Source organism: Tetrao urogallus (assembly GCF_951394365.1).
Source record: "Tetrao urogallus genome assembly, chromosome: 2".
NCBI lineage: Eukaryota > Metazoa > Chordata > Aves > Galliformes > Phasianidae > Tetrao > Tetrao urogallus.
Genome location: NC_136814.1, coordinates 62,505,160 through 62,649,338, shown reverse-complemented (window position 1 = coordinate 62,649,338; position 144,179 = coordinate 62,505,160). Strand labels below are relative to the sequence as shown.

Sequence of the window (144,179 nt, the reverse complement as noted above, 5' to 3'; positions counted from 1 at the left end):
TCAGACTTTCATTCATTGCTTTGTTCCCCATTCTGATCTGTGCTGAAGGAGATGACAGATCAACAGAGTAAGGACGCAAATCATCATCTAAAAAAAAAAGGAAACCTCACTTCCTTCACAACAGCAGACCTCAGGTACTTCATTCCAAGTCGGACATGCATTAAGTTAAAAAATAATTCTGAGGAAAGTTTTGGGAGTGCCTATGCTCAGAAAATGGGAAGTTCCTTCAGAAATTCAGTTTTGTGAAGCCAAGCCGCATTCAGACACAGGTGGCAGGGCTGAGCTAGTTGTAAACTGTCACCGCATTATCTGGATGACGAAAAGGAGAACTTGTCCTCACATTTCCACTAGTGCACAGACTGGAGCCACAGAAAACTGAATTTGAAGATCTGAAAATGGTTTGAAAAGTGTTTCTTCTTGATGTCACCCAGGTCTGGAGCAGCTTTCAGCACATTTGTGGTGCCTGCCTTTGGTTAGGCTGAGCTCAGGGCTGGAGGGCTCATCATGCTGTCCTCTGGGAGAACTCCCAGCTACTGCTCCTCACCTTGACTTCGACGTGGTTGTCACTTCAGACCAAATTCAAGACCTTCTACAGAAAAAGAACACTGTCAGAAGATTTTATGTCTACAACTGCATTCTGACAGTCCACGTACTAGTCCAAGTAGGAGGTGTGTTCCTATGACTGCATTAGAAATGAAGTTTCCATCTCTTATTCAGAAAGTTCTTCATCCTGATGAAAATGTTTTAGCTCCAACTAAATAAATCCTGTTTAAAAAGAAAACTTCAAACATGCTTCACCTTGACTATTGGCAGTCTTTAAATCACATGAGCAGAGCTGATAATTTTATCCAGCATCCTTGCCAAACTAGAGTCTTGGTAAATCTGCATTGACCAAGTTTTCCTTTACACTTGCAGCTGAACATGGCATGCTTCTCTTGAGTAAACAGGAATGCTAATGTTGGGCTAGAGAACCCGAAAATGAAGCCTGGATCTCTTTCCAACCTTTGCCCCAAGTTTCCTGTGAGCCTGGTTGCACTCCCCTTGGTGCATCTGCGATCAGCCTTTCAAAGGTATGCTCTGTTCTTCTTACTGACCATCCAGCCCCAGAAACTCCTCTTGACAGACTGAAATCAACTCTGAATGGGCTCCTCCTGAAAATAATCTTTCTTATTACTTTAGCTTGAGAAAAATTGGAATCATAATATTAGCAGCCCTGAGAAACAACATCTGTTGGTCAATGTCATGCATAGAGACAAAAAGACACATTATCTCAGAGCAGGGCTCTGAAGTACTAAGTTCTCCTTGCACAATTGTCCTTGGACTAGACAAAGGGATTCACTGGGGGAGAGAAGTGCCATGCAAATAAGAGAGGTTCTGTGTGCTCCCAAGGACACTGTACTGTGGGAGATACCATTCTTCCCGTGTAGCTTACTGCAAGGTTAAGATCCAGAACAAGCTGCTGCATGGTTCTGAATGAGAGACAGGGTTGACTCCTAAAGGGCAGTTTTGCCACAGGTCATCAATAGAAGCAGGAGTGCAGACATCAAGCAGTGTAACTCTTTACTCCTACCTTTATAAACCAAAGGATTTTGGATTGAAAAATTGTAGTCTTAGAAAACATGCTGGAAGAAGATTTCTTTACAAAAAGTAGATGGCATGTCTCTGTGCTCATGTGCACTGTGCTCCTGGAAGGCGAGAAAATCCTTATAATTTTTGAAGGAATTATGCAACTAAGAGCAAAATTCTCTATGACTACACATGCAGACAATCTCTCAAAAGACTGTTAACTATAGATTTGCCAGTTACAATTGTATTCACATTTACATTTGTAATTATTTGTTTCAGAAGGATATGCAGATGAAGAAGTCAGAGTTGTGTATAGTTTTAATCTTAGGATTTTTTGTGTTTCAGCTTTTCAGGCAAGCAAAAGAAACTTAACTTGTGACAAACCAACCAAGTCGTTTACTTTTATTACAGGGAAATGAAACTCCTCAACACATTCTTTGTCTCTGAGATCAACCTGCAAGTCATATGCCTACTTCAAATAGGTTCAGTGTTCAAAATCAACAGCCTATGGCCAAATTTAAATTCTCTGTGAAGGAAGTTTACACCTCAATGGTGTTGGTAATGGAGATAAGGTCAAAGAAAAGTGCAGCAGAACAGTATGGACGAAGCCTGTACAAAAGCCTGGGTGAAAGGAGGAAAAGTATTTCTTAAGTCATAGGTAAGAAAGTAGTTGTTCAGTTTTTCTATCTGGTTATTTGGAAGTAGCAGGGTCAAGAAAACTTATCAAAGCTATGTTCAAACTTACTTAGGGAGAGAGAGAAAGCAGTTTCTGGGAAAAAAGAAAATCCTATTTTTTGCCCAGAAAACAGATACCAGATTTTGATTCACTAACGTGGCTCCTTGGCAGGCCCTACCAGCCCCAGCCCCAATCCTGTAATCTGCAACATGAACAGGGGCTACACACCGAAGAGTCATTTGACTTCACTTGGATTGTGAGTGCCAAAAGCCACTTGCCATAAATTGAAATATCATATCTGCATATAATCTTCACTACTAAGATTAGGTGTAAAATGAAATCAATCCAATGATGCTTTCTTATTATAGGAGAAAAAAACAACAAACATAATTTTGTGTTTTCATTATTCCTTTGTTTATCTTAGATACTCTAGTTTATTATCAAATCATGATGTCCTTCAAGTCTTCAGTTCAAATACTCACTATTAGTACACTAAATCCACCCTATATGTCCATTAAAAATAGGTTACTGCACATACACCAAGTGCAGCCCTCACTATCCACCCTTGTATGATCACTTTAAATAGCACACATATTCTCACGCTATATTTAGTGTTACATCCACAGTAACATATCAACACATCATTACATACAAAATGGCTTCATAAAAACAAACATTGGAGCAGAGAAATGAGTTTCTTTATCCCACAATGAAGCCTGCCATATAAAAAAAAAATCCTCCTGGCCAGAAAGTTTTATTTTATTTAGATTAATTCCATTAACATTCATTTTAAAGTCCTAATTTTTGAAATTCCCAAGTAAATTCAAATTCTGGTATTTTTTTAACTTAGCAGACATGTCCTACACGGTATTTTTAAGCACTTGGTTTACTGATTTGTACGCAGATTTTTAAAACATTCCATATTTCTTTGGAAACATATGCATAAATGGACAAATATTCAAAAGCATTTGGAAAATCAGACTGTAAGCCACAGCGAACACCATGGAAATATTTTCAAAGACCTGGCTCCAGCTACAGATATGGGTCATCTGCAGATCTGCTACTGCATTCCTATTGGAAATCTGTCTCTCATATTCACCCATGGAACAATGAATCTCCTGGCCCCTTCGTACATTTCCTCTTTTTTTGTTGTTGTTTAATTGTGAACAGGAAAAGCCATATTTTGAAGAAATTATAGAGAAAATTCTTCTTTTTTGTTCCTGTTTAACCCATTTCATAGTCTATGCTTTTTCTCATCAAATTCGTGAAACAGCACTACAACTTGTGAAACCTCATGGTGATGTCCTTCAGGAAACTAATCCAACCAAAACCAGAATCTTCCAAAAACATCAGTTTTGCCCTGAGCCAGCACAGCTCCCTGAACTGCCTCACGTGCTCACATCAAAGCACAAAACTGTTCTTTACTATGAGAATGGAAAGGTTCTGGAACAGGCTGCCCAGAGAAGTTGTGGATGCCCCATCCCTGGAGGTGTTCAAAGCCAGATTGGATGGGGCCACGGGCAACCTGATCTAGTACTAAATGGGAAGGTTGGTGGCCCTGCCTGTGGTGGGGGGTTGGAGATTCATGATCCTTGATGTCCCTTCCAACCCTGGCCATTCTGTGATTCTGTGATTGTTCGATTCTGTGAAGAAAGAAGGGAATATGATGGAACCATGGTCAGGGTGTGCATGACAGCAAGAGGAGGCTTGGGGTAAGAACACCCACATTCACTTCTCTGCCAAAAGCTGGGAAGGATGTAAGGCCAACAGAAGTCTCAACCACAGGATTATATTCTGGTGTGGGGAAAACAAGGCATAGAAAGTGAAAACAAAGAGTCAAGTTTTAGCTAGATAAACCACCTGAAGTGATGACTAAACATCCATTAAGTGTTATAGGAGAGAGAAGAAAAGACCTGAAATTGAGCAGGAGGAGGTAGGTTAGGAATTAAAAGATATATTGAATTATAGATGTTTTAAATTCTGTTTAAAATAAATCATCTCCAAATGCTACTGTTTTTTTTAACTGTTGCTGTCAATACAACAGTTAGAAAGATGGGTCTCTTCGCTCCTACATGCAGTCCCTTGTCAATAGCCATGAAATTATCTTACTTCTTGTACCATTACTAATGTTTTCTTAAAAACCTATTGCAGAGGTCTGGTTGAAAGCCCCAAATTTCCTGTTATTATTGCTGCAATTTTTCACCCTTGCTTATTGCAAGAAGATTGTTTTTAAAATGTTTTCATCTGCTCCAAAACCAACTTATACTGGGCTTCAGCTCATTCCTTCTAGTGGTTAATTCCACTTACAAGCTTCATCCAATCATGCTTTTTCCTTAGCTACAAGAAATTTTATTAGGCACCATTAGCTTTGTTGGCTCTATAGAAGCCCTGGTCCAGCTGAGGCAGTTTCCAAAATACTCAAGATTTCTCATGGAGGCTGAGATGAGAGCTTTAAATTGGCTTCAGAAACAAGGAATCAAGTAGCTTTGTGAAACAAGCACTTATTGTAGTCCCACTGAGATGCCAAGCTGCTGACTGTGGTGCAGATCATTACTTTGAAAAAAAATCTCAAGTAACTCTCGAAGTAAACTCCCCAAAAATAAAACTAGGCAAAGAAGTGAAGGCATGAAGAAGTGTAGCTATCAAATATAAGGAATACTGTATCATATTGTGTATGATTTAATCACAATAAATAATTTCCGTAAACTATATTAAATTAAAATAAATGCATAGGCCTCAAGAGGACCTTTCCTCATTGGGACCAGAAACGTTTTCATGTTAAAGGAAAGAAAAAAAAAGCGTTATAATAATGGAGTTCTTTTCAACCTTTTGTCTTGGAAGAAACATCCATCAAACAGCCAATAGATCTGGGCATTGCCCTACTAAGCCAGTTCTCAAGAGATTAACAACATAGCCTATATACTCAGAGCTGGGCACTATCCTTCTGCAGAGTACAGCATAACAGTTCAGAAAATACCAGCATCAGCCTATTATTCTGAGGTAGAAATCTCTCATTTCCACCTTCTAACCCAGAGCTGGCAGCTGTATCATTATTCACCTCATCAGCAGGTGAGTACATCTGAATACAACTGAGCCACAAAACTGGTCTAGTTCATCAGGAGAACACAGAAAGAAGTTACTCCTACTGTCCATATCAGTCTATAGGTGGAATAAATTATACTGATCTTATTTCAAAATTTACTGCAGATACAGCTGCATCAGTTTAAGATGAGATTGCAGTTTTGCTAATTTGCTGCCACATCCATTGCTGAGCTGGTCTTGTGAAAATCCCTCCTTTGTCCCAAGCTGAAGTTTGCATATTCAACTCTCTTTTATGTCCTTCTTCACAGGTAGAATATTAGGATGCATGCAGTTTGCATATCAGTGTAACAACTTGGAGAGGATTGGGATTTTTTTTAAGATAATAACTAATAGGAGAAATGAATGGTTGGACACCATGGGTAAGCAAAAAGTATCAAGGTACTTTTCAAATATTCTGACTGACTCAATACCAAATCCTACTCCCCCTCTTTATGCAGTCCTTTAACCACACAGTCCCACTGATTTCCCAATTGGGATTTTCATTTCTGCTTCTGCCTCTTTATTGTTATCAGGATGCTCTTCATTTGTTGGGAAAGATTTCAGTCTCATCAGTTCTAATTAATCATGTTGAATAGCCTTGTGTTTGTGAAAAACTAAGTGTCTCAGGTAGAACATGAACTTTGGCACCGTCAGAAGCTTGACACGGAAGAAACCCTTCCAGCTTATCTGTGCACAAAGAATCACAGAGATATTGCCCAGTAAGACAAAGATGTTCCTTAGAGAAGAAAATCTTTCACATTACTCAGACTGTACTTTATATAGTACAGGTTAATGCAGCAAATGGATTCAGAAGTAGCTAACCTGGGGAAGGCTTTCCAGACCAGGATGGAAGATGGAATTTTATAGCTTCACAGGGTGCTTAACTTCATAATTGAGGTTTTTGATGGGATTTTTTCCCCCTGATTTACAAAATACTGTTCTATACATCTGTAGTTAGAAATGATGTTCAGAACAAAGTAATTGAGTTTTCAGCTGTAGCTCAAGGAAGCATTAAATTTGTGACTTAATTAATGTAAACTTGCAGAAAGAAATGTAGCACATGATGTTGTTGCTTGCTAGTAGTTCTGAAGACTTGTCTTTTCATCAAGTCTTGCTCTCTTCAAAAACGCAATGATAATCTTTTTGATAATTATTTTAGGGGCACACTTCACGAAGTTTAACCAAGCAGCTTGATCCATTCTACCACATGAGCTTGAATCAAGAACTCATTGAACTCTCAAGAATATTCAGTTCTCCTTTCCTCTCTCCTGTGTATAGAAAGCAAGTTACCAAGTTAGAATACATACAGTATTCTACTATCTTTCAGGCAAGTAAGAAAAATAAGAGGACATTAAAGAAGGTAATTCAAGACTTTCTTCTCAAATGGAGATTTTTCAATGCTCAACTGATGCATAACCTCACTCTGAACAACAGGTTGCCCAGGAAAGTGATGTGTCATCATCCCTCGAGGTGTTTAAGGAGAGAGTAGATGTAGTACTTAGGGAATCACAGAATCACAGAATCACAGAATCGCAAGGTTGGAAACGACCTGCAAGATCATCTAGTCCAACCACCCTCCCATTCCTATTAGTACCACAAGCTACTAAACCATATCTCATAAGGACATGATTTAGAGGGCAACCTTGACAGTAGCTGAACAATTGGATGAGATGGTCTTAGAGATCTTTTCTGACCTTAACATTTCCATGAATCAAAGCCACAAATATTGCATAATGGGCTTTTCATGCTAATGTTTCACAGTATATAATAGCAATAATCCACTGGTGATCTGTGTTGAACATTCATTTTCCAAAGGTGTTTTTTCTTTTGAAGTGCTGTTTGATACCACTTTGCCTTTTAAGAGCTAAAAACTCTGTATTTGTTTTAAATCTGACACTGTAGCTATAACTACTATCAGGAGACTTGTGTTGGAGTAATCCCAGATACATATACAGATTAAGAGAAGAAAAACCTTGAGCAGTAGCCCTGCAGAGGAGGACCTGGAGATCCTGGTGGATGAAGACCAGGCAGTGTGCTCTTGCAGCTTTTTATAAAGGTAGTCAGTGAGGGACAAGGAGGGATGGTTTTAAGCTCACAGGGGAAAGGTTTAGATAGGATGTCAGGGGGAAGTTCTTTACAGAGAGAGTAGTGAGGTGCTGGAACGGACTGTCCAGAGAGGCTGTGGATGCTCCATCCCTGGAGGTGTTCAAGACCAGGTTGGATGTGACCCTGGGCAACCTGGTCTAGTACCAGATCTGGAGGTTGGTGGCCCTGCCAATGGCAGGGGGGTTGGAACCTGATGATGACAGGGGTCCCTTCCAACTCAAGTCATCCTATGATTCTATGATTCTATGAGACAGAACATTTAAATTGTTAACTTCACATGTCAACAGCTTTTGTAAAAAATGACTGCTTTTCTATTGTAAGGTTTGTTTTCAAAAATTTCATAAATTTAATGGAATATTGGCAGGAAGGTTCAACCTCCACTGCCATGCCACCAACATCCACCTCTGATGTTATATTCCAGTATAATAACATAGAAAGCATTACTTTTGGAGCAACCCTGGTATTTCCACTGGAATCTGGCAAAGGGAGTATACAGAGCGGGGTAGTCTATCTGCGCACGACTGATTCTTCTTGATTGGAAGCATACTTTTAACCTCTGCAATTTCTGCACTAGGATGTCTGAGGATAGCTGCAGCAATTTTGGTGAAGACACTCTACCTCTGTGCCTCAGTTATCCCATCCATATAACTCATACCCTATCTACATGGAGCTACAAATATAAGACATCATTAATTAAAGACAGATGATACTACAGATCTTCAGATGGAAGGAGCTGAAGGATTCAAATCAGACTGTTATTATTACCACAGAGTCAACATCTCATATTCAGTGATGAAAGCCTCTCAGAGGAGTAATGCAAACCTATTGCTGGAATTAACAGTCCCGCTCAAATTTGATAGTGCCCTTTATACAGGATTTCCATTTGTATTCACAGAAAAACGTAAATAAGTGCTCAGGCTGGCCATTCTATTTCCTCTGTAACTGGCAGCATTCACAGTCACTTTATTGTATGAAATAATGTCTTGTTTTTTCTTCCCTTTATCTTGCTTGTGCCTGACCTTCCATTAAAAGTTGCTTGGAAACTGCTTAGAGAACAGTCAGCAGTTCTTATTGATATCTTCCCTTTGTGGTTTCTTTGCTATTCTACCTTTTTTTATTCCTTTCCAGAAGCTTTTTAAGCTAGAAGAAGATGAAAAGAAACCAGAGAATCAAAGCCTAATATTTTTCTGTTTAAAAAGAACAGGAAAAACATCCTCCACATATACACTGACATGTTAAAGAAGAAAGAAATAATCTTCTAATAAATGCTCCAGCAGGTCTTTAATGTGTGTGTCATTATCAACTATTTCAGATACTCTCTTTAGCACCTTGGTAATTAAAAGCAAGAGATACAAAGCGAATTGTGTCCCTAAACAAACCTCACTTTTGCTGTTGTATAGAAATGGTGGAAAATGGGCGCTGCTTGACACCCATGTTAACAGAGAGGCTTTGTCAGACCAGTTTGTCCTGTATCCTCACAGAAGGATGGAGAAGTGGCTTAGAGTACAAAAGTCATCATGGTGTAGAGCAAGAATTTATTTATGCACAATACTGAGTGATGAGATTATTCCCATCTACTTTTGCTCTTGTGAGACCATACACAAAGCTCTGTTAGGGTGCAGGGCACAGTGAGGTCTTCTCTGAGTGGACCTTGCAGCCATGGCTGTCCTAATACCCAGGTCGGGAGCAGGGAAGATGGGAGCAGCCACGGAGTAGTCCCAGCTTTAGGCAGTGAGCAACCTTCCTGGGTACAGGGACAGAACATCATGTCTGTGGTGCCCCCATTATGCTGTCTGGCAGTCTTTGCCCACAGTATCCAACAGGAAACTCCCTGAACCCCAGTCCAGACCTCCAGGAAGGAGGATGCAGTCAAGTGCCTGACATCAGTGTCCAGTTTTGCACCTATTTGTCATTGTAAAAGGATGTGGAAAAAAAAATTGTTGGTGGAATCAAGCACCCAATACAAAAGGAAAGACTAAGTAACAACAACAATTTGTCTGGCATACAGAAGAGAAAGCATGAAAGTAAATCTAGTAGTAGCCTCCAGATATGTACAGGGGAATAGAAAGATGATTGAGCCAGAGATATAAACGAATAGACAAGAAGCCACGGTCCCAACAATATGAATGTTGACAGGATATGGTGGAGCACTGAAACGTATGTCAGAAGAGCTGGAAAATCTCCATCCTTAAAGGTTTGTATTGACAAAGCTCTTAGCAACTTTAAAATAGCCATTCCTTGAGCAGGACAACCTTTAGCCAACCTAAGTTCATTTCATAAAGCTATAGTTCTGTAGTTTGAGAGAAATATATTTACTGTGATAAGTTAAATTCAGCTGCAGCTCTGAGTGGATGCTTTATGGTGGGAAGGCTAGCACATGTATCTTCAGACTGACAAGTCAGGAAATTCATTTCATTTGAAGAGATTTTATCCATACCAGTAGATCATACTGAGTTTCAGCCTTCAGCTTTAGGTCATGTCCTTGCCCTACACTTCTGTTCTTGTACACTAAAACTTCTCCACACAGACATAAAGGCCTATATAGCATTTCTCCTACAAATATTTTGTCTTCATTTACACTGAACTACGTCACTGCTCTAATTCAATTTGCTGGTGGGGCTTGTGATTGTCAAGAACAGTAGAATTGTAATGGAGACATAACTAAGGCTGTATCTGGCTTCATTAACATCTATGGCAAAACTTCATTTTTTGGCTTAACAAGAATGTACAACTTCCTTGTATAAATAATACAGGCTCAGCATAAAGGAAAAGCCCAACAAAATTATCTGAGCTTTTAAGTAAAGAGAAAGCACTCATTCAAACTCTGTTATAATACTCTTTGAAAATTATAAAATGATGGTAATATGGGATATGGTACATATAATTTCAAGGTATATTTTTCAAAACCACAGTGTCTTAAAATATTATTGATCCTGTCAGTATTATATATCAATATTATCACTTTTCTGGCTTTAATGCACTAATTAAGTCATTTGCAAGAACAACATGCAAACTATGGCATATTTGTAGAGAGCACTAACTTTTTCACATATTCACAATTCTTGAAACTGTTTCAAGGTGTTTCTTTCATGAAGGCTCATGACAAGTATGTATATTTTAATACGAACAAATATGTAGAAATAAGACAGTAAACCTGACCAGGAAGTAGCTCTTCTGTGAGAAAGTTTTGACCTATGAAGAACTGAAGTCCTTTTATTCATTTATTTATTGTTGCTTTTTTTTTTCCCCAAAATTTAATTCTTTGAGATGTATTTGAGTCCTTTTTTAAGTGCTTCTGAACATGATTCTTCACTGATCAGAGTCTGATCATCTTGCAAGCAAAAGGTCACATCAATTCACAGATGTCAACATGTAGCTCTTATCTGTTTCAATCCAGAAATTCCAGAAAATTATCACATGGAGTTTTTGGCATGCCCTCTCAGAGCACTGTCTTTCAAGATAATCTTTAATACACATATTTGTTTATTTCCGAAAAGAGAAATACTTCAGCCCCTTGGCCCTTAGAAAACGACATTTTATTTTATGAATTATTCTAGTTCTGCTCTCTTCTGTTTTCCTCAGCTTTCCTATGTTTCTATAGCTGGCTGGGTTAGTTCAGAATTATTTTAATATACGGACACACTGCTTCCAACATTTCTTATTATCAAAAATGTGATTGAACTCCAACTTAAGCCTGAAAGTTGAAAAAAAATCATGATACTGCTCTGAAAACACAAGTGGCAGTGCTTAAGTGTTCGTATGTTTGTAGAATATCAGTTCACTTTTTTAATAACTTTAGGCATTATGCCTTCTCAAGGAGATCCTAGATCTACTCTTCTGCACCCAATTGGCAGTGTTTTCTTTTAATGAGGAAAAGTAAAGAGTTATTGTAAGTTAAGGGCACTGAATATTATGAGGGCTGCAGACTTTGATATTTCTCTTAGGAAAGATAATCTTTATTATCTTTTGTAGCTTGGAAATAAATTGTTTAAGGTTGTTTTTTGTTTGTTTGTTTGGTTGGTTTGGTTTGGTTTTTGTTTTTTTTTCCCTGTCTTATATTTTACGTCATTTCTAGGTGCATCTCACCTTGTTCACTACATTGGCTAAGTATAGATCATCATAGCCAGAGCAGGACTGACAGATGGTTGGTTGTGGGTGCCCCATCCCTGGAGGTGCTCAAGGCCAGGTTGGATGGGATCCTGAGCAACCTAGTCTAGTATTAAATGTGGAGGTTGGCAGCCCTGCCTGCAGCAGGGGAGTTGAAGCTTGATGATCCTTGTGATCCTTTCCAAACCAAGCCATTCTATGATTCTATGGCACAGAGGAAAAGGAGCTGTGTCAGCACAAGTGATTAACCTCCTCCCTTCTGGGGCAAAAGTGTGGTAGGAAGTTCAGATACAGGCTGATTTGTGCTGCCTAAGCCAACTGCCTCAACAACCCAGGGGAACGATGTCTGCTCCCCATGCTTCTTTTTCTGGGCTTGCACAAGATGTTTTGAACTTCAAATTTAGGTATCTCTCCTAATTAATGATCGTTCCACACTGTCTTCAAAAGCCATTGGGTTTTGATTAGCCAACAAACAAAGATGGCTTCATTTTCTTCTCTGGCCACATATTTCCCCCGTCTCCTTAGCACTTAATTGAATCGGTGAATAATAGTGTGTTCATTTTAACAGGCTGTATAGGAAGGGCAATACCTGCCTGATCACCAAGAGAACTTCACCATCATTAAGCACTGAGCTAATCTGATCACCAAAAGGGAGAATGAAGCTGCATCAGTACATCCTAGTGCAGCTGGTGCCCTGACAGCACGGCACTCAGCCATTCTTTGCCGTAGATATGTCAGCTTGCTCTTTCCCCCAGATCTCTAACAGGGAAACAGGCAATGTCTTATTCTCTCACCTAGCTGAAGGTACAAGTATTCACCTTCAGAGATACACTGCTGGCTGCAGAGTAGCTTAAGGAACAGAAATCTGTTAGCTGATTACATGCTATTTCTTTTATCACCTCTAAGAAGTTGTATATTTCAACAGCACTCCAGAAAAAAACTGCTGAAATTCTCAGCACAGTGGTTAGACGTTGTGTGTGTAGAAACAGTGAATAAATATGTGAATTTCCTCACTGCACAGACCAGATAAAGTGTAGCATGTGAAATCAACTAGGCGTTAAATACGTAATGAAGACATCAAGGAGAGGAAATGCTAAATAACCTTGAGAGCATCTTGATAGATGTTAGTGGCCCTTATTAAAGTATTCCTAGCGTAGAAAACATACTGTTATGCTTTCTAATGAGGTGCTAAATTCAGAGGAATAAGCTGAGGGAAGAAAAGCTTTCGACAAGTACTGCGTTTTAATTCTTTTGGCCTTGGAATGTACTAAAGCATTGTATGTCTTAAGCGTAAACAGATCCTCCTACATATAACAAAATTGACATCAAGAGGTGCTGAACTTTCTTCCACAGCACTTTAAGCAGCCTTTCAACCTTTATAAGGATAAAAGGTGTTTTTATCACTAGCTTCAGGCAAGGTCTGAATACCAGACTCTTTGAACATGGTGGCTTAATGTCAGTTTGAAGATCATAGCAAAACGTGAGCAGTGATTCAACGAAAAAAAAATATATTTTTTCAAACACATTCTGGAATTATTTTAATGTTCAGTTCAGATTGTTGAATTGTAACAGAAAATGCATAAAGTTTAATGGGAGCTCAGTGACTGAAAGATTGCTTTGTTGGTGACAGTTGCACATCTCTTCAAATATATTAAAATACCAGTAACAAAATACTGTGACACATCTCTTCGGGAAGCTTAATGGTCTTGTATTATTTCTGTGAACATGTCCCACATTACTCAGCCTGCTTTCTTGTTCACGAACATGAGTGAATGCCTGACATTGCTTTTCTATTGCCAGCAGAAAGACTGTTGGCAGGCTTCAGGAGAAGCCATGCATCTACTCACTGTAAAATGGTGTGCAGCATTAGCTAACGCTGACTCTAAGAATGTAATCACAGAGGGCATTATAAAAAATGACAGAATGAAAAAACATTTACAAAATAAAGCTTACATATGGATATCCTGAAAGAGGAGGGTGATTGATCTAATTTGTGACTGCAAAGGGAGTCAGAATAGTGCTGGAAGAGCTGTTGAAAGGCGGTGTAGCCCCGGGGTAAAAAACAAGGTCAGTGACATTCACTGACATTCACCTGCAGAGGAAAAAGATAGTTGATCTTTTATGTGTAGATCACACCCTTGTATTTTTTCCACATGCAAAAATATAAACTTTCAGACTATAACTACAGACATTTGGAGTCCATTCCATCACTTTGTTTCATACACACTCTCATTTTTCCTGTGACAAGGCAGGAAACCAACATGGCTGAATGAGGACCTGCTATTAAGTCTCAGGGAAAAGAAGGAAAAGCAGTGGGAACAGGGATAGGTAGCCTGGGAAGAATGCAGGAATGCCATATAGACATGCAGAGATGGAATCAGAAAGCCAAAGTGCAGGAGGAATTAAACTTGGTGAAGGATGTGAAAAAGAACAAGATTAGATTCTGTAGGTACAGTGGTCAGAAGAGACAGGTAAAGGAGAGTGTATCTCATCGGATAAATGAGAAAGGAAAGATGGCTTCAACAGACGTGGAAAAGGCTGAGGTACTCAGCAAGTTCTTCAAGGCAAAAGTTCTTTGCCTTCATCTTCGCTGTCAGTAAGACTTCCCATATCTTTTGTGTCCCTGAACCTCTAAGCAGAACTCTCCATCTGGTGTACTGGAGCCCCCGAACAGAAAGGATGTGGAGCTGTTGGAATTGGTCCAAAAGGAGGGCCACAAAGATGATCAGATGGTTGGACCACCTCTCCTACGAAAAGGTGTTGAGAGAGTTGCTCAGTTTGGAGAAGAGAAGGCTCTGGGAGACCTCACTATGACCTTCTGGTACTGGAAGGGAGCTTACAGAATTTTTACACAGTATGATAGTGATAAGGGGAAATGCCTTTAAACTAAAAGGTGGATAATCTAGGATAAACACTAGGAGGAAATTTTTTACTCAGAACATTGTGAGGTACTGGAACAGGCTGCCCAGAGAATCTGTGAATACCCCATCCCTGAAGGCATTGAAGGCCTGGTTAGATGGGGTCCTGGGCAGCCTGATTTAATGAATGGCAGCCTTGCCCATGGCAGAAGGATTGAAACTAGATGTTCTTTAAGGTCCCTTCCAACCCAAGTAATTATTCTGTAATGCAGTATGCTTGGGAAGATAAATTACAGGCAGGAACTGGAGAAGCCAAGTTAACAGATTTAGAGCCAATTATCTCTGAGCCTCACTCATTCACTTCCAATTTAAGAACTAATATGGGACCCCAAAAAAGAGATATGCAGTCTTATTATTTCACAAAACAAAGAAAATCTGTTTTGCAATCTACTTCCCATTCCCAGATCAGCATTTTCATGGGGAATCAATAGTCATAATATTCAGAAGCATAGCTGAAAGGAAGTACGGTTTGTTTTCCCATGAATCTAAAATGAAAAGTAAGAAAGTGAAGTGGTGCACACTTACAGACAGCTCTCTTTGGCACCACCTCTACATCCTCCCTGGTCATCAAAAGGAAGATAAAAGATGCACATCAGCTAGAAGTGAGAATATAGTCTCTGTTAAAAGTAAAACTCATGCATCGTTTAAAAACACATTTTAAAAATAAATAAGTCAAAATTTCAGTTTGTTGTAGTTTATTCATCCAGCTAAGCATCTCACACCAACAGGACAACATTTTATTTGCATCTCTGGAGGCAGCCTACAGGTGGGTTGAAAAGGATGCATACTCAGCCTTTACACAGTACAGTGCTTGCGTTGCTTTTCCATGCCAGAAGCCTCTGTGCCAGCATGCACAACATGCTAGACCATCAGAGATCACATTAGCAGTTGTGTCTGGTGCAAGCATTTAGGGAGCTGGGAGAGAACTAGTGCTGCAACGTAACAGGTGCTGCTCCCAGCTCCTGGTGCTGCTGGCCATGGGTCTTAGGACAGAGGGGAAAGCACACATCTCGGGAATGAGCAGAAAGATCAGAGCAGCAGTGTTGATATTGAAGTTTGTTTGATTTAGTCATTGCGCTGAGGTGCGGAGGTAACCTGTATACTGAGGACAGTGAGAGCATGTTGGATTGAGGAGCTGAGTGGGGATATGGACCACCCAGGTGAGTTGCTGAATTCAAACTTTAGGGCTGCAATGGGCTGTGGAGTATGCGTATGATATCTGTGTGTCCACAGTACACATTGAAAGAAGGAAAATGCATCACTGAATCAAGTGCTGTGGACAGTTAAATGCCAGAGCTGTAATTGAGGAGCAGGAGCTGACAAAGGATAGTATGCGCAGCATGGCCCATTCGCACCTCCCCTCTGTGCCAGCACAGTTCACTGAGCACACACAAAAACCAAAGCAGCCCCTTGCTAGCTGCTTGGTCTCTCCCCCCTCTTCCATGGCCGAAGATTGCTACCCGGGGAGGGCACAGGCACAGCCTGCTGGCACCACGTGCGCTGCCCGTGATGGGGGCCAGGCTGCGGCATGGCAGGCTCCACTGCTGCATCCTGCTGCCTTCTGCTCAGCTGTCCCATCCAGCAGCCCCAGGGCTAGAATTACAGGACAGTTTCTAACTTTGTGCCTGTCCCAAGGCAGCAGGACAGAGGCACATGATTTGTAATTTATGAGGACACCCATAGAGCTGTCACTTGCAGGGCAGGTGTTGAGAAACTGGCAAGCAGCCCGAGCAAAGAAAAAGACTGACCTCACCCCGAAATAATGGTGGCCAACATGGTCACAGGACAGAGAGCATTGACATAAGTGGGCTTTAAAAATAACTAGGTCATCCTGCTAGACTAGCTCACTGTCTTATACAAAGAAGCCATGAAATACCAATTTATAGTAGAAGTAGGAGTGTAAACAGCTATTCAAGGGATTGGCTAATGTGTAGCATTTTGAGTCATCATTTTATTTAGCTTTTTAGATTCTCTCACCCAAATCAAATTTTATGCCATATCACCAAGCATACCATGAGAATAAGAGGCAACCTTTCAGTGTCTGTGCTAAAAATATAGCAAAGGCCGCAAACATGCACAGAGGAAAGCTGTTGAATGTGAGTTAACAGAGCCCAGACTTAGAAGAAAAAAGGAGAGGAAATCCAGAAAGGAAATGACTATTTTTCTACCTAATCCAAACTTTGGAAAAAAACCTTAAAACAGACTGTTCTCCATTCAGATCTAAGACAAGGCCAAACTCTTTCAAACAAATGCTGTTTTACGAAAGATGCTTCATACTTCCTAAGATCTAACTGTTTTGCTGCAATTCATAAGAGGAGAGAAACAGGATTTGCCTTAGCCAGGAAAATCAAATAGCTTCAATAATCATGATAGTTACAGGAGGCCAATAACAACTTAAGTTGTGACATCCACATCCATCACACACCTATTCCTGGTTTTATGGCACCGAGTCAATTCCACACACAGTTCAAGAGTATACGCTGTTGATCCTATCTTCTTCAGCTTGGTCTCTTTAGAGAGAGAAAAGGTGATTTTGCTACATGAATCTCTTCAAAAATAAGTCTTTCAAACCATTTAAATGGTGCAAAGGGGGGAGGATAAGAATCATAGAATCTTAGAATCCTTACAGTTGGAAGGGACATTTTTAAGTTGTTTAGTCCTTGCAACAGCCTTGCAATGAACAGGAACATGAACAGACAGATCAGGTTGCCCAGGGCCTTATCTGGCCTCACCTTGAAAGTCTCCAGGGATGGAACATCAACCACATCTCTGGGCAACCTGTTCCAGTGCCTCACCACCCTCACTGTAAAAGGCTTTTTCTTTATATCCAATCTAAATCTACCCTCTTTAAGCTGGAAACCATTTCCCCTTGTTCTGTGACCACAGACACTGCTGAAGAGTTTGTCCCCTTCTTTTCTGTATCTCCTCTTTAGATACTGAAAGGCTGCTATCAGATCACCTCATAGCCTTCTCTTTAGTCTGAACAGTCCCAGCTCTCTCAGCCTGTCCTCATAGGAGAGGTGTTTGATCCCTTGTATCATTTTTGTGGCCCTCCTCTGGATGCACTCCAACAGGTCTACATCTCTCCTGTACTGAGGACTCCACATCTGGGCACACTACTCCAGGTGGGGCCTCACCAGCACAGAGACGCAGGATTGCCTCTCTTGACCTCTTGGCTGGGCTTCTTTTGATGCAGCCTGCGATATGGTTGGGTTTCTGGGTTGCGAGGGCACATTGCTGGCTCATGTCCAGCTTCTCATCCACCAATAGAGCCCCCAGATCTTTTTTCAGCAGGGCTGCACTCAATTCTTTCATCCCTCAGCTTGTATCGGTAATGGGACTACTTACTGGCTACTGCACTCTGTGCGTACCCAGGAACATGAGAATTAAATTCATGTACTGGTTAACACTATTGTTTTTGTCAATTGTGTATGTTCACAGCAAATTCTTTAGTTTTTGCTTCCAAAGGAAAAATTGCCCCCCAGCAAAAGAATACAGCACCCTTATTAAGCAATTTAGTAGAAAGTCTTTCCACAGACCAGAAAAAAGATACAAATAATCACAGAAAAACTTCCTTTTGCTTTCACCAAGAGTGTCTTTGAGACAGCTGTTAATGTTGTCACATGGTGACTGCTCCTCATCTGAGTAACTAACGAACTACCACAAAAAAATCCAGTACTACTTGCATTAAGTTGATTGTCAAGCTCATAAAGCAGTTACCTAAACCAAGACATCAAGTTACCATAGGTCAATAGATTGTTACTTCATGCTTGCTTATTGCCACGCTCCTTGTGAAACGTACTTACTAACTGTTCAGATCTTCAGCTAATCCTCAATGATACAAAAAAATGTTCCAGTAAGGGACCTATTCTGTCACTTCGCATTTTCAGTTTCAGAGAGCAGCACCACATCCCATGTACTATGTTCAATTCACATCCAATTTTTCCATTGCAACTTTCATAATGAGCTTAACACCTATTTTTTTCAGTTCTGGACAACTTCAGTAATTCAGTCCCTAAAGGCATTAAACTGAATAGCAAGAACAGTTAAAACAAACTAGGAGAATAGCAAGCAATACATACTGTAATGCTTTCATAGTCAAAAATAAGAGAGAAAAAAAATTTTTTTACTCATTTCATTTTGTAAGCCATTGAAAACAGGCTGTAAGCAGTTTGCAGCATTTCATGACAAATTGTAATTGACAGGCCAATTAAAGAAGAAAAACCCTCAGCAAAGAAGATTCTGTGAGTCCAAACATCTTATTAAAGTAACAGGCTGCCTAATTAGCTTCAAATGGAACTGGGAGCTTGCTGCCTCTTTCTTTTCCAGTAATACGGTCGTTCTATTTATCCATATCCTATTTCATTCAGTTTGACTGTAAACACCTTTTCAAGACAAGAAATAGATCCCTTCTTAATCAGCATACTATGAACCACATTTGTGGAAGCCATTTGTGGAGGTGTCTGCAGTTGTCCTAACTTGGTTCAATGACTGTAGCTGTTTTCCTTGTGACCATCTTAACTCAGAATTATAGTGACCAGCCTAATTAATCTAATTTTTAGATAAGTATCTAGAAAAAAAAAATGACTCTGATAAAATGTAATTCCCAGATTTGTCGAAGATTTACCGTAGGCTGCCATAGAACAATATCAAAGTCTTCAAGATGGTAACAATATCAGCTGTAAAATACCAGCAATTTGTCAGTCTAGCCCAGTCATTAGTTATTTTGCACAATACATTTCCAAAGATATTGTTTTATCAAAAGACTTTTTATTTTAAATGATCTTTGTCCATTGTTTTGGTTTCCTGTTCTGCATACGTTACATTAAGAAAATTGAAACTAAGTTGGATTTTGATTTGAAATAAGTCCTGGTGGTCTTGACCATGGGGCAAGAAACAAAATTAAACAAGACATACAAAGAATAGTACAAATACAGTCTCAGCTCTGTCTCCAAATTATTGATTTGGTGATGGTGAGAGTTTGGGCACTGGAGAATCAAATCCTGTATATACTTCCTACCAGTCTGATGCTACATGGCAATCTTTTACCAGTTATAAATGACTTCCCCAAGATAATATTCAGCTCTCTGTTGAATATCTATCTACCTTGCCAAGTGTTACACTTAAAACATTATATAAAAGCAAAGTTACTGGTCATTTTAAAATCTGATTGTTGGGCTGACAACTGGTAAGATGGAAGCACAAGTCTCCTTGACCTTCTATAGACTTCTGCTGCTAAGTTATTTAGCAAAAGGTGAAACTCACTATTCAGAATCTTTTAAATATGGAATATTTGACAAGACCATGTTGTTGGAAAATTACAAGGGAAGTATCATTTAATTAGTTCTCACTAAACTGATCCATATCCTGGAAAACTATGCACAGATACCTCTTGGGACCATGAGCACACAGAGGAGTCACTCCAAGCACACCTCTTCAGTTTAGCAGTTGAGTCATTAAATAGAGTAGGACTGAACTCAGTGCTTCCAGTGCTCTGTACTACATCTGAGCATTTGATAATTGTGTGTCCAGAGAGTGAGATAGCAGAGGAGTGAGACTTGACTTGAACTACTTTCTTAAGTAGATAAAATAAGTTCTGATTGAATTCACTGAAAAAAAAAAAAAAAAAAAAAAAAAAAAAAAAAAAAAACATATAAATGGTAGCTCATTTTTGTTTAAGCTTATCATGGTTGTGTATCAACAATAAACCATCTAGCACTTAAAACGTCACATTTTGGAGTTTTCCATCAGAGTAGCTAAACACAGATAATATCCAATCAACAGCCAGAGTTGCTGGGAAGCTACATGAAGCTTTACAGATATCCTCATTATGTTACAGGTTAAGTAGGTTACATGTTTGAAGGTAACCTGACAGCAGATATCTTGATTAGATATTTTCAGGCTGACATCACCCATACATTTCACTTCTTGGTTACTAATTCTATGCAGCATGTGTATTACTAGCAACCCATAAAAGCTTTTCTTATGATCCTGACGCCCTTGTTAAGATTGCACTAAATTTTGCATGAAAGAAGGGATTCCACCTCTTTGTATTTTTAGAAATAACATGCATTCTCCACTTAAAGAGCAAGAGCTTTAATTTTGCAAGGGCACCATGTTTTCTAGCAAACATGCTTGAGGAAATAAGATATCGTTTGTTGGAAACACTAGCATAATTTAATGACTACGTCAGGCAGAAGAATATCTGAATTATTTTATGGCTGTATGCCATTTTCTAACTATATACTGGTATAATATTTGTATGCTGTGGGAATATTGATTAATGCTTGTTGTACAGGAGCAAAAATATGCAGTCTTCGATATTCACTCTTCTGCTCCATTTCTAATTTGCTGAGTGCGTTCATGGAGAACCAAGAACAGTTCTACTTCTGATCTCAAGAAAATTTTCTTCTTGCTTTTTTCAAGACCTTTTCTTGCTATAAATTTAGCCAGTGAATTGCTAATGCTATTTTTTATCCAAACATATTTTGCAAGTGTTCTTGGCATGACAGCTACAAATGTCCATCTTTCCCAGCAAAGTCCATAGTGCCCTCAGTTTGCATTTACAAATTCTGAGTGCAGCTAGTCCTCTGCTTGCTCTTGTAATCACTGACACAGCTTAGTTACTAGGAAACAATCTTGTGGAAGTGTTTTTCATCAAGAAAATGCCTCTGCCAGGCAATACTAGTTCTTTCCTACCTTTTTTTTCCCCTAATCCTTGCAATTGAAGTGATTTTCAGCTCAGATATAATTAGAAAGGGAATACAACATAAATATTGAAGGTGCTGTACATCAAACTAGACCTAGGATGTTTTTTCACTACCATGTGAGCTGTCTTCCAGCCAGCTCGGTGGCCAAGAATATAATAAATTTGATCCACATACAGCAGTTGGCTTGGCATGCCTCATTACCCAGAGGCGAACATGGGATCCAATTGACTAAATACTCCTGGCATTCCAGAAGACCACACTTTCCCTTCATCTCCATTCAGCAACGTCTGCACATCATGGCTGCATCAATGGACTGACTTTTCTCCCTACTCCTTCTTCTTTCTTTCCACCATTCCAACATGAAAAGATCTTCTCTGTGCCAGCCAGGAGAATTCTTTCATCCAGTCTACTTTCTGGAATACTCTGTAGAAGTTTCCCCTTTCAGCGTACTCAAAGTCCTTTTTGTCCAGGTCTGCAGAGTACTCAGCAACCTAGATTAGTCTGCCACTGTTGCAGTGGGTGCTCATACTGTGCTCAAGGGAAAGTTGCTCTGGTACTAGCAAGGTAATGAAGCATGTTTCTAATTATCAAAGACGGAAAAGATGGATGACTACATCTGGCTTAAAATTTTAGTTTTGACTAGGAAGAATACGCTGAAGGGCTCTTCTTTATTTCTGCAATGCATAAAGTGTTCAGGTGTTGGATTACCAGATTCTTTTCTTCCTTAAAATACTCTCATTAGCTATAATCCATGCTGTTCTTCTATAGAGACCTACAATACCATTATTCTGATAACACTTGCTATATCCCTAAGAGTTGTGCAAGAGTAAACTGCTACAACTTACAACAAGACAAATTTATATTCTTAAAGCTCATTTCATTAAGGAAATATTAAAAATGTGGTTTTGTTTTCTGTGAGAATCAAATCACATTCAGAGGCCTGTTGTTGTATGTTGAATAAAACAAGCATGCAGGAAGCAGCTACATCAGAAAGCAAGCAGCCTAAAGTGCTGATAGAAACACTCTGGAAGGAAGATTTCTTGAGTTTCAGGAAATATCTTTAGAAAGAAATCACTGCGGCACTGTTCATATTCGTAAATATTCAAACTGATTTAAAGAAAGAGCCCAAATTCTCTGGGAAGTAAGTCCTGGGTGGACAAAGTGGAATGGATATCTCTCAGTGGAGATCTTGTATGCTCACATTTCACAATCCTGTCTGTCCCCATTAGTTCCAGTTACTAGAGGGTTTGAGTGCACTTCCCATTAAACGTTACATTTAGCTCCCTCCCCCATAGCTTTCACCCAAACCTGCTCCATTAAGGATAAGTTGAAATGAAGCAAATATGAATTGCGTAGATGAACGTGATTAGGTATGTCCACATGAAAGATTTTTTTGAGTGCTAAGGTAAGAACAAGTAAAGATTCCACAAAATAAGACTATCCATAAGATAAATAAACAAATATGTCAATAGAACTTCATTTGGATAATTAATATGATTTTTTTTGAAATAAGAATCATAGAATCATAGAATCATAGAATCACTAAGGTTGGAAAAGACCTAAAAGATCACCCAGTCCAACCGTTCACCTATTCCCAATAGCTCCTACTAAACCATGTCCCTCAACGCAACATCCAGTCTTTCCTTGAACACCCCCAGGGTCGGTGATTCCACCACCTCCCTGGGCAGTCCATTCCAGTGCCAGAACATTATATATGAAGAACATATATATAAGAACATTATATATGGAAGTGAAATAACATTTATTGGAATTACTTATTTCTATTAATGAAAGAATATGATGATAATGAAGGCCTTTTTATTTGACAAAATGCATTTTAAACATTAAGAGCACAAAGTTGCAAGTTTCTTGGCTGTGTGTATTACAATCTCCATTACTAGAAGCATTCAATTATTTAAATCCCTATTTATTCAAGAAAGTCCTTCCTTAGGAGCAGATGAATAAAGGGACACTTCAGGATGTAATAAGGTCCTACTCTCAATTCCAATTTAATGTTTTTAACCTAAAAATCTGCACTTTTTGTGCAGAAATAATTAGCAGACATCACTTCCTTTGACCTAAAATGTAGAGAATGTGGAGTTTAGTTTGGTTAACCAAAAAAAAATAAGACGGGGGGCGGGGAGGGGGAAATCTATTGCCAATGGCCATGTTGCCAAGATCAGGTAGGTAATTCAATGTTCTGTCTCAACAATTCACAGCAAACCTTTTATCTTTTATCTAACAAGTCCTTGTTGTGAGCAAGGCCAGCCTCCACAGCAGTCAGCAGTTGCTGCTTCTCATGGCTGCAGCACAACAGAGAAAATGAGTTGGTGTTCTCTAACCAGATATCATAGAATCACAGAACGGCCCAGGTTGGAAGGGATCTCAAGGATCACGAATCTCCAACCCCCCTGCCACATGCAGGGCTACCAACCTCCCCATTTAATACTAGACCAGGCTGCCCAGGGCCCCATCCAACCTGGCCTTGAACACCTCCAGGGATGGGGCATCCACAGCCTCTCTGGGCACCCTGTCCAGCACCTCACCACTCTGTAAAGAACTTCCCCCTGACATCCAACCTAAATCTCCCCTCCCTCAACTTAAAACCATTTCCCCTCATCCTACACATATCAACCCTTTCAAAGAGTTGACTTCCCTCCCCTCTGTAGGCTGCCTTTAGGTATTGAAAGGCTGTAATGAGGTCACCCCACAGCCTTCTTTTCTCCAGGCTGAACAAGCCCAGCTCCCCCAGCCTGTCATCTATGGGAGGTGCTCCAGTCCCCTGATCATCTTCGTGCCTCTCCTCTGGACCCTCTCCAACAGCTCCCTGTCTTTTTTGTACTGGGAGCTCCACACTTGGACACAGTATTCCAGATGAGGCCTCACAAGAGCAGAGTAGAGGGGGACAATCACCTCCCTGTCCCTGCTGGCCACTCCTCTTCTGATGGAGCCCAGGATACCATTTGCCTTCCAAGCCACAAGAGCACACTGCTGGCTCATGTTAAGTTTTTCATCTATCAAGACCCCCAGGTTCTTCTCTGCAGGGCTGCTCTCAAGGACCGCTCCTGTATGGATGCCTGGGATTCCTCTGGCCCAAGTGCAAAACTCTGCACTTTGCCGTGTTGAACCTCATCACGTTCACCCAGCCCACTTTTCCAGCCTGTCGAGGTCCCTCTGAATGGCATCCCTTCTTTCAACCGTGTCAACCACACCACTCAGCTTGGTGTCGTCAGCAAACTTGCTGATGGTCACTTGATTCTGTCATTGATGTCACTGATAAAGATGTTAAAGAGCACCGGTCCCAAGACAGACCCCTGGGGGACGCCACTCATTACTGGCCTCCCCCTGGACATAGAGCCATTGATGACCACCCTCTGTCTGCAGCCTTTCAACCAGTTTCTCATCCATTGAGTGGTCCACCCATCAAATCTACATCCCTCCAATTTGGAGATAAGGATGTGGTGGGGGAGATAAGGATGTAGTGGGGAGATAAGGATGTGGTGGGGGATGTGTGCAAGGCAAAAATTCTTGGCAATAAGTTACACCCTTGAGGATAGAAGTCATGACAAAAAGAACCAGGACTAAAATAAGCAGAAAAATACATCAGTGAGCACAGGACCCCATCTCCTCTGAATGAGAGGCATGAAGGGAAAGATTTTTGGAGCAAATTATCCAGTTGAGTCAACATGGTAGGAATTGGTGATTGTGTCCAGACTGTAACTTGAGGAGTTAACTTCATATAAAACCTTTTCAGATGAAGTAAGATCTTGTACAAAGAAGAAAGAAGCAGAATAACATGTACTATGCAGACAGACTAGAGGTATCAAAAAATGCCTAACTAATTCTGAGATACTAGCTCCAAAAAAAAAAAAGATCCTATATTCCCATGGGACAAATCCTCATTTGCTAGCAATTTGTCTTGCCCCTAAGTCAGCTAGAAAGTTTTCATTACAATTCAAAGCAAAATCCAGGAATTGTTATTCTCTACACCCCATCCCACTTTTCAGTATTGTCACTGAAACGAAAAGTACAGTAAAAGTGATTTTTAAAAAATCACTGGAAGGCAAAGATAAGGAAGGAAAATGAAGCATCAATTTTCCCTTCCCCACCATTTAAGGAAAAGCTTAAGGTCACAAAATATTTATGGCTGATAATGCAGGGACATTCAAAAATGCAAAACATCAGCTATTAGATAACACTTCAGCTCTTGTGAGCTGGCTGAAGTATGTAGCCTCACACCGTCTTCTGCACGTTCTCAGACACCACTACTTCATTACTTGCAGACCTGCTCCTTTTCCATAAAACTGACAGATGCTGGTGCTAAAACAGGGATCTGTCCATATGAATCCCACCACTGACCCAGTCTCTGCCTGGCCAGCCCTGTGAGAAGCTGGGCAGCATGATGAGTTAAGCCTAAGATTCTCAGGATTCCCCACAACATAACAGCAATGCTTCAGAGAGTTTCTGCAGCTTGTTATGGGAGATGCCATGCATGGTTACTAGAGTGTATATTTTCATTTAGTCTGAATACTTGGCACACTTGGACAGTAAACAGAAGCCTAGGTAGAAATAGATGGAATTATTTACTTACATTCACAGTGCTGAAAATGATTAGTCAATTAACTTCACTAATATACAGTATCTTGTGAGAAGATAAGATCTCAATAAGAAAAGCTCCAGCTTGTGTCAGAAAGAAGAAGCCTACTGGCATTTAGGCTGATTTACAGTGAACTATGACAAGCATGCAGATTATGAGAGCTCCCTTTTATGTTTACATTTGTGCATTTTTCTTTGGCTATTTCTGATGATAGGCAGATTAGTGTGTCTACTTATAATTCAATCTCATTGACAGAAATGCATTCATCTTGGAAAGACTTTCTGCAGCCCCAACTTCCTATTACTACAGCAGACTGAGAGCACTGTGTTGGTAAATAGTTTCAAGGGGAAAATGGCAGCTAAAATTAGCTGTGATGATATTACAGGCATCACTGAAAAAAAAGCCCAGATGAAAAAAGTTTATAACATGAGACAGGTTCAATTAGCTATTCAGTTCATTTAAGTAGTTCAGTTGGACAATTATAGACAGCTACCAATTCCATTACATAACCATGAAGCAATGTCCTCATGAACTTCTATTTGTGCATCACTGTATCTGTCCAGGATCTCTAAATCTCTTTGCAGTCCACTTGTCAAGTCAATCCTTACTCTTGCATAGGATTCTCTCATTCCCTGGCTGTAACCTAGCATATGTTACCATGCTACATAGTACAATTTGTCCATGCCTCAAACCATATAGGTGCTTCAGGCTTTCTTCCGATCATGTACCAAATGTGATACAATCGCAGATTGCCTGGACCAGAGGTTTCCACTCATTTTATGTAAATGTGACTTCATCCTTTATGTATACTTACATTCTCATAGGAGATTTGACTCTCCTTCTGCTCATCTGCTTCTCTCTACTGAAGAGTGTGGAGAGCTATAGCTTATGGTCAAGCAAAGGTGTTCCCTCAAACTCAAATGTGTGCTGTTCTTTTTTTTTCCTGTGTGCTGCAGTTTAACCCAGCACGTATCTATACAGCATATATTTTTTGCTCACATCCCCCACTTCCCAGTAAGATGGGGGAGAGAATCAGGGGGGAATAAAGGCAGAATGCATAGGTTGAGATAAAAAATATTTACTAAGACAGTGAAGGAAGAGAAAAAGAACAGTAATTATAATGATATATAGATATGTATTTATATACAAAAAAAGGGATGTACAAAGCAATTACTCACCACCCACAAACCAACCAGTCCTCAACAACAGCTGCCTGCCCCAGCCAACTCCCCTCAGTTTTATATTTCTTTCACATGACGTCATATGGTATGGAATATCCCTTTGGCCAGCTTAGGTCAGCAATCCCCGTTCTATCCCCTCCCAGCTCCTTGTGCTCCCCATTCCCCTTCCAGGCAGGACAATACAAGAAGATGAAAAGCTGAAATGTCCATGACTCTGTATAGCACTGCTCAGCAACAACTAAAACATCAGTGTGCTATCAACACTTTTTTCCTCCTAAAGCCAAAACAGCATCACACCAGGCACTATGAAGAAAATCAACTGTGTCACAGCTGAAACTGGGAGGTATGGCAAAAGCTGGTAATCCTCTCCTTACCAAGATTTAAAATAAATAAATAAATAAATAAATAAATAAATAAGTTGGAGTTTACCTGTATACTAGTTTGGTTGGGTATGAATAAAATAGCTGTTGACTTGAAAAGTCATTGCATCAGGAAGAAATATCAAATTTTCCCTTGCAAGTCTGTGAAAAATATTCAGAAGGCCTTGAAATGAAATAATGCTCAGCCTCACAGCACTAACCACTGCTCCAACATTCTTAAAGAAGCTGAAAGACAGTTCAAAGTGCAGCCTACCCTTGCACCGACAGAAACATCAAATTCAGTGTAACTTTCTCCAGCAAATATGAGTTCCAAGATGACCGACCAAACTGCATGGTCACCAGTCTTCCTGGACACCAGCAAGGGCTCACAGGATGAGTAGATGCAAGACAGTCACAAGGAAGCACCCCAGCAGAACTTCTCCATTTCCAGCCCTCTCTCATTCCTAGTGAGGTGACATGGGCTCCTCCTTTGGCTCTGGCCAACAGTTGGATATGAAACCTCCCCCAGAGTGAGCTACCCTCTGACACAGTTTCCACCCAGGGATGTTTCCAGCCCCTGTAGATCCACATCACGAAGCAGGAACTGGACTCTGGAAGTTTTCCAGGCAGTAAGCCAGGGAAAGGAGAGATGGGAAGTCCTCACCTACATTTGTGTTGCTGGAGGTGAATTTCAGCCCAAGGAAGAGGATGGGAATCCCCAAGGACACATGGCCATTACTCATTCACTTATCTGCCAGGCAGACTGCTTCAAAATACAAGGAACAGTCTGAGCCTTTGTGGCCACATAAGATCAGTGGTCATGGGTCATCCAATGACAGCAAAGCCTATGCTGGTGGCCCCACACCTTTTATCTCAGTCATTCATTCATGGGCAATACGTCTGCAAATGTTCTGTTTAAACATGGGTTCTTCCCGTTTAACAGAAAGATGCTGCTATTAACTACAACTTTTAATAAAATAAATAGAGGAAAATTAAAACATCTCAACTTTCAGTAGTCAAGCAGTGTTTCATCACTTCAGTTGTGCACACGCTCAAGCCATCCAGTTGGCACATGCCCAAGCCATCAACGCCCTCTGTGCTGATCACTGCATGGGAGTTATAGCTCTTCTGCTTCTGTGTGAGGATCTTGGAGAAAACCTAGAAAGTTCAGAATATTAAGTTGTTGTTTTCTTCATCACTTCTTTTTCTGTGAATGTCTGGGCACAAAAAAAAAAAAAAAAAAAAAAAAAAAAAAAAAAAAAAACCTGGAAAATTTTAAAGGGAACATTTCCAGAGTGTTGAACTTCAAAACTTCAAGCACTTACTTTTACCTCCATAAACATTAAGACTTTCACAGAACGTTACTTCATTAAAAAGAATGAAAGAATGCAGAAGAATGCAGCTTTGTGTTATAAAAATTCCTCTATTCTGTAGGTCAAATGACTAAATATTTTGCAGTGTTAGCAATACAATATTATCTCCAAATACATCTTCATGGAGTAAAAAAGTATTTGCTACTAGCTCTATTTTCACTATTCAAACCCAATGAATATATATAAAGTTCTTAGGAATGTGTATTGTATTTTAATAGGCAATCAGATAAAAGAGAGAACTTTTCTCACAAGATTTGTGTCTCTTCTGTTTGTAAATCATCCAGGTCTGAGCACTAGTAGTAGTACTATTCCCACTACATATATGCATATGTTTTTTCTAACGAAACAATAAAACTCATATTATTAAAGTTAACAACATTTAGTTTTGATAACAAGTGCATTGCTCACACTGAATTTTCAAAGCTCAGTTACTAGAAAATAGAAGAAAACCTGAGAAACCCTGGGAAGCAATGTGTCTTCCTAGGGCTTCAAAACTTCCAGAAATTCTGCATTTCTAGCTTTGACTACAAGCCAACAGAATTTATTTTTGGAACAAAAAAATACATGAAATGAAGTTCTTACAAATAAATTTTTTTGAGCATTTGGTTGAGTCATGTCATGGTTTACTCTTATAACTTCAGAACATATTTGATTCACACAGGAGAGAAATACACTTGACGTTATTAAGCAGAAAATATTTCAAAAGTTGAAAGAAAAGGGGAATCAAATATTGATCCTACCATGGAAGAAAATAAGGCACTATCAGGATGATGTAAGTTACATATCTCACTCTTTTTCTTAATAGAAAGGAAGAACACATGAGCAAAATCACTGACGCTGAGAAATATTAGCCCCTAGCTGCTCTCATGATTCTCTACACCAGTCACTTGAAGGCATATGTCTGCAGGTCTGTGTTCCTGACAAACTCCTAGTATACATCTTTTAAAATGGAAACTGTGTTAAATGAAAATGTGAGCTTGTCATCACATGCTCATTTATCCTACCAGGCCCTAAGAAAGTAGCATGGAATGTGAGCAAAGACTGGGAAATATCCACAATTGATTACTGTTTAAAATGAATAGTCATGAGCTGGTCGCCTTCATTTTATTTTTAACTTGCAGATGGTAGAATTGCGTGAAGACTGAACATCAGTCTTCCCTCAGTAGCCATCAACCAATACCAAGTGAAATAGTTATTGTTACTCATACACAGCTCATTTCATACATACTTGGCCATTCAGCAGCATGTCCCTCTGTGCATGCACACATATTTCTGAGTTATAAAAACAGAAGACATCAAAAGATATCTTCTGCACATTTGCTTCTGGGGGAAGATATCAGAAAACTACTGTGTGTTAAGTATTAATGACATCACACAATGCAATACTGCAAGATATTTGGGTAGTCTAATGATGAGCATGGTAACTAGATAAATGGGGAGCAGAAACAAATTTTGCATAGTATCTGTGAACTGGAATTTGTGTAATCAAATGCTGTAAACCATGTCTAGACTTGCTTGCTGCTAAGAATAGCACCAATCTGAACGTAAACTATCTTGATTTCTGTGTGCATAGTAGCTGAGATTGTTGGCTTTCTTAGAGGAAGATTTCTTCATTGTAAATGCAGCTTAGCAAGACATCTTTAAACACCTCTGAGTTTGCTGAATCAATGCCTGGCATGGTTGGTGCATGAAATGAGAGAGTTTCAGAAGCACAAGACAGACGTTTCTGTAAAACTGCAGTCTTGCAGGACAGCAACAGACAGCTCTCCACTTACACTCACAGCTGCTGCAGAAATACTCCCTTGTTTACTCTCAGCAGCGCGTGCACAAAAAGCACGCCTCCATTCCCGCGCCACAATTCAAAGGCACACGTAACAAGGGAGTGTGTGCCTGCTGAATCCTCCTGTCAGCAGATCTCCTCAGTTTTCACCTCTTCTTCACCACTTTACAAACTCTCAGCTATTTTTTCCCAAGCTGTAACAAGGGAGCTCACAGGGATTGTCGCCATTCTCTCCCTGCCTGTCATACACCTTGTTTCCAAGTATGGTCACTATGAGGAGACTGTCGCCTGGAGCCTTCGTGGAAAATTAATGGCAGACAGGAAAGGGCAAAAAAGACAGGACAGATGGCTCTGTCACCACCGCCATCCTGATGCCATGAGAGAGCTTCAGTGCCTTTGCAAATGCCACTCTGTTCCACAGACTTATTCTGAAGTTGATCCAATTGCACCCTTTGCAGCTGTCTTTCTTATTTTTCATAAGATTTTTATTTGTCCTTCTGCTTATCCAAGTGGCAAGTGCAAAAAGTCAGTTTTTAAGTCACTGACCTGGTGCTAGTTGTCTGAAACACTGCTTAACTGCAGGCATATTGGAATCTTGCTAGAAGTGGTGTTGAATAGTGTCGTTAATGGGACTTGTTTACTTGCTGGTTAAAATCCAGATCAGGTCAGCTGAGACATGAAAGGGAATGAGTAAATTTCTAATTTAGTAGGTGAACAGAATGATGTCACCTCTCTTTATTCTTTGAACAGCATTCTGTCCAGTTTCACTTTCACAGGGAAATACGCACCCTTAATACATTTGGTGCACATTGAAAGCCTGAAAAGATGTGTCTACTTGGGTGAGCAGTGCCATACAAACTGTATGTAAACTCACTTTATGTTCATACTCATGTAAAGATATTATTAGGATTTTAGGCATTTATAGCATGATGAACTTTAGTAGGGCTATTAAGTTGTGATGTGACACTCAGCTGTGCAACCAGAGTCTACAGAGAGAAAGCTAATGCCCTGTCCTCAGAAGAAGTAGCACTATAATCTCTAGTTCTGTTCTAGTTTCAGCCCATACAATTGTAATTATAGGAAAAGTTCTACATTGCATACATCTCAGACTGCACAAGAAAGTTTGCAGTTAGGAAAGAATAAATCATGCTTGCAAAGGCTGTGATATCTATAGCAGTTCATTAACTTAATGCTGAGTGGTGCAGTCAATACACTGGAGGGAAGGGAAACCATCCAGAGGGACTTGGACAGGCTGGAGAACTGGGCCCATGAAAACCTAAAGAGGTTCAACAAGGCCAAGTGCAAGATGCTTCACTTGGATGAGGAAAATCCCAGATATTTATACAAACTGGGAGAAGAACCCCTTGAGAACAGCCCTGCAGAGAAGGACTTGGGGGTCCTGGTGAATGAGAAGCTGGATATGAGCCAGCAGTGTGTGCTTGCAGCCTGGAAGGCCAACTGGGTTCTGAGCTGCATTAAAAGAGGAGTGGCCAGCAGGGAGAGGGAGGTGATTGTCCCCCTCTACTTGGCTCTTGTGAGGCCCCAGCTGGAGTACAGTATCCAGACAAATCTGGGGCCCCAGCAAAAGAAAGACGTGGAATTCTTGAAATGGGTCTAAAGGAGGGCCACTAAGATGATCAGAAGCCTGGAGCACCTTTCCTATGAGGAAAGGTTGAGGGAACTGGGCTTGTTTAACTTGGAAAAGAGAAGGCTCCGGGGAGACCTCATTGTGGTCTTCCAGTACTTGAAGGGAGTGTATAAACAGGAGAGGGAATGACTGTTTACATGAGTTGATAGTGACAGAACAAGGGGAAATTGTTTTAAACTGAGACAGGGAAGGTTTAGTTTAGATATTAGGAGGAAGTTTTTCACTCGGAGGGTGGTGACACACCGCAAAAGGTTGCCCAAGGAGGTTGTGGATGCCCCACCGCTGGAGGCATCCAAGGCCAGGCTGGATGTGATTCTGGGCAGCTTGGTCTGGTGGCTGGCAACTCTGCACATTGCAGGGGTTTGAAACTAGATGATCATTGTGGTTCTTTTCAACCCAGGCCATTCTATGATTATACGATTATCAAAACGCCCTTTGAACAGTGACAGGCACGGAGCATCAACCACCTCTCTAAAAAATTTGCAGGTATAATTTCTGGATTTGTGAGAATAGAAGCAGAGCAAACTATGTAGCAATAATTTTGGGGAATATCCAAGGTGATTCCTATTACAAAGCAGAAATTTGTCTTTGGGATTTATAGAACAAGACGATATGCAGTGGCAATGTCACATACTAGTTTAAACAGAGAGAGAGACCCCAAATGCTGATAAATCTGCTTAACAAAATGGTGGCCTACCTTTATTTGGCCTCCACTGCTATATCAGTACTCCGAGCCATGAATAGTAAACACACTGCTCTGTTGCAAAGTAGACTTCACTGTTCAGTCTGCTGCAATCAAAACAAGCACCCAGCGCTATTCACTTCTAGGCCTGGAAACATCTGTTCGCATATTCTTCACCCTGTTGTAACTTTCCCTGGGGCTGAAAGCAAAGAGAGAGATGAGAAGGTTGTAAAAATGTAAATACAGTCTAATATTCATTCTTGATACTGAGCAAGCTGTGTATGTGAGGTGCTGCACTGTACTCCCTGGTAGGAACTTTAAATTAACTTGTAGGTGCAACTTCAAGTCTCAATTCCACAGACCACTTCCACACTCACTAAATTCAATCAAGGTCATTTTCTTTCCATTTTCTAAGATGAACCATGAATATCAACCTTCCTTTCCTGATATCTTTGCCTCACGACCTCCACTCCTCTCCCTTTTCTTATGCCTTGAAACTCTCCCTAACACATTACACTTACTCCCCATTAAACTAGTCAAATACTCTGTTCTTTGCCCAGCAGGAAGAGCTGGCTTTCTCAGCACTGACCTAGATGTGACATTTCTATTTGTTGTCCTTGCTGAATATAAATAATAAAGGGTTGTCAATAGAAGACAAGTACACAACTTCTGTTTTTGTAGATGGAAGATTTTGTTCATGTTTCCACCTGCTCAATATCACTTAGACATATCAAAATGCATCAGATAATTTCCTACTATTATGTTTCATTGTCAACAAATGCTATAACCCCCACAGGAAAATTATGTCATGATAAATGGGGAGGAGGTATTCCCCACAATCTCCACATAAGGACAGGTATAGTGCCACTCCTTCACTTTTCTGTCATATCACACAGGCACAGCCCCCTTAGCAATGTCCAGCTCTTGTTCTGTGTCCCCTCTTTATATGGCTCTCGGCATATGTCACTGCCATGAGATCTCCCTAGGACGGTTGCAGAGGGAGTTTAGGAATATCAGGTTCTTAGGCAGTCCACAAAGCCTAACATGAGGTTACTTTTTCCAGGCTGCAAGCCTGAGTCAGGTGCTTAATGGAGAGTAACTAAATAACATTTGCCAGCTTAGAGCATATGTTTGAAAAACAAAGGTGTTGTTAGAGTAAGCTTGGAGTTATGTGCGCTACTTGGACTGCAATTCCTCTCCTTGGCAGTAAGCCTTGGTGCTTTCAAGAGTCTCCATGAGGCCTGATGAAGAAGCAGGGTTGAAGTCACAGTACTTGAGAGTTTAGTTACTGCATTTACCAAATAGATGAGGAAATGACATTTTTTTCCAGAAAGAGTCTCAAATTTGAAGATGAGGCTGTATCGCAAGATGGAATCATCATGGGAATTCCTCAATAGCCACATGCAGAAAACTAGCAAGACTATTAGGAATGGGCAAACTCTCTGCAAACGAGGAGATGGAGGCCCCCAATTTTTCAGGTTCAGGTGGGAAGACAGGATGGGCACCCTGGACAGCAGAAAGAAAGGAGAGTGTTGCCTGGAGGTGTAGACACAGTGGACAAAGAAAGGCTCCAAAAGTTGCTGAGGAAAGACACTTCACCTCTTCCCATCAGCCACCACTCCTGTTTTCTCTGTTTTCTCCTTTTTCCTGCCCCATTCAGCCTTCTGAAATAACAACTCAAGTGCTGCTGGTTTTGTTGTGAAAGAAAAAGAGATGGAGTTTAACAAGCAGACAAAGTATCTTCATATCTACTGCTCCCGAATTTACAGGTATTATTGATAAGCAGGTACTGCTAGCTTCAGGAGAGAGAGATCATTCCTTCCTCCCATTTTTTGTCTAATAAAAAGATTGCATCAATAAGCGATGACCAACTATGTTCTTCCACTGAGTGCAGAAGTTTTGTGGACTAGAAGTGTTGTAGAGGTATGGACAGTCACATCACAGTGACAATAGACCTATTTCAGTTTCGAAACTGATATAAATCTGCATTGTATTCTTTGTTATCTGGGGAATGCAGAAATACAAGGGTTGTACAAGCCTCCCAAGCTTCTCATCAGACACAAAATGTTGTGGGCCGGGGGGTACACATGCCATGATTCAGTAGTCATTGTCAGTGTAAGCAATTAGTATAGAGGAAAGGTCAAGAATGGGATTGCTGCATTGGTCTGGTGGAAAAAAAAACATTAGAAGTCAGGACTATATGAATGTGACATGCACATGGTCTTAATTATACAGAACACACAGAATGGACAGGATGCCTAGGAGGACACAAGTAAGTCATTAAATGTCAAATGAAAGTGTGATGTAAACTCTGTCAGGTGAGTGCTAATTAATTATGTCTGTGTCAGCAAAATGAGTAAGCACATTTTCTCTAAAAAAGTATATCTCCAGCATCTGAACGTTGAAGATAAGAGATGTGGTTTGCCTGAAGCAGTGGTTGCCATGCCATTGTGAGGCACATTTATTCCTTATAAATGACAAACAAGGAAAAACATGGAGACTATCATTGGAATTGTAGAACAGGTCAGAATATTGACTTGTATGACTTCTGTAGCAGAGGAAAATGAATCAAAAAGTAAAGCTTATGTGAAATACAGTGTATGTGGGTTCGTGGGCAGTAAGTAACCTAAGGGACAAGGGGTGAAGAAACACTGTAAACCTTAATAGAAAATGTAACCAAAGACATTATTTCCTCCAACACTAACCTACCTACTCACCAGAATTTGAAACTTACTCTTTCTTTATTCATCCTTATTTTATCTCTAGCATGCATTGCTCTACTTTTCCTTGAGGAAGACTGTGAACCCTGCCAAGTTTCTGGACATTTCACTCCTCTTACTCTATAAGTTAATTATTCTTTCCCAAAATAAATGTTTTGAAGGGGAAGCCTGCTGGTCCTATTATTTTCTTCAGTTCAAAAATACTTCCTAGCTACCAATCTCTGGAGTCGGTTTTGGAAGAGCTGAAGAATCAAAAAAGTGATGCTGGAAAGAGACTAGAAAAGGAACCAGAAAAAGGGTCCACGAACGGATCTGATCCTCTGATGAAACTGAACTGGAAACAGTTTCTGGTTGAGTAGGCAAGGTCAAAGATAGATTAAGCAGATCCAGCCTCCAAAAAATTTAGACAGGATGTGAACTGTGATAATAGCTCACAACAGTCTGAAAGATGCAAAATCAGGCCTCTTGCTTTTATTTTCTTTCTTCCGCCATCTCCTTCTGTTAGAAAGAGTATAGGGAAGTGTTTTCAGGGATGGCTACTATCAGTGTGTACAGAAGTGAATGTAGCAAATGAGCACATTTTGAGAACATTGTATCCCTGATAAGTGAAAGGCTAGCTCTTTCAAACCATCAGAAATAGTTCTTTCATATTTTCAAGAGCTCTGAGAGTTCAAAGTGTCTTAACTTTCCTTAACTTAACCATCATTATTTGACCTGCCTCCTAAAGCTCTGGCAGTAGCAATTAGTTGATATACGTGTTCAGAAAAACAAGCATCAATAATGTCAGCCAAAAGAGATACGTGAGTAGCTTCTGTATATAGATGACATTTGTTACTACTGTGGAGACCGAGATGAATAGCCGTGTGTTACCAGGCACTGATCACAGACTCTTCGTGTCTGAAAAAAGATCTTCTTAATGACAATTCAACCATCTATACTAATGTATGTATTTAAGCATTTTCAGAAAGTCGTAATCAGTGTGCTGTTCCATTCACTGACATCAAAGGTGAGTTTAATACTCTTTATAGAAAAGGAAGCACAAGCAACTCAGAAATGGCAGTTGGACCAACACTGCTTGGTTGGCAATAGCAAGTGGGGAAGTTCAGCGTTCAGAGAAAATAGATGATAGTGCGTGTTTCAAGGTACTCAAAGAACAGTTTAGAGCCTGTATCTTTTAAATAAAGGTATTACTATTAAAGGTGGATTTTTACACACTTTTTGAAACTCTAGATTCTGCTATTAAAACATTTCAGTACAGTAAAATTATACTGAAAGATATCAAGCAGATATTTTAAATCAGAATCGTTAACATCTCACTAATGAGGATGTACATATAATCGTTAACCAGATCTAAAATGAGCAGCTTCTCTCACCCTGATACCCTTGGTCACAGCCCTCTTGCCAGTTGGACAGGTTGGCTCTGCCTTGCCTGGAATTTTCTTGATCTTCTCTCTTGAGTGGCAGCTGCTGGCACTCTGCGCCTATGGGGAATGTGCTGGCATATTGCAGGGCAGACATAGCATATGACTGAATGCAGCAGAAAAACCAGCTGAGATCCTGCTAGCAGAGGGCAAAAAGCATTAAAGGAAGAAAGGGAGGAGTCTGTTGCACCAGATCTGAACCACTAGTGATTTTTCTTGTTTGTTTCTATCCATACAGCTAACAACACCATGTACCATTTTTTGCCTGCATCATATTGATTGACCTGATTGCTGTGGCAGAGTGTTAAAACACTCACATGTGCAAAAGTACACACATGCCCCATGACTGCTAGGTAGGGCTCAGAATGTGGTGCCGAAGCATTTGATATGGATCTGCCTGAGCCTCTTCTGATCCAAGGGGCAGATACCACACTTTGTTGCACCTGAGTTTGCACTTGGTGCTTCTCTGCTTCTGCAGCATCACTCACACCCACAAAGATTTATCAGCCCACAAGTATCAAATGTATTTCCTTTGGCTTCAAAGCTTTCATTAGACTGGAAGCATTTAAAATACCAGAGTGTTAGTGCTGGCAGTCATTTACTAAAGCATATCAGGCACATTTCTTATTACTCTTCTGTTTACTAAGTGTATTTCTTATTAACTTCAAGAATGTTGCTTTGTGCTGTAACTGCAGATCTCCTGGAAATTTCTGTTAGAACAACGTATCTCAGGCTGTCTTCTTAGCAGACTTTTCTGTAATGAATGTGCTGTTCCAGCCTGTCACTTAACACATTTTTGTCTATATAAAACTTAAATCTTGTTTTTACCGTGCATGTTTAGGCACCTTGTGGACTAGTAAATTGTTTCTTTATATGATCAGCAGACATCAGGTGGGGTATTCCCTGTCCCTATCTCCCCTGATGCTGAAGGTCAGGAAAGCAGTTCCAGCCAGTTGAGCTTGAAGCGGTTCTTGTGCTCCTCCTCACCAGCACAGCTGGCAGAAACCACACGCTGCAATTCTCAGGGTGTCAAGATCTTATAAGACCTAAAAAGCTTACACAGAGAGGAGACAAGAGGATATGCTAAATTCATACTCATTTTTAAAAAGCTTTAAACTGTCATAAGGTTTAAAAGACTGACTGGAACAGGTGGTTGTGCGATGCAGTGGCTCATGATAAGAGATCAGTTTGATCTTCACATCACTTGTCAGTTTAGAGTCAAAGTTATAACACACAGATTAGTAGTGATGAGAAAGGGTGCAGAACCTACATGGAAATGCATGTTCACTTCTTAAAGTTGCTATAATTAAATAAAACATCTACAACTACAAGAGCCAGCTTACCCAACCTGATATTCCCTAGCTGATTTCTTTAGTATATCTCAATATATGGAAAAGGTTTAGGACAGAAGGACAGAAAATGGTCATTCATGACTGGATTCAAGGAGGGAATTTTAAGCTATGGATGTATGATAAAGCCCAGAGAATTGTGTGGGACCTTGCCCAGCAGACTGCCATGGCCAATGTCACTGGCCAAGCAAATAGAGGTAGATGTGATACGAGAGAAATGATACAAGTGCAGTAGTCAAAATGCTGCATCCAATAAAATAGTCTGTATGTTCACAGTTTTAATTATTTGGTTTTGGCAAATGGAATTTTCTGATCACTAAGCAAACCAAAATGTCTACTTTCCAACCAGTTAGTCAGCTGCTGTTTAATTTGAAATAAATTTCCTCAGTTATAGTACAGCCATGTAGAAACCATATATCCTGATTCTTCATACTCAGATCAGGAGAATTTGTCCAACATATGACTAAATTGTGACACGGTAAGAATCCAACATGATGAATTTCCACCATGAAAAGCGTAATGACCTGTTCTTGCCTTTAGCGATCATTATAGGAAATCTTTGGTCAGAAGATAGTCAGTAAAGCCTTCAAAGTCCTTTCCATAAAGTGGATCAGCTGCTATTTGCATGATAGCAGTCCAAATTTGAATTATACATGGTGCTGACATTAAATCTTGGTGCGTCTTGCTCTTTTTTGGTTTTAAATATGTCTACCCTCTGCTGGAGAGTCAGCATGTGTAGTCAGAGCTCGGCTGCCTAATTTTAACCACTAATGGGGCTCACTTATCCCCAGGATCCAGATTTGGGCCAGAAATAGGAAGCCGAGTGATGGTCATGTGTTTGACAAGGAGCCAGGCATCGGGCCAAAACACATTTGAGCTGGATGGAATTTCTTGCCCCTGTGAAAATGCAGTGCTAAATCTTCCTCCCCCACTTGCCTCTTTACACACAAGTGGATGTCTCTAGTACAGTGAACTGTCACCCGAAACTAACAAGGAGGATGTGTCTCCCAGCAATCTGAGCTTCGGTCAAAAGTTCACCACTTGCCAGCCCTATGCCAACTTGGACCCAGATTTCTGGAATGGTTAGAAAAATATTTTAATGTAATTCACCTTGCTATGCTATTTCATTAATAACCTCTAAAAATGCAAAGAGTGCGGCCTTAAAATTCCTTGACATCCTCAGCATATGACTAATAATAATGAAACTTTTTCACTGTCAGTGGAGCCACTCTATGAATACCCTGTTTTCCCTGGAGTTTCATGGAGTCTTAAGCAAATGTAGTACATTTGCCATGTCCATTTCTTACAGCCTAGTAACTGCTGTTCAGCCAAGCTCATCTGAGCTGTCTCTTTGTCCACTCAATTGTGCTTTCCCTTTTCCTTGCACTGTGCTATTTTTCTCACAAAATAATTTATCCAGGCATAATTTGAACATGCATGAAATGCTCCTTTACACATTACGTCTTTCGTATTTTCTCTATATTTGTTTTGAATCCAATCCCTCAATGTCTTCCAAAATATGTTGTCCATGAGAAGAATGGAGTTGTTACCAGTTGAGGATTGTGTGTGCTCTGTACTGTGTTGAGTGAAAAGGGCTCAGCCCTCGGATGGAGCCAGAGCATGTCTGACATGCCATTATATAACATGAAACCAATGTATACAAGATCACTTTTAAAAGAAGATTTTACAGAATCCCTATTTGTAGCTTTAAGCATTTCTTTTCAAAGTCTCTTTTAAGTCTTTTGGGGGTCAATGGATGAGATTCTGGTCGCTCAGGGTAAATTCAGCACCACAGATTTTTTTCTTCAGTGTCTGGATTCAGACTGCTAAAATCAGGTGTTTATGAACCATTGGATAGTATCTGGAATTAAATTAACAGTCTCAGTAGAAAAAACAGAGTGTAGAGTCAAAGTATTTGTTTCTCCACACCTCCAAAACTTGACTATCACACAAGCTTTTTAGATAACAAAGCTAGTAATAAACAAGAAATCCTCTTGTCCACAGGTTTTTTAAAGCATATTACAATGCCATATTATGGCTCACATAATGTACTTCCTGTCTTTGACTTATCAAAGATATGTCTCTCTTCACTGCACATCCAAATCTAATGCGATTGTATTCTGCAGCTGACATGCAAGTACTTGCCATGATGGTTTGTTGGATCACATCATTTTTCAACCAAAGATTCCTTTGTGCCTGGAAGATCTGCCAAAATGGAAGGTGATTTTCCCTCCATAAGAAGTGCTTGAGATCAAACAAAAAATGCTACTACAAATCATGAGATTATAATACAAAAATGTTCTCTCTATCAAGCTTAACCACTGGAATCTTTCTCTAAGTGTCATCCTATAGAAAGCACCACTCCCCATTTACCCTATTTTGCAGTGGAAATCTGTTGATACAGGGAGATATAAACTGGCAGATCCAGAAGAGTATGGAAAGAGGAAATGGTTTTTTAAAAACTGAGGAGCATCCACTGCATTCATTCTAAATTATCTCTTTCCTAATTAAGCCCATTTTTTCTAACTATTCCCCGTCCCTGCCTCAATTCATTTTTAGAATAAATTCTGATGTCCGTAAGTTGTCCTATATGCAAATTTTTCTGAGAACTTCACTCAGTAGCACAGGCAATTTAATACAGTGAGTCTTACCAGTGAATGAGTTTTCCAGAGGTCAAATGAAGATGGAATATTTTTTCCAAAATATTTTCCTGTTTGCTCAATATTTTCCTATATGTTCACAAATTGGGAAATATTGGAACATTCTAACCAGCTAAAGTAAGCAAATACTGGGGGAAAAGAAACAAAAAAAGTATATAGTTTAATAACATCTTAAAGTCCAGAATATCCATAGAACTGGAAATATTCTGAGCCCCAGACCCTGTGGATTTTCACTGTGGATTTGAGAATGCATTTTTGGTGATATGGGCATTTGATCTACAGAAAACAGAAACCAACATTCCTCCAGAGTATGGGCAGTTGTTATACCAAAAGTAGGTATCTGAGTGCTGGTTTTTTGTTTTTGTTTGTTTGTTTTTCCCATATGTTTGGCCATTGTCTCCAGTAACCATTTATTAACCTGGGGTACATGATAAAGGAGCTCCTACAGTGAGGGAGGAAGCAGCTTTTTACAGAGGATCTCTGGGAAAATGTTCTTTTTATGACCTCTAGGAAGGATCTTTTTCTGGTCTGATTTCAGAGAAGCATCAATTACTTGCCTGGCTACACGCTTTCTGCTGAGCCAGTTCTTCAATTAGATTTTGCATTTTTTTTCCAAGAAAAGGGTCCTTCTTCCAATTTTCAGTCATTTCTAATGAACAAGTTATTGTTGATAATTTTAATCTCCAAACTTTCATTATGATTGCCAGAGAGTGAAAAATAATGTGTATATATATGCATTAAAGGTATGTATATATGTGTATGTGTCCATGTATATTTGTATATGTATATATGCATAGATTTTTAACCACTTTTACTATCTTCATCACAATAAACAATTCTACTCACTGTATATTTGTCACGTTATACTGGAATGTATTCATTTGGGAGCACATCTGAAGTGACCAGTGCTCCATTCTGAGAAGAAATCCACTTAATTAGTAAAGCCAAATGTACATGTATTTATGTAAACCAATCAGTAGAAAGCAGTCAATGCATGTAAATTAACTAAGAAAATAAAATTTGGAAAGAGCTGTGGTTATAACAAATATTTCTTCAAGCTCAGTCTCACTGCATTTGCTGTTGCCCATAGTGGCAATAATCATTTAGCATGTTTCAGAAAATTTCTGTTCTTCCTCCACATCTTCTTTTCCCCTTCCTAAAAGCCTCACTTATAGCAATCCATTTTCTTGTTTGTCCAGCTGTTGTTCTCTCTAGGTTAGCAAGCAGGTGAAGAGGAAAACCCCAGTGCAGGGGGAAGGTGCATTTTTTTTGCACATGGACAGTACCTGCCCTGGGAAGGCTTACAGATCAAGGTGTCAAGGAAAGCTGCAACAGCCACCTGGCCATTCCCACTGGAAATGCTGCTTACACTGGCAGAGCTGATATGAGGATGCAAGTTTGAAAGAAAATGTCCCAACCCAAAACAGATCAATGGGGGTGGCTGTTGAAGGTATACACACAATAAGATCTCACCATAAAAACTGATGGAACTGTACTGAAGCCTCCTGGAGCTGAGACTTCAGCTGACTTTAGCAAAATGAGTTGACAGGAGGACTCTGGCAGAGTGGGGTGCAAGGTGAACATTCCCCCCATGACAATGAATAAGCACCAGACAACAACAACATCAGAGAATGCAGTCTCAAAATAATCAAACACTGGAAAATTAAATTGTCATCGTCCATAGTGTATATTACATAGCTGAACAATAACTGATCTGTACTAGGATTTTTAAAGATGTTAATGTTCTCAAAGGATATAATTTTGCAGTTACTGAAAATTAAAAAAAAAAAAAAAAGAAATGGAGAGAGGAGGGAAACAGAAAAATGTAAAGCCAGCAGGCCTTTGGGAAATCAATGGTTATGCGTTGGGCCAACTGTTTTTACAGAATACAACAGCAAACTGGAAATGTCTCTAAAAGAAAATAAACTGCAGGTGAATCTGAATCTTACTGATGAATCTACAAAACTCTGGGAAGCCAAAGTGCTCTTTACAACCACTGGTTTAGGAGTTCTCCTGTCAGATATTTTTTATCTGAAGGCTGGACTTCTAGGTATTAAGAGGCACTGAATTTCCATGAAATTCCTTTCAAATTGTTTTTACTTAAGTATTTGATCATTTTAAGAATATTAGTATAATAGGCTATTAGATGGATAAGAAGTTAGGCGGATAGATAGGGAGGTAAATAGGCAGATCTTTAGATAGGTAGACGAATAAGTAGGTAAATAATCTTGGTGGAAACAATCTAGCAGACGTGATCTACAACTTCCAGTACATTTGGTGCTCTTCAGTGTGAAAGACAATGCTTTTTTTGTGTGTGTGTATATTTTCACACACATTATAAATAATTTTCATTCTCTCTGGAAAGCAAAAGGATTCACTCTGTATTGGCAGAGAAATTTAAAACTGATTTATATCTTGAGAACAGAAAAATGTTTGGTGAATACAAAGAAGCATTGCTGAAGAAAAAAGTGGATTGGCTTAGAAATAGTTGCCTTTCTATTAAATTAATGATAATATTTTTTTCTCCTCACTGTTTTTTGAATCCAGAGTCAATTCAGTACCATGCAATTGCCTAAATGCAGAAGAAAGCACAGTTCTGACCAAAGCACATGTGACTACTTGGATGAAAACATGCAGTCTTGGGATGCTCTGAATGCTCTTTGGAAAGTTTATTTTACCCTTGTGCCAGGCTTCCCTCATCTATGTAAAAGCCGTGAGGCAGCATCACTGATTTAGGAGATTAACACTGATACAATTCATGGAGTGGGAGTCATCTTACTTTTCTCAAATAACAGAAGCGTAGAATGGTGTCATGTGGCAGTCTCTTAGGATGCTGCTGGGAATGAAGGAAAAGTGTGCATTTTTTAGAGAGCTTCAGGAGAAATCCCAGTATAGGGCAAACTGAATAGTGCTGAACACATGAACGCTGCCCTATTTTACAGGGTGACGCTGTCAGGGTAATGCACAAATGTATCATGAAAAAAAGATTTGTGGCCAACTTCTGAATCTCTGGTGAAGAACGTGAGGGGATGTTCATTTATAAAGGTGCACAGTACCCCTTAATCTGCTCTAGGTTTTCCCCGGAGCATGTCAGCAAGCTGTGCTCCCAATTGCAAGAGGTAGGAGTGGGGTGTGCAGTGCTGCGGGAATGTGAGGACTGTGGAGTTTGCATGGTGCTGGAAGGCGAGAGACTGAAGTATGGCTTGGCACACACATGCTGGAAAGACATGGCATACTGAAAGACATGCTTCTGTCCTCGGGTGTGCAGGAGGCTGGAACGCAGCGCAGGGTATGCGGGAAAGGAAGGAGATTCCTGGGGCTCCTGCTCTTCCTCTCAAGTGTGGAGCTGATGGCAGACATTTCCCAACAGCTTTTTCTTGCCCATTTCTGATTTCTCTGCTACCAGCTGCCCTGTAGGGCATCCCTGCATCGTGGAACAGCCCCTCCCACAGTAATGACATCTTTGGGGATAGAGGGACACACTGGGACAAGAGTCATGTCAATTGTAAAATTACTCCCCATGACCAAGAGTGCAACCAAAAGTAATGCCATAAAGGAGGGCAAGCCAGTTTATCTAATGCAGCAGTTGTACTACCTCAACAACCATGGACATATAAATAGTTCAGAATTCATGCTTTCCTCTACAGTATGCCATCTTTCTACCCAGTCAGTGAACTGTGAGTTACAAAAAATTTCTTCAAACACTAGCCAAAAAGTAATGCTGAATTCTGAGCCTAAACAAAGCTCTGCCTATTCATTTCTTGTGAAGCAGAAACTTGAAGTATGTTATCCTGTGCATTTTGCTCTTACCAGCTTATACCAAGAGTTTAAAAAGATTTCCCAAACTGGAATAACTCTGAATTGAGTTTTCATTCTCTGTTATGTAGTTTAAATATATATATATATATTTAAAGCTTTGTTTATAAACCGAATCAGCATCTCAAAAACTCAGTTTGTTAGGATGCCATCTCCGTAAGTTTCACTCTATAGACCAGAAGTACTTCAATACATGCAAGTTGTCTTTGGATTACTTCAGAAGGAAGCATAATCATGGAAGAAATATGAAACAGCATAGTGTCTATAAATTGCTGACTCCTTCCTACTCTGCCAGCCCACTGGTTAAATTACGTGTACATGTAAAACACCTCACAATTCAGGAAAGTGTCTACCTTAGCATGAGAAAAGATCCTTTTTGAAAATGTATAGCCATCCTGCATAATCATCCCAGCACATGAAATCTGCTATTCACATTTCCCTTTGCTGATGTGCAATAAATATTATTTGGGGTTTATAATTTTGTCCTTGTTCTACAATTATTATTTTTTATACAAGCAGGGGGATGGGGCACAAGCTATATTTCTGGTACATCATTACTCATTATAAATAATTCCTTGCAGATTATTTTCTTATCTTTCCTTATTAAGTGAGATAAATCTACATTGGTACAAACGAAAAATTATGGCACAGCCTCCAGCTGGGCTACAATATGCTACTTGAAGTGAGTTGGGCTTCAATAATAGGTATTACTAAAAAAATCAAATGATGTTTTATTTTGTCTCATCCAATTCTCCCTCGTGTGGGCTGGGTGCATATCTGCTGTGGCAGTATCTTAATTTCTTACTATCTTCCTCTCTCTTTCCTATTCTAAGTATACTTCTAAATATGGGATTATCTTTTGCAACCATTAGGATTAAGAAATTCATTATATATAGCCATAAGAATGTTAAAATTAGGATTTTTCTCAGTTTAAGAAAGTCAGGATATTTTTTATCTTCTGAAATCACACCTATCTGCACTCAATCCAGGTGCCACATTATTTGGGGCAATTCCAGGAGATGAGAACACAATTCCCTGTACCATGGCTCCACCTCCAGTATTTTGCTGAGAATTTTTTTTTACTCTTTTACACTTATTTTGTTTAAAAAATGTATTCTTGACATTTTCCCAGTGACATTTTTTTTTGAGGCTTAGCCAAATGCACATTGAAGAAAATTGAACTGAACCTGTCAGCCCCTCCAGTATGATAAGTGTTGCCTGCTCTGAACAATTGATGGTCCCACTCATGAGAGACTTAATCATGGAAGCAAATGGGAATCTTTCTTTTTCCCATCTTAGCTTTGCATTGTCTTTATTACACAAAAGTCAGAGCAGGCAAAAATAAAAGCATATACATTACCTGTTTATGCTCAGCTAAGAATCTAGGAGTCTTACTGTTTCCTTGCATCTAGCCACTCACTTTCTCAAGCTTTCTCTGCCACCTACCTCCCTCTGTCTGAAACTTTATCTGCAAAGATGAAAAGGAAAACATTCCTAAAATGAAAACATTTATAGAAAGTAAGGTCTTCTCATTATAACACTTTTTCCTTTTCCTTTTTTTTTTTCCAAAGCAAAACATGCAGGTGTATGACGGTGTGCCATCAAAATCACGGAGTATGGTTACTGCAAAGGAGTTAAGTGGATATGCTGTGTTAATAAGTCTGTGCATAAGCAATTTCAGTGGGCCTTGAAACTGCCTGTTCCTACTTTCACCACTTAGTAATGAAAATATGCATAACAAACCAGAAAAAAATATGCTATTTTGTGATTGGGAATCATTATTAGGGCATATTTTGCCTGGTACTGTCTCTTTGTCATGAGCAAATATGTATTTTATATATTATATATAAATATATATTTATATTTTATATATTATATATAAACAAAAAAATACTAATAGAACATCTTGGTGAATGCATCTTGGAACAAGGCCAGTTTGGTTGCTGGGTGACTTGGGTGGTTCTGTGCCCATGAAGCAAAAGCATGCAGTGATGCAGCTCAGATCCCAGTCTGCTGAGGTACATGCATCACAAAAGCTGCTACCTCTGCCTCTTATGACCAGACCAAGCCTATTCTCATACCAATTCTTTAAAAAGCTTCAATGAGCCTTGTAAAAGCAAGCCCTACTTTCAATGTGCCCAGTGTCTTCTCACACATGTTAATCTATTCCCTCATGACAGCTCTAGGCTTCCCTTCCAGCCCTGCACAATGATCTCTTCATCTGCTACAATCAGCAGAGCAGGGACAGGTGATGCCATGGGCTGATGGGCAGAGAGGATTGGGCCAAAGGAGTGAGTGACATACACCAGATGCCGACCCGGCCCCACTGCAGCTCCTTGACATGCATCAGTGAGGGGAAATCACTGCATGCACTCCAGCTGCTGCAGAACCCGTTGCTGGAGCAGACGCATTATACAAACTGTTACTCAGTAGTAGCTGTGCATGTAATGAAAAAACAGGCAGCAGTCAGTTCAAAGAGCAATGGAGAGGAGGGGAGGAGTGGAAAGAAAAGAGGGAAAAAGCACTCCTTCAAAGAAAGATCAAAATTAATGACAAAGTGTTTTGAGATTGAAAATTAAATGCAAAACAAAACTGAGTTCCTCAAGACAATAAAGAATAGAAGATCAATGATATGTGTCCTCGCCGATTTTAATCTGTAAGCTTCATTAATTCAATGCCCATTAATGCAACCAAACCAGCAATTTCTGAGCCTGAAATCTTCACTCACATGGACCCAGGGACTGCACCTCAGAAACCTCCCTGGGAAAACCACAGTAGCAGTTGCCATGTCCTAAGAAGAAACAGAGAGCTTTTAGGAAGACTGAGCACAGGGACTACAAGGATAAGAAACAAAAATGGAGGTGTTGAACTTCATTCATTTCAGCCAGATTTCACCACTGAAAACCCACCAATGATATTTGTAACTTAAAGTTAGGTATGCACTGAACCCTTCAGACATTTGAGAATAAAATAAGAGCACAGAAGAGGGAAGCCTTTGAAACCAAAGTTAGTGTCTCATAGAGGAGACATTACACACAGAAATGAAGCACGGAGAAAATGGACAAAAATGCATAAAACTGGAGCAGCAGAAAATCTTTATTATTATATAGGAGTATTTGTGTTAGATAGTTTGTGAACTGTTCAAGATGCTTATGGACAATTTGAAAATGGACATAAATTCTCACCAATAAATTTTGTATGTAACGTACTGGCAAGAAGGCTGGTGAGTAAGATGGGAAAAGGGACATATGGAAAGACAAGTGGATAACTGATAAGCCAGAGGGCACTTTCAAGCAAGTGGCATGTGAATGGAGCCAGTAGCAGTGCTGCACATCTAGGAACACAGCAGGTGGGCAGTGGAAAGGGTCCTGGAAAGAATGACACTATGGGCAGCACGAGCAGGTGTCATATGATTGCATGGCATCGCCAAAGCATTGGGTTGGTTGCATGAGTATCAGTCAGCTATATGACAGCTCAAAAGAAACGTCAGAAATAGCCCCCTACCATCTGTCCTCATCACAGTGCAGTCCACAGTTTAGGACTCCTAAAGTGAAAATACGTGGAGCTCCCAGTGGGAAATCAGGGAAGTGTGCACTCCTTGTCTTTAAAATTCTGTTGTGGCAACAAACAAACAAACAAACAAATAGATGCAATCCTCAAGCATAAACAGAAGTTGCTAAAAGGATACTTTACTTCATACACAACTCTGGCAAGAAAGGTATTAAAAGTAGTAATGAGTTCTTGTTTCAAAATTTTAAAATCATTGTTGAAAAATTGTACAGAGTACAAGAAAGAAGGTATAAAAAGTCTGCAGAAAATCAAGGAGCTGTATCTGTGTCTACTCTCAGGAAAAAAAAAAGGTAAATATGTGGAATAAGAAAGGTTTCACAGAATATCACATCTGAAAGGACACTTCAGCTACGTGCAATAAGGCATTACATGAAGCAACAGCTGGAAGCTGGAGCCAGATCTACTCCAAGTGGAAGTGGGAAGCATTGAAGGCTGTTCAGCGCAGCGATAAACTGCTAAGGCAGGGACAGAACTCCCCATGCAGCCTGCAGTCTCTCCCAGTTGGCAGAGTGTGCCTTTCTGGAGTCAACATTAGTTTCCCCGAGCTTCTGAAAAACTGTATTATCAACAGCATAAGAAATCCACTTGGGCCGATTCAAAACCAGAAGGATCTCTACTGGTCAATAAATGTTTAATTCCTGGATTGTATGTTGGCTAAGCAGACCGCTGTGCACAGGATGTGGTGCTGGTGCTGGTGCAGCATTCACAGGGATGGTGGGCAGCCATGCTGTCAGTCCTGTCACATTTCCCTTGCCTTTTTTGTCCCTGACTTTCTGAATGTTAATGCTTTGTTTGATGGGGTGTTTTCTTGTCCAGAGAACTGTTCACAGTAATGCCCCATTCTTTTGTGAAAGATTACAGCTTGATTAGAAGATAACTTTGAATTGTGTTATAGGAATGAGCCCAAGGCATGTTGCAAGGTTCTGTGACTCACTGTTTGTCAGAGACCACCATTCTTCAGCCATAGCAAGAAGCTACAAAACAAGATTTCCTTTTCACATTACTGCTGTGAAACATTACCTGTCTATGAACACAGGCCGAGGCCCATGTCAGTACTTTCACGGTACATAGCCAGCTCTAACCCATATCCTTTCTAAAAATGTTCTTTCCCTCCTTGTTATCATTTTTTTTTTCTCTCTAGCGTAACTCAGATGGTTTTATTTCAAGCCTTTGTTGTTCTTTATGTGAGTCAACTCACCTAAAGTCCTTTAGTTAGGACCAAGAAAAACCATTTATATAAAATTATGCTTAAGCAGTGAGATCATTATTGAATATAATGCTGACCCAAGAATTCCAGGATAATTTCCTATATGGAGAGTGATTTCAGAGAGTGCTAAAGCAATGCCGACACTTCTTCACGAGTGCTCACACTGCTCTGGCTTGAAGTACAACAGTTTGCTCGTGTCTTACATTAGGCAGTTTTACAGTCAAATAGCTGTTACAAAAGAAGCCGTGTACACAACAGGCCTCGTCAGCACCACTTGCAGTAACATCTACCTGGGAGTGAAGCAAACCCACTCAATTCAGCCCTCAGGGAATGATTGTCCAGCAGACACAGCCTGGACTCTGCCACACTGTTGCACACAGTTGCGTTTTGTTGCTGTGCTTTGCTTTTTTCTCCTTGCGAGAAGCACATGCTCAGCCGAGGGGAGAGTCAGGTGTTACCTTTGCTATTGCACAAAGTCACTGGAGAAGAGCTTGTGCAGCCAGCAGGGAAATGTGCTGTGCTTTCAGAGCACGTGTTCTAAGCGTACTCACTTGTAAATGTGTCACCCAGCAGACTGACACCTTTGAGACAGGCCCCAACCTTCTGGGGATGGGGACACTCCCTGGTGGGGACACCAGGCTGGGAGAGGGGCCCTGTGGTCCCAGTGAGGTCCCTGCTCCTGCTGCAGGAAGCTGGTGCACTCCTCCACTGAGCGCAGCCTTTTGGATGCCAGCCATGGGGTGATTCCTTCCCACTACTGTGGCTATTTGCTTCCTGAACAGGAGAAGTGAAGCCATGAAGTATTAGATACATTTATTTTTTGAGGCCTGGTACCTACAGTCCTTCTCCTTGTTCCCATCCCAGCCATGAGCATACAATTCGTTTGGGTTGGCAGCACAGGAAGCAGTGCTGGGACTGAGCTGTGCAACCAGGGCTCTGAGTTGCATTACAGTACAGAAAACAAATCTACTGAATTAGAAGAGGGAGGAAAAAATATTTGAATTATGAATTTTCTGCACCTGGTGCAGAAAACAACAACAACAACAGAACTTATGCTCATTAGGCACTGAAATATGAGATTTTTTTGGCAAAGGATAAGCATTCACAAGAGTTCCTAGAATCTGGATTATAAAAATTGTATTTTTGATAAACAAAGCAGAGACAAATACAAATCTTTTTAATTATAAGGATTTTCTTCTATAATATAATGAAAGAATTCCAGGCCTTCAAAATTCAACTCTTTTCATTTTTCCTCCATAGTTTTGTCTTCATTTCATAAGCCCTAAAACTAAGTTCAGTCGGGCCCCTTTCCTCAGTCGCTGTGAGCCGTGCTGTGGATGCTTCAGGGGTTGGCATCGACATGAGAGCCTCCATCCTTGCATTACACACCGAGTTCTCTTACACACCACCGTCGAAGCTGCTTTGGGATGCGTTCACCTGTCCGTGTGCATGCGCTCACCGGGAAGCCGTGAAATAAGCCGCTTTACCTTCCCGACAGGTTGTTTTTACTACAGGAACTGTGCACAAGCATCCTCATTCATTCCCGGCATTTTCCATCCTACGTTTCTAGGGAGGTTCCTCCCGTTGAGATAACTTTTCTCCAGCTTTCTCTGATCCCGGAGCTCTGGTGCCAGTGCTCCCAGGAGCACGCTGGGTTTGGGAGACATTACCTTCCCTGCAGGACAGTCCCCGCTTCGTCCGGGAAAACACGCCCCGGCACGGCGGGTGGAAGGGAAAGGGCAGGAGAGAGCGACGGCTTCAGGGGGCTCTTCCCTCCCTGCCCTGGTGTGAGTGCCCCCGTCCCGCGGAGAAGCAGCGCGGCTGCGGGCGCCGGGAGGGGAGCCGAGCTGCGTGGGGGGGAGGCAGAGCCGGGGGACTTCAGCGCGGCGCGGTCTCACCCCTCAATCACTCCTCCCACAGTGAGCTGTGCCTCTTAACCCCCGGGATCCTCCCTCCCGCCGAGCACTGCTCCGCTCTGCAGAACGCGAGTTGATGACCGAAAAACGAATTAGCGGCCGCGGACAGCCATGAGCTGTCTGGATGTTATGTACCAAGTGTATGGTCCTCCCCAGCCGTACTTCGCCGCAGCCTACAGCCCCTACCCGCAGGTACGTGGGGTGGGAGGGGTGGCGACGGGAGGGTGGCCCCGAGCCTCACCAAAAGGAAAAAGGCAAAAGGAGAAGGGGAGGGGGTGGGGGAGAAGAGCCGGAGTTTGCGATGGTGAGCGAAGCGGGGCTGCATCCCACCCTGGTGCGGGGCTCGGCACGGTACGTACTGCCGGGACTGCGGGAGAGAACGGGACTTCAGATCCGATATGTCATTTAAGGGATTTTTTTTTTCCCTTTTTTTTTTTTTTTTTTTTTCCTTCCTTTCCTGGACCGGGCTCCATCCGAGCTCGACGACTGCGGGCAACGATGCCCCCGGGTTGCAGAGGGCTACCGGGAAGGGCGAGGGAGGGCTGCCCGGGGTGCTTCCTGACCGCCGCCGCGGGAGAAGCAGTGCACCACTCTTCGCGTGGTTACCGGGGATGCTCCCACTCCAGCCCCGCTCGGCGGCGGGACCCCGCGGGCTGCCCTGGAGACACCCGTAAGGGGATGCCTGCGCGTGTGCAGCCCGGGCTGTATGCTGAGCCCCGCGTTCCCCGCGTTCGAGGGTACCCTCGGCAGCACCTGCAGCACCTCTCAGCTTCCCGTTTCTTTGGAGGTGTTTTTCTTCCTTCCTTCCTTCCTTCCTTCCTTTTTTTTTTTTTTTTTTAATTAATTTTTTTTTTTTTTTTCCCCTTATCACTTCGGAATAGGAAAACGGCTTTCCCCAGCAAACGAAAAATAGGAGCGGTAGAGGCGGAAGCGCCCCGGACCGCGGACAGGCGGCAGCCCCGGACGTGCGGGGCTGGGGGCGGGCAGTCACGCTCCGCTCCTCTCCCTCTCCGCACAGCCGCGGCGTGGCGGCTCGCGGGACACCTCCAGCCCTGGCAGCGAGGCCGGCATACCTGTTACAAATAGCAGATGATGTCTTCCCCCACCTTGCCCCCCCCACCCGCCCGTCCGCACGCGGGTGACATTATTTAGGGGGCTAATTATTAGCTCAATGGCTGAGCCGGCAGCCAAGTGGAAAGGCAGCAGCCACGGAGCGACGTTATTAGATATCCCGCGAGGCTCGGTCCAGGGCTCCCGGCCGCCCGACCCTCGTTCTTCCTCCTGCCCGCTCCGGCCCGCCGTCCCCGGCTCATCTTAAGGAACTCGCGGCGGCTGCTGCCAGAGAGACTTCGGGAAACTGAGTGCCTGCCGCTCTTTATTTCTCCCGGCAGGAGCCAGTAAAAATTGTGTAATCCTGAAGGAAATACCTGAGGCTTCCCGCTAGACAGAGAAATGCTTTCTGCCCTGAGACGCGTTTGAAGCGGACAGGCTTTGACTTTTTTTTCCCTTCCTCCCGTTTTCCGCTTTGTTTTGTAGGTCACTCTTCTGCCTTTCCCCCGATGCCGGGATCCGGCCCGCAAAGCGCCTTCTGAGTGCTGAACTTCGTGCCGGGAGCTGAGTCCCTCGCGTCACCCCGCTCCCGGCAGTGCCCGTCCCTCCCTGCACATCCAGGCTCGGGTGCCCCGGGGGTGCGGCAGGACCACAGCTCCTGCATGGAACTCCGAGCGGGCCCGGGATTTGCATCCCGCCTGGGACGTGGACGGAGGGCCGGGACGGGGGTCAGCACACCTCGTTGCTCCGTTTCCCGTCCTCCCTCTCCTCTCTCTCCCTCCAGAAACTCGCCTTGTACTCCAAAATGCAAGAAGCCCCGGAGAGCGGCAGCAGCGCCGGCGCGAGCAGCTCCTTCTCCAGCCACGCCGCAGCCAGCATCAAGGAGGAGGAGTGCAGCCCCGAGAAGGAGAGGCCCCCCGAGGCTGAGTACATCAGCTCCCGGTGCGTCCTCTTCACCTACTTCCAAGGGGACATCAGCGCCGTGGTGGACGAGCACTTCAGCCGGGCGCTCAGCCAGCCCAGCAGCTTCTCGCTCGGCAGCGCCAAGGCAGCTCGGAACGCCAGCTCCTGGCGGGGTGAGCACCGAGGAGGGGTGCGAGTGCTGGGGTTCCGCGAATGCGGGGACTGTGGAGGTGCAGGGCTAGGAATCACGGCAGGAATCCCCCGTGTTCACTCTTGGTTTTGAGTTTGGGACTGTGATGAGCAAAGGTGGGAGCAGTAAGAGAAGTGGATGCAGGCGTGAATCTTTTGTACCATTTTACACCTTATAGTCTCATGGGGTGCCTAGGGTGGCAGGGAACAGCTGACCTCAGGCATTGCTGCAGAGCAGCTCCTGGGACCATCCCTCACCTATCAGTGCCCAACTGAGAGCTGATTGCTCACTCTCTCCTTGAATTCCCATCAGTTTTCTAAGAATGAAATACTGGTTAAAGTATTTCGTAAGTGGAAGATGCTCAGCACTGAAAGCTGAAAGATTTCTTAGCTCCTCAGGAACTGCTTCCCTTTCTCCTGAGTAATACCAGAAGGTGCAGAGCTGACGTACCTCCCTGACAAATGTTTGTATCGGCAACACTGTCTGTTCACAATCAATAATGCATAGTACCTTCTGCACTATTAGTTATCTCTATTCCACTTCACACTGGACAAGAAAAGCACAAGGTCCTTACCCTCTGCACTGTCAATCCTCAAAGAGCTGCAGAATGCTTCCCAAGCATGCTAACAAGAGCCCCAAGAAGCAAGAACAAGTCCAATGCAATAGACAGGGAAATTACCCCCACATAGATTTAGCATATTTAAGCTGATTGCACAGCTCATGCTGTTCATGACTGCTTTGAAACTACACTGAGGAAGTAGATACTTTCCTGGCAGTGTTTGGCATCCTCTAACATGTTGAGCAGCGTAAATGCTTCCAGAGGGAGATTAGTACAAAAAAAAAAAAAAAAAAAAAAAAAAAAAGAAAGAAAGAAAGAAAGAGAGAAATCCAACCTTGACAATTGCTGTGCTTCATAATTGTTCTGACTCAGTTTCCAGATTGAGAGAAAAAGGTGTTTCTCTCACCTTAGATAACAATCTTTTCCCTAAAGAAGTACTAAAAGAAGCCTAGCCTGGAGCAAATTGCTCCAGCCCCGGGCTAATTGTGCTGGATGATTGGGCTGGGGAGGGCTGCTGGGAAGCAGTTTTGTGTGTTTTTGTGTGTTTGGTGGTTGTTTGGAAGATAACCACAGCATGAGAGTGAAGAGAAGCCCTAGTGAGTCGGATGCCAGGACTGAGAGTGCTCATCCACCTTTCCTTTCTCTCTGCATCTAGATGGCTCCTTCCCGATGAGCCAGCGCAGCTTCCCCCCATCCTTCTGGAACAGCACCTACCAGCCCTCCTCGGTCCCCGTCACCCTTAGCAGCCCCCTGGCTGCCCACAGCGAGCTGCCCTTCACCACTGCGGACCCCTATGCCCCAGCCTCCCTGCACGGCCACCTGCACCAGGGTGGCCCTGAGGCCTGGCATCATGCCCACCACCACCACCACCACCACCACCATCCCTACCTCGGGACGCAGAGCACAGCCTACCCCCGCCCCGCAGCCATGCACGAGGTCTACGGCCCTCATTTTGACCCTCGCTATGGCTCCCTGCTGGTGCCCACCGCCTCCGTCCGCCCCCACCGCCTCCCCCCCGCCACCGTGCCCACACCGGTCAGCCCACCCTGCGAGCTGGGCAAGGGCGAGGCGGGCCCTGCTGCTGCCTGGACGACACCGGGACCCTTCCCCAATGCGGCGGGAGACGTGGCACAGAGCCTCGGCCTCAACGTGGACGCAGGTGAAGAGAGGTCCCTGGCCCCTTGGGATCCCCCCAGCTCAGGGCTACCCCTGCCCTGAGGTGGTGGAGGGGAGGGCACTGTAGAGGGCAGCTAGAGGAAACATATGGGTGTGCGAGCTCCCAACCCATCCTGCATGTCCTTCTTTGCATTCCTTGGCCAGGCAAGCAAGAGCAATGTGTCACCCACTCAACATTTCTGGATCCCAAGACACACTCTGAGGTAGTGCTTGCTTTGGGCCTTTCTCTGTGCTGGAAGCCTGATGCAGCCCCGAGGGCTGTGGCCAAAGGGCAGTCCCACAGCTCTGTGAATTTCTGCAGCTTTCTAAACAGTTTCCTCTGTTTACTTTTTTTTTCTCCCAGTTTTCAAAAAATGCTATTGTATCTGCTGAGCATGTAAGGGCAACAGCTATCCCTGTGACCAGGAAAGCTGGTGCTGGTGGCCTGCCCCTGGCCAGGTGCTGGCATGTAGGGCTGCGTGCCCAGTGGTGCTGCAGAGGGGACAGAGTCATGGCCAGCAGTGCCAGCTCATCGGGCTGTGTCTGTGGAGGCAAGAGAAGCCTGCTCGGCTGCTTGGGTTCCTCGTGATGAAGCCTGGTGACAGCAGTCACTGGTGGCTCCGTGCAGCCTCACTTCAGTTTAGAAAGAGACATGTGCCTGTCCTCACTGCAGCCAGGGCTCTTCTTGCTTCATTGCTTTCTTCTAGCCCTGGGGAGCCCAGGCTTCAGCTGAGCCTCTGATATCATGTGGCAGAAATGGAGTTTGTCTTTCTCTTTCCTTAAATGCTTGTATCTATTTTTTCTTCTTCCCTTTTTTCTTCTCTCCATTCTCAGGTTTGCAGCCTCAGGACAAAAGCAAGGATCTGTACTGGTTTTAGAGCTGTCCTTCACTCTTCCTCCCCTGGCTCTCCCCTGTAGATCTCTGCCTCTAGGCATGGTGGCATTCGGAGCTGAAGTCGGGTCAGTTTGTAACAGCTTCTGGTCTTGGTTTGCAGCTCGGCGTTACTCCTTCTGTGGTGGATCCCTTCTGAGCTGACGAGCTGACTCAGAGCCTCCCAGACCCCCTTGCCCTTTTCCAAGCCTACCATGGCCCTGCAGCTTGGGGACAGACAACGGGACTTAAAACAACTTGGCTTTGCAAGGATGAACCTTTAGACTTATTTTGGAGAGGAAAACCCTTCTGTTTAAAGAGGAGAGCCAAAGACCATGAACTATTTAAACAAACTCCACAGCCAGAACTGCAGTTGGACTATTTTAAAAGAGTCAGATGACATCACAAACAGTGATGAAAAACCACTGGCCTTGTTACAAGGGACAGAGGAAATCATGATTATTTCAGTGGTGTGAATATTTTTTTATGGCAGTGAAAATCATTTCTTGATTTCAACTTGGGAAAAACTATTCAGCAGTTTTGAACTGGATTCTTACTTTACATTGCAGAAAAGTAAAAGGAGAAGAAACTGGAACTCACTGACATTTTTGGACTACTGAGGAGCTAGTCAGATTTTTCAGCGTTGTGGTTATGAGTGGCAAGCGTCTAGCTTGGGCCACCTGCCTTGGGCTTACAGAAGTGCAGCTGTTCCACGGACAACTGTTCAAACTCCAGAAATATGAAAACCAAGGTGGCACTTGTCAGAATTTGACATAACATTTGCATTGAATATGTAATGGTTGTTTGTTTTCTTTTTTTTTTTTTTTTTACAAGAAGCATTTTATGGTGAAAACAAAACCCTCTTAAAGAAGGGGGAGAAAGGAAACCCAGGAAAAATTGCTCACCCTCAACCTGATAGCCTTTAAGGGGAACACCACAAGGAAAAGCACATGTGGGACAATAGGTCTGGGTTGCCTCTACCGCTTCCCTTTGTCTACTTGTTGCTGTCATTTTGTCACTTTAATAATTGTCTTGTTTTGGTTTGAAAGGGGGAATAAGATATCTATTTGACGGTAGGAAAGCTGCATTAAAGGTATTCCTTCTTTCACCCTGCGTGTTTTTATAGGGAATTAAAATTGAAAAAGAGAAATGGGGCAGATTAGAAACTTCAGGATGGAAAAGGAGAAAATAAATACCTGTAGTGTGGATGGAGTGAGTTATTTTACTAGTTTGCATTAAAGCTAACTAGGAATCCTAGCAGCTGAAAATATATTCTTAATGAGTAGAAAATATGGTGATGTATACAAAAGACAAGAATATGCAATGTTGTGGCAATGCTGCCACTTAGCATAGGGTGTCTCTGTAGGATAGGCTGCAGAAAGGGTGGACCCCATAGTAAGAGGCGTTTCTTCATGAAGTTGTTAGAAGAGGGGACTATATTTTGCACTGTGCTATTCTGCACTGGTACATTAAAATGTTATTATAGAGGGTCAAATGACTAATTAAACAGAAACAGCAAGTTTGCCCTATGCTTGCAAGCTGATGCTTTTACAGGCAAAGCATCAGATCCCATAACTACAGCGTTTCGTTTTGTTCTGTCTTTTCTTAATGAAACATATTTAATGGCAGACAAAGTTCAGTGCACATGAGAGTCCTGACATCATCCCTCTGACACCAGGAGAAGCAGTAGGAAACAGACTTTTGTGCTGTGATAGGGGATTTTACATTCTGAGACTTTGGCAAAATGTTTCCAAATGTGTTGGAAATGGAGAACTTGTTGCTCCAAGTTCCATCTCCACTAGAAGTACATTTAAGGGGAAGAACAGGAGCATTAACTGCAAGACAACAATAAAGCAGTGAGAATAAATATTGTGAGAAGCTGGCAAGGAGCTGCACTGAAATAAAAAGAGGGCAGAACATCCCTGGTCAGAGCTGGGTAAAGGGCAGGAGGCGGCTTGCGGTGGTGCTTCAGCCGGACAAACCCACAAGCATTTCATCACAGCCCCCGGCTAGCTGGCAGGCTGGAAAGGGCAAGCAAACAGCTCCAGATCTTGTAGTGCTGGTTAAACCACAAATGTTCTAAGTCTTCTATCATGAAGGAAGACAGCAGCACTTAGCAGGAGAAAAATAACTAAAAATGGCTTTTAACTTTATTGCTGCAGAGGCTTGAAGATGGCAAGGTCATTCTGTGAAGAGTCACCTGCATTTTCTTTAAGCTCTTTTTAAAGTTTAAGGTTTTTTTTCCCCTTTCCTTTCCTTTCCTTTCCTTTCCTTTCCTTTCCTTTCCTTTCCTTTCCTTTCCTTTCCTTTCCTTTCCTTTCCTTTCCTTTCCTTTCCTTTCCTTTCCTTTCCTTTCCTTTCCTTTCCTTTCCTTTCCTTTCCTTTCCTTTCCTTTCCTTTCCTTTCCTTTCCTTTCCTTTCCTTTCCTTTCCTTTCCTTTCCTTTCCTTTCCTTTCCTTTCCTTTCCTTTCCTTTCCTTTCCTTTCCTTTCCTTTCCTTTCCTTTCCTTTCCTTTCCTTTCCTTTCCTTTCCTTTCCTTTCCTTTCCTTTCCTTTCCTTTCCTTTCTCTTTTCCTTTCTCTTTTCCTTTCTCTTTTCCTTTCTCTTTTCCTTTCTCTTTTCCTTTCTCTTTTCCTTTCTCTTTTCCTTTCCCTTTTCCTTTCCCTTTTCCTTTCCCTTTTCCTTTCCCTTTTCCTTTCCCTTTTCCTTTCCCTTTTCCTTTCCCTTTTCCTTTCCCTTTTTCTTTTTCTTTAATTTGGCTCTTGTGTAGACAGTACCTCAGTGCAATTGTTTCCTTTTTCTTTCACTTTTTCCCCTCTTCTAATGAGGAGGACTGGGCAATACAGCCCAGATATGTTTGGATACATTCATGTAAGCAGTCATTTACTGCAATGACATTTACCATTCACTTTGACTGGGAGCATTTCCAACCATGAGGATTTATGCATTGAATACACAACTACTGCTGTTGATATTTGCTCTCCAGACAATATATTTTTATAGCGTTGCACTGTGGAAGTACCTAAACACCAAAGTCAAGTCTTTGGCTTATGGTGTTAGGTGCTATGCAAACCACTTTTAGAAAGGCTCCCACTATGGGTGTGCTGCAGTCCGAGGGTGTTCTGATGAAAACTTGCAGCAGTGTTTTGCTCACTGTGTTGCCCTGACTGTGGGAGGCTGCTCATTGCCTCTGAGGTTTGGGAGTGTGCAGGGCTAGGGCTGCAGTTTGCATTGTAAGAGCAGAAACTTCACCCTGAGCATTAGGCTGCCCAGCACAGAGTGAGGGAGCTTCCTAATGCAATAGCAGTGTAAATAAAACCTCAGTGCTATTTCATAAATCTGTTTTATTCTTCTTTGCATCATAGATTAATTGCTTAATCAGGAATGTGCACAAGAAATCTGTAAATGCAGAAGGTATGCTTTCTCTGCATTACATGTATCTTACATGCCGTACGCAGACCGCTAGGGTCTCCCTTCTACCTGCAGTTTTGTACCAGCTGCTGCTCTACAGTCATGCTCAAGCAAACAGATTATTTCAGAGGTGACATAAAGATATAACAGTCCATGCGGGCTCTGGGGCAGGAGGCAAAGGGCTCAGAGCTGTTGCAGAGCAGTGCTGAAGCAGGTGCAGGGGCAATCAGCCACAGAGTCTTCTCCATTTTAACAAAGATTCCCCTCTGACATAGCTGCAGTTGCAAGGATGAAGTTCAGGGCTCCTTAAAGACAAATATGTGCTTCTGCATTTGCAGTCTCCTGTCAGCTAGTCTTAGGGTGAATATTTCTTCCTTCCTACCACCTCTTCCAGTGGGTTTTTCATCAGAGCCCCTAGGGGAGGGGAAAGGAGTAGAGGAAGGGAGGAGAGAGCCTGAAATCTCTGCACTTCCCTCAGCTCCTGCCCTGCCTGTCCTCAAGGAAATGGATCTGCCCAACTCCTTGGGTCAGAAGCAGTCCCTCCTCACTTTGCCTTTGATGTCCTATTAAGGTTCACAGCAAGCTCTAGCAAGGGCTTAAATGTTGGTCCCTTTCTAAAAGGAAGGCAAGTGCTGTGGATGGCTTAAGATACACCAAGGCCTCTGACTGGCAGTCCTCGTGCATCTTTTTCTGGGCAAGGGGTATAATTAAGATGCCCTTTTGGTTACAGAAAGGCGAGTCAGCTCCTTGGAGGGTTGTGGTGTCCTGGCTGGCTTCCCTGGCCTGCCACCCAGAGGAGCAGTTGCAGAAGGGGAAGGAGAGAGATGAGGTGAGATCATTTGGAGCACTGAGGTGCTTGCTTTCAGGGCTAAGCAATGCTGTGTAGGGAAGCGGGAATGAGAGATGGGGAAAGAAGAGAAAAAGGAGAAAAGGAAAAACAAAAACAAAAAAGAAAAAGAAAGAGAAAGAAAAAGAAGGAGAAAAAGAAAGAAAAAGAAAAAAACTTCCATTAAGATCTGGGGCTACAATCCTGGGAACTGAGCTATTGTTTACCTCCTTCCATAGTCAGCCTGCTTTCTGAACTGGCTACCCTGACGAGCAGCTCAGACCAGATGAGTCCCACTGTTAGTGTCCATCTCTAATTATATCTAAGGAGTTAACATTGCATCACATTTTCTACTGCTTCCATGACCAGGGACCGTGCACGAATGCTGTACAACATGCCTACAGACACTACCTTCAGTGAGAAGTCCAGTGCCTTCTCCTGCCTGAGCTCCCTGTGTGCAGTCCCACCTGCAGGCATCTTCCCTCCTGTTTCACCTGGCATGGTCAGGTTGCAAGGTGCCTCCCAATTCAGCTTTCCTATTTCTCCTCTCATTCCATCTTCTGACCCCTGATCCTCACCCTCCCTGCTCACCAAGCCCCTTCTCTCCAGCACCTACCACTGGTCCCATGCTACAGCCACAAGGAGCAAAGGGGTGCCACGATGAGGGACATGAGCTTTGTCATCAGCACCTCTTGTCTGTGGTTGAAATGTCAGTACTTGTACAAGAAGCAGAATAGAACCAGAAGAGCCAGCATATTGGTTTCCAGTCCTGCACCCTAGAAGAAGGAGCTGGGTCTGAATCCCTGGCCCAGCAGAATAAACCTTTTTTTCACAGGAAGAATCCTAAAGTGCTGTGACAGCCCCAGTTGCACACAGACACAAATGATTATTTTCTCTTGACAGACCTGCACAGCTCCCTCTGTGTATTTAACTGCGGTCACAGTGAGCTGGATCAGGAAAGGGACACTTGATATCTGCTGTTTCCGTGGTTGAAATATTTGTGAAGTTAGCGCATAATCTGAAAGCAGAAGCTAATAAATTATAGGGTGCTAATTGGGGCCGGAGTGGAGCTGTCAATCATATTATCCTAAACACACAGAGACCCTCATAACCTAAAAAGGCAAGAGAGGCTCCAGGAACAGCTCCCAGTTGTCACTAGCCATGACCTCCACTTCAGTGAGAGCACAGGGAGCCAAGGCAGAGTTTGTTCTGCTAAGAAAATGCAAATCCTACCCTCATGAGGGCACTTGTATGTGTTTTTGTTTATCTTCTCTGGCAGTGCATTTCCCAGGGCACTTTGTTATTTTGCTTTGCCACCTAACTTGTTGCTCTTGTGATTTTAAAAAACACACATATCTGAAAAGAATTTGCAACGCTTATATTTGCATAGCCCTTAGAGCCCTTGAGCCTATCTTCTGAAAGTTACTTTATTGCCCACACTTATTTTTCCTGTTTCTCAGGCTCTAGAAGCATTCATTTTTCTGGGATGCTGCAGGGGTCTATGATCTGAGTCAAAACACAACTGTGCAAACATCATAGCAATGGAGCACCTGCAGTTATTTTGTCACTTATTTTCTTGAATTGTTTCCATCAGGATCTTTGCATTTTATTCAACATGTAGCATAAAATTGAATCAAAGACTGTTGAAGAGGATTTTAGCACACATTTACCACAGAAAAATCATGCCTCTATTAGGACAAGAGGCATTTCAGAAAGGCCTCTGTGGAGAAAGGGTCTTGGAAAAAATTAAGGACAACTCAAAAGTGGGAAACCTTGTTTTAGTGGCAGTATGACTGCTACACACAAATGTGAAAAACGAGCAACAGTGAGGCCAAACCCTGTTCCTCCCTGGTGACACCTCAGTGATTGCCTAGGCTTGCTGCTGCAAGGCCACATGATTAAGTGCACAAAGACTCTTAAAGATTTTTCTAAGCCTGCCATTTTCCCCACCATTTGTGATACCTAATTTAATCATTTTATGGTAACGCTGAATGCTGACAATCAGCAGAAGTAGTGGATCTTTCCCATTTCTGCTGTGAAAGTACAGCTTCTAGCCTGAAGCCAGCAGACAACTCTGGGTGGGGCAGGTGAGGGAATGTGTTTCACCCTGGCTGGGGTTCATCGTGGCCATCCCCTCCCTGTGCAAAGCAAGACAGCAGGGCTGCCTGCATCAGCACATCATGTGGCTGCGATAGAAAGCACTGAAGAGTGGCGGTGTGAAAAGAACACTTCATCTTTATGAAATTAGTCCATGGTCACCTGCAAAATCGAATCAACTTCCTACCCAGTCAGTGGAAACACAGTATGTCATGCTGACATCACATTAGACACTTCACATTTATATTTTGGAAAATTTTGTTTATTAATTAGAAGCACGAAACTATGCTCAACCTTAAGTGTAAATGTAAATAAATTGGCTTTTTAATTTTCTAAAGAAATCAGTGTGTATAACAATACTTGTACAGCTGTTGCTGCTCTCCTCTCCCTTTTTGTAGAATCATAGAATCGTTAAGATTGAAAAAGACCACTAAGATCTAGTCCAACCATTAAGCCATCATCACCATACTATGCCCACTAACCATGTCCCCCGGTGCCGTTTTCAGTGGAAAGGTATTTTAAACATCTCCTTTATATGTGGCATTGAAAGTTGCACCTCTCCTGACACAGCAGTTCCCACACATCATGTTCTTATTCACCTTTGCTCCTAGTTTCCAACAGAATTTCCTTGTATTGGCCATTTCTGACAGGAGCTCACCCTGAGAATAAACATACTATTCTTCAAGATTTGCACTGCTGATACAGAGAATCTTCTCTAAGCTTTCTCAAAAACAGCAAAACCCTTCTGTCTGCAAGTGCAGAGTAGTTTTAATGAAAGAAAGCTTAGCACATTCAGTGTAGAGTATCTGCATGCATGGAGTTTGCATACAGAGATCATGTCACTAGTTTGGTTTTAGTCAATTTAGGCAGAGGATAATTCTCTTATTATCTTAAGCAACAGACTCAAAAATTGTGGAATGATGTCGTTGTTAAGATGGCAAAGACTATGTCTGCAGACAAACTGAGGAAAGAAGAAAGCTGGTGAGCTCATAAGGCTGGATCTTGTGGGTTGGTTTCCATTGTTGGGTGTGTGGTGAGGTCAGATTAAAGAGACAGGAAGATGTGAGAGAATATATTCTTATGAAAAGTTAATTCTGTGACTCCCAGATACTCTGTAAGAGAAAGCTAAATATACTTGTGACTGGAAATTACCGAGAACTTATGCATTTTCCTCCTGAAAGGTATGAAAATTGGATACGTAAAGAGAAATACACAGATTAATTAGAGGACTTATGTCTTAGTGACATAAAACAATGTCAACGATCCACTGAATTTCCTGTGGAATGGATAGAAAACTGTAGCTGCTTACCATACTGCACAAGAGTACATAGGTATTTCAGTATCGTGCCTCTAATAATCACTGAATGACCTACACTGCCAGAAAGGCAGGAGGAAAAAAAAAAGTAGCAAAAAGAAAAGCCTGTTATGTGAACAGCATTGCAAAACAGACTAGTATCCAAACAGAAAGTGGTTATTTTACAGCTCACTTCTTACTGTAAAAGATAGAAGGCAGTGATGAACGTGCTCCAAATGTAAAACCTTGTCTGAAGAAGTTAACTTGTTATTATAAAAGTTATTTTATACAGTAGTATCATTCATGCAATTGGCAATAATGATAATATGCTGGCATCATCATTTGGCTTTGAAGCACAAGGTTTCTGATTATTTATTGGAGTTAAAACATAATGTCAGGTAGAGATGCCAAGTGTAATTATAAATAGAACCTTGAAAAATCCACTTGGTGCGCCATCTCCTGCAACTCATTCCAGCATGCATGTGAAAGAAAAAACTTACCTGAATCAATTAAAGAAATGAAGATGCATTAGAATTATTTTAACAGAGCCATTAGTGCTGTTTTACTGACATTCTTCTCTATAATGACTATTTTCACACCTGCTGTAGATTAATTAAATCACCTTTGAGTAGTAAGATAAAGCTTGGAATCTAGAAGAATACTTTCTTACCTTCTCAGTCATTCATGAAACACATAATCCTAAACCTGGATCAAAGAGAACCAGTTTCATCTTTTTACGCTCAGTAGAGTCAACCTGAGGACTGAAAATATTATGAGCATCATGTTGTGGTTTAAAAGAAAATAAAAATGAGAATTCAGTTGGTTCAAATAGATGACAAAATTTTCTCTCGAAAACAGCTGCAGAGTGTCATACAAAGGTGCAGTGGCTCTGCTAGAAGTACTTTAATAAGGATCTTTGTGCCCCTCGTAAAAGTAGTGAGGAAATCAAGTTCTAAGGGACTTAGTGATGCAGATGTTGTCAGTCAGCTCTGTTATCACAGAATTATAGAATGGCTTGGGTTGGAAAGGACCCCAAGGATCATCATGTTCCGACTACCTACTACAGACAGGGTTGCCAACTGCCTGATCAAGTACTAGATCAGGTGCCCAGGGCCCCATCCACTCTGCCTTAAACATTTCTAGGGATGGGACAACATTTTTGAGCAATCTGTTTCAGCACCTCAGCGCTCTCTCAGTAAAAAACTTCCCACTGACATCTAATCTAAATCTTTCCTCCTTTAGTTTAAAGCCATTTCCCCTTGTCCCATCACTGTCTACCCTTGTCAGAAGTTGATTTCCCTCATGTTTATAAGCTCCCAGGAAAGCTGAGGAACCCCAACTCTTGATAAGGCACTTTCACCTCACAAACTTTTGGAATTCTATGAACTGAACAATAAACATGGATAAGAATTATCTATTTGGATATCTATGTGGATTTCCAAAAGGCTTTCTATATGCTTTCTACAAAGCTTTCCAAAGAATGAAAGATCCTCACCTTGATATGTATCTTGATAAAATCTCAGAGAAAAAGAATAGTAATAAATGGTCAGTTCCTGGAGGGAAAGGAGCTCACAAAGGGAACAATTTATTCTGGGACATGTATCATTTGACATAATCAGAAGGAACATTGTGCATGAGCATTTAAGGAAAGAGTTCCAGCTCTGAGGAATTGGAAAGGATCTCACACATCAAAGACCTGATGATAGAACACCATTTGAAATTCAAATATGAAGTGATTAAAAGATAAAGTACATAATAAAGTTTTAATAATAACTTCACAAATAAGCAGATAGACTCCAAGGATGTCTAAGTGGCCATCATTGCTTAGATACAATATGTGTGGACTGTGAAAGATAATCCCATAAAAAGTTATCTCAGTATTTAGAGTGCATAAACAAACAAACGAACAAATAAAATAGTAGGAATGACTAAGAAAATAATAGAGAACAGAAAATGTTCTTATGAGCTTTGAATAGTCTGTGTTTCTAATCTCTTGCTCTCAGAAAGGAGCTTGTAGAACTGAGAACAGTCTGGGGAAAAATGCGAGGGTGGCCAAAAGGATTGAAGAGATCCTGTAGGAGAAATAACTCGATAGGTTAGGAGCCCTCAGCGTGGGGAATGGTCACTGCCTGTGGGTGAGTGTGGGAGTGACAGAGCTCTGCAGAGTTGCAGTACCAAGAAACAGGAGGAGAGGGAGAAATCATTCTCTTCTTTCCTCTCTATAAAAACAAGGTAGTCTAAACCAAATAATTTTCTGGACTCTTTGTGTGATCCATGAGATAATCCCCTGGAAAGGGTGGCATTTGCCCAGACCTTGCTTCTCCAGAGTCCAAATAGTTCTTCAGAACCAGCAGTCGTATGTGAGATGTGGTGAGCCATACAATGGGTGAGAAAGGCTCTACACTAGATAAGAATTTGCATCACCATGCCCTCCAATGTCACTTTAGAGTAATGAAGGAAATGTGCAAAGAACCCTTAAAAAATTGCCCCCTACCTGCAAAATGCTGTGTGCCAGAAGAAATATACACTGGAGGAAAAGTAGACTGGATCCTCACTGAGCAGGAAAGGTGAGAACTGTGCAACCACTCAAAAACATGATGCTGCCATGTGAACAGTGAAGGAAGAAGAAGTATTTAATACTCAGCAAAACTTCAATAAACCCAAACCTGATATACGGAATGGCAGAAAAAAAGTATTTGCCGGATTTGTCTTTAATGGACAGGAAGCTTTTTCTTTAATGGACAGCAGCTTTTCTGCTGCGTGTTATTCTCTAGAATTGCAACAGCAACATTAATCATCTCTTGACGTTGAGTTTTGATAGAATCCCTCCTTGGATCTTTACTTCTCGGTTTCATAGGTTGTTACTTTTGCACTGCTTTATATGCAAGTAATCAGAGCTGTTAGCATGAACTTTTCTAACTGACAGGTGCAAGCAGTACTTGATTTCAGTATTAAATGGCAGTTTTTCCCACTCCCCTTTATTTCCAGTTCTTATCTGGGCAGGTTCTTTTCAAGACCATTCAGATAATACTTTCTAGAAGGTTGGTGATGCTGAGGCAAGACTATACACTGCATTGAAATAAATAGATTTTTAATTGTAACAACTAAAGTGGTATTTGCTAAACTCACAACAAATCTTGAGAAGATGAAGGTTGAAACAGTTTCCTCACTGATAAACATCATCTTAACATATTTAAACTGATGTATAGTGAGTGAAAATTGAGCCCATCTACTTTTATAGCCTGAGTACTGTGCTTTTCTTAAGAAGCTGACAGAATTGCCAGCAAGAATCTCTATACATTTTCAATTCAGATTCCAAAAAACACTTCCTGCTACCTACAGATCTTGCAGAAATGATCTTCACGGCAGTGATTTCTCCCCTTACTTAGGTAGCTTCTGCTGGCTTATAAGGGTATTCATAGAATCATAGAATCATAGAAACATAGAATGGCCTGGGTTGAAAAGGATCACAATCATCACCGAGTTTCAACCTCCCTGCTATGTGCAGAGTTGCCAGCCATCAGACCAGGCTGCCCAGAGCCACATCCAGCCTGGCCTTGAATGCCCCCAGTGGTGGGCATCCACAACCTCCTTGGGCAACCTTTTGCGGTGTGTCACCACCCTCTGAGTGAAAAACTTCCTCCTAATATCTAAACTAAACCTCCTCTGTCTTAGTTTAAAACCACTCCCCCTTGTCCAATCACTATCAACTCATGTAAACAGCCATTCCCCCTCCTGCTTATAAGCTCCCTTCAAGTACTGGAAGGCCACAATGAGGTCTACCCAGAGCCTTCTCTTCTCCAAGCTAAACAAGCCCAGTTCCCTCAACCTTTCCTCACAGAAGAGGTGCTCCAGCTGTCTGATCATCTTTGTGGCCCTCCTCTGGACCCACTGCAAAAGCTCCATGTCCTTCCTGTGCTGAGGACCCCAGGGCTACATTAGGTACCACACCTCATACTCATTATCAATGTACATCTTGAAGAAAGAAGGTAAAGATACACAGTATTGGCTGTACACTGGAGGGTGAGTGTCTCAGCAGAATGTCATACAACTATAGTCATAACAACTGCTTCATTTGTATCTCACATTTAATCTTTCTGATACATTAGGATTTTTTTCTCCTCTAAATATATGCTTCCTTAAAAAGATATTCTCATCCTTAAACCCATCTGCATTAACTTAAAAAAATATAGAATTGAAAGTCAAGATCCTTAAATTTAAACTTTCTTGAATATTTCACTTTGTCTGCCAAAGGTGGAGTCAGCAAAGGAGAGATATAAATACAGGCCAGGTAATGCCTCTTTCCTTTCCTAAGATGGAGTGTGTTAAAAGAGTCTTTCATGGCTGTTCATCCCTCCTACTGTCTCTAAAGGTATCTATGAGAAGCATTATGAGACACTGGCTGCTTGAAGGTGAGAGGTGTCCTTCAGAGAGTAAGGAAAATTGATGAGTAAAATGAGAATAATTATGAAGATTTGAGGCTTACTTTCATGGGGTAAAGAATGTAAAAATGTGATGTGTGGAGAAAAGTGTGATGTGGAAGTGTGAAATATTAAGAAGCTTTTTGCAACTAGTGTTATGAGTGGATTCAGGTATGGTAACTTTGAACTCCCAGTCAGTACAGTCTTTGTATATGTACTTCTCTAAGACAGGAAGATAAGGAAGAGGGAGAAAGCAGTGATGGGCAAGGTCAGACTCAGAGCTAAAAAATGGCATCATCAAGCATGCTTGGGACCACACTGTATGCGTGGGGAAGGTTAAAAAATGTGTCTTCCACTGGCTCCTGCAAATTATATACAAGGATTCTTAGATATGTGCTTAGAGACTTGTGTCTTATTCAATCAATTTTTCATACTGTTAGGTGAAATAGTGGTCAATATTCTGAGTTTTGCTTGTTGGGAATGCATTGAAGTTGACATTTTGTTCTTCATCCTGCTCTAATAAACCCTCCATCAAAACTAGTTTTCCAAAATGTGAACAAAGCAACACTTACCTTCTTGTCTGTTCTTTTTGTATCTTTGGGTATTTGTGACTGGTTTGAGATGTCAAAGTTTTTACTGCTGTTGTCACTGTTACTCACCTTCCACACTAACTCAATTTACTCATGTTGGATAGGCTTTAGCATCATCATTTTCCAACTCAGACCTATACAAGATTAAATTGACGTGGATTATATCACAGACGTAGTCATGGGGCCTGTGAACATTGCTGCCTAGATAAGCTTCTTGGCAGGATTGAAGGCTTCTCCTGCTAATATCAGAATATCATGTGAAAAAGATATTATATGAAGTCATGTTCATTCTCAAACTTTTGTTTGCAGCTTGCTGACTGAGCAGTCCTCTTGAGTTAAGTGGAATTGCATGTGCATGTGAAGTCATCCTGGTGACCACAGAACAGAGATCTTCCTGGTTTCCTGTTTGAACGTGTTACTTGTTAGTAAATGTTACTCATGTATAAGTTACTGAAATGGAAAGAATATCTGTACAATTAAACAGAAATTAAAGAGGGAGGAAACATTATACAGTATTTATTTATCCATCAGTAATGGCCTGGTGAATGTAGGTTAAGAGAAGAAAAGATAAAAGAATTCAACTGTTGGTATTGGCAACTGTGGCTTGTACATGTACAAGTGTGGCTAAACTGTAAAAGGAAAAAATGACACGGTAACAGCCAATTTGAATCAGTTGTTTTGTTTGGTTTGGTTGGTTTATTTTTGGTCAATGATTTTTAAAGAATATTAATTCCAAAATACCTCAGTTTTTATTAAATTTTGAGGCAAGACTTTCAAATAATGAAATGTCAAACATCTTGTTTATCTGTATTGGATCTCCATTTAAGAAACTTTTGGAGTTTGACTTCAGTGGCAATGTTCCTTAAAAATATCTACATTTTAGCATTAAACAATGCATTTTTACTACTCTCCAGTGTTCCCCACTCTGAAGAATTTGCATAAAAGCAGGACATGATTCTAGCTTCCTGACAGATGTCAGTGAATATCTGCAAAATTTACAAATTGCTATTCATGATGATGCATTCTGAAGAGCTTACTGCTTCCATTTACACAGGAATTATTTATATATTGTTTTATTATATATTTTGATTTGATTTCCAAGGACATAAAGGAAAAACATTTACCATTATTAATAAATGAAATGTGATCAACATTAAAAGGGAAAAGGAGTGTGGATACTAGATTCTCAGATCAATAACTGTACAACTTAAAATTTGAGATGATTGCAAGCATATATTTAAATTAAATGACAAAATAGATCATCCCTGCAGTGAACAATCCAGCCACCTTTCTACAGTTGCCTACAGATTTGGAGATCAGAAAAATACAACTAGCATTTGTTAGCTTTTCAATTTCTATAATCTAATGAGTGCTCAATGAAGCTATACTTGAACTGTTTTTCTTTTCACGATCAGGTGGTTTCCTTCTGTGAGACAGCATTCTACTACTTCTCTTTTGGAAGGACTGCTTGTGTCCAAGGTTTATGTCTCTGTGTAAAGTTTTTGGGGATCACAGTAAAATCATTTTCTGTCTGATGGCAAGTTTTATTTCCTTAATCTACATCTTGTGAAATGCATGAAACTTAGCATTTAGAAAATCAAAAATATGTGACTGTTGTCTTATTGTACACTGATTGTTTCAGTACCTTATGACATTCTCTGGAAGTTCTGATGTTTTTGAGTATTAGTGTGTTTTTTTTTTTAAGAAATCTTTAAATGTATAATAAAGTGCATAATATTTTGTCTGTCTTACATCTTCTTTGGTAGAGTTCTCTCTTCTGTCCTCAAGCGGAGCGTTAGACAGATGGAATTAGACCGAAGTATGTTCTGCAGAGCTGATGCTACCTTGATCTTGGTTGTTTTCTTTGACTACTACCAGATAATTTAGGCCTTCTTGATCCCTTTCTTCCATTAGAGTGGTTGAAAGAATGCTGTCTGAATCTGCAGGTGGAACATCAATATCTGCATTTAAAAAAAACAAACAAAACAAACAAATTAAAAAAAAAAACACAAAAGAAAGGTAACAACCCAGTGATATACAAGTAGTATTAGAAAAAGCTGATTAGAAAATCAGCTGGTAGAGAAAGTCTGTCTAGTCACTGAGTGAAGAGTGACTGATGAGTCAAACCTATTTTCTGCTATTGCTTGCGTGGATTCCACCACCATACCTTCCACCAAATCACTTAAGGATGTTTGGTCATCACTATTAATACTTTTGCAGATGGCAATACATTTATGAATACATGACCTCTTTTGGTAGGAAAGATATCCTGCATAAAGCTAAAATGGTTTTAATCTGTAGCTTTTTGTTACCCTGCTAGTAATACAGTAATAGAGTCCTGTAAATGGGCAGTTTTCTGCCTACAAAGTTGCAGTATATTCCCTCTCTAGAAGAACTGTAATATTCTGTCTTCCAGGAAACATGAACTCAGCAGTACAATGTCTTCTATCCACTACTAAAAGCTTCACATTTTTTTCTTGGTTTGATGCTGTTTGTATGTATTGTATATATCTATTGCAGGTACTATAACTTTTTTTCAAGTGATTAACTAAAAGCTCAAGTTATAATTGTTGCTATTCTGTGCATTTATTCTGAAGAACACTTTATTATTATTGTTATTATGCTCCCCCCTTATTTTACTTCACAACTGGAAAATGAAACGTGACATTCACAGTTATCTACTCACGAGAGTCACAGGTGTTTTGCCATTGCAGTGGGACAACAAACAATTTATTATGTCACTATAATGACACACACACATCAGCTACAAACTCAAAAGTGTTCTCCACATACTAGAGACCTCTAGAAAATATTATGAGGAAAAAGCACGAATAAGAGATTTGAATTTAGAAACCTGTTAGCAAAGTGGAGACTGGGACAGCACAAACTGCCTTCATATACCATGACTGAGAGCCACAAAAAATCATTTCATACTCACTTTGTCACTTCAGGACTATTATGGCACTATTTAGTAATTCAATCCCAACCAAGTGTTCACCAACCAGTACGGCTCTTCTGTGTATGTGGTTTTTGTTTAATAAATATTTTAATGGAAACCTTCAGGCACAAGTTGTCTCAGTAAAGGCAAGCTGGCAAATGCTGAGAGCATGTTTGCAGCAAACTCTTAAGAGAGAAACCTTAAAATAAGGACCCAAGTAAAACTCGGTATTTACAGACCAGACATATGCCGGCTGACCTGCCTAAGTATAGAACACTGGAGGAGCATTCAGATTTGTTTCCTGTATAAGTATCTGGAACTGATGAGGTGATGTTTACACAAATGTGAGTATGAGGTCACTGAGATATTTTTACCAGATATATAGATACATTACTAATTCTTTCCCCAACAGGTCTGAAGATTTACAGAATATATAAAATATTATAATCCTTTTTTAACCCATATACCATTGTATTTCTCACTGCAGAGAAAAAGAGGTAAAAATCAGCAGCTTAGCTTTGTCTTACTTTTTGAGCTTTTGAGACAAAACAAGCAAGAAGTACTTTTTTGTGTGCATGTATGTGGAATGCTCATAGCCCATGAAAAGAAAGAGGAAGAGGATAGCGTTGATATCCTTTCTTCTATAGCACGACACACACAAGCTGCACAGCCATTGCCATAATGAGATTTGTTACTACAAGAGTCCTCCCTTTACCACTGTGTTGTCTTCTCTTAACACAGTGTTCAGTGCCCATGAAAGCTTAGCACCATTCTGCTGTACAAGCCAAAAACTCTGTGCAAAGATGTCAGGTTATGCAGTACAATGCTTGCCTCTCAAATAACTCAGCAAACAAGCAAATAGTTTTTGCTCACTGAGTTATATGACAGACAGAAGAGAGACAGAGGTTACATGAGAGACACAAGATACTGAAAATTAACAGTTGAAAAAAAATCTTTTTTTGTGTGAAATTTCTCTCAGAAATATGAGACCTAGAGGCACCATCAATATCCTGGGGACCCATACGACAATGTAGAGAAGTTTGAATAAAGTTAGGAAGCCCCTTCCAAAGAACATCAAGAATTAGAACAAAGATAAAAGCTGGAGATGGACATATTCATGAGATATCTCCCTTTTCTTTTCAATTTTAACTTTGCTAAAATTAGTTGATTGATGTATAGTCATGCTGGGTTATACGTGAGTAAATGCAGGATGAACCATGTGATGTGATCCCCTCAGATTTCACAAGCAGAGCCTGGCTGAGGCAACAAATGTACCGAGAGGAGGCGTCCAAGGAACACCTTAATAGAATCTGTAGTCGTGCTGGGAAGTCAACTCCAAATACTTAAATCCTGCTGGCTTGTCCATACTGTGGACTGCTGCACAGTGTAGAGTTACTCGCATCCACTCCAAACAACCTAGATCAGGGCATGAGGTAGGCTGGCTCTGGCAGCACAGTGATCAATACAAGAACTCTGCTGAGAAGTAGGTCCCCACCATGCTCCATGCTCCCTCAGGTAGACTGCTTCCAATAATTAAAATACTATGTTCAAAGCTCTGCACTGTAGCTGTGTAGATACTTGTGTTAATTCCTCAATGCACCTCTTGGGATGTTTTCCCCAGTACTAGTTGTAAGTACAACACCTGAGCTAAACTGCACGTAAACTAATTACAATGCATCTTTTCACGGGTAGGCAGAACTTTGGTCTAAAGGACCCCACATTAAGTGACGCAAGACACTGATTGCCTGACTCATACTCATGACAGATGGAGTTTGCTTGTTTAGGCTCCTCTGAGGAAGCCAGTCCCAATCTGATTAAATCTGTGCTTCCCCCTCTAAATCCCCGCATCCCAGCCTGCTGCTTCCTGCAGGAGGCAGTGGCCATGCAAGCGGGGTCATGTATCCTGCCTTTCCAGCACAGAGTCCCTTTCCAGCACAGAGTCCCTTTCCCTGCCCTCACTACAAGCTGTGCGGGCCCAAAGCATGTTTTGAAATCCTGCCTGGAAGGGCGCAAATTGTTGTGATGTCTTGATAAGCAGATGGTTTTGAGGTGTTTAATTTCAGAAGGTGACAATGTATAAGAGGAAAAAAAGTCCATAGAGAAGCTGATTGGTAGATTCAGAACAAACTGATCTGGAGATGTTGATCTTCTGTTATAGCTATTTCAAGGCCAGATCCTCAGCTAGCGCAAATTAGCAAAGCTCCATAAAAATAAGTGGGACAACAGCGATTTACAAGAGCTAAGCATCCAGCCTGAAACATAACTAATTCTGGGTAACACAGTGGCATATGATGCTTAGCACCTTCAACAGGTTAATGACCACATGTTTAGAAGTACAGTCACATTTATTTCTCACCATTTGTATCTTGGTTTTTCTCTTATGTACTCTGCCCCTTGCCCCTTCTGCACAGTTTGCATGGGAGTGAACAAGAAACTGGCTGGCATAACTGAAAAGTGCCCACAATGGGAACATCTGCAGAGGAAGTGCCTGGTGATGTACCTTTGTTAAGGGAGAAAAAGGTAGTTACCTAATGGTGACTGCTTCATCTCAACTGCTCATCTCAATCAGCTCCAGGAGATGTTCCTGTGCTTAGAGTGTTTGGCCAATACCTGTTGGCCACCTGGAGCTGGAGGTACTGTGTTTCAGTTTCTGCACACTGCCAGTAAGAATATAAATAGAACAAATATATATCCGTTTTAATGCTCTGCTCTGTATTATGTATCAGTAGAGATATATCTGTGTTTCCTGTCTAATGAAGTATATGATCTTGCATGGCTTGAGGGTGACTCACCGACCTTGCTATTCTGTCAGACACTAAAGATGCTAAAAGCAAGGATTTTGTCCATCTTGCATTTTTACTGCACTAAACTGCTTGAAGCACTGACTGCTTATTTTTCCTCCACATCTTGATAGTTTTTTTAGAGTTTTTTAAGAGATTCATGGACTGAAATGCCTGTATACAAGATACTGTCTTGGGAAACATACGTATAAACTTTTTTATTAACTAGTTCATTATCATGCTTAATAAAAGAGCACCAAAACCAGCCGGCTCCACACTTGTTTCAGTAAAATGTGTCTTGATACATAAGCAGGGAAGCGCCTCCATTCTCCACATCACAAAGTAGGATAAATTTTACCAAATTTTAATTACTCAGATGTTGCATATCTGGTTTAGGCTTTTTCCCAGGCTCACTTTACAGTCAATTGAGAGAGTAGACAAGGATGTGTTTTTGTGGAGATACTAATTTCTCATATTGACCTTTACACAGTAATGTCCCCTGAACATGTGTACAACTCTCTGGTGACTATCAAGTGGCCTAGACAGACAGAGTAAGCACAGCACCTAAATTTTAGTTGGTTATATCTGCACACTCATACAACACAAATGTCATTTATAAAATCAGATGATCTGATATCATAATACATTTTTTCCCACTCATTGCAAGGCAAAGTTTCAGCATTACTTTCCATGCAATGTCATAGAGCTCATGTGCACTCTGAAATCAGAAAGCATTTGGCTACGGAACACAAACAAAATGATCACCCCATCAAGTTTGCCTTTTCCTGCAGTGTTGTAAGCATTCACTGTTTTGGAAGAAGCCTTTTTGTTGACCTCTCCTGGCTCTGGGTCAGGCACTCACTGAACTAAGAGGGGAAGAGGATTACTGAATTTCAGAAAATACAAAGGAGGCTAGATACAAGGTTTAAAAAATGTCTCTTATCAACACATCTGCTTCAGACAAGCTTCCGTTTGTCCAAGTGATTACTTTAAGACTGGAGAGGTGTGCAAAATAGTTTCCAAAAGGCAGCTAGTTTTAGGAAAATAAGCTAGTGACTTACAAAGCAATCCAGTACTACCCAGTCAGCAGACATATAATTAACAATGAGAGCACTGATCCCAGATTTTAATACCAAATCCCCTCAATGAAATGTTTTGTACTTAGTTTTTTTTTTTAAAAAAAAAAAAAAAAAAAAAAAAGTGACATTTTTAGCACGTGCCTTAATTGCTGAAAAAAACCCTAAATACACTGAGTGTTTCAGCTTCCCACATTTTCCAAGAGGCATCTCCAGTTTAGGGATTAAAACATGATCTTTTAAGGCTGAACTTGTTTCCATTTTTTTAAACAAAAATGCTTACAGCTCTTGAACAAAACAAAATACTGAGGGCAAATGCAAGCAGCTTTTGAGGAGTCTTTTGCTGTAGTTGCTGTTTTTCTCTAGTTATGCCAGAATCCTCTGCTTTCATCAGGACAGCCTCTTCCAGCAGTAATGGTGTTGCTCTGACAAAGTTTTTGAGCAGTTCTGTATTTCTTCCTTATAGGTCCAGAATGCATTACTGGGAGCAGCACTGATAAGAATACTCCTCCTGTGTCAAAAAGGCAAGAAGCTGCTCCAGCTGCTTTATGCCCAGTTGTCTGATGTTGACAAAGATGTTTGCCAAAACAGACAGGTGTTTCCATACCCATAAAGGGGAATGCTTGGGACTTGAAAAATATAGCACTGTCTTGAATGCACAAATGTAAAAAGTTGTTTCTGAGAATAGATGGACTGGTTATTTTTACAGCAGTGCAGAACCATGCTTTTAGCATGCTGATTCATGATGTTTCTTTTGCACTTATTGAAAAGGAGGGAAGAACAGCCTATATTTCAGCCACGAGTGGGGCTCTTGAATCAATTCCAATTTGATTCAAAACCAGTAAGGTATCCCACAAATATCTCAGTGTTGCAGATGGAAAGAACTTCCCTTACTCAAAATGTTATCACTTCTTGCCTGCCCATAGTCAATGTCCTGGGAACTCTGTAAGAGCAAGAAAGAGTAAATGCTCAACTGGTAGATATCAAGAGCCTTTAAATTCTCTTGATGCAGAGGCACTTGCAATGGGTGCTGGGACTGGTATTGTGCTCATCTGCTGAAATAGAGAAGGAATGAGGTAAAAACAGATCTAGCTGCATAACCTCATTAATGCTACTTTCAGTTGAAATGAGTGAGAGGTAGGTAAGGAAATACCCATAGAGATCCCACAGATATGCAGAAAATATTTAGTGAAACTGATGCTTTGTATGTATTAACTGCAGTACTTATCCTGTAGACTGCCATCCCAAAGGAACAAACTCATGTTCTCCTGCCTGTGACATTTTTTTTCTGTAAAAACATTATTGGCTGCAGTAGCCTGAGAACTAATCTGCACATCCCAGTGGGCTGCTGCCTAGTCACCTGGTGCTGGAAGAAATACTGTTGCTTATAGCTGGCCATACTTGCCACCCTTTGGTCAAGGAAGCAAAGTCAGACTCTGCTGAGATTCCTTTACTCCCTTTCTAAACACCAATGCCAGGAGCTGCTGGTGTTGCTTGGACATATTTATTGCTATTTGCTGCTTCCTTTATATGGGTAACTCTAGCAGCAGCAAAGCTGGTATCTCTTCTATCATCCCTTCACTATCCTGTTAGTGTGCTCTCTAGACCACTGACATACTTTCTATATTAGTTCACCCATACTTGCAGTCTGCTTGACGTACTGCATTAGTAATAATGTTGATAAGAAAGTCTAACATTTTTTCAGCACTTCTACCTATTAAACAATGCTAACAGCATGTACAGACCTGCTAATGGCCTAGCTAACTACCAGCAGGTAAGGTTTAACAGAATTTTGAATACGTATTTTCCCATGTAAAGCTAAATATTATAGTTATTTTGAGTTCTGTTATTACACTTTGCTTGACATTTGGCTCTTTCTTTTGAAACCACATCTCCTGGTGAGAGCAAGCATTTCTTGGCAGCAGGGTAATGATAGGAGTTTCATTACACACAAAGGCCAATGACTACGTAACGTTTTTGGAAAACCTTGCCCAGGACAATCCATCACAGAATGGTATTTTGGATAATTTGTTCTGGCCGTCATCTTCCTACTACTACTGCAAACACAAGAAGTGCTCCGTTTAGTTCTAGCTAAAAATGAATGCAAAGTTAGAGCTACTTTAAAAATTACTTACTTCTGCAGCATTTTATAAATTGCAGACTGAGACTTCATGCCCCAAAATGTGTGGTGGGATCACGAAGGAGCGTGCATTTTATTCTTGAAGTTTGACTAGCACATGAATTGCTAGTCCTTGCATAAAACAGCCACACTTTTGGAGCCAGCATTACTCTGAACTCCATCACAAAATGTTTACATTTCAGGCAAAGAAATAATTGAATGAATTTAAGCTGGATATCTGCAGAAACCCTTCAGGCATGGTTCCCTGATCAGATAATATGGTAACATTAAAATATTACCAAGACTCTAGGCCTTCGGTCAAGTATGCAGCATAAAGTTTGAATGGACTTGTAAAGTCTCTTGGGGAAAGAAGAAGATAACCAACAGATAAACTATAAATTTCTGGGGGGGAAAGTATGTCTGTTATAGAGACATGTAAAGATTTTATCAAGTGTTCAGTAATTTAAAAGAACTTACATGAAAGAATGATATGTAGATGAATTAATTTCAAGTTATGCTGTTTTCTGATGGGCATCTCAGTGTGAAAATCATTAGAAGGCCTGAGGAGAAGCCTAACGAGGAATTTTGAGAACTGAAGCATGCCTAAAACCTGGCCATGGAGATACCTGGTACAGTATCTGAGATGAGATTTCTAGCTTCTAGACAGCTGCATTTAGGTGAGATAAAATCCATACAAAATATAAGGCCTATTAGCTTGGGCAAGGTGCCTAATTAATTGGCTGTAATCATTTCCTGAGCTAATTCCAGGCTTAAATTTGTGCCAGATTAAATATCTTTTTCCCTGAACACCACTATCAAAGCAAAGATGCCCTTAAATAAATTAGCAAATTATATTACATGCATATGCACTAAGCATTTCATTATTGGGTAAGGATGCAAAATCAGCTGGTTAAAAAAGCAGGAAATGATAGGTTATCAGTGCTAGCATACTTTGGTCCCAGTGCATCAGTGATATAATCTTTGGCCTTGTATGAACGTGTCATACTGAATGGATTTGATACAGAGTGAAATTATGATGGGGAAGGGTGGGCAGGCATTTGTAAAATATCATTGGATGACACCAACTAGCAAAATATTGAATAGAATATCATTAATTGAGAATTCAACAATGTCAGTCAACTGAATGTAAGTAAATTATGTTGAAAAATGGCTATGTAATTGCATAAGTGAATGCTGCATCATTCCTGGAATTTATCACAATTTGTTTGGGGGTGGGGAAAATCAGAAAATACTGAGGTATTAAAACTGTTTACGAGACAGAGTGAGTTTCCAGTACAAAAAATTTTTGTGGGAAAAAAAACTTCTAGAAATTTTAGCAATTACTAGTTTTTGCTTTTTTTGGATTGGGAAGCACTTCTTTTAGCAGAGTTGTTTTTTTTTCCCACTAGAAAAGCAAAATAAGGAAACAAGTTAAATTAAAAGTAACTGTGAAATAAAAGTGAGATATTTCAAGAGATAAAAACCTTCTTTTTGAAGACATTCAAATCACACCATTTACTAAGTCTCCATTTTTTCCTAGATTTAGCCATTTGGGAATTACTGAGGATTGGAAAATCTTGTTCTGGCTCAAGTCACACTTGCTCAGATTTGACATCAAATTTGACTTTTCAGGTTTGACTTTTCAGATTTCTGTCTACAAAATTGTAACAGTATTCTTTTGTAATTGGGCTCTGTTGTGTCCATTGTCTTGAGTATATCTTCCCTAACATCACCTCATTTTACTCACTCACAGTGTGCAAAGCACAGGCATGCTGTGATTCCTGGCTGGATCTATCACAGGCAAAGATAAAGTCTGCCTTACTTAGGTACCTAATTTATGTTCTGTTTCAGGCAACCACTGAACCAGTACTCCTAAAGTAAAAGCCGAAATGCCACCTTTAGCAAATGGGGAAATTGAAGTTAGGTCTGAACTGGATGTGTTTTGCGATGCTTGCTCAGTCTCAACCTCATACATTTTTTGCTTGGTAATTTTACATGTGCTTTACCTAATGTATCACACCTACTGATGCTTAATGCATCTTCACGAGTTCACAAAAAGAGAGGAAAGTTGCAACTTTCCAGTACTTGAGGGGAGCTTATAATCAGATGAGAGATCAACTTTTTATGTGAGCAGATAGTGATAGGACAAGGAGGAATGGCTTTAAACTAAAAGAGGAGAAATTTAGGTTAGATGTTAGGGCAAAAATTATTTGCTCAGAAAAAAATTATTTGGCACATGCTGCCCAGAGAAGCTGTGGATAACCCATCCATTCCTGGAGGTTCAAGTCCAGGTTGGATTGGGCCCTAGGCAGTCTGATCTGAGGTGGCAGCCCTGCCCATGGCAGGAGCTGGAACTGAGTGGGCTTTAAGGTCTCTTCCAACCTGTGATTCTGTGTTTACACTGTTGCAGCCTTGGGCAGAAGGTGTAGTGACAGTGCTGCCCAGGCTTACCCTCAAAAGCTTGGTTGATGAATCCAGCCACCGACTCTTTGTCTTCAAGGAAGTAGCTGAAGCACAGTGGAGAGTGCCTTATCTCCTGCAGTTTGTGCTGAATATAAAAGAAAGTTGGTCTGTCGTGAGGATCTTGGGCCCAGCATCGTGTCATTAAATCGCGTCTGGAAAAAAGAATTGATAAAAAGTAAGTATTAAAGATGATAGAATCATCCATCTTATCATTTAATCCTCTGACAAGCAAGTTCAGTGTAGATTTTCAACTTCTGAAGAGTTCATACATGGTGCAAAGATTACCACCAGCTGCTGAAGGAAGAAAAGCAGATTATGGGTCAGTTGTCAGGAATACTCACCATGAATGCTTTCAGTTTTGCCACAGAATGGATACATTTTTTGAGACTGGGAGCAGTTATAACATTGTAAGGCCAAAAAAAAAAAAAAAAAAAAAAAAGCACCCCCAAACCCCACCAATACCTGCTCACAACTCTCACAACTCTCTCGCCTAAAAAGTGGCCAATACTTTCTGAGGAAGCAGACAAGAAAATAATTGTGTGACAGTAAAAATTTCACTAAAAAAAAAAAAAAAAAAAAGAACTTGAAGCTATTAGCTTATTTTATTCTCCTTCAGCTACAAAGATGTTCAAAGCAAACTCTCTGGGACAGAGAAGGTTAATTTAGACTTCTGCTCCCAGACCAAAACAAATAGGAGTACATTTTCCCATCAAAGGCAAAAATGGTATCAATTTTCCCTGGGTGCAGGGATCCTAGCCCGACCTGTACAAACCTATTGGTATCATTCAGTGGAAAAACTGCCTTTCTTGTTTGTGTAAAGGATAGGGCTGATTTACACTGCCTACTCGAGGGCATGAATTGCAGCAAGCCCCAGACACACAAAAACAAATCTTACAAAAGCCAGGGGGAGCAGGGCTGAAAACCAAACGGCAGTCAACACCTGGGTACGTTAAATGTTGGGAGAGGGGTCTTAGGGCCTCAAAACCAGAGCGCAGCATTTGAGCAGTCAGTGAAAGGATGATTCAGGAAGCTCTTCAAGGAATGCAGAGTATTCACCTCTAAGCCATAAGTTCAAATCCTCCCCTGACAAACAGCCTTGCTGTGAGATCTGAGTTATGTGAAATGAATTGGCTTGCTCAGAGGATCCAGTTTAAAAAGGAGGCTGCTGTCCTTCGACACAACTCAGTATTTTATGGAACTCCTGATGACAACTCTCTACTTCTGATTTTTCCATGATATTTTTCATTAAAATATTGTGTTTGGATGAAAAACATCAGTACATTTTTTTCAGAATCACTTTTCACCAACCTATATCACACAGTTGCAGATCTGTTAGTGTGATACCAACTTCTCAAAAGAATTCAATGAAATCTTAAGGATCTGGAAAGTATCCAGTCACTGAATCACTTCCTCTCCTTACTTACTTTCAGCTGTACTGTTTATTGATGACACAAAAAAATACAGATAGAAAAGTACTGAATTGGGCTGGAAGGGAAATAACTCCGGTTTTCCTTCTGTTGGCAACAAAGTATCCATCACAGTCAATTCAAAAGCCAGCTTTGGATGCTGGAAACCAAACCACCTACTTTGTGGTCATGCTGATTTGTAGGATGTTCAAGAAGAGGACCTGAACTGCAGGTTAGTATCTGGACTCTGATGGGCAGAGCCTTGTGCACAGAGGTGTGCAGAGCTTAATGAATGCACTGCTCCTGTGACAGAAAGGAGAAATAGAAACCAACAGAGGGAAAAAGAAATAAGGAATGATCCACAAAGTCACTTATGAAACAAGAACTTGACAAACGCAGATTCAGAACATTTTTGCATTCCTAAGACAGTCTTTCGAAACAACTACTTTTTAATGGACCATTTGCTTCCCAAAACCATTCAGTTTTGTAACTCAGTGGGAATATTCACTGTTGAAAAGACATTAAAAGATGCTCTGCCTGAACCTTGGCATGCTCTTGCATGTAAAGCTAACACTCTGGGTGGCTGTACAGATGTGGGTCTCTGACTGCACAACTAGTGTCATTCATACATCTGATTCATATTTCGATAAACACAGTTCATCTACAGACCCCCAAGTCTCTTTTTCAGTTCATTTCCAAGCTTTATGTACCTGCTCTTCTCTTGAGGAAACCAAGATATTCTGGAACAATATCTTAAGGAGGCCAGGGGCAGAACTTCTCATCCCCTACCCCTAAAAAACGAAAACAATCCCACTTCCTAATGCTTTCACACCCAAGGTTTCTGTGTCAACTCTCCTTGCTCTTGCAGTGCAAGCCTACCACAGATTCCTAAACACTTCTCAGCTGAAGTAATTTGGCCTTTGAACTCTCTTCCTATCAACGATGGTTTGTTTTGTCAAATGACAATGAGAAAGCCAAAGTATCGGGAAGACAATCACCGACTGCTGATGTCCCGATGCAGGTTCAAAACCACACGGAGAGCAGCAGGAATGTCAAGAATCTCAGCATGCCATTAATGACCGAACAAAGTAGCAAAAAAGCTATTTAGGCTACTGACAGAAGCTGCACGCAGGTGCTGAGCGTTCACCAAATGAGATAAAAAGACGATACAGGAATCTAAGAGCTCATTCAGCCCCTTGGCTTTCAAAAACCAAGCTGATGCTGTTAGGTCCTGATCCTACAAGTCACAGCCTGTGGATGAGAGTTTAAGCTCTACCTGACATGCTAATTTGTGAGTCCTAGGACTTTAAAAAAAATACTTAGGTCAACTTTTTCTTGTTTCTTCTGAAGATCTTGTTGTTCACTTCAAAGGCAGCTTATAAACCTTTATGTGAGCTTGAACACTGAACTATCATATGGGTATACTTCATCTCCTATGCTTTTTTATTTGTGGGTCAGCTGTCAGGAATTTTTTAAGGAAATATTTTTCAGCAGAAAGTACTGAAACTGAAGTTGCTGTTGGGCTCCCATTAGTGCTGTCATTTCACTTCCAGTTTACACCGTGTTCTTAAAAAAAAAAATTATAACGTCTTCAGTTTCTCCAAATGGTAGTTTTTTCACCCCCCCCCTTTCTTTTAATTGTTAATGCAATATTTCAGCTATATCCAGATAATGATAAGTAATCACCATTCGGAACTAAGAGCATTGTAATTGATGTGGGACCTATTATGGAGATCCAGGCTTGCCAATCACAGGATCAGTTTCAAACCATTTCCTCAGCCCCAGGAGTAAGAATTCTGTACCTTAAGTACCCTCTACTTCCATTTGTAGGACCAGCTGTCAAATGCATTTCTGTGACTGCTTACGCAGAATGGTTGTATAGGATTTGAGACATGAAATTAGGCTATACTGAGTGATCATTGGACTCAGATTCAATTTCCTCATTCATACACCTCTGTCTGGTATAGATATATTATATGCATTCACTTTTTTTCTTTCAATTACAGCTGAATTTTGTACTCACGATACAGTTTGGAATTGAAACCTTTGTTTATCCAGCTCAGCTGAAGTCTAATCAGAAGTGCAGACTTCTTTATTTTGCTCTGCTTCAACTTCTATTGTTGGCTTTTTTACAGAGAGGTCTGCTAAGATGTGCTATCAGTGAGAAAGCCTGTTATGTCTACTATCAATGGCACATGGTATATAGGACCAAGTTAACTCTTCATTACAGTCGTAATAACTTCTAACCAGTTCTGAACTGGTTGTTCACGCATTCCCAGCCTGTTATTACTATTGGATTCATGCCTAAGGCTTAATTTATGTTATCTCTAAAGCCCTGTTTAAAAGACAGCTGTGTATCAGCCATTAAACTTTAAGACTTCATTTTCAGTTCTCACTGAAATTCATGCTCACAGGCAGTTCTACTGGATGAGTTAGGAGCAAAGTGGGCAGCTACAAATGCAAGCTGTTTTATCTAAACAACGAAAAAATGAGTGGATGTTAGATTTTGCAGGGGTGTAAGTAGCCATTCAAAATGATAGTCACCTGGCAATAAAGCTATTGCTGTCTTATAAATATTATCAACAATATATAAACAAAATTAACTTACATGTCATCAGGACAGTTGTTTGGAGATTCCAGCCTTCCTCCTGATCGTACATGGTGTAAAACTTCTATATTGGAAAGACCTGGATATGGCTGTTGACCCAAAGTTAGTGTTTCCCACATTAAGACTCCAAAAGCCCTAAGAAACACCAACAATAAATTTTGATTACCATGGTGATGATGAGCAATCTCCCTATCATCAGGTAATTAAAAGGGCTCCAGTCTAAGAACGAGATTCAGAAAAATTAGGAGCAAGTTGTTTTAACGTGATGTAAAACACTGGACACATCCTTAATCCTGGCTCTAGAATTGCTAAAATAAATATGTACTACTAACACATTTTCCTAGACATGGTGAGATGCAGTACAGCATCCCTAGGCACCACTCTCCATTTTCATATGTCTTCACTTAAACAAGCATTTAGAAATTGCTGGAGGTGTCACTGGAAATGGAGAGAGTTACAAGTTCTCTGAAGTACCACTTATAAAGCAATCAGCACCTCATTGGATTTGGCACAGGGAACTAAGCGGACTTTTTAGATAAAGGTAAGAGTGGCAGTTAAATGGATAGGCTGTAGGGCCGGAAGACTTGATCAAGATTGGTGAGCTGTTGCCCACCAACTGTCACCCATAGCTATCCAATTTGAAACTGTGTGAATCTCAGGTTCAGCAGAACTGAATTGGTTTGCTTTTTTCCAGGACTCCTGACAGGGTCTCTCATTCTTCACCATAAACCCAAATCTGCCCAAATATACCTTGCAAATAAAACTCTGCAGCAAAGTACTTTCCCATAGTCATGCTGAGAAATTTGGGCTTCAAAATAATGAAGTCATCGCTACAGGGTGAAATAGTAAGGGGAAAGTATTTGTTTGTAGGAAGGAAATGTCAATTAACCTAATGGAAAACAAAATGGAAAAAACAGAATATAGGCAGTCAATTCACTGCTCAAACAGGAAAAATAAAAATACAAATAAAAAAATTGGGCCTTGTACAAAACTATTTCATTGAGCAACACAATTTTTTCCCATCCAGGATCCCAGGGCTACAGCCCAGAGCATTAAGTAAAGAAATACTTACAAGCAGATACAGTTGTTGTGCCACGTTTTTTACCAGTTCACAAAAACACCGCATAGGAAGAAATCTATCTTAGCTTGTGAATTATTAGAGATGGAAATATTCAAGCTTATCATTGCTGCTGTAAATCAATATTTTCTTGCTGTGTGATTTACTATTCTTTTCACACTGCTGTGTGTGCCTGCTATAGCTCACCAAACATCGGAGCGATCTGTAAACACGCCATCAATGAGGCTTTCAGGAGCCATCCATCTGACAGGGAGCAGGCCTTCTCCTCTTTTCCTGTAGTAATCATTTTTATAGATATCTCTGGCAAGTCCAAAATCACCAATCTTTACCACTCGGGAGCAGCTCCCATATCGCTTCTCAGACACAAGGCAGTTGCGAGCAGCCAGGTCCCTGAATTTTATAGAAACAAGAAGATGGAGTCAGCTTTGCAGAGTGACTCAGGTCAGAAGAGATCTCCAGAGGTCAAATGGTTCAACGTTCTGTAGAGAACAGTGTCACTCCTCAGGTTAGATCAGGTGGTTAGTTAAATTTTTATATCTTCAAGGCTGGTGATGCCACAGCTTCCTTGGGCAACCTGTTTCAGTGATTGATCCTGCTCATTGTGAACAACATATTCTAGTTTCCCTTGCTTCCCTGGTAGAAAATCTTAGAGTAGCCCATCATTTTTTGAGAAAATTGTAAGTAATTTTAACAGAAAAGCATAACTTCTTGTTTTAATCCAGTTCTCTTACCCTTCCTGTTATATTGTGACATCTTTTCCAGGTATTTTGTCCCAGGTAAGATAATTAGTCTTGGTACTGGGGGTAAAGCTTGAAAGATGAAGGAAATAAATTCTGTACCTGTGTATGAAACGCATTTTCTCTAAATAGGCACAACCTTTGCAAATATCCAAGCATATATCCAAGAGGTCAGTCAATGTCAATAAGGGACTCTGGAACTACAAGAAACAAAGACAGTGTTAGCCACATCTCCTGCCTTTACAAACTCAGAATGACAGCCTCCCCAGTACTAGAGTATTCCTACTACAGTAGTCATAGTAGAACAATACCATGCAAAGATGGTATTGTTTTCTCATCTGAAATTTATAGGATTTTTGCAAAACAGGTGCAAAGTATCTGTGTGCCAATAGAGCAAATGCTAATTAGTTGCAGAGTAAACTGCTAAATCACTACACTGCAAGGCAGGATAACACATCCTGTTCTTTGATTTGGGGCTAAGAATATCCTGGGACCTTCAGAATTGCTTCTTTGCTGTAGTGGAAGAAATGGGACACCAAATATTTCCTCCTGCTATTATATCAGGTTTGCTTGCTGCTGTATATTAGTGAGTAGAATAGGTTATTTCTATAGAATACACGTACGTCCTTTTCAGTAGGCTTCAACACTGACTGTGCATTTGATGTGATCATATAAATGAAATAGACACCTGCTACGGTGCTCTAAAATTCCAGTGTCAAGTCCCTTTGACATAAACTCATACCATTAATATTCTTAATCTTCATGCTGACTATGAAAGTTAATTAACTTCTTAATTAAAGAGGTTTATTGTTTATTCTTTTCTCCTCTTTCCTCTGAAGACTTTTGGGATACAGCCACAACGACAACAACAACTGTGAGAACTAGTGGACCAGATACATGACCACTATTATATGTTATAACTTTTCTAAGGGCTCTTTACAGTGTTCATAGAGAAGTACTCAACAGACACATCACGACTGAAAAAAATTCCACTTTTAATCAGTGTTTTAATGGTATTCAACATGACACTCAATCTTCTTCACAGCAACTCTGAATGCCTGGTCAGCACTCAATGCTGAGATCCCAGGGCATTAGCCAGGTCTTCTTCTGCAAATGCAAAAGGAACTGGACATCAGCATGGCCTTTAAGGAAGATTAAAACCAAGAAACTGTGGGCAGATAAGTGTTAAAAATAGATCCCTTGAGGTCATCCTACCTTTTGCTTTCTGGCTCCTCGTAAATAGCTAAGCAGATCTCCTCCTTCCATCAGCTCCAGTATAAGGTACTGAGGTTCATTTAACAAGCACACTCCGAGTAGCTTCAGAATGTGAGGATGATCAAATTTACTAAACAGAAATAAATGACTGTAAGATTAAGTATGAAAAATATAATTGATTGACAATTATTTGCATATACCTACAAGTAGTGAATCGGTTTATCGTTTACAATCCCACCTCCATGAACATCATGATTTAGTAACTTAAATTGCCTTGATTTGCTTAGTCATGGGGCAATTCTGTGACATCCTTTCAAAGCACGAGTTTACACTGTGCTTTGACAGGCACTGTAACACATGCATGCATGTTAAAGGCATGCTTCATCGTATTTACATGAAGTGAGACAAGATACCCAAAGGTAATCTCATCTAGGAATAACATGAATTGCCACTTGTGCACTGGAAGTATCTCTACTATTTTAGTAGAGTATTCCTACTACAGTAGTCATAGTAGAACTACTGATTTAGAGAAACGCACAGAGAGAAATGGAAGCATAAGGCACAATACCATCATCTTACAGTCTAGAGAACTGTTTTGTTCAACTGTTTTTATTTTATCAAGATAAACAAAACACTCATGAGAAGAACTAGCAGGTATGAGAGTAACTGCTTGTATGTGTCCAAAGTCTTGGGATTATGACAGAGAAATCAGCCCTCTGCGATCTTGCAACTTACAAACAGTGCAAAATATTCACTGACTCTTTCAGGGACCGTGTTTTTACAACCACATTTATTATGTTTGAAAATAGTTTTCTCTTTGCACTGCTGTGTGAAAGGACTTGCACCATCAGCCAGAGAAACATGACCCTGTTGGGAAAACTGAACACATCACTGTTAGGTGGTGTCTAAAGTGCTGTCAAATGCACCAGAATAAACAAACAAATACAACAGAGGAACATTTTCCTTCTAACCTCTTTCAGTTCATTTAATCTTAGGCGTGGGCAAAAGCTCTTCAGCAAAAAGTGTGATTTTGAATTTGACAGTTCCCCCGCAGCGCATACCTCTCAATCAGACAATGTTGTCACTCTTAAGAACAAAAAAAGAAGAAGGAAGGCGCACCTGATTTTTCCTTACAGTTCCTGCAGTCCTTCCTCTACTGAGCTGTTATTTCTTATTTCCAAAGTAATGGGAGGCACCCCTGCTACGTATATTTATACACAAATGATCCACCAATAACAAATATCAAATTATTGTTTGACATACGGATAGCTCAAAACTTTTTCCACTACTGCATAGCAATAAGTAGAAGAAACTTATAGTCCTTGCTTAGCTAGGACAGCAGAACACTACTGAATGTACTCCCAGAATGCAAGCAACATTTAAACACAGAATATCAGGGTTTGTAAACTACCAGAGCCACCTATGCAACCTCTTTGTCTTTGGCTTAATTTGAGACTTCACCGAAGAACATCAAGAAAAGTCTCTAACCTTTCCATGAGGAAACCAAATCATTCTTTTTCACTTTAAAGAAATATTTAAAGCTTATAAAACATGCCTTTTTATTATTATGATTTAATGACTACTGGAAATATGTAACACCTAACCTTTCCTATTCTCTCTGTCTCATTTAACTGGTATACGTGCGGGCCCACAGTAGCATTTAAATTTAAATCTAATAAATTCCAATAACATATTTTTACAGGATTTCTCAGTTTGGTTTTATAGCTAAAAAAAACCACAACAACATGAAAAAGCAGAATTGGAGAAGCTCTGAGTATATGTAATTTCCATACTACATAGAGAGGAATTTTTAACCGGCTTTATGACTGCCAGGTAGACATAGGAAGTTTGCACACAGCACTTGCTCTTCATCATTAATTTACACCATCATTACATGATTTCATTTTAAATTTCACCAGCCTTTTACTCCTTTCAGTGTACAGTGCTTGGTAAAAGTCAGGCAAAGTAATGAAAGATATAGATACATTTTAACTGTAAACAAAACAGAACAAAAAAAACACTAAAAATCAATTTCAAATTTAGTAATATTACATTTTCTGTGCAGGAAATGAAATATTTCATTTTTCAAAATATGTTTCTAATCCTGCATTTATGAAATGGAAGTCAAGGAAGTGTAGATTAACACATCTGAAAGCCACATTGTACTTCAAAATCAAACAAAACTTAATTTCAGTTTCTACTAGTCTCTGTGGAGAGAGAACAAGAACAAGAACTTCAAGCTGACATGCAGACTTTTCCATGTCAAGTTCTCACACTGCAGACGTGTATTATCTTTTCTGGGTGCACCTCAGTACAATAGGTATGTGGCAGCCTCTAGTGGTAAGTATGTGCGTTTTTAAAAAACAATTTCCATAGTAAATTGAAACTGCTAGGCATAAGCTTGTTTTGATGCATTTATTTTGATAAAATAATGCCAGCCAAATGTTGCTATTTACCTTTAATGACTTAGTTCTAGGGGAACAGAGAGACTGAAATATCTCAATCCAAAACCTAACAAATCCATTCTATCAATATATCAAATTTGCAATCCAAATCTTAAATTTTGCAAAAGAGTTTTATAGCTTCAGTTTCATGAGATTAATCAGTAGCAATCTGAGGTGCTTTAGAAGAAATAGGAGACTACCCCAAAACACCACATCTGAGAAAAGCACTGCTCTCATTCCTATCAAAGTCCACCACACTCACATGAGAGCAGTTTTGAAGGATACCCAATGGCAAAGCTCTTCCTACCTCATTAAGTGCGCCTCCTTCAAGAATTCACTCTTCTCTTGATCTGTTGCACCCCTCTTCAAAGTCTACTCAACAGAAAGCATAAGAACACTTATGTCACCATCACTTTTAGAACATATAGGTGACATGGACACAGCCTTAAATACATGGTATTTTCCAGCAGTTGTTACAAAGTGATAGATTCAGTTTTAAGTGACTTGCAAGAAATCCAGCAAGGAAATATCTAAATCTCTCAATGCTCGTTTCAGTTGCGTAACATCTGAGCCAAATCTCTGCAATTCCATTCTGTTTCCAGAGGACTACACAGATGTGATTACCTTGACTGCTACTTTGGATTCCCCACTTCCGTCTGCCAGGATATCTAATGCAGTCCCTTCATACACCTCTCCAAATGCTCCACTTCCTAACAACTTGTGTAGGTTCAATTTGTCCCGAGAAAAAGCTGGCAATGACTCGATCTCTGCTTGAGAAGGAAGAGTGCTGCAAAACATCAATACTAGTCACTTGTTAATAGTTAAAAATGCTTGACACTATATAAAATTCTTCCTTATATGAATCTGATGCTATTTGACTCATGAACTACATTTAGGGGGAGTTTGGGTGAAACCTGAATGTTCTGGAATCTCTTGGAAAACACCATGTCTCCTTCCCTCCCCCTTCACTTGTGTTTTTTGCTAAAGTGAGCACTCAGCGTGGGATAGAGGAAATCCAGGCCAGGCTGTATACCAGGGAACTAGCTTGGCAGGGCATATTTCAGAGCAGACCTGCCCTCTGAGCAGATGCGGCTCCCATCATCGCATCAGGTTGTCAGGGATGAGAATGTTGATAAAAACCAATCCAGGGAAGCCCTCTTCTGTGTTTTTGTCCTGAAAATCCATTTCCTCCAAGGGCATACCTGACAGCATAACATGCATTGGCTAATCCCACTGTCTCAGCCATCCCCCTGAGTTGAGCTAATTCTTTATCTTCCTTGACAAGCACTATCTGCCCAGTTAAGGTTGGTTTTCTTGATTTCCGTCTTTGGTGCCATACTGGAATAGAAAAGAAGACCACAAGATATTTTACTCCGAGAGCATCCCAGAATGTGAGTAGGCTCTGAAAGGCGGCAAGGTCGTTGCTTTTTTTTTCTTTTTGTCATTCTGTACAGCATGACCCTTTGGCAGCAAGCATGAATGAGCCACTACCTTTTCCCAAAGAAGACAGAAAATTGAGAAATTAGGCAAGCATCCACTTCCGTATGTGACAAGTGCAAAACCCAAAGAGCTGGTGCAATATCACATGGCAAAGATGAGGAATGAGAGGATAGGACCCTCATATCTAGATATTTATATTACAGAGTAATCTCTGCATCCTTCCTTCAGGAAAAAGGCTGAAGGGGATAAAATGAATTCTTTTGGTGAATAAACGCAATACCTAACTTGCAAATTACAAGTTTTCATTAGGATATGTGAGAACTTCAGAGCTCCTTCAGCATTTCTATGCTGTTTCTACAAGGAATCTACAGTAATAAATGCCTTAAGATAGAGTGAACTGTTATCCTTTCCTAAATGTTGAATAGGTAACCATACATCTCTAAGACCTCAAAAGATGAGAGCACAGAAATTCCCTCCTGCTTCCATACTGCAGATTGTTCAGCATTTCCCCAGACCTGGAAGCCCATCATCTCCTGCTATCTGAAATGCCTGGCAAACCAAGGATATGCAAAAAAAAAAAAAAAAAAAAAAAAAAAAAATCAACCACATACCAAAACCAAACAGTATGATCATAGTCAAGCCCAGTACAACTGCTCCAATCACAGCAACAATAGCAGTGATATCTGGAGAGGTCACAGTATCTGTTAAACAGAAGGGGAAAACTGGTAAATGACTGTGTATATGAACTGTATCAACCTAACTGAAAGATCCTAGAGTTGCTTAGAGTTGCCTGCTGTGTAAGTATCTTTCTCAGCACAAAGCTCTCTTTTAAGCTATGTGGACACATCTATATTTGGTCAAATTAGTTCTCTTCCTCTAGGTTTTGACTGTTCATGCTCTGATAACCCACAGTATGTATGTAAAGAGAATGTGCCAACTGCTCGATCACTCAGGATGGGATTTTCAAAAACAACAGCAGTGTACAGACCTAGAATTCTGACGGACATCAAGTAGTAATTTTCACATCTTTATCCAGCATGGAAGCTTGCATTTACTTCAAGATTTACATCATGATGCAAAGTGTGGGTCCATGGAGAAAAATCAGTATAAAGAAGAAAAATCAAAGTTCAGGCCCACTGTTCCGTGCAAAGCAGTGGCAATTGGGGTTACAGTGTAAATGCTACCAGTAATTACCCTGCAGACACATTCTTTGTGCAACAACTTCATCATAAAATAGGTCTCTCTTCTGAAATGAGTTTATTTATTCTGGAAAAACTTGATTAACAAAGCATAGAAGTGTAGGACATACCTTTAGCCAACACAATATCTTTGCTTATGTCACTGTATTCACCAAGCCCCAGCATATTTGCAGCTGCTACTCTGAATTGAAAAGTTCCTTCTAAGTTCTCGGCCTTCCATGTGCAAAGGCTGTCACAAGATCCATTGTAAACCACCATCCACAAAGACTTCACTTTGTTGGTGTTGCCAGACTGCTTCCTACAACAGGCACAATGAAATAACCCAGGTATAATATTAATGCAGTAAGTGTTGTTCATTACTTCTCCTCCATTCTTCACTTTCACAGCTTTCTCAAAATCTCTTTGCCTGCAGGAAATCTCAATCTGTTCATGGGGTTTTGGCTCTGCAGCAGAAAATTGTACCATTCCATTTCAGCAATGCCAGAAATCACACATTCTCAGTTTGGCATAGGAAATGAAATGCTATAACATTTTAGATGTACAAAGCTGCAGCACACTTTCATCCATGTCAGTGCACATCTTACAGCCAAGGTTTCACAACTTCTTATTCAGTTTTCAGAAAAAAGAAAAAACCAAACACAACAACAGTGTTTATTTTGTGTACTGTTAGAAGTTTTTGCTTTCCTGGGCCTAGAGTAATTCAGTGGCTCTTGTGCATCAGGTTTCACAAGCTAAATAGGAAGCAAGTCATTGGCAGGGAAGACACAATTCTTTAGCTAGCCAGGTTCCCATAGTATCTGCTGACTGCTGCATATATTTCTTCCATTCCCCATTGGACTGAGATTGATTGCTCATAATAAATCCAGAGCTGATTATTCACCAACCAGACCACACATTAAACTTGAAAGGCAATATGTGAAATATCATTTCATGTCACACAGGACTGTAATATTTCATATGAGATGACCTTCATGAGTATGTCAATCACTCTCCCAATATGCTTCAATTAAGAAAAAAAGCCAAACACTTCTAAACCAAAAGACAAGTAAAAACTATACCTTCATGTTCACATCCTAACCATAACTGTAAGAAAAATGGGTTATTTCAGAAGGCTATGCAAAAATTTTCTAGAATAATATAGGTCTGACTTAACACTTTTTTGAAGGGCATAGAGATACCTTGAGGTTCAAAGTGCAATTCTGCATATTCTCTGCATATGTGCATTGAAGCTGGAGAAGAAAAAAATGTATTTCCTTAATCTAAAAAAAGCCTCAGTGATGCAGTATGATTCCAGAGATTAATATGAAGCTGGAGGCTGGAGAACACAGCAGCTAAGAGACAGTCCTGACCTGGGCCACAGCAAGTCAGGCTTAATGTGGCTGTTGGCACGTCAAAATTATTGTGGTCTCATAGCATGAAAGTCAGTGCTGCTGTACACTCACAGAACTGTTCGGAACCTAACAGCACCAGAAAAATATTTCTGAGTGAAAACTTAAGTAAAGTATGCTCAACACCACAGTGCTGTGAATCTTTAACTTTCATAAGCACTGAATTGATTGAGGAAAAGGAAATATTAGATTCCCTCTATCACCGCTCATTTAAAACGTCTTAGGAATATCTCAGGAAATTGAACCTCCTTCAGTTTTAAATAATTAAAAACTAATTAAACCTTTCACTGACTGCATTAAACACATTTGGCCAAATATTGGTCAAAATAATGAGAACTTTCAAAGTCACAGCCGTCAACAATATGCTCTAACCCATCCATTCAGCCCTTATATTGCTAGTGCAAGAATACATGTGAAATAGCACTCAGTGGAGTCTAGTAAGTGTGACATGTGCAGTTCAAGTGATTTGTATTTGACAAATTACTATAAATATTATCGAATCTTCTCATATTTGTGAGACTATCTTATGACTCTTCCTGGCAGCACTATATGAGCTTTCCTTACATCCACTGAATGCTAAGATATTTCAATATATATTTTAGCTGAGAATATTTGCTAAATATTTGAAAATTCAGATTTGAAAGATTTCCAAATGTTTCAGTGAAAAATGTATATCCAAATATATTCCTATATTTCAAGGATTGGTCTGGAAATGTTGTTAGTGTACATTCAGTGTTTTCTAGGAATTGATGTCAAAAAGTGGCTACTTATTTTACAGAAGGATGAGATCCTACGAGAAGGGTCATTAACATCACTGACATTTCACTATTCCTATAAAAAATATATTGAAAGCCCTTGAGATCTCATATCTGTATTAGCAAAAATGATTAGTTCTATCAGGTGTACTTCAAATTGTCCAGAATCTAAACACAACCCCAATAATCTTCTGAAAACTCAGAACAAGTGAAAATGCATATTCAAAGCAGAGAAAATTAAAATTGCGCATTGGTTCAGAAATTTCATACTTTATGTCCTTTATGTCAACAAATCATGAGTCCACCTATCTCTTAAATACAATTGCAAAAGCAATTACAGAATAAGTGGATGTTGCTAATAGGAATCCGTCTTGTGATAGCAAGACACAAGGCTGATTTACCCTCCTAGTCTGTACAAAAGCCCAAGCAATGACAATTTCAAAGACAACTAATTCTCAGCAATTTCCAAAACATCCACATTGTTTTGGGCTCAAAGGGCAGCTCAGAATCATCAGAGATATTCCCTGACCTATGGATGCATAGCACCTCGTGCTTCCTCAGAGGAAAGTGGTTGACTGCAATATGCTTGGCACCAGATTAGTCCACCTGTCCATGTATTTGAACAACCAGACAAAGTCTCTAACAAAGCCTGTTCCTGCTCACCTTGTTTTTTTCTGGATTGCTCCCTAGGTAACAAATAGCATCACACATCGCTTACCTGCTTTCTAAGATGTAGTAGGTGAGGTTGCTTCCATTGTCTTCAGCCTTTTCCCACTGTACAGAGTTTTTAGAGTCTTCTGCTCTTTTGGGTGTTCCCGGCTTACTGGGAACACCAGCTTTGGCCAAATGGGGAAGATACAAACATTTTCAACATGTACAGCAAAACAAAAGGCTAACAGAGCAAAATTTAGACATGTACAAGACTGGACATACAAAAGGAGCAAAGATCAGCATCAGTAATACCCCATGAAAAATTAGTCTTTGGCGTTCTCTTTGTGATGGACAAGTTTCAAAATTTTCACTCACATGCAGCTTTTCATGAGTAGTTACGAGTTAATATGGATATTGGCATTTCATCTCAATTTCCCTCACTCTTTTCCCCATGTTCCACTTGAAGTGAATCTTAATTTCTTGGTGTTCTGTTACTTATTTTCCAAAAGTATTAGGTCCTGGCATAAGAAAATTACCTGCTAAATTTTACAAAATATGTTTTGATGATTCATGTTCTGAAAATAGTACTAAAATCTTGTTTTCCTATGCTATGTGCTTACCTGTAGTTTTAAAGCTTGTTGGAAAGGAAGTGCTCTTCATTCCTGTAATATATACTACTGTTGCTCTTACAAGATAATTGGAAGAAGGAAGAGTTCCCGTGAGATTGCATGTGTAAACAGGGCCTATAGTACATGTAGTGCTTGCAGGAGAAAACCAATCACTTCTTGTTTGCCACTAGAAAAATAAAATATCATCATAGTCAGCTTTCTTACTCTCTTGAAAATATATCACAGGTTATTTGTGGATATATAACCACCTTGCTACATTTTAATACTGTAGGAGAGAGGTTATGCATGTGTTTTTTCAATCACAGGATTTTATCTTGTTAGAGACCAAGAACACAAAAACTAGTTTTATTTCCCCCTTTGCTTTCAGAAAACCTGCAAGTCTTGGTAACCACAAAGGACAACAGATTAAGTGATCCTTTTGCACAGCTAAAAGGAGCCTTTCCCTTGCTTAGCTCTGTGCAGCTTGTGTTTCTAGATCACTGTGACATAGCCATAAGTTCAGTTTGCCATCACGCAGTTGAAAGGAGATGGTTTAATGGAGTTTGATGCTTTTTTTATGGCAAGTGGGAAACATCTGGTGTAGGCTTCCTGGATCTGATTATCTGTATCAAGAAATCTATGTGATCTAGTTTAGCACAGGACATTTTCTGTGTCTGGTGGTCTAAACATTAAAACCTGAAGCTCCCATCCTTGCTGCTGTCACTGCTGCACTTATCTCTGCAGTCTGCACTATCGCACCTGTTTTTACATCCAGCATTTTCTCCTAACTACTATCATAGGAAAATAAAATTCAGATACCAGGTTGTAGCTGACATTTAGTGCCAAACATCCTTTTCTTTATTTTCTTTTGCAGAGTAGACATACAGCTCACAGTTAACAGACAGACTGGAGGAGAGCAGTGAGGAAAGAGGGAGGGAACTATACTGAAACAGGAGACCCAAGAGGAATTCTGGTGGGGTCATCCAGGATGTCCTTTGGCACTGTGGAGTATTAAATGCTGCAGCTGCACTCCTCCTTGTTCCTGGCAAATGCTGCCTCCATCCTGCTTCTTCTGAGTCACTAAGACTGACATCACTGTGCCCAAATTAACCACTGAGATTCTTCATATATGCCCTGCCATGCTATCTTGCTCACCAGGATAGAACTGGGTTATGTTTAATCTGATATGGAAAAAAATTAAGTATTTTTACCTTACGCAGCTCAAACCAGAAGCTGGTTCCATTGATGTGCAGAGGAGCTCTCCATTCTAGCTGGAAACTGGTATTTCTGGGGATTATTTTGGAAGGTGAAATTGGAGACTCAAAAGTTTTTGCAGTAACAGAGACACTTTCAGAAAACCAGTTCTCATTGGGATGAAAAGCAAGAACCTAGTAAAGAAACAGATGAAATGTACAGTACAAGACCAGGTAGAAAAGGTGGCTTTAGAGTGTTTGGAAGGATAGCCATTTTAAAACAAGGTAATATTTTGGCAATCCAGGATTAAACGTTCTATGCTTCAGTGTTACATATCTTTAGGATGAATGTCAGTGGTTTCTGCAGTCCCCCTACTCACAGAATCTTTTCAGTTTCATCTTTCTCACTAAAACTCTTCTTCTTTTAGATCCTTCCTAAATGCCACAGATTCTTACACCAGTATGCAGACATTACATCACATGCTGGATCACAAAAACACGATATCAGATACTTCTTTTGTTTTATTAGACTTTTTTTTTCTTTTTTACTAAAGAAAAAAAATATTAAAGGAAAAAAAAGCAATTGGTAAAACAACTAAGTCCACTATTCATATAATAATAAAGTTCCCATTCATTGAAATTTTCAGAGCTTTTGCTCCTAAGATAAAACTTCATCTATTAGCTACGATTCATTTCACTCACACAGCCCTGCTTATTACACCACATCGAGTGCTTTGGAGTTAGGTGGCCTCCTTGCAGAAAGGAGGTTTTTCATCTGTTGATTGTCCTTCAGCATGTATCAGGGCAACCACAGCAAGACTGTAGCAGAAATTCCTATTTAGTCTTGATGTCGGTGATATGCTCCCACAATAGAAAATATTTCAGTTAAAGGATTTCATCCGAAAAACTCATATGGAAATAAATTGTGATGTTTGATTTTCTTTAATGAGAAGACTAGAGGACTGAGAGAAATCTGTCAATTTTTGAACTTATATTTTCAAAATAGACATACATATTTACAGAGAAGCAGTCTGAAAACTTGCAGGTTAGTAACAGACAGGTACTGATTATACTGCTTGTGATTATACCTTGAACAAATTGTTTGTTCCAGACTGGAGATCACTGACAGACCATGAAAGCGTCCCATTTGGAAATTCACTTTTTCTCAAGGGAGCTTCTGGGAACAAAGACAATAAATTGACAGAGATTTGATAGCGGATGGATTCTAGAGGTCCATTTGGCTCCAGAGGCTCACTCCAAGATATGTTGATAGTAGTGTCGGACAAAACCACTGCCTTAACGGAATCAACTTCCTCTGGTACTGGAAGAGAAATTAAAATGAATCTACTTTTGGTATGGATCTCACTGTTTTGCTCTTTTTTGTTTGACTGATTTTTAGACAAATGAAATGTAATGGAGGAAGGAAATACAAGTTATGAATATGGTAGTATTCTTGGCTATTGCACCATGCATGCAGGCAAAAACATTGCTGGTGTCCTAAAAACAGAACTCCTGCTCTTTCTTATCAGTTTCAGATTTGAATGCAGTAAGACGATAACTTGGATATGCACTAAAAAAAAATACCCATGCTCTTTCCCAACTGGAAAGAAGAAATCCTCAAATTTGACTACGTATCACAATATTTTTTAAAAGATACGTTCAAAGATTAATTAAATCCTTCAGGTTGGGCTCTATGAATTGAACAGTTCCAATATAATGTAAAGCTGATTTATTTTTCATCTGGTCTAAAAGTTAGATTTATTTTATAGAGTTATTTTGGAACACTTTATACTTAAATATCTAGAAAAAAATAAGTTTCTGCATAGCTTCCATGTCTTCTGCTTTCTATAAAGAAATCATTAAACTCAAGATTTCTCATATAATACATGAGGTTGGCCTTTGACCTAAACTCATCTAAGATGTCCCTCTGTTACTGCTAAGCAAAGAGAAGATAGTTGCCAAGATAGTAAATCGTCACATACTCATGAGATGTACAACATCTCCAAATTTCAGTGGTGAATAGAAATACTGTATTCTGGATTGCCAGTCAAATGGACAGTAAGTAATTTACAAAAGAAAAAAATATTTGCAAACTGATCGTGTAAGCAGGATTGAGTTGAACTGTTGTTAAATAAAACACAACCCCCTCAAGTTCATTTTTCCATAAGTTCATGTATTCTTCAGTTCTTTATTTTGTCCAGTTCAGAATCTCACAATTAATGAGATTTATTTTGTTTACTTTGAGAGGTGTTTCTAGATTCCAAGAACAAAGTATTCACCAAGACAGCTTGTTATATAGGGTCTGCAGAAGAGGAAGCTAGCTGAGAACTCCTGAGCATTTCTTGCTATCATTTACAATTTTTTTCAGAAATATATTCTCTGAGCTATGTAAGCGAGAAACTTGGCTTGTTGGTCTATTTTCCATGCCAGCAGACTTCTCACTAGCTCTTTTGTAAAAAATAAACTCTTCCCTTGGATCTCTGTGACCACTAATTGAACTGGTAAGTGGAATGCCCCAACTCTGTGTTAAACATTCTTTCCTTCCCTTTGAACTGTGCAGATACATAAAGAGTTAAAAGTTGTTACACTATCTAGATTCCCAATATTTCAGAATTAAGAGAACATATTCTCTAATTTATGCCTTAGCAGCAAGGACTCCAGGCTATTTCAGTGAAATGTGCAGAAGCTAAGCTCACAAGGAAGGCAAATGCCTTGTTTCACCAGCTAAAAGATATGTGGAGGAAGAGTGACACTCTGTGGCAAGAGGAATGCATTTATTTTTCCAAGTTGTACTTTTTTCATTCCTTCTATTTTCCTATTTGTTAGAAAGTACAGATTAATCCAAGCTTCTATCATTTAATTACAGAATTGAGGGAAAGAGAGGGAATGTACGCTGCTTCTGAGGTGTGAAATAGCATACACACTTCAAGAGGCTCTAGTAGCATCTGATTACAATTTAAACTAGCAGTTACATTCATGAAATTGAGAACACAAGTGCTGGGACACAAACACATTCTAGTCACAGCTGGTTGGAAAATTTTCAACAAATTGTGAAAAGCTCTAAATGTTGATGAAAATACCTGCTAAACTGCTCAGGGTTTGGGATTTCTTCTTCATCTTCTTTTTTTTTTTTTTTTTTCTCTCATTATTATAATTTATTTTCTTTTTTCTATTTTGTTTTCAGACTTCATTTGTTTTGGTCACAGTGTTTTGTTTTGCCCAACTGAAGAATTTTGTTTTGAGTTTTGTGTTTCACTTGACTTGAGACTGAAAAATTCCATTTCAGTGGAGCAACCCAGTCTCTCATTTCATGTTCAACATTCAAGTTCCTCCACGGAAAGGGTGTACATTGCTGCAGGTTGGCTCAGTTTACCACACAAAGAAGCAAGAGTGTGAATTCCTGCCACATCCCAATAGTATCCAATCTTACTCAATCAGCAAGTCATATGAATTTTGCAGTACAGACACAGATTCCCATGCAAAGAATTGAAATTGACTTCTTATAGGTCAGCTTTGCTTACCTTCTGCAACATACTCCTTAGTAATATGCTCAAAATATTCATAGATCTACACAGGACCAGAGCCTATTTGCTCAGTGCTGCGGACAGTGCGAAATCCATTTAAGTGGTAAAAAAATATAGCAGGGCAGAGAGAACCCAAATAGAGGTAAAGAGAGAGTAAGGGAAAACCTTTGCATTCTTGCTATGGTATGCACACGTCTAGCTGCATTTCACAAGAATATAGCTGTAGTTGTGTAGTCTCTGCAGCTACGTGCCACCTATCACCAGCCCTGCTATAGATGGCTCAAGTGAGCGAATACTTAAGATCCAAGTGCTGCTGTGCCTCTCCATTCACTTGCCCTCTCTCAGAGCAGAACTGCTCCAACCTTGTGGGACAGGATCCAGGCAGGAAAAGCAGTGAAGGTAAGTCTACAGCATGTCTGTAACACAGTGAGTTCAGCAGCAAGCATCCCTTGGTACTCTCTCCCAATTCCTTTCAGTAAAATACAAATGGACTGCCATCCAGGCTTGGTTACAACTCTGCTTCTGTAACATGGACATTATCAGAGGTGTCTGATGGATCTTCAGGGGATGAGTTTTTGTGTGTTAAGCTGCCACCAAGCAGACACCAAGCACAATAAATGGATCAGAGCTGCACTGCCAATCTGCCACAAAAGAAGAGCAATTAAGTTGCACCATGGTAAGTATAGGTTGGATATCAGGAAATACTTCTTTACAGAAAGGGTTGTTAAGCACTGGAATAGGCTCCCCAGGGAGATGGTTGAGTCACCATCTCTGGATGTGTTTAAAAGCCATTTGGATTTGGTGCTCAGGGACACGATTTAGCAGAGGGTTGTTAGAGTTAGGGTAGTATGGTTAGGTTATGGTTGGACTCTATGATCTTTAAGGTTTTTTCCAACCTGAGTGATTCTATGATTCTATTCTATGATTCTATGATTCTAATAAAGTGCTATGCTTACTACAGAGAATGGATAGATCTTTGGTATTGTTTTTCCTGTTTTCACCAAATGAGGCCAGCAGTATCACTCCAATAACAACAAAATTATCTGAAGAGCAGTAAGACAGCTCCTCATGAAGAAGGATATAAGACAGACATCCACACATATACACATGCATGCAAAACAAGAAAAAACTACTGAGCAAGGTACTTCTGTTGGGTCAGGCTGCAGTGTAAGACAACATATACAAAGGTACAGCATATATCTTCAGATGCTGCATTTCTTTCTGGGACTTGAGAGCTTCAGGAAAAGTGGGGACTGTAGCTGTCCCACAGTGCAAAAGGGAGAGTGATACAGGGAGTGGGCTGAAGCATTTTCCTGTCCTAATTAAGTACAAGACTATCTCAGACTAGTAGTGTTCTCAGAAAGTAAGGAAAGTTCAAACTCTATTTCCCTATAAATTCCAGTTACCCTTCAGGCATTTGAGGAAAGCTTTTGGGTTGTTTCGATTTCAAGGCAGATGGGGCCAAGACTCCCAAATACATTAAAGTGCAGCAGAGCTGATTTTCCTCCCTATGGCATACCCCAAATTTCATCAGTTTCATGAGCAGTCAGTAAGGTAGTTAGGATACTCAAGAAGCACCAGATCTATGTTCAGCAATGGGATCTCCAGAATAAGGTGGAGAGGACAACTGTGAAGGTAAAGGGCAGAGGATAAATGGAAGAAAACAAGGAGAAGACAAAGTAAGTTGCATCCTAGTTGCGAGGCAAAATTGTCTCCTGTTACACGGAGCTGAATAATTAGCATGTGCTCAGTAGTCATAGGTCCCCCATAATGAAACACAGTCCACAAGTCATCAGCAGAAGTGTTACAGAAATTCCTCATTTCCTGTTCTAGAAAATGTGCCCCAAATAAAATAAGTGTATTTAATATGACTGAGTTATCTAAGAGAGCACTGAAGAGACAGATGATTTTTTTTCTTTTCAGTTTAACATCAGAAAGGAAAACCTGCAAAGCCACACAGCCAAAACAGGAAGTAGAGATATTAACCTGGACACATTTCTTGTGCATCATCTGGTAATATAACACACACACACATACGATGTGAGATGAATACTGGCTTTATAAATCAGTCTTGCTATGGCCGCACAGGCCCAGCTCTGAAATGGCAAAGAATCAGACTGAATAATAATAAGCTAACTCCTAACCAGTTATCTCTCTGCCTTAATTGATACATTGAATGCTCAAAGCAAAAGTGCTATTCCTGCCCTTCTTGTTCTAATATGAAAGGGACTGAGAAGAACATATCAAGATTACTAAAACAAACAGAAAATACACTATTGGTACTCAAAGAGAAATAAAAATGAAGTGCTGTTTCTTCAGCCTGATTCATAATAAATCATATCTACGCTATCCTAAGAAAGAGTAATTATGAGAACACTATCGGGTCAAGGGAAAAAAGTCTTAATGTTGCCTATATCTTAGACATTTAAACATATATAATCATACATCCATACTAACACAATTTATTTAAAAGGTGGTCCAAGGCAAAAACCGCAACTTCGTCATTTTTATGCATAGTATATCTTTCCTCAGGAGGCCAGTGAATGAAAACATTAAAGAACATACATATTTCTTTTGACTCTTACAGATTCACCAGTTTGGTCATGGATTTGGTCATCTACACAGGTTACAGTTTGAGCAGAAAATTTCACTACTTTCTGACTTGCTACCCAAACATTTCCTTAAGATGAGAATTATGTTCAAAACCAGAATAAAATTTGAAACAAACCTCCACATAGAGTTGTGCCGAATGTCTCCCCACCTACAGCCAGCTGGTTTTCATCTGAATAGTAGTTTTTCACCGCAACTTGTATGACATAGCTTGAAAATGGTTTTAGGTTGTTTATGACAGCAATAGGTTCCTGAATTTCCTGTAATTTTAAATCAGATAATAAACTTGTGTTCTTAGAAAGTACTCACATATAACACCAATCATCTGTCCATTAAATTAGTAAGTAGGTGTAATTAGCATGGCTACAATAATGTTCTGTTTAATGACTGGTGCTTGAATAGGCAATGGAAAAGTTGAAAAAGAATTACAAAAAAAAATTACTAAGGCAAGCAGAGCTACAACAAAGTGCATAAAATCAAGACTTACTGTTGCTGAACATGTTGAAGATTTATTTAAACATTTAAAAATGTATTTATTTAGTAATGACTTCAACATCTCTTTTATCAAGTAGAAACTGGAGATCCACTGCAACCGGATTTTAGCAAGGACATGTTGAAACACAGATGAGTGCTTGTGCAAGGAAAAGCTAAGGAATCCCCCACTTAGCAAAACACCAATCACAAACAAGAATTAGTATGGGATTTGCAGAAGTAGAAAAATTCCCTGACAGAAAGTTGCAGAATGGTTTATAAAATAATTAGAAGTAATATTACATTCTGTTATATATGGTTGCACATGCATTTTTTTTCCAAAATAGACATACCAAAGTTTTTTGCTGTAGAGTAGAGAAACGGTAGGTCAAGTTCTCGTGGTTGTTAGTCATTTCTCTGAAAAATACCAGATATGTTGGTGTAGGCTGGGATATTCTGGGGCATAGCTGCTGTGTTGTGACAGATGGTAAGCTTAACGTAAAACTAGTGTTTGTTGTATCAAGGATAGTAGGTTTCTCATTGTTTAGTAATGGAGTCAGGCACCTCTTATCTAAGAAAGACATTAACAAATGAAAAAAAAAGCAGTTACTGTTGGACCAATCCAAATGTGCATGGGATTCTATCATTGTTCATATGAGAAAATAATAATCACAAAACCTTCTCCACAAATAGAAGCAGAATAGAATACCACTTGGATATAGTATATTTGGTTAGTTGTATAGATTAAAAGAATAGCAGTAACCAAAGTAAAGGCTTGTTTATCTTTGATAAAATCAGAATTGCTAAAATATTTTTATGCTTCTATAGGTACCAAAATAACTTGGAAATTTGGACTTTAGTTGCTGTATTACTGAATGTAGTACACACTGTTGAGTCCAAACTTGCTTGTCACAAGAAAAGCAAATATGCAGAATAGCTACTAGCTTTCCCTAGCAATTAAATGTTATCTCATTTTCTTCCAAACAGTTTTTCACTTGTAAAGTTCACGGTAACAACAGGGAATGGGGAGACATGATTTGGAAGAGAAGAAGTAGTCTTCATGGAGAAAACAATAGAAGAATGCCATGCAATAATATAAAAGAAGTAACAAAAAAAAACCCCTTGTCACCTGACGAACTTTTGAAAAACAACTTAAAAATTTACTAAATGGACTTGCTGCCAGGAAGGAAATGACAGTGCAAGAACAATTGTTTGCCCTTAGTCAAGAACAATTGACCTCATTGTCAAGATCTTTTCTCCCTAAATGAGCAACCCTGTCACTCCTTCCAAAAGCAGGTTCATGCTCATAAGGGAAGGAGAATAAGAAAGACTATTTGGTAGAAATAAATGTAAGGTTCATTCTTTGACAGTGCATAGTTTCTTAGAGTAGTAAAAATCTCACGGGAAAAATCCGAGGTGAAATAAAGAACTGAGTCATTTTCATAACTGAAGATTCTGTCAGGCAATTCCATAGAAACGTGCTTACACTGAGAAAAAAATTCCTTTGCTACATATTCAGCCCCTTTCCTCCTAACCCTGAAGAGAAATCATCCTCTCACAGAACGTGTGACAGGACAATAATTTTCACTGAGTACTTCTGATGTATTAAATGATCAACTGACATTGTGTCTCTGGATGGCAATTAAATAGGCTAGAATGAAAGGAAACTAGCTGTACTACCTGCACACATCACTAAGGCAATAAAAAGCTTGTCAGTCAATACAGATGGTCTTTGCAAACATCACTTTTTCAGTACCAAGTAGAAAATAAAATTGTTTTTTCTTATTTTAAAATTTTTATTTTCTTTTCTCTTAAACTTGTGCAAATAATTCTGTCCAAAGTTTTTCTCTTGTTTTGTTGTTTTGTTTATTGGTTTTCTTTGTTAAATCTTTTTATGCCACTATATATATATTTTTTAAAGCCATCATTAATGAGAATAACTCTGTGAAGATCTCTGGGTAGAAACAGTCCCATTGGACCAAACACCAACTGTTCCCTTTCTACATCAGCTAAGCCTGGATTTCTTTAAATAAGCTGTATCTCTGGTTCAGTCTGTACCAGGGCCAAGCCAGGATCCTGCATCAATGCCAAGCCCACACAGACTACATGGGATTAAATTTGCCCAAAGTACTGATAAGAATAGCCTGGGCTCTCGTCAGAGCAGCTGTGGGCAGGAGAAACACTGTTGGCTGCCCAGAAACAGCATAAAATGTTTCATTCCATAGAACTCCATCCCAGTAAAATATCCTCTTGTATATTTACTAATTTTTAATGTAAAAATTAATAAATTATTTTTTAATACATTAATTTCAATAATAGCTGTTCTAAACCTCTATACTTACAAACATTATCTCTACAGGTACCATGAATCCTGAAATTGCATTAAAAATAATTTTTCCTTCATTCATTACATTCTATCATTTTTTCTTTAAAAAAAAAAACAACAAAAAAGAAGTAGTAAGTGAAGCCTGAGTCTACTAGCATGTAAGCTAATTGACTCTCAGGCACTATTTTATAAATCACTTTAATAAGCAGAGCTCTTATATGTTCATCTTTGGAAGAACATACTTTTTTTTTTTTCAGCTTTGCATACTTGTGAACAACAGCAGAATTCTGTATCATGACAAAGATCATTACTAAACTCTTGCAGCACCTCGTGACAACTAATCATCTTCAGGACACAATGGTTGCTCTTTTTCAGTGCTTCAGGATTCACCACCTTTCTCAAATCTCCAGGTTCAACACAACTTTTAAAATAGGAATTTTTCTTTCATTATTCCCCTGATCCATTAAACCACATGCAATAATCACCATCATTTCCTTCCATGCAACAACTTAGTTAATCCTTATTTCCACCTTTTTAAAAATACAAATACACATAGCATGATCTACATGTCAAATACGTGCTCTGAAATAAACTTACTGCATTTGCAGAACAACCCAAATTTCCACTACCTGGATATGATTGCATTGCTGAGCTGTAGGCTAAGATTTTCAGCTCATGATTTGCTTTCTTCTGAAGCGAGTGTCTTGTGCCTTCTTTATTTGCTAGAAAAATTTCTGTGTATTCCTTTGTTTCAATGGTCCAATATATAAATTGGTTATCTACAGTCAAGCTTCCAATTTTTGTACCTGTAGGAAAATATTGTAGTTAAGCTTCAGCATAATCCTGAGTGAATAATTTTATGAGGGCAGATGAGTACTTCTTCTCAGTAAGTCAGTATGGGTCAGTATCTCAGCCACATTGTGTCTACAAAGACTTTACCTGGAGATTTCTGACATCTCACTAGAATACATACTTCCATTGGCAAACACTCTCACACAGCTCTTTCTCCTGGTTTACATCAACAGGATACACAACTGGAAGCGTGAAACACATTAGTTTTGTCCATCTTGCCTAAAAATGAATCAGTTTTATAAATAAAGAACTTCACAAATGCTATTTTGCTGAAATGCGCGTTGTTGATAGTAGAGACGGAACTAATCACAAACTACCTGGAAAAGTAACATAGCAATCAGACCTTGAAAACTTGGTATCTTGGTAATCCTCCAGCAGTGGCAACCATCCACATCTGAGGCCCATATTTCATCTCTTCCTCTGATAAACAGCAGTTGGGGTTTCTTTATGTCAGATACATCTATACTCATAGGTCTTCCTAGCTCTGCTTCCGCCACGTTACAGTTGCAGTAGTTCCTCATCTTTTCTTCAACTGATTTGTATCCCAAAATGTGGTACGTGGTGTTATTCAGTATATCATAATAAAACATGCGGCCGCCATGATCAAGCTCTTCAATCCAATACAAGCGGCTACCAAATAAAATGCATTGCTTACAACAGAAAAACTTCAATCTGAACAGTCCTAAATACAGTTTTGAAAGTAACTTCAATCAGAAACCTCCCAATTTAAAACAAGGTAAGTAAAGCAGCATATGTCCAGAGATAAATTTTCTGAATGGAAGGTCACAATAATGGAATGCTCTGGATAAAATGGTTGCAATGATGTTATGGTAATGGTTATTCAGGATTTAAATGTTATTTGAAACTTTTACTCAAACATAGACATTTTTAAGATTAGATATGTCCAAGTTCAAGTAGCACACAAATAGAAGAGCATCCAGAAGTTTATGAGACATACACAGTGTAAAAACCTCGTATTAAAAGTCCTTTTGAGTCCTTATGAGTTAATTCTTCATGTAAATCTTGTTACACCATACTTTAAAGAAATTTTCAGTAATATGTGTCTTACCTTAAAAAAGGATATGACCGTAGAGATGATATAGTTGAATTATGTTTACTCAACTGTGTGTTCAAGGCTTTTAAGGACTTTGTCTTGAGTTCCAGATCAATAAAAAATACTTGAGTTTCATTCAATGATGTTTTCAGGGCAACGAAGAGATGTCTTGCAATCCAATCTACTGTGATGGCTGTGACATTGTGAAGAAATATGTCTTCGAAAAACTTAAGAAAAAATAAAATAGAATCTTAAGAGTAGAATTTTCCCACCCAGTGTTAGGATACTACCAAATCAGATTGGCTTCCCAAATCATTTCTACTTGGAAAGTAGAAATCAAAACATAAACAGGTGGGATGAAGTTTCCAATATCTTTATACAAACAAAAACTGTTGTCTCACTAACATCAATCATTGCTTCCGCTTAAAATTAGAAAGAAATCAAATGAAATTAAACTTTGTTTGATACAAAAAAATGTATTTTATGTGTGAATTTGAAATTAAATACTTGTTGAAATACCTTGTGAACAAAGCAGATGTTGGTAAAATCATACATGTTTAATAGGAAAAATTTACCAATGGCATACTCAGGACTCTTCCAATTGCTACACATGACAAAAGAAAATTGACAGTTTCAATTTTATTATATTATACATATTTGCATTGTATATTTAGAAATGGCCAGTAGTATCTCTTCCATAGGAGAATCTCATATGATCTGATAGTCATTAAGAAAGTTGTATCTTTCCACTTCAGCCTTCCCCACTACATTTGCAGACCAGAAGGCCAACAGTGTCCTGGGCTGCATCCATAGTACTGTGACCAGCAGGTCGAGAGAAGTAATTCTGCTCCTCTGCTCTCAGGAGACCCCACCTGAAGTACTGCATCCAGTTCTGGGGCCTCCAACACAAGAAGGACATTGAATTATTGGAGCAGGTCTGGCCATAAAGACGATCAGAGAACTGGAGCAACTCCCCTACAAGGACAGGCTGAGAGTTGGAGCTCTTCATCCTGGAGAAGGCTCCAGGGACACCTCATAACGGCCTTCCAGTACCTGACGGGGACCTACAGGAAAACTAAGGAGGGACTTTTTATAAGGGCATGTGGTACAGGATGAGGGGAAATGGTCTCAAACTGGAAGAGAGTAGATCTATACTAGATATTAGGAAGAAATTCTTTACTGTGAAGGTGGTGAGACACTGGAAGAGGTTGCCTGGCAAAACTGTGGACACACTTACCCTGGAGGCATTTGGGGCCAGGTTGAATGGGGGTTTGAGCAACTTGTTCTAGAGGGAGGTGTCCCTGCTTATAGTAGGGGGGTTGGAACTAGGTGATCTTAAAAATCCATTCCAACACAAACCATTCTATGATTCTATGATTCTAGAATTCTGCCAATAAATGTAATTTGCTATCATGCTGCTTTTTCTTTGTTTTCAGCATCATGTTTTGACTTCTTCAAAAACATGATTAGGCCCAAAATAATGACAATAATGACCACATTTTCTTATATAGATTACTTAAATCAACAGAAGGGACAAAGTAATACCTGAGACTCTGAAGTACTCTGTACATTCAGAAGAAAAAGAGAGTCTTCTAGGATGTAATACACTTTGTCATCATTAGCAGTATAACAGATGTCCTTTATATTTGTATTTGTCAGAACTTCCCATATGGTATGATTATTGTCTATGTCAGTAAGAAACAACTTGTTGAAAGAAGAAGTTAGAAGAGTTGGGACAGGGAAAAAATCTGGAAAGAAAAGGCACAGCAGAATTTACACCAAGCATTTTAGGCAACAGTGGTCATTCACAACATATAACATAAAGCAAGTACAAAATACAAATGGCCCTGTACAAGGTATATTTGATTATATGGCATACTAGACAAATCAACAAACAAACAAATAAATAAATAATCAGATGCACAGATTGATGTTGCATTTTTGTCATCGTATACAAACTTATAAATATTTTTCAATGGCATTGTAGATGCTTAGCTAAGAACTTTAAGCCAAGTAAAAATATATTTGCTCTCTTAATTACCTTTCACAGCCCAATTAGAAATAATCTATGATCCCTAATAGATATCTAACTTTCTTGGATACCTTTCACAACCCATTTGTAAGCAACATATATTACTGTAGTTTTATGCAGATAACAGACTGAAGACTACCGTTCCATGCTATCCTGACACTGCTTAGAAAAATTAATCTAGCATACTTCTGAGAAAAGACTTGCAATTCCCAAAATTTAAGCTAATGATAAGAAATGTGCCAGTAATTTTCCATTAAAAGCTTCAGCAACCTCCTCTGTGTTGTCTACCACAGTGTGGAACAAATGTAATCTGTGTTTAAGGGACTATTTATTATCAAATATGTGTATGATTGAGTACACCAGCTATTACACAGAAACCATAAACTGACATCTAAGTCATCCATACCTGATGAATTCCTCTGTACTATATCAGATATAGGTCCTGGGCCCACAGATGTAAAAGCTTGCACCTGTGAGACAGGAGATTGTTCTGTATGTTAAACAGTGGCATAAAATATTTCAGTATAGAACATCATAACTGATGACAAAATGACAACCAAACCCCCTGACAGCTCAGCAAGGAATGTATGCATGTGTTCTGCTTGACAAAGGCTGTGCTGGTCAGTTCAAAGTCTATGCTGAGATTTTTGCCATGACTATGTAGAAAATTTTAAGACATGGCCTAGAGAGTGACAGTTCATACTGCATTTATCAACTGGATACAAGGAAAGCCAGGCAGTCTTGTCTCTTTCCCCAGGATGAAGTACTTTCCTACTGCTGATATTGCAAACAACACAGCGTTCTTCCCACTCATAGCCAGCCTATTACACACTTCCATGCTTCTATTTTATGATTGTCTTTCATTATGTTTTAAGCCTTTTATCATGACAGAAACCATGACCTAGCAAGTTTTAATATGAAAATCTTTTACTATGGATATTAAGTAAGTCTTTGCATTTATAAAGCAGTATTGCTTTTCAGCTTTGCAGTCAAGCAAAAGCCACAAATTCTTGAAACAAGCCTTACACCATCTCCTAGACAGATACATCAATATGCACTGATAACGTCTAAAATAAGCTCAGTAACTTTTTCATACCTGAAACCTGACTGTGAGCCTAGGAAGCACATCTCTGATTGAAAAGATCAATACAGTGGGTTTGACATCGCTCACATTCCACTCCATGAGAGTGTCAGCAGCACCACTCTGATACAACAGTTGGTAGTAAACTCTGAATTGCGTTAATACTCCATTGTCTGTTTCAGGTTTGTCCCATCTGAACTCCACAAGGACTTTCTCTTCACTTTCATGTATATTATTATGCAACACATATATTCTAGGGTTTGCAGGGGCTGAAGGAACTGCATGAAAAATAAAAAACACAGTGAAACACTTATATGAAAACAGAACCTGTAGCTTGTAATTAACACTTCTAGTTTTGCACCTGAGCTTGACAGCCTTAATGTTGGCAAATACAGATAGCAAGTATAGAGTTGTTAGAGTATCCGAAACTTCACAGGAATTCCTTTCTGTCTTTCATCAACAGTTATGTATCTGATAAAGATACATAGAAATACAGATAAAGATACAGGTAAATACACTCCTGCTCTCCAATTGGGAAATATCTATTTAGTAAAATCCTGTAGCTTACTATGGAGTGCCATGTATATCACAATACAGAATGAGCCCTATTCCCTCTCCTATTCTCTTCAAAACCTACTGCACTTCATAAGCTTTCTCAGTACACCAGTTATTCTGCATTATATGTTAGTTGTCTTGACTTTAACCTACGTGAGAGCAAAATGTAATGCAGTTAAACAGTGCATAACATTTATTAAAAACTTAATAAGTGGTTGATACATCACATGCAGCCTTTGATGATCATCATAATAGATCTCAATTTCTCTGTATTACTCATAGTCATGGTGGGTATATGATCACACTCTTGCTCTTCCAAATTCGCTTGCTACAACAGAGTGCATTTATGTGTGCAACAGATAATTGCCAAAGATCATAGAATCATGGAATGTCCTGGGTTGTTTTAATTTGAAGTATGTGATGGAAAACAGTTTGTCAAAATTTGCCTCTTTAAATCATAGACTGCTTTGAGAGATTCAAAAACCCTGGAGTCTGGTTCAGAGACTCATCTCCTCTGGACTAATCATAGAATCATTGAATGGCCTGGGTTGAAAAGGACCACAATACTCATCTAGTTTCAACCCTTCTGCTATATGCAGGGTCGCCAAACACCAGACCAGACTGCCCAGAGCCACATCCAGCCTGGCCTTGAATGTCTGCAGAGATGGGGCATCCACAATCTACTTGGGCAACCTGTTCCAGTGTGTCACCACCCTTTAAGCGAAAAACTTCCTCCTAAACTAAACCTTCCCTGTCTCAGTTTAAAACCATTCCCCCTTGTCCTATCACTATCCACCTATGTAAACAGCCGTTCCCCCTCCCGTTTATATGCTCCCTATAAGTACTGGAAGGCTGCAATGAGTTCTCCTGGAGCCTTCACTTTTCCAAGCAAAGATGTTCAGGAATGTGTCCTTACAAGTCTGCCTATGGCTGACTAGCCCTGGGAGCTGCTCATTCCACTCTAGACAGGCTTCTACATCCTGACACAGACCTTAGACAGACACACAGTTCCAGTACTCATTGCAGGTTATGACTAGGATTTGAAATGCAAGTACCTCCTTCAGGGGCTCGAAGGTACACAGACGTTGTTGGTGCCTTGCCCCAATATGTGTATGGAGTCACACTAAAATCAAAGAGTGCAAATGGTTCCAGCCAATCAACTTTGTAGGATGGAACTGTCAAGTCATGTGGATGGAGGCACCGTTCGCTCTCCAAAGACTGTGAACAAATAAAGTAAAGTAAAGTAAAGTAAAGTAAAGTAAAGTAAAATAAAATAAAATAAAATAAAATAAAATAAAATAAAATAAAATAAAATGCATTCTGTTTTCTAAATTCTTCTCTCCAAGTTGGTAGCTAAACCAGGACAGAACTGCTCCTCCTGAGTGATCATTGTTTTATCAACTCTTGTCATAATGCACACCAATCTGCTAGCAATCTGCCCTTTGAATTTAAAGTACAACTTGCCAAATGTGCTGAAATGCAGTGTGCAAGAAAGCTAGATCTCACATTCAGTCAAAGGCTTTTCCACTAGCATCTCGGAGGACACTTCTGTCTTTAAGATACTGTGAAAGTTTTTCTCACACATCTTTGGGCCCGCTAACTCCTTAGCTGCCACTTCACACTCCAGCAGCTAGTCCAGAGCTACTGCTAAGCCCATGTTCCTCCAGTGATGGCCTCAGTGGTGGAGGAACAGAACAGCTTGCTTTGTATTTGCTTTGTATTTAGTTTGGTTGCTTAATCAACTCCTAAATTCTGAAGAAGAAAGAAACCATGGATCTGTTTAAAAGTAGACAAAGCTAGATCAAGTAATACATGTAGATAATAAAGAGGGATTGACTGAATACCCTCATTTGTAAAACACTTGATCCCACGCAGTAAAAGACAGTTCCCCATTGCACATCTGTGGAGGCACTCCAAATGATGTGAAAGCTTGAAGAATTTCCCTTTATCTTGAAAGAAGATTCTGGTATTGAACTTGGAATCACTTTTGGTGTAAAAGAGAAATTTCCTGCTCATGAAGAGAGGAAATAATGAAAGAAATGTAAATAATATTATCAATAAGTAGAGTTTAAAACCAGACTTAAAACTTTAAGGTACTACAAATAAACCCCATAATTTATCACCAAATAGAAACAATGGTCTATGAATAATAACATTATGTATTCTTTTTAGCCATAGTCATCACCTTTTCTAATTGCACATTATCCAGCTATAGCCTAGTATATTTATTATCAAGTTGCTGTTGTTCTTATCTTTAGCTAAATGGATACATAATTTTAAGAGTGGGAAATGAGAAGCAATACTTATTAGATTAATAAAATGGGTTTAGATTAAAAAAATGAATTACCTGGCAGAGGTTTAAGTGATGTGTGAACAAGGGTAAAGGCTGCAAACTCAGCTGGTTCTGAAAAGGGAATACTAACACTCTGGTTGACTTCCTGAGTTGTAATGAATTTAAGCCTATTAATCCAGAACAGACGACCACTGTAATACTGAAGTGCATTCTGAGACACCTCTGAAATACTCCATCCTGAGAATTCTTTCACTATGACATTACCACAACTGCAAAAACATATATGAAATCAGCAAACACACAGAGTAATGAGAACAGCATTTATGCAGTGTTTTATAAATTAATAAACTTCTCATCATTCAATTTTTTACTACTCATGTAGGAGACAATAAAACAAATCAAAAACTTTTGAAGTTCTCTACAGCACAACACTTTCTAGAACAGCACATTGGAGAATCACCCACAAAACAAATCCCTCATTCCTTTGATTTCATTAAAAAAATGAATTCTGAAGTGGTTTAGTATTCTGATATATGGATGTAGAAAATGGACTATTTCAAAAAAATCAGCCCACCATCTCTCAGCCATCCCACTTAAACCACTTCACAGCCTGAGATTCATTCTATTACATCATAGCAGGTTCCTAGATGAATTTGACCCTCTTAGTTTCCCTGATAACTTTCTATTATTTATTAAAGTCTATTAACATTTTCCTCCATTGATGTCACTGATAATTTAATTTGTCTAGTTACTTCGTGCCAAAACATACAGGTCCTTTTTGATCCCAACTTATCTTCTCAGTAAGAGATTAAATATATTGTAGGAGGTGTCATTTTACCATCTTAGAAATGTCTCTCGACTTAAACATATGCTATCCAAAGCAAATTTGGAAAATCTTTGACACACCATCAGGTCTATTAGGATGGGTTACTTCTACTCTCTCAGCTCTGGCATGCCAGAGATGATGATTCAAAACTCCCAATTTGTTCCCAGTGGAGATGCATGTTCTACTTAAAACTAATCAACACATTTTGATTCCTTAAATGTTTACCATTAATGACAGTGAGTATAAAATCAGTCAGAAAATTCAGTTGATTCCACTCAAAGCCAGCTTGCAACATTATGAACATATGTAAATACAGATACTGTTCAATTAAATCTACAAGGTACAATTTCCTGCTTGTTAAAAGGTAACACTCTCCATATGAAAAGGAGCAAAAATATGTTCTCATGAGCTACCACTAATCAACCCTGCTAAATAGTTTCTTCATGATGTGGGTGGCCCATATGTAAAAATACAATTTTTCTCAAGGTCTTATCAACACACACTTTAGTTCACGTATAAACAAAGTTTTGTTCTATTTTGTCTTGTTTTTTAAACTGCTTTTCAAGAATAATGAAGTTGTTTCACATTCAGGATGATCAAGAGGAAAGCCTACTGCACACTGATTGCTCAGGAGAGAAAGTAGTGTCAATTCAAATCTTAAACTCCACACAAGACGAACAAGTGCAGCTCTAGTCACTTGCAAGCCATCAGGTGTTGTAAATGCCAAGGTAAATCTGACAATTAATACTGATTATTTCCCAAAGCTAAGTCTAAAAATCAATGAATATGACCACATTTCTGCTGAGCATCCCTACTGTGTTTCTCTTACTGTACGACTCTGTTAACTATCTCAACATATAGTTTTCTATTATCTGCATGTCATCATCAGCTCTTCTTACAGTGTAATTAGAAACTGGAGCTCAGCACTGAACAACCTTTTTTTTTTAAAGAAAATACTACAAAGAAAAAAAAGAGATAAAAATAAAAAATAGTTTCTCACCTGTACTATTCACTTACCTCTCTTTGCAAATAGAAATTCTGTATAGGTTTAGGCACAGACCATCTTGCACAAGCCAGTAAAGAAAACCAGAGGTGAGATCCAAAGCTAAACCAACCACCTAAGAAACGGTAAGTACAAAGAGCAATTTGTACACACTTTCACTTTAGTGGTAGAAGCCTTTGATCACCAGTGTTGTGCAGACAGCATTCTGTGCAGCTCTTTGTTGGCAAAAATAACACTATTAGCATGAACATTTATTCTAATACGAAAAGAGGTAATGCTAGAAAACAATCACCTCCTTTGTGGGCACTTATTTATAGCAGCTGATGATTTCTAGATTGCATTTTATGAGCATCTGTCACAGCATTCATTCCTAGAGCATTTGAGTGCTTTGGATTTATGGCAATAGTGTATCAAGTGATTAGTGAAACAACCTATCAACATTTCCAAAACACCTCTGGTATTTTAATATTCTTTGTCTGAAACAGATGGTTGATATTCAGTCTGAAAATCAGAACTGCTTTTCGAAAGAAGTGTTTCAGATCTTCTGCCTCTGTTTTCTAGCTTTGATTTTAGGCACAGAATATTTAATGTGTTGCACTTCTTCTGTAAAATACATGCATTGTTTAATGGCTGTATTCAGTTAAACAGGAAATTCAAGTGTTTACATTTTAGTAAATAATGTATTATCAAATAAGATTCGGGGCAAAAATTAAGCAATCCTACTATTCATTATTTCAATATTTCACCTTCATTTAAGTCAGGTGCAGAACTTTTAAAATCCATTTTAAATGTGATTTAATATTCAAAATAAAGCTTTCTAATTTTTTTTTTTTGCAATAAAATATAAATTCAACACTATGTGCAAAATAATGGAAATCAGTCATTTAGTAATCTGTTCTGTAAGTGACAAAGAATTTGCTTCCGCCCAGTCCGTCTGCTACATGTTATCAAGTTCAGCCCATGCCACATCATTAGCACAGCTTACAAGTGGTTGGAGGCCTTTCTGAGCTTGTTTTCCCGCACCCAAATTTTGCATCCAAGAACTAGTTGTAGCTCTTCTTTTATAAGGTTAGATTTTCACTATGAATGTAAATGGAGCACCTTTTTTTTTTAAACTCTTCATTAATAAACCACAGAAGATGATGACAGGAAAGCAAATGCTATATCACTTCGTTGTCTGTTTGTCCTTATGTAATCACATTCTTGACACATTTCTGTTGACACTGTATGTCAAGAAATCAAGGTTTGAATGATTGCTCCTGTTGCTGTTAAAAATACCTCACAGTATGTATGTGCCCTAGTGCATATTTAACCAAGAGCGTTATATTTTATAGCATATACCTATTCTTCCATCTGTGTCACTGAATTACATATTCCTGAACCTACCACAGTTTTTGAAACATCTCAATCTTTTCTTTCTACAACTATTAGATTTTCCCACAGGCAAGACCATTCTTTCTTCTGGTCCCAGTATCACCATTAACAAAAGGGAAATAAATATTTGTATATACTATTCATATTCAGGGGTTAGGTGGTAATTCAACACCACCCTTCCCTTCTGCTTCAAAAACAGACAGACTTTTTCCATTTCATGGGAGTTACTGGGCATGATATGCAGTTGTGACCATGCAAAGTAATTTCACATCACAAGGTGCAAAATTAGTGTAGCTACTTGAAATGCCTCTTGACTAGCAACATTAAAAGGCAAGATCTACAGGGTCCTGGCCCCTTGTGCTTGTGCCCCTTGTGATCTTCGCTACCCCCTATAAATTTATTTTGTCCCAGCCATATTGTACAGTGTAAACTACTTAAGTGCTTTGAATATTCTGGGCCAGATCCTAAATAGTAACAAGCCAGAGTAGCTCTGCCAAGATCCATCAAACTATACCAATGCACACCAGCTAAACTGATTGCAAAATAAAATAATTGTCATAAAGTGATCTAGTTCCTGCCTAAGGACTTTCAAACTCTGCTTTCATACTTGTTCAGGACACCTATTGTCACTACAGTAGTGATATTCTAGTCCCATTACTCACATTTCATGCTAAAAGAGGTGCAGCTATATACTGCTGACAGTACTGTATTGACCAGCTGAACAGCAATTCTTCATCAGAGAAGAAATGAGTAAGTTCCAGAAAGAAACACTTACATAGAAAGCATGCTCCAACTGTTGCATAACAGCAATTATCTAATACGCCTGTGTTTTAATACTAAGAAGGTATTCTTTTCATGATAAAGGGCTCTACTGCTTCAGGAAGATACACATTATTACTTGTAAAAACACATATTTACTTATTTATATGGGACAGTGACAACCAGGTCAGTAACTTCACCACTAAGCAACATCGTACTGCCTTTTTGATGAGCTTATTCCAGGTTTCATTTTAATAAATAATCATCCATCAATTACAATTGGTCACTGCTCCCTTTAGATATTTTTACTTGGCGTTTTTCCTGTGTTCATCACAGCAGGAGGTTGAGTTCAGGATGTCAGTGCACAGAGTAGGGGCAGCACAGAAGCAGGAGATATTTGTTTGTAGGAGGTGTGAATAAGTGGAGGGTTGAAGGCTGGTATCACTGACACAGAGAAAGGTGCAGAAAAAAGTGACAGCAACAGATAGGCAGTCTTACTGCTGCCAAGGGCTCTGAAGATGAGAACAAAAAATCTGAGGTTACAATGAGGTGATTCAGAGAAACAGGCCATAAGTCAAAAGAGGAGGGGAAGGTAACTTTTGTCACTTAGGCTAAAATGCAAGTTGTCACAACACATCAGCCAGAAGATACATGAGAAGTGTAAGTGTGCTATTGAGGTTGTACATGAAGACATACATGAAGAGAGTCCATACTAGCCAGTTTCTGTGGAGGCATCTTTCACTACCTGTGTGTTCAGATTTACACATTAACCATGTGCCACACCGGAACCAGGTTTCCTCTCCCCAACAAATACTCTCTCAGCTTGAATGCAGCAGAGACTCATGAGATCAGCTGGACTTTCCAAGCATTAATCACCTTTCAGAGACCAAATAAAATCTAGGTATAAGGTGTTGTAGGTTTTTTTGTTTTGTACTTGCATTGCTGTGGGGCTTTGTTTCTTTTTTTTTAAATTGTCTGGGGTTTTCGTTTGTTTTTAAATCTAGGAAACACCAGTCTCTTCTCCTTTTAGAGAAGGAGGTTGAAATATTCTGGGGAATAATATAAGGCTAGTCAGGAAACATAGATCTACAGAGTTTCAGTTTCTCTTTAATAGAGAGTCTGTCTTGAGTTAAAAACAGGAACAAAACTTGTAGGATAGATGGAATTTTTTTAAAAGGCTTTTTAAGCAAAAGATGAGCCTTAAAGCTTTTGCAGCAATAATGAATCTGAGATGATGTCTTCTGTCAAATTATGGCTTACCCCATTACCTTGGACAGAGTGAAACCCCACACAGTCTGTGGTTGAAAGAGGGGATCATTCAGCTTTCCTTTGAGAGAGATTCCAAAGATTTAATGAACTGCAATAGAGAGGATGGTCACTCAGTCTGACTTCCTAGGAGACGCTCAAATGTTGAGCAAACTTTACATGCTTCACCAATTCTGCAGTTACCATAATACTGACTCCCAGACTCTTCCTGTCCCCACTGTAGCAATAAAAGGACCTTCTGCCAGGAAACTGGGTCATCTATCACTTTAATCTCAGCTACACATGGAAGAGAAGGGAGGGAACGAAAGGCAGGAAGTACATATATGCAACTGCAAAGATTCTGGCAGATCTATTCGTAAGTTAAACATCCAGTCTGAGTTCCTTGGCTGTACTGGCAACTCTGAATCCCACCTTGCAAGAATGAGGACAAGTCCCTGGCGTGGCAAATCCCACATGATGGCAGCATCAAGATGGGTCTAGAGAAAGCAAGAATGGTCTGTGATGAACTGACAGTGAATTGAGCCCTGAAATGCCTTGATGTGACATCAGAGAAGGGTGAGTGGAGAAGAAAGATATGAAGAGGCTAGCAGGGAGACAGAAGCTGTCTGAGAAGAGCACAGAGTTCTCTCAGAGCACATCAGATGGGATCCAGTTAGGAAAGGGGGGAGTTAATAGGCACTGACAATTTGCAAGGTCTTTTATGTGCTCTGGGCGTCTCTTCACTCCACCAGCTTATGCCTTCATCAAATGCATTATCCAACCTTAATATAGGTAAACAACTCCCATACTTTTCTTCACCCTTATATTAGCTTTTCTCACTCTTATAAAAAGTCCCTTCCGTCCTCCCAGAAGAGTCACCCTCCTCTGCAACAGCCTTTTCTCAGCCACCAGGAACTTCTCAAGAGGATGCAGCAAAGGGAGGTGTGCCAAGCTGAGTGGGGCAAAAGGAGAAAGAGAAGACTGGGAAAAGGAAGAGAAATTCAAGATACAGGGTCCCCAAAACACAGGTCTTGTTCTTCTGGTCATGCAAGGAGCAGGAGCAGTCAGGATGGGGATTGCCAGTGTGAGTTTTGGCATCCTCACCGGCACAGTAGTAGCGAAATCAACAGTTACAGTATGGGTATTACATGATGTAATTCTTACCCTGCTCTCAAAACAATACTGCAAGAAAAGCATGATTTTCTTCTGATTTTAACATGGTGGTTGTAACAATCACAAACACTGACTATACTCAAGAGTAATCACTAAATCACATTAAAAATAAAAATAAATAAATAAAGCCAGTAGTCACCTGTTTGCCAGAAAACTGTAGATGCTCTTGTAATATAAGGTACTCCTCTCCATTCAGTCTTGCACTCTCCACTGTATATGTTGTGGCCCAATACAAATAGCCATTCACTGAATCCACCACTAGATCCTTCACTACGTATACAACATGAGCCACAACATCCATATGGCCTCCTAGCAGTGATTTTCTGTATATCTAAGGACAAAAAAAATTGCTTTTAGCATCACACCTACATTATCATCCGTGATCAATTCAGTGACTTTCTCACAGCCATTTATTACAAGTTTATGGAAGCCTAAGGCTTCAACATCTAAGCTTTTGCGTTCAAAGTGCAAGAACAGCAAGGCAAAATCATTAGTTAATGTTTGCCAGATATTAACAAAAGAAAAAGCTGAAATATTTATACCCCTTTGCTTTCTGAGTTTCAGCAGCCTTCTGTCTGACAAAGTTTCTCTCCCACTTCTTACTCACTATTCACAAGTGTAAATGAGGGTGCAACACAGTGTGAAATCTGGCCTTCTAGCTCCAGTATTTAAAACAGCTACTGACTTTGCACTTAGAAGAAATGAAAGGCATAATTTGACAGCACTGCATAAATTAGCACTGCAATTTTGAAGTCAACTACCTTTTAAATAATTCACATGTCAATGTTCCTGATATGAGAGTGTACAAAGTGCAATTGTAATTATTTTTTAACTGCAATGTTCTGCAAAATATCACAGTACAGAAGCCTAACTTGAAAATTTTTGTGTAAACAAATTATGCCAAACTTGCTACATATATGAAGTTCAAAATAAAGTCCATCCTTCCTAGATGGAATGGACTTGGCAGCCTTCTTTTTCACTGTCTTCACTCATTTTTACAATGCTGAATCCTACAAAACTGTTGGTAGCATATTTGATTTACTAATTTTGCACCAAAAATTCAGTATTCTCCATTAGTCAGTATTTGTGAACATTTTGCCCCAAACTTTTTTATAACTCTGGAAAATCACGTAACGAAGGCCTCTTCACAGTATATTGCAATAGCAAATACAAATCTGATTGCAAGAAGTAAATATTGTTCTACCCAAATATTGTTCTACGATTTTCATACTGACTTCAATTTTTTATTTTTATTTTTTAAAGAGCAACTCTACCCTACCGTATTTGCTTTGCCAGCCCAATACAAGCATTGTCCCAGCCAATCAAAGGCCAGCATTCTTGCATTTTTGATGTCAGGCACATAAACATTCTCAATGGTATCCTCTTTCTTATTCATTGACCAGGTCTGAACTTTCCCCATGGAATTACTCCAATATAGAGTGTCGTTATACCAGTCGAGGTCTTGAAGGAAAAAGGGAAGATGTTTAGTATTTCACAAGCACATGAAATATACATATATACAGATAGGTAAATGAAATCAGACACTCTACATTTTAAAAATGAATACAAATGAACAATTAGGCTTAGTTAACATGAAGATAAGTACTTTCTTGTAGAAATCACAAATTTTTACATATATCATGGTGATGATTATAGAAGTATGACATCTATCAGGATTCTAGAGGCACAACCCTTTGGTTCAGAGAGTTGATTTCAGCTCTGCTGAACCATAATGATATCAGTAGGGTTTCACTGCGAACTAATTTGACCCACCAAGCAGAACAAAGAGGATGTACTCAACGGCTTGGCTCCAGTGAAGCTGTTTCACTGCACATTCAAGTCTGCACTGCTGCAATGAAAACTCTTTTCTTTCAGTTCCGTTGATGAAATTTATGAAGACCTTATAACAGTGGTGTGTAGCAGCACCCAGTTTGGATAGTATTTACCTGAAATATTTCTAATATCAGGATGGAGGAATTCTCCTGGCCCGTAGCTATCTAGCCGCTGCTTCCAGAGCCCTTCTGCCCCTACTGCCAATATGTATGGTTCTTCTTCAGCTTTTAAAGAAAGAAAACTGAGGTTGTTCACACTGATAAACAATTGTTACAAAAGCAAACAGTTAAAACTGTCTTGCCCTATGGAATAATGGACAAAGGCGGCAGGCATGAAAATACAATAATTTGAGGAGGTTCGAAATTCAGGGCACTTTCAGACCCAGAACAGCAAGATATTCTGAAACCCTATTAGATACCTAAACACTACTGCAAGTTTGGATGCTTCTGACTGAAATCAAGCAATAATCATCCTAGATCTCAAGTGCCAGCCCATTCCCTTCAGTTGAAATGTTTTCCACTCAGACACAAGTTTTTGGTTATGAACTAGGTTTCAAAATACTTTCCAGAAATATACTAATCTCAGACATTATACACACACCCATATCCCTCTGCACTAAACCCAAGAGTTTTCAGCTTTCAGTGAGCCTACACTTTCCCATAAACTGTCACTACTCCTCAAAAACTGCTCAAACTACTTTATTAAGGAAAGTGCTTTACAGAGGACAGAGCAGCCCTCATATAACTGTTTTTGCTTTTCCCTCCATGTATCAAGAAGCATGTTCAACAGTATATTTGCATTAGTAAATACATACTTATGTATAAATAAATATTAATGATAAATACATAGTATGTAATCCTGTTGCAGTCTGAGAATCTTGCTACTTTAACTAAATGTGAATGTAATTATCCTATAATTTTTAATATCTTCAAGATAGACCTTCTTGTGCCCCTCATTTTTCAGTCTTTGCTCAAAGCAAGGGGCTTCATCAGGTGAAAAGATGTACGCATAGCTCATTCTTCATTCCTTCTGAGTAACAATGAAATTCTCACCTTCTTCAAATGTCATGCCTCTAAATGGCTCTGACCATGGTCCTTCACCAGCAGGAGACACAGCTCTGACTGACATCTCATACTCCGTGAAGCTGACCAGATCCTTCACGGTAAACCTGGTGTCAGTAATGTTTGAGACGACCCATTCTTCCTCAGAAGGACTTTGAGATGACACTTTCACATCATAGGTCCAGTTCTGCCAAGCAGACCAACCTGTGAGATGCAAACAGTTTTGTTCATATTTACATCAGAGAGAAGATATGCATTCTCTGAGAAAACTGTACATTGGAGACTCATTTTAAAAATGCTAGTGTCAGAGGAATTAGAAAACAAATAAATTGAAAATTTATATTTTCCACTCTATGACAAAAAGTAGTGGCTCAATTCCCCATGAAGGATGAAATTGGAAGAACCAGAATTTTTCCAAAAATGTAATTTTCTGGTGTTAACCAGGAACCAGGACAGCTGATCCACAGTGGTCAAAGGAATATTCCATAATACATTACATCACACAAAAAAAAACCCTGAAAAAAGGGTGGCAGTTTCTGCTTGGTAGACTGGGCATTTGTCAGTGAGTAGCGAGCAATTGCATTGTGCATCACTTGTTTTGTGTGCGTATATATATATGTATTATTGTTACTATTTTTTTTAATCTTTTTTTTTCTGTCTTACTAAATAGTTTTTTATCTCAACCCACAAGTTCTACTTTGTTGTTTATTTCCCAGTTCTCTCTTCCATCCCACTGGGAGTGGGAGAGTGAGACAACAGCTGTGCAGTGCTGAGCTGCCTGCCCGATTAAACCATAGCACTGTTTAAATACACATGAACAGAAGATACAGACCATAGCACTGATTAAAGCCAATGCATCACTGGCATGCGTTTCCTGTGTGATATCAACTAACATTACTGTCACTGCATATCATACTTAATATAGAACATTGCTTAAAATCCCTTGCAAGTGAAAGGACAATTATTCACCGATATAACGTTTTATTAATTTATGCAGATAATACAGTTATTTTATTGACAAATGTTGAGTTAAATTCTTCATATTGAGGTAAACTGACACTTCCTGGCTTTTGAAATCACTAAAGCCCAACATCAAGAACAGGAAAACCAGTTTTCCTCTGGAAAGAAAAGGATTACACTTCCAGGAAATAACAGCTGAACTCACTGGTTCCAATAGGGTGTTCAGGTGGACTCCAGCTGACCACTGCTTGATGTAATCCAAAAAGCACTGTGACAAGCCGAGGAAGAGTTGGTAAAGGAAAAGGCTGTGTTGATGCTGCATAGAAAAGCAAATTGCCGAAGCCAAAATACTCTGGATATTCCAAACTGCAATCTACAACATACTCATTGAAGCTAGAACTTTCCACTTGCGAGATCTCCTCATGGAAGACTGCCCGGCCATCTGTGACAGTAAATATGTTATCTTCGTAAACAAAGCTCTCCATGTCATCAAGTGGCACGTGTGAGCGCAGAGTGTGAAATTCTGAACCATCAAGAAAACCTGACACAAAGGCCTGTTCTGTTTTGTTGAAGAAAATAAGTCTCTTAGACTGGAAGTTGATCATGAAGTCTCTCAAAGCGTGGGATCTCACAACTAGTGAAGCTGCTGAGGCAGTTTCAAGAAAGAGTGGAAGGTTTGCTCTGTATATGCCATCTTCCAGAAGACAGAAAATATACCTGGCCATGGAGCAAAACAGACCCAAATAACTACAGTGCAAGAGCTTTGAGATGAGCCACAGATACATTCACAGCTCAGAGATGTGTGTCTCTTCACACAGACAAGGGCAAAATACTTTTGGTGCTATATACATACATATATGCATTCTGAGAGAATTAAGCACATTATTTTTTACTTTCTGGGAATCTGGCTGGCAGAATACTAGAGAATATTCTTTCTTAATACCTCAAGTATTAATTATGAACATTTAAGACACAAAGAGCTTTGTATTTGTAAATGCATCAAACTTTAAAAATCAATTTTCTACATGGGACTCACCTAATCTCCTTTAATAACCCAGTGAAGAAAATGCAGAAACAATATTGCATAGTATTGCTCTTGTTCCAAAAGTTTTCCAGTTTGCTATTTATTGCAATTGCACTTTTGTTTAGGTAATGGAAGAGTTCGAAACAGGAACCAGATGACTAATGAACTGAAGAAAAGTAGAGGAGTTTTAGAGTACTGTTGACACCAAAGGTCTCAAAGGAGGACACTTACCCATTATAGGGATCAGCTACAATCTTCCTAGGAGATGTCACATAAAGAGGAGTGACGTCTTCAGCTGTTGTGCAGTTCTCTAACTGACAAACGTGTATCTGGGGAATGAAAAGAGAAATTGGAGATGTGTAGGGCATTTGCTAATTGAGATTCTTTCAGGTGAACCCAACAACAAAACACCACAAGCCTAGGTCCTTCTGAGCTTCTGTATTGTCACCCACCAACTCACTGCTCAGTGTAACAAGCACAAAAGCACCCATGACAGCTTACCCTGAAAGCTGTCTCTCAGTCATCTTCCCAGAGGGAAAAGACTGAATCTGGAGTACTTGAAAAACTATGCTTTGAAAATGTTCTATTAGAGAAGGGAAAACAGGGAAGAAAGTGTTCTTCCAGTCCTAGGAATAGGACTTCTGTAACAGGGATTTCTCTAAGCTGCAGCAACTTCAGAAAGTTCTGCTTTCAGTCTGTTTGTCTGCAGCTGCATTTGTAATGTCTCACTATTGCTCTTCCAGCTTCCCTCTCCATGAGCAGCAAGTGAAAAATTAGACAAAAAAACAAACAAACAAATAAATAAAACACCCCACTGATCATTTAGAGCAGCTTTCTTTAACTTTAGAGAAACCCAAAGGTACATGTAAAGTATGGCCATTATGTAAATGATGCTTTACAAAGGGAATCAGGTGCAGGGCTGCCATCTATGCTTATGCTTCAGATTGAAGCAGTTGTACCCTCAGCTGTCATCAGTAGTATGAAATACTTTCTCTCTTGAAACTTCTTTTGCTATCTGTGAAAAGTATTATAATCTCTGAGCAGTTATCACATGTCACCTTCCTGAGGAAGAGTGTGAACTGAACAAGGTAGATGGAGAAACAAGTTACAGGAACAAAGTCATTCATTTCGGGCACAGGATGGGTATGAAGTAGGTCTTAAAAATAAAGCAGTTGAAAGGAAGGCTTTTTCTGCCCCGATGAGAAAAATTAGACAAGGTGTTCTCTGTAGCTTGCTTGCTTTAAATATGACCTGATTCCTCTTTTTCTTGATTTTTTAAAATGTGGAATGTGTGGGTTGAAGTTTAGAATCTATTTCTGTAATTATATTTTGTGCATGATACTTATAAATCAGATTTTCTCATTTAAGATAAATTGTAGGATTTATTTCAATGAAATAAGAAAATAACAATGCCCCGGAGCATTACCTTTTCATTCATGACAAAGTATATTCTCTGGTAAAGCCAATCTACTGAGATTGATGTAATGTTGCCCCAGCCAGTATAAAAGAGTGTTAGGTCAGATATATCAGACATATCCAAAACTCCTTTCACCCAGATGGAATTCCCCTCAGAAAAATAGACAACTTGCTGATAAACATTCACAGAAATTCCTAGAAGTAAAAAGACACACATACACAAGTAATATAAGAAATATGCCTCAATTTTTTGGTTATTTTTTCTTATCTGTATTTAAAACATAAGTACTTTTCAATCTGCAGCCCAGCAGTTGGAGAAAAGTTAGCTTTTTCTCTCCTCCACTCCTAGCCTTTGTTCAGACAAGGAAACTTTCTCCTTTGGTTTCTAAGTCACATTATTGTGAGAAAATGCCCTTCAGAAAGGTAATTCAGAATACACAAAATGCAAACCGACTGCCTCCTCTATAAGGCAAAGAGATGCAGTTTGTATCTGCTCACAAAGCTCCATACACTCTAATGTAAGTTAGACGTTATCTGTCCCAGCTCGGTTCTATCAAAGAGTATTTAGTCTGGGGCAACATTCATGCTTTGGCGTCTTTGCGACTCTGTGAACTGCAGAAAATTAACTCAAATTTCCTCACTGTCTCCAAGGACCACAGGCACACCAATGTAGATAAGTGACATTAAAGTGACAAGTAATTTGAGATAACATGGTAGTCTGGTGAATTAGGCTACTTAAATGCCTTGTTACAGAGCTCTGTATCCCAGGATTATTGATGCTCTAGGTTTAGCCAGTATCCTTTGCCAATTTATATTAATTCTTTAGTTTGAACCACTTTAGTTCCTCATATTCTTGTTGAGAAAACACAGCCATTAATCACTGGAAAACACCTGCTTTGGTTTCATCTTCCTTCAATTTGTATACCTACTGTAAAAGTCCAGCTCTGAACTAGTTGCCTAGATTCAATGGAGAGGTAGCACTGGGGAAAACAATTTATCTCATCCTAAAGTGTGTCACTTTAAATAGATCGAACCACATCTTGAAAGTTCCTATTTCTCACCATTGACTACAAAGGAAAGATAATACTCTCTCAGACTGGGTTAGGTTCATTCTGCCCTTGGTGAACACAGGTATAAGTTACACTTGAGAGAGAAAGAGAGATCCTGATGATATTTTACCTGTAATGTTGTGGTGTATTATACCATTTTGCAAACAGTGGGATGCTTCAAGGAAATGTTCCATGTATCTTTTCCTTAAAGACTGGTTTCTGGATAGGAAGAGCCATTTTGCTTTTTCCTTAACTAACAAAGGAGAAATTTGGAATTGAGACAAAAAACTACAGCACGGAGTAATTGTTAACTCAGACACATTATTAACACACACGCATATGTACATGCATGTGCACATACATATATATACACACATATATATTCTTATGCTAGCAATGACTGACTCAAACTTTGAGTGTTGAAAGGGAATGGAGTTATTCATCATTACACCAACACTTTCTGACTGCTTGTGAAGGGTGCGAGTGCATCACCTGCACTTCACAATATTGGTTTCTATAGCAGTTGTATTCTTAGTGAAAGAACTCTGGGCAAAGGAAGTGAAGGTACGAAGATATTCACAATGCCCTGAAATCCAATGGAAATGGGATAATTATATCAACACCACCACCAGACTTATTTGAAAACTATATATTATCACCTCACATACCTGGGAAAGAGCAAAGCAAATATGTTTATTTCATGCAATTTGTTAGGCTCACCAGTGAAAATAATAATTTTCACAAGTAAAGAATGATAATGGATTGTCTTCTTGATGAAATTCTTAATTCTTAATTCTTCTTAATGAAATTGTCTTCTTCAAAGGAGATTACACACATAAATATATGATACGTATACAATATATCACATATATTATTTTGTGTATATATATATACATATATATACAGGTAAAGAAAGAGAGTTTTGGTCACTTAAACTGACTTCTTGCTTATACAGGCCAAAGTATCTTACTTTGGAGATAAAAATCTCTGCAGCAAATTTGTACTTTCTGTCTGGGCTATGTATAGCTCTGGAAAAGACAGATAATCTTGCTTCTAAATCTCAGGTCCCTGAAAGTTAAACACATCCCCTGCTAAACTGATTTATAAGCTAGTTGCATTCATTTTAAGAAGTAATGCATAATTTCAAACCTGGATTTGGTTAATTTCAGTTTCCCAACAAAGCTTTCCTTATCTTTTTACTTCTAGTTTCAAAAAAATTTCTGCTGTCAGATACCACTTCCTCATATGGTTAACGTGACACTGTGATCAAATACTATCTTAATCCATTCCTGGATAACCCAAACAGATGGAGTTGTATGCATGTCTCACATGATGCAGATGCTATGAATCATTTTGGTGATCGTCTCACTAGCAGAGTAGAATAGTTCAGTTGAAAGGGACCTACAAAGACCATCAGCTTCAACTGCCTGATCCTTTCAGGGCTAACTTGAAGCTGAAGTCTGTTATCAAAGGCACTGTCCAAATGCATTCTGAACAATAACAGATGCGATGCTTGCTAGAGTTTGGTTAAGGATTTCCAAGTATTTGACAACTGGATTTCTTCAGAAAGTGTAGAGTCTTACGTTGTTGTTGGGTTTTGGGGTTTTTTTTTGTTTGTTTTTTTTTCTGAAGATGCATTTTCATAGCACTGAATTTGTTTTTACTTGTGGTTTGTCTGAACACAAACTTTCCTCTGACAACCACTTTTTTTTTCTTAGATTGATACCTACAGAGTATCATTACTTTTATTACTAATAAGTGAATATAGCAAAAAAAAATACCGCAATACAGCAATAAAAGTAACAAAAATATGTGCTTTGACATTTTTTTGCATGAGTTAACTGTGAACATTTTGATAAGAGTATAATACGATATATTAAATGTTATTAAAATAAATGTTTTTTGCCGAGCACTGAGATTTAATATGGAAAATGAAAATGTATCTTCTCTGCCACTGCCTCAGCCCACTTAAGTATTTTTCATCTGTAATATAATTCAAGTTGAATTTGTATGGCCCTACCATCATCTCAGGTTATTACTGGGCTGTGTATACAGTAATGCCTACAGCCAAAGAACAGGGCTGTCTCTGATGTACTGTTGCTTCCTCTGTGTACAACTCCTTGTCATGCATTGTTTACAGTCTAAGTATCCTTCTTTTCTACTGGGGACACAACAACCCAGGAAATGTGATTTTATCCCCAGGAGCAGATGGTGATGAGGACTCTGCTACACCTGTACCTTTGGATTCCGGTGTTGTGATGTTGGCTTCTGCAGGGGGTCCAGCTCCAGCCTCATTAACAGCTACAATACTGAACCTTTGGTGAATCAAAGAGACAGGTTTTGGTTTGGGGTTTTCTTTTGAGAGATTGCTTGAGAAATGTTTTCTCAAGCAGAGTAGCTGTAACAGAAGTGTTTCCCTTTTGGAAAAGATCCACTTACATAAAACACTCTTGGAAATCTATAAGAAAAATATAACCAATCAGAATCTGATTTCCCCAGATTTGAAAGGTGGAGCAGCAATAGGATTTTCTAAGTATAAATTTCAAATGGGGTATTAGGCTCAGAAGAGTAACTCAATTTCATTTCTAAGGAAGGCCTGTATTTACCAGTGCAAGAAGAATACAGGCTCTCATAATTAATAAAAATGGAGGAAACTTTCCAGATGTTTAAAGAAATAGAGCTGTTCTACCATTTCCTGAATACACTGAATACATGCTATGCAGATGAAAACAAACAAACAAACAAACAAACAAACAAAAAAAGGCAACAAAATAAACAACTAAGAAAATGCAGCCTATTGCCCTATATCAAACTGCTTTTCCTTCCTCCTCACCTGTCTTCCATATAACTATAAGAAAGATAAGTAGCCTATCCATCTGGAATGAGTCCATTGTCTGAAGGAAAACACCTGTACTTTTGACAAGAGAGTAAGTAAAGAGCACTACTGTCCAGATATGGATTTAGACACACCCCGTTACACCTGAGAAAGATGTAGCGCTCTTGGCTATGCTGATTATCTTTTCTATTTGTACCTGTAAGTGCTGTTTGGGAAGGTAGAGTAGAACTGGAAGCTGTGCCCTCTTGAGGCTCTCAACAGTTCGTGATTCTCACTGGTCAGGGCCAAGTTGTAGCCAACAATCAATCCATTGGGAAAAAGTGGTGCAGACCAACTAACTTCAACAGTGTTTGGACTTGAACTTTGAATATCTTTAATGATGGGAGCTGTAGTGGGAACTGTAAAAGACAGAAATAATTCATTCTGGGATGGCATTTAAGACATCATTTTTTTTTTTCATTTTTCACATAGTTTTTTAGATTTTATATCTGTTAGTACTATCTTAGTCATATTTATTAGTATAAATTAATTAACACATAACACATATACTGGTGAGAAATCAGATATTAGGACCAGGACTAAAGGATCATGAATAAAAGCTGGCCTCACTCCACACTGCTGAAGACAAGTAATTTCTTATTTATGTGTATAACCTTTCATCTCTTCTATCCCATATCTCAAATCCATGTGACAGTGGACAGAAAAGCAACAGTGTGCCCTGTGAGATGTTGTCCTCTGAATTGTGCCCCTTCAGTGTTGTATCCATATCACATTTTCACTGAAGGTCATTTGATATCTATACAGTTCTCTTGTTGAAGAAAGACAAAAAGGAAGCAGACCAAGCCTTACAAGGTGACTTTTAACATCTTGCACAGCTGTGATCTCCATCACAGTATACTTCGGAATCTGCTGAAAGCTAAATCTCAGTTTTCATAGACCTTTCCCTGTCCTCTCTTCTCTGTTTAGATGGATTTTTCACAATCCATAAAATAAAAATCTTGAAGTTATACTTCCTTCTACTTTATATATTGAGAGTTTGTTGGTTTTATTTTTCTAAACAAGAGATGCAAGGTGAAAGTGAAGGAAAAAAACGTATGTCACACAGGGACATGAACAGGTACTTTAAAGTATTGTTTCAGCATTAAGCTCAGTGAAGCTGGAAAACAAAGTAATTTGATATCATGAAAACATTTTTTTGTGTGAGATTATATGCACTATACCATGGGATGCAAACTAAAAGTCTATGGCACCTTCCCTGATGCTATATTCAAGGGTATATATAGCTTTCAGTATGAAAATCATATATCACAAAAGGAAAGGATTTATACAAGGTATTTATACAAGGTTCCTGATAGATAAAGATTTTTTAGTTCCATGAAACACTGATAATGTACCATGACATCACATATTGTCTATAAGACAATAATGTACCAGGAAGTTATATTCAAATATTACAATATTATCTGCTTTCTCATATGAGTGATGTCTTAACTAAGGAACAATTAAAACGTAATTTTTATCTCAAAGTAGTGGAGTGCAGGGAGATATATTCCATACATAGTGTCTGTAGATATACAGACTTTTTACAAACAAGAATATGAACTGTAATGTTGTAATAAACATTTCAGCAAAAGTTTCTTTTTTTGAAAAAATAATGTCTGGGAAAATGCATATATTTCATTCAGAAAGTTCTCATGCATAAAATTATCCAGTGTGTCCTTACAATTGTGACTCTTTATCTTTCTGTGCACATTTTTAATACTGAAAGCAGGAAACAGCCCTGAATCTTGTAGCTCAAACAAAAAGATTCTGTAGCATTTTTGTCCAGTCTTCTGCAGTTACCTAGCATAAAACATGCATACAATACTTGAGGTTAAACAACTTTTTTTTTTTCTTTTTTTTTCTTCTTTTTTTTCCTGTGAAAGAAGCAAGAAACAAGGAAACCTAAGTGTTTATAATGCAGTCCTGAAAGACTGATAGTACAATACATTACCTCCAGAAGCATGGGTTCGGTAACTGGGACTTGATGGAGAATGGAGCTGCAGCTGAGAGGTTATGATCCAAACTACCCGAAACTCATACTCTGTGAAGGCTTGAAGGTCCTTGACTGTATATGAAGTTTCAGATACTACCTACATCAATGCATAAACACACAATTTTCATTCTTCCTCCATCTTAAGTTATTACATAGGTTGCTATCTGCTCAAAACATATTTCAGGATATTCATTGGACTGCAATATCCAAAAGTTTAAATGAGAACAAACTGCGGAAGCTATCTGTGGCATAAAATTTGGTCTTTCTTCCTTTCAAAATTGTTTACCTCCTTTTTTATTCAGAACATACAACCGAATCTAAACAATGAACGAATGTGGAAAAGGATGGATGCAATAGTAAAATTAAGAATAAAGTTTAAAAACTAAAATAGTAAGACATTATAGGCACTAAATTCTAAAATTTTGATATAATATGCGCTATAGATTTAAGATCCACTGTCTCCTAGATACCCTAAAATATTTATGGTCTGACGTTATTGCTCCCTGTTATTCAACCTATTATTAATTCTAAAGGGCTTCCTGCTTAACAGATGGTCATCATGCCTTCTCGTACTAACTTGCCGTGCTCTGTAAATTGTTTCAAGAGAGATGATGGCAAGATAACAAGTATGCAGTTGACGCAAAATAACGTAATACAAACATTGCCACATTGAATCAGAAAGCTCTCAATTATATTTTCTCCAGAATAATCTCTTGATATTTTTAAAGCTGCATCAGATTTATTTATTGGCTATATCAGTATTTAGTAGAACTACTTATTTTTTCTACAGTTTTTTTTTTCTATAGTTATTATTCCAAACATTTTTTTGAATTCTAGTGGTTTTAACATTCAGTAATTTAACGTCCACATGTGCAGATGAACATCCTAATCATACATGCAGTGATGAAATACCTTCATGTGCTTGTTTTGAACTTGCTGCCTGCAATTTTCCATCAAGATTCCTCTGTTGGAGGAAAAGGAATCATTGTTCATTTCTCAGCTTCTCACACTACTCATGATTCGGAAAACTTTTTTTATGTGCCTAATGTATTATCAAATGTTTATTCAAAAATAAAGCGAAGAACAAATTATATACATAACCTGTGCCCTACAAGCACACTAAGCATCCTTACATGCTTTACTGGTCTTAGAAAATTGCTAGAAAACAATAAAGCAATCATCTAATTCACCTGTAAATTACAGCCACATCTGTTCCAAAATCTGGCTATTACTTTCTTTCCTCACATGTTTTTTAGCTTGATTACACTCTATTAATAAATGACCTTTTTTTATCCCGGAGAAGTAGGTCTGGATTATAAATCCAAAGAAACCTTGCAAAGTAAAAGGAATTGCCTTTCTTTACCTCTGTGTATCTCCAATCTCCAGGGAGCTGATGGAACTTCCACTGGATAATGTATTTAACCTCAGAGATATTAGCTGGCTTCCAACCCAGTGTCATATGGTGGCTTCCAATGGTAGATGCAAATGGTGCTCCAGGCTTGTTCAAATAGTCTGGGGGGAAAATACAACCTAAAAGTGAGAAAAATCCCTTCATGGCAATCTCTGGGCATATTATTTCAAACACCTGACAGCAGTGAAGCACAGAAAATAATTTATTTTAAATATTGATGAATAAATCACAAGACATTTTAAACATAGTTTGATAAGTAAGCCTGAACTGGGCCAAGCTGACTGAAAGCCAAGGTAGATACAATTCTGCACTAGGTATACGCATTTGTAGTTACAGGTACCTGGTAAATATCTGCTGATCAGAAACGTAAAGAAGATATGGGAGACTTTGGCAGAGAGCATTTTCAGGAGGTCTGTTTCAACAGTGCTTACCCTAACTAGAGTATTAGCCTAACTGTAGCCATGTAAATCACAGGAGCATTTGGCAATGATTTCAACATAGAAGTCAAGTTAAGGACGAGCACTCTACAAAGAATCATCTTACATAGCTGAGATTGGATTCAAAAAGTCTCAGGTACATGAAAGGAAGGGGAAAAAAGGTGTTATTTCATTTTTATAAGAAAAATAGAAGAAAATGGTTGCTTTCTGATGAAACAAAAACATGGGATATCTCTATTTATTTTTTTTTTCCCAAAGAAATTCAGACTGTGAAACAAAGCAGTAATCGGAAAACTGCATTTATCAGAATGTGAATCAAACACAGGACTACACTCAGTCTTACTCTGTGCTTCAACACCATATGCATCCTCTGCACGACTACAGCCAAACTTGCAGGAAACTGTCTGTGTGGGAATACAGAACTTACTGGTTAGTTTTGTGGAAATGCATACATCTCAAATACATAGAAATCCTGTGGGCATTTTGAACACATAAAAATCTTGTGGAAATAATTACGTGGTTTAAAAAAAAAAATAAAGTATCAGAACCACAATCTCATTCCAAAGAGTTTTCTGAGAGCCATTCCGTCAATTTCACTGAGCACTGAATTGGGGCTTTCATCCTTACACACTGTCTCTTTGTGGAAAGCACAAATATGGAGCTGTTTTAAAGCTGGAAACAGAATGCAGTGAAGTTAGGAAATAAGGTTTTTTAACTTGTTAGTAATATATTTTACATTTTGTATTTCACTCTTTCCTGCTTCTTTTATTTTTCATCAGTGAAGCACTTTCATACAAGGAATTTTCAAAATGGTTAAAATCAATAATTTGTCAGAGCAGCCCTGGCTAATTCACACTTCCTTGATAGTATTTATGTCCTGGTTTTGGCTGGAATCAAGTTAGTTTTCTTCTTTGTATCTGCTATGGTGCTGTGTTTTGGATTTGGTATGGAAATAATGTTAACACATGATGTTTTAGCTGTTTCTGAGCACTGTTTACACTAAGCTTCTGGTAGTGCCCTGCCAGTGGGGAGCTGGGGGTGCACAATATGCTGGGAGGGAACAGAACCAGGACATCACATGGCATCATGCAGAACTACAAAACTGGGAGAACTGGCTGTGGAGGCAGTCCAGTTCTCAGGGTTCTTTTATCATCGTTATTAATACTATTTTCCCTCCTTGTTTTGTCCTATTAAACTATCTGTATCTCAGGTTTTATCCTTTTTCCAGTTCTCTCCCACACCCCACTGAGGATGTGTGTGAGCATACAGCTGCATGGTGCTGAGCTGTATGACGAATTTAACCACAACCAGTTACTACTCCTCCTGCAGTCATGTCCACAAACTATAATCATGGCATTACTCTGGAACAGTGAGTTCATCACACTCAGATCTTAAAAATAAAACTCCTAAGAGGTTTCAATTTAGGTAAGGAATCCAGTTGTGGCATTATCAAGCTTTATAAGTAGAGAGCTTAAGAAGAGATAGAAACATTTTCCAGATGCATCTCAACAGATTAAAAATGATTTATAAGGCAGAGCCTCTGGAAAATTCAGGACTTTTGAGAAGTGATGAGTTCCATTTTTCTAGACTGGCATTGTATTTGGATTCATTTGATTCTGCGACCTTATATAGCCTGTAAATCTTGAAGTTTGTTTCATATAGCAGCCATTTTTCAAGTCATAATTGACCTTTAGATTATTCAGAGGCAATTTCTATGATTCCAGTATATCCACTTCTGGCACCTTACAGGCACTGATAAGGCATGTTATTATAGACAACTCACAATTGCAGCTGCAATGGATATAAAAGCTTGTTCAGTAGTGTATCCCTACATACTATCTCACATCTAGGCAGTACGTGCCATATGCAAGCATTTAAAAAGTATTCCCAAAGTTTTCATGTTCAGAAAACAAAAAATATTTCCAAGTGAATTATCTTGATTAATAGCAGGCAAATTTATGGATCATAGCAGACTTCAGTTATCAGCTGTAAGTTGCAACTTTACAACCAAGTAAAGTTTTTACAGGGGATTGTGCCATCAGTTTTACAAGTTGATTCATAGTGCTTTCAACTTCACATATCACAGAAATTTTCAACCATTCGTATTTTGTACTGTCTTCCTTTCTTCTTCTGATCTTTGTCAGCACCATAAATCCAATTTTTGCTTGATGTAAGAGGATTACTGAAGCTCCAGCTCTTAGAAATTTTGAGGGAAATTTGCCATCTGCTCTGTCTGAAAACAAGAATTTATTCTCTACCTATGGCAACTGCCCTTTCTTTGCATATTACCACTGAATTCAGTGCCATTGCTCTGTTCCTAGGTGAGAGCTAATATTCAACAGGAGTAATACTGCAATTAGTAATGCCAATTGGACTTCAGTCTTGGGTGTGATCACTTAACAGAGCTGAGTCTATGCCAAAGGAGAAGTCCCACTTTTATCCCTCCTCCTTTCTTACAGACTGCAGTGGTCTGATCCCCTGTGTGCAGTACATGGTGCTCGCCTCACTACATGAGGAGTCAAATCAGCCAGATGATCCAGCAGAAAGATAATCCTGAAAAGCCTTTGCAGTTTGTGAATTTAACTGGCATATTGTGTGGCCAAACAAGCAAAAGCATACAAATAAACAAATCAAAAACAACCCATGTTGATGCGGACTTTCTACAGAAGTAATTTGGTTACTCATTGAACAGTTCTTACTCTCCAAAACCACCTTATTTGTAAACCACTTGACGTATTTTTTTGCAGTTTCACAGATTAAAAAAGCACATTACTACCCTCCAAAAAATCTGTCCTTCCAATTACATTTCCAGCCCTTCAGCAGGTTTATTCTCCAGCTCCTTTGCTGCGTGCTTGCCTCCATCTGGATACAGCAACTCATAGAATCATAGAATCTGAATCATGGAATCATAGAATCTGGCCTCAACAGTCCCAACTGCACTCCTGCCATCATCAGTGTCACATTCCACGCTCTCAAGGACACATTCTTGAATTACACTTTATCTAATTCATGTCCTCTATCCAGTCAGGAAAGTATTTTGCCCATTCTTTTTTGTTTAGCCTCTCCTTCTCTCCAAGCTGGTATAATTCAGACTTTAGTGAGCATTCTTACAGGTTCATCCTTGATAATATCAATGAAAAACTGAATAGAACAGAACTGCTGGGAGAGCCTAGAAAATAGCTTAAGTAGGTCTGCATTGTGTCTCATACTGGTGGGATCAGACGGCTTTCTTTACAGCAATATTCCTCATTACAGAGCAGCCTTCAATGCAAAACCGTTCTTAGCAAATAATCTGGGAATAAGGATTCAAATACATAACTCATTGTTCAGCTTTAGAGAACATAGAACAATTAGAACTGGATTGATAGATATGTTTGTGTATTTACACTATATTTTTTAGAAATGTATGAACATTGGAGAAGCTGAAATTATGATTATTTTGTTTGTATCAATTTGATAACATTTAACTTACCTCACATTCTCTGGTGTATGTCTTGTTCTGACAAGAAACAAATAAGTGAAACAAGAAGCATAATAGTAAGTGAAATATAGCCTTAGCATAAATATAACCACAGAGTACTTTTAACAGCTACCAATTAATCAGAAATTTCTTACAGTGAAAGTACACCACAAAGTCTTTGTATTGATGAACAGTGAAAAAACAGGAAAAGACACATACTCACACAAAAACCACAGAGAAGACATGTTCTACTTTTACATCTACATTTAACAATGAGATAGGAGCAAAGTAAAATCCTTAAAAGCGCTAATTCTTCCTCAGTGCTTCAAAACCTGGGTAAGTGGTTGAGCTTGATGAATTATAAAGTGTTACAAATTTTTGAACAAACACAATTTAAACTTTTGATGTTACAGGTAATTCCTATGCCAAGAATTATTACTGATCCTATTGGGTCACTTTCAACTTGCAATATTCTGTGATTTGTTTCTGAACAGAGAAATTATAAATGCGCTGAAAAAATTATAGACTTTACATCTATTTTATAGAAATGCTGCTCTGATTAGGTTTTCTACATCTGCCATTATCTGTATTTGATAAGCAGAGACAAATGTTATAGAACCAACACTAAGGCAGTACTCACACATTTCAGAGGGCAATTGACTTGCACTGTTGCATTCCAAAACTGACATCCTTGTGTGCACTGCAAAGATAGATGGTGGCTTAAAAAGGACTTTGTAATCACACTTTTGAAGAGAAGGAAAACTCCAGTGCTAAAGAGTAAAATGGCTCAGAGCAACTTGTTCATGGGGAAGAAGTAACAGATAAGCATTATGCAACACAGCCAAGCACAGTGGACTGACACTCAGAAAAAGCCTCCTGCTCTGCAACAGGAAAGACATAGTCTTTAAAATGGTATGTTTTCAAAGATGTATTAAATAACATGTGATTTGAACTTGATGTTAGACTTGTCTTGTTTATTGTCTCCCATCCACCTCTTGATAGTTAGTTAATTTTTCTTTTTAAAGGGAAGATGGAAGGGAATGATTTTAGAAGCAGGAACCTCTGGCATCATGTACTACAAAGCCTGATGAAAAAAAAAATAGCAAGACCCGATAACAAAGAGCAAATAGTCAAGTCAACTGTGCTATATATTGTCATGACAACACAGCCTTTTATGGTCCCAGTATCATAAAAGATCCAGCCTTGCTAGATAGCAGCTGCTGAGAGGCTGCTTCTCACTAATCTCTGCAGAAAATATTGATGATGAATTTTCCATAGCTCGTCTAAGCATATATATGTAACTACCAACTTGACTTGCATCAGTAGGAGAATATTGTCTTACAAAAATGCTGCTACAGAAAGTTCATGTTAAGCTGAAGAGTCTCCTGATATCAGTACAAACCTTTGAAATCATACAGAACTCTAAATTTTTAACAATTGATTTAGGTTTTCTCCCATTAAACACCTGAGAAAGCAAAATGAGCAAAACTGGATTGTACAAAGCTAGCTGATTAAAAGTTTTTAATGATTTACATTTAGGGGATAACACTGGTTTTGCCCCCTTTTCTAAAGAATTACTGGTTATGAATCGGTGTGATAATGAATTTTGTAGACAAAATCTAGATGTACCTATCTAGATATCTAGAGTCAGGCTCTATAGATAGAGTTTTCTTTAAGCAAAAAGACTGATAGTTTCCTCTTTAATCTAAGTACACATCTTATATACATCTGGTCTTTGACAATATGGCCATTGTACTCATGTTATTCAAATAGCAGTAATGCAAACTGTCAGTAATTAATAAAGCAAACCATTACTCACTGCCACATTGATGTCACTAACATTGCAAAGGTTAGCAATTCCAAGTTCTCCTTCCTACAACAGGAAAAAATACATTTTTACAGAGTCAACATGTTCTCCCCCAATTATTTTATTAAATTAAAACATCGGTTTCTTGTAAAACATAATTTATTTGACTCGTGTTTAATCATATGAATAAAATGATTGCTGACACACAGGTAGCTTCCCACCTAAGACCAATTTCAGAGCACCACGAGACAGAAGATTTGGCAAAATCAAATAACGTTAATTTATTTACCACAGGTAGGAATTTGGCCCTCACCCCCTCATTCTGGTGCACTAACTAAGTCAATAACAAATGCTTCATAAGTAAATATGGAATAAATGACAAAGCCAAGTGTCTTTGACCTCTGGAGGGCAGAAAGACCTTCCTTGAAGCTAATTGCCTTTTATCTGGCCCCTTTTGATGGACATTATGCAGCCAAATGGTGACCAGCCTTTCTCTTTAACCAGAAGTGCTTCCCAGCCTATTTTTCCACATCACACCAAGTGTGTAAAACCAGTCACCTCTTGTGCAGTACAAATGATTTGAGGGTGTATCTAAGAGCCTTTGAAAAGCTGAATGCTAGTTCTCAAGTTTGATCCTGTGAGCAAGTAAGATCATTCTTAACAAAACAACCCTCAGGAAGAGATTTTCTGCATGCTGGGACACAGATAATGTGACAGTAAGTAGAACCCCAGACCCACGCAAAGCTGTCACGAAGTAAATGGGAACACAACAAGTAGACTAAAGAAGTAAAATAAGATTTACAGCTCTCAGATTCATCTGAATCCCTGACACAATACATTCATCGCACATGAATGTGATTTTTCTGTCTTTCAAAGCTGATAGGAAGAGCAACTCATTTCTTATTCTGAATTAATTTAAGCTTAAATCAAAGGATCCCCATTAAAGTTGCCACTGCATGCTAGGCTTCCATCAGGGAAAACAATTAACTCTTTCACTGGTGCTGGATTTAAGAAATAGTTCTAAAGGAACCGTCAGGAAAAAGTACAAAACAAAATGGAGCAGGTGATAACATTCTGCAGTAAGTTTACACAGCCAATTAGCCCAGAGGCACAAAATGTACTTTTTTACAGAGCAAAGGTACATGGTCTTCTAAACACATCAACGTTTCAAGCAAATAGAAACAAGTAGGTAACTCCTGAGAGCCTGAGGTAGAATTGTTGTTTGGATTTGTGAGCTTCTGCTTATCTTTGTTGTGCATCAGTAGAAGGAAAAATACTAAATTCCCCTTGATTTAAAGGAATACTAAGAAAGGATCTAGCCACTTGCTTTACTTCTTAAAGATGGACTATTATTTAAGAGATTCAAAAATGAAACTGAAACAAATTCAGGATAATTGTGGAAGCAACAGGGTTTTTACGGTTTCCCTAGGACTACATAAGAAAAATCACAGACTAGATGGATTAACCAGTAAGTAAAGAGAATAAACTGAATGGAAAGAGTTTCTCTCCTCCAAACTCCAGGGTCTCTGGAATTTTTAGTAATCTAGGGATCTGCTGAAACAAAAGCATATGAAAACTCATGCAATCCAGTTAATGGGATATTTTCTTTACCAGGTTTTACAAATTCAATTGTAAAGTACTAGTTCTCACACTCTGCTTTTACTCAAATATGGAATTAAAAAATTAAAACTTGATCTGTAACTGAAAATTCTTACAGTGCTAACAATCAGATGGGTTTCAAGAGATTAATTGCAGTTTTTCAGAACTTACCAGGTTACTTGTACATAGGTCTTGACAATTTTTTGAGAAAGAACAAGATGCAGCAGAAATCCAAATGAAGTAAAAAGTACCAAGTCTGTTCAGCAGCAGGCAAACGTTCCTCATAACTTGAGAAATTTCATCTGGCAGTCTGACTCCTTCCTTGACTTGGCCATACAAACTCCTTCAAGTCTGGGTGACAGAGACACGACTGTGAAATTGCTACTTTAAAATTTATTAAATATTTTTAATTCTTTGTTTACTATTCATTCCTTGTACGACCTTTCTGCTTCCCGGAGCAGTTGCCTTGAAATTGCACAACATCTATTTCACAGTTTCTTATTAAACCACTGAAACAAAAGGGGTGACCAATGAAAGTCAGCGTATCTCCTTACATAAATATCATTAACGTCAAGAGGAAACTAAGCACAATGCTTTCAGTCAGGTGCTGCAAACAACACGGAAATGGAAAGATGGAGAAAAGTGCCCTCATCTTAACTCCTAATACTGCTATGTATTTTCAAACGCCTACAACTAGGCATGTTTGTTCATGACTGTAAGTAATTTGGTAGAATACTATAGGTCATATCAGTCAGTATAAAAATATCAATTAATTCTATTCAATATATTTATGCATGTATTATGGAAGAAAATAGAAGTGGATAGATAAATTATATATCTGATTTTAGTAAACTGTCCTACATCTAGTTGGACACCAGTATTAAAGAAGTCAGTGGGAATTGAGGCTTGAGATACTTGCAGCTTCCAGCCTGTGCACATCTCTATCATACTAGCAGAGCTATCCACAAAGTAACTGTAAAATGGAATAAGAGATCTATCCAGCTTACGTATTTGTATGTATAAATAGATGCTATGTTATTTCTGTACATGTGGTTTTGTGTGGTTTTGTGTGCACGTATACACAAGCACAAAAGTAACATAGCATTTTAAAGACAGTTTGAACTGTCACATCCCATCAATGTGATTATCTCGTCATACTCAAATGCTTCTCCACCTTCCCACACCCAACTCATTTGCCAAGCAAATGTTCATGCATTCATGCAATGAACCAGGCTGAGAATCTGGTTAACACTAACCCAGCAACAACAGAAACAAACTGGCTAGCATTAACCCAAAGCTGTTGTCTCTGTGTCTCAGCACAGTTCCATGTGCTGCTGTGCTCAAGTGTGTTGGGTAAAAGGAGCCAATAGCACTGAGGCAGGAATAAGGGATAATTCAGGCTGGAGGTATATTCAGGCTGAGGGATATTGCCAAGCACATGGCCTGGGGAAGAAAGGGCTTTGTGGAACAGGATCCTTCCTTTTCATCCATTTGCCCTGGAAAGTCCTGAGGGGCTTTCTCACTGCTGCCCAAGGGAACTGCTTGCAGACAGTAATACTGTATGCTTCCAGCTATGCCAGTGGAAGGGAGTCACTCCCTCAACATTTTGCCACCTCTCCACTCCAGACAGCTGCTGCCTGCCTCTAACCCACCAGCAAAGCCGCTCAAGAGGAAACTTCTTAGCCAGCCAAAATAAACGAGGTCAGTCTGATTTCTTAAAGAGTAGCTCTTTGCTAATCCAGCTCAGCCTGGTTGGAAGAAGCTCTGTCAGTGCTCACAAGAACAGTATGTCTGAAGAGGGAGTTGGCAACATGCAATTGTAGGCTGTGATGTCTTCCAAAGACAGAGAAGTATGTGTTCTGGGTAGATCTTCAGGAGATCCTAAGACTCTCAAGATTTTATATTTAGGTCTAGTAGGTCTGAATAACTAATTAAATGTACCCATGTCAGTACTCTAACATCTAAACCAGGGATAACTCTTGATAACAAAGATAACCCAAGAGTTATCATGGGAAAACTCTTATTCATGCCTTAAAACTCTATCACATTCCCGAAGGGGGGTTGCCAAAACATCTGTGTAGAATCAGAATTACAGAAACACCAAGGTTGGAAAAGACCTACAAGATCATCCACCTATCACCAATAGTTTTCACTAAACCTTGTCCCTCAACACAAAATCCAACCGTTCCTTGAACACCTCCAGGGTTGATGACTCCACCACCTCCCCGGGCAGCCCATTCCAGTGCCTGACCACTCTTTCAAAAAAATAGTATTTCCTAACATCCAGCCTGAATCTCCCCAGGTGCAGCTTGAAGGCACTCCCTCTAGTCTTATCACCAGTTACACAAGAGAAGAGGCCAACCCTCAGCTCACTACAACCTCCCTTCAGGTAGTTATAGAGAGCAATAAGGTCTGCCCTGAGCCTCCTCTTCAGACTGAACAATCCCAGCTCCTTCAGTCGCTCCTTATAAGCCCTGTGCTCCAGACCCCTCTTCAGCTTTGTTGCCTTTCTTTGAATCTGCTCCAGGGCCACAATGTCTTTCTTGCAGTGATGGGCCCAAAACTGGACACAGTATTTGAGGTGCGGCCTCACCAGAGCTGAGTACAGAGGGACAATCACTGCCCTGTTCCTGCTGGCAATGCCGTTTCTGATGCAAGCCAGGATGCCATTGGCCTTCTTGGCCACCTGGGCACACTGCTGGCTCATGTTCAGCTGAGCATCAATCAATACCTCCAGGTCCATTTCCACTATGCAGTCTTCCAGCCACTCCGCCCCAAGCCTGTAGCATTGCCCGGGGTTGTTGTGGCCAAAGTGCAGGACCCAGCATTTGGCCTTGTTGAATTTCATCCCATTGGCTTCCCATTAGCCCCTAACTTTTACTAACTCCTAAACTATCCCTAGAATATGTGATCACAAGGATTGTTTGCGCTGCTGCTTCCCAGATTTTCTCAACGACGTGTACTCCATTTACTACCCATGACAGGGACTGGAAATAGTCACAGCATCAGCTTGCACTGGGTAACCATGCTTTTGAACTTCCAAGGTCCGAAGGATCATATTGTCCCCATGACAGCCCCACTGATCTCAGGCCCCCACTCCGTAACATAACTTGCTAGATGCAGTTGATTGGCAAGGCACAGGTCGCACTGAATGCAGGAGCTGAAA

At 39.6% G+C, this 144,179-nt stretch overlaps 2 protein-coding genes across 4 annotated transcripts; one reads left to right on the top strand and one right to left on the bottom strand.

The window, feature by feature from the left end:
- Positions 1 to 51,554: 51,554 nt before the first annotated feature.
- VGLL2 (vestigial like family member 2) lies at positions 51,555 to 56,336 on the top strand (the record flags this gene model as incomplete). 3 transcript variants are annotated; one of them, XM_079532465.1, is made up of 5 exons in its annotated part: positions 51,555 to 51,635; positions 53,278 to 53,569; positions 54,801 to 55,304; positions 55,466 to 55,524; positions 56,135 to 56,218. In XM_079532465.1, the coding sequence occupies 5 exons, from the start codon at positions 51,555 to 51,557 to the stop codon at positions 56,216 to 56,218; spliced, it is 1,020 nt and encodes a 339-aa protein (XP_079388591.1). The 3 variants fall into 3 exon arrangements, with proteins under 3 accessions (XP_079388591.1, XP_079388593.1, XP_079388592.1); XM_079532467.1 differs by lacking the exons at positions 55,466 to 55,524; positions 56,135 to 56,218 and adding an exon at positions 56,296 to 56,336; XM_079532466.1 differs by lacking the exon at positions 55,466 to 55,524 and having other exon boundaries at positions 56,135 to 56,178.
- Positions 56,337 to 70,618: 14,282 nt separating this feature from the next.
- Positions 70,619 to 141,298, bottom strand: ROS1 (ROS proto-oncogene 1, receptor tyrosine kinase; the record flags this gene model as incomplete). Its single annotated transcript, XM_079550711.1, has 44 exons — positions 70,619 to 70,770; positions 80,174 to 80,337; positions 84,200 to 84,334; positions 85,464 to 85,667; positions 86,117 to 86,214; positions 87,230 to 87,359; positions 89,981 to 90,045; positions 90,298 to 90,460; positions 90,876 to 91,011; positions 91,725 to 91,814; positions 92,423 to 92,610; positions 95,174 to 95,291; positions 95,727 to 95,901; positions 96,926 to 97,102; positions 97,996 to 98,228; positions 103,160 to 103,301; positions 103,866 to 104,083; positions 106,468 to 106,644; positions 107,034 to 107,320; positions 107,760 to 107,971; positions 109,290 to 109,492; positions 110,183 to 110,246; positions 110,873 to 111,135; positions 112,468 to 112,630; positions 113,257 to 113,420; positions 113,760 to 113,974; positions 115,549 to 115,649; positions 120,225 to 120,416; positions 121,365 to 121,546; positions 122,032 to 122,142; positions 122,971 to 123,183; positions 124,145 to 124,656; positions 125,195 to 125,292; positions 126,390 to 126,574; positions 127,559 to 127,681; positions 129,667 to 129,743; positions 130,461 to 130,662; positions 132,258 to 132,396; positions 133,663 to 133,811; positions 134,491 to 134,551; positions 137,620 to 137,646; positions 138,248 to 138,307; positions 139,427 to 139,480; positions 141,185 to 141,298. 44 exons carry the CDS (start codon positions 141,296 to 141,298, stop codon positions 70,619 to 70,621), a joined length of 6,936 nt encoding a protein of 2,311 aa, XP_079406837.1.
- Positions 141,299 to 144,179: the final 2,881 nt, after the last annotated feature.